The sequence below is a fragment of the Strongylocentrotus purpuratus genome, unplaced genomic scaffold (genome assembly GCF_000002235.5).
Source record: "Strongylocentrotus purpuratus isolate Spur 01 unplaced genomic scaffold, Spur_5.0 spur5_scaffold_3, whole genome shotgun sequence".
NCBI classification, from domain to species: Eukaryota; Metazoa; Echinodermata; class Echinoidea; order Camarodonta; family Strongylocentrotidae; genus Strongylocentrotus; species Strongylocentrotus purpuratus.
In genome coordinates this window covers 34818192-34962370 of record NW_022145609.1, presented here as the reverse complement: position 1 = coordinate 34962370, position 144179 = coordinate 34818192, and the positions used below count along the sequence as shown (strand labels likewise).

The 144179-nt window shown below is 37.3% G+C and overlaps 5 protein-coding genes across 6 annotated transcripts in view; 3 read left to right on the top strand and 2 right to left on the bottom strand.

Moving 5' to 3' along the window:
• LOC593924 (protein patched homolog 1) overlaps positions 1 to 58481 on the top strand; it is a 76177-nt gene extending 17696 nt beyond the window's left edge. Inside the window, exons 4-26 of the mRNA XM_030996328.1 lie at positions 8500 to 8689; positions 12283 to 12352; positions 12701 to 12798; positions 19419 to 19533; positions 20062 to 20154; positions 20523 to 20644; positions 22840 to 22987; positions 23366 to 23497; positions 24928 to 25086; positions 28008 to 28100; positions 38989 to 39114; positions 39756 to 39874; positions 40297 to 40732; positions 41002 to 41314; positions 42022 to 42167; positions 42791 to 42965; positions 43379 to 43659; positions 44140 to 44277; positions 44758 to 44900; positions 49460 to 49559; positions 50815 to 51018; positions 52057 to 52550; positions 52918 to 58481. Coding sequence (XP_030852188.1) covers positions 8500 to 8689; positions 12283 to 12352; positions 12701 to 12798; positions 19419 to 19533; positions 20062 to 20154; positions 20523 to 20644; positions 22840 to 22987; positions 23366 to 23497; positions 24928 to 25086; positions 28008 to 28100; positions 38989 to 39114; positions 39756 to 39874; positions 40297 to 40732; positions 41002 to 41314; positions 42022 to 42167; positions 42791 to 42965; positions 43379 to 43659; positions 44140 to 44277; positions 44758 to 44900; positions 49460 to 49559; positions 50815 to 51018; positions 52057 to 52545 — 3890 coding nt within the window. The 3' untranslated portion in view covers positions 52546 to 52550; positions 52918 to 58481. The remainder of the gene's footprint in view (positions 1 to 8499; positions 8690 to 12282; positions 12353 to 12700; positions 12799 to 19418; positions 19534 to 20061; positions 20155 to 20522; positions 20645 to 22839; positions 22988 to 23365; positions 23498 to 24927; positions 25087 to 28007; positions 28101 to 38988; positions 39115 to 39755; positions 39875 to 40296; positions 40733 to 41001; positions 41315 to 42021; positions 42168 to 42790; positions 42966 to 43378; positions 43660 to 44139; positions 44278 to 44757; positions 44901 to 49459; positions 49560 to 50814; positions 51019 to 52056; positions 52551 to 52917) is intronic.
• Positions 58482 to 62445: 3964 nt separating this feature from the next.
• On the bottom strand, positions 62446 to 78374 carry LOC582235 (lipoamide acyltransferase component of branched-chain alpha-keto acid dehydrogenase complex, mitochondrial). Of its 2 annotated transcripts, none has more exons than XM_011678956.2 (11): positions 78231 to 78374; positions 76146 to 76317; positions 75382 to 75457; positions 74801 to 74976; positions 74200 to 74348; positions 72583 to 72691; positions 71192 to 71508; positions 70390 to 70467; positions 69752 to 69943; positions 67292 to 67363; positions 62446 to 64933 (listed from the first exon to the last, which is right to left on the bottom strand). In XM_011678956.2, the coding sequence occupies exons 1-11, from the start codon at positions 78300 to 78302 to the stop codon at positions 64766 to 64768; spliced, it is 1581 nt and encodes a 526-aa protein (XP_011677258.1). In that variant the 5' UTR covers positions 78303 to 78374; the 3' UTR covers positions 62446 to 64765. The 2 variants fall into 2 exon arrangements, with proteins under 2 accessions (XP_011677258.1, XP_011677259.1); XM_011678957.2 differs by lacking the exon at positions 62446 to 64933 and adding an exon at positions 65801 to 65903.
• A 4507-nt stretch (positions 78375 to 82881) lies between these two features.
• Positions 82882 to 96411, top strand: LOC100893526 (putative hydroxypyruvate isomerase). Its single transcript, XM_003723956.3, has 8 exons — positions 82882 to 83283; positions 85256 to 85367; positions 87273 to 87393; positions 88728 to 88806; positions 91156 to 91205; positions 91555 to 91624; positions 92772 to 92909; positions 94773 to 96411. The coding sequence occupies exons 1-8, from the start codon at positions 83088 to 83090 to the stop codon at positions 94814 to 94816; spliced, it is 810 nt and encodes a 269-aa protein (XP_003724004.1). The 5' UTR covers positions 82882 to 83087; the 3' UTR covers positions 94817 to 96411.
• A 9383-nt stretch (positions 96412 to 105794) lies between these two features.
• LOC581363 (phenylalanine--tRNA ligase alpha subunit) lies at positions 105795 to 131477 on the top strand. Its single transcript, XM_030996869.1, has 12 exons — positions 105795 to 105985; positions 114474 to 114611; positions 115111 to 115212; positions 116593 to 116711; positions 118842 to 118934; positions 123708 to 123836; positions 124421 to 124536; positions 125281 to 125365; positions 126771 to 126870; positions 128322 to 128490; positions 129054 to 129246; positions 130026 to 131477. The coding sequence occupies exons 1-12, from the start codon at positions 105848 to 105850 to the stop codon at positions 130129 to 130131; spliced, it is 1488 nt and encodes a 495-aa protein (XP_030852729.1). The 5' UTR covers positions 105795 to 105847; the 3' UTR covers positions 130132 to 131477.
• Positions 131475 to 143728, bottom strand: LOC762357 (protein YIPF1). The gene is made up of 8 exons (XM_030996870.1): positions 143500 to 143728; positions 139719 to 139749; positions 138760 to 138866; positions 137703 to 137871; positions 136649 to 136765; positions 135504 to 135658; positions 134836 to 135018; positions 131475 to 134210 (listed from the first exon to the last, which is right to left on the bottom strand). The coding sequence occupies exons 1-8, from the start codon at positions 143536 to 143538 to the stop codon at positions 134052 to 134054; spliced, it is 960 nt and encodes a 319-aa protein (XP_030852730.1). The 5' UTR covers positions 143539 to 143728; the 3' UTR covers positions 131475 to 134051.
• Between the last annotated feature and the right edge of the window lie 451 nt (positions 143729 to 144179).

Below are 144179 nucleotides of genomic sequence, written 5' to 3'. Positions count from 1 at the left end.
TGGAAACCTATAGAGGACCTTTAATAGTATGCTATCCATAATATATTTTGAGTAGTGCCTCAAGGGGAGAAGGGGTTAAGGAGAAAAACAGAAATTAATTTTTGTACACCAAAAATGGGAGCATTGTCTGTGACTACATCACAAACTCACAATCCACTGACCATCCTGCCAATTTGAGATTCACAACAGTTTATTTCAAACTTTCACCATGCTCATTTTCTTATTTTTCTGCTTTAAAAGTTTAGTATTCCACCCTGACATTAAGATGGATTCAAAATAAAAGCAGAAAAGTGAGAGAAGCAAGTTGGGATTAGGTTTGAGCAAAATTAGTTAGAAATATTGTAAGGTTTTAATTTCACTGATCCAAGTGGTTACTTGTTTATTTTACACTGTACATTTAGCTTTCCACTCCGATATGCTTCAGCGTACTCCTGACCTACATTCATTCTCTCATGTGTCATGTCTGCTAGCTCTTGGCTTCTATTGTTCTCTCCCTATTCATTCATCCTCATGCACATTACCTGCTATAGCACCACACACACACACACACACACACACACACACGCACACACTCTTCCTATCTCTTAGCTATTCAACCCAGCACACATGGCACTCTACCTTTACAAGCTTTTCTATTGGTTACTTCCATATTGTCCAATCTTGTGATTGGTGATTATTGTTTCATGGACTGGATGTCAGCCATCTTGGCAGCCATTTTGTGGTTGTAATAAAATCTAACAGTGCAGCTCAAGTCCTCAAACATGTAAGACCACTTATGTCTTGTGTGGGTCCTTACAATATGAAAGTTATCATCAGTGAAACACAAATTGGCAACATTGATGTACGGTATCTCTCCAATTTGCTTTATACAGAAAATTTCATAAAATTTAACTTGCTTTTTTATTTCCAAACCCTGGCCCTTCTTAAAACAGCTTTCAGAGTAAATTACCCACTCATAAGTTGAATTCATTTTTCACAGATTCCTGCCTGTGGTTTGAATTTTTTGAATTTTTTTCTTCAGCATTCTCTTTCACACCGTTTTGTAACGGGACATACATGTAGATACCCTGGAGTGGATATCCTGGATTAGAGGCTAGACTAGTTGAGTTGAGCATTTTGTTAAGAGGTTTTCCCTCCCATTTGAGACAAAAACAACAGTTCCTTGGAAGAACATAATCCTATTCTGGTGCAACATAATCCAGCTATTTTCAACCCAACCTGCTACTCTTTACAAGAAAACATAAACATAGGGCAGGGTCCAAAAGTGTTTGAAATGTGACCCGTTTCCCCCTGAACATTCTTTTGAAATAATAAGAAATTTCAGAGGTGTTTGTAATGGAACTGTTTTTGAAGGTGGTAGAGAATATGATTTTCACAGTAGGGCCTTCATGTATATGTTTACATCTTAAGAGTTCATTCATGAAATGAAGAAAAAAACTTCTAGAAGCAAATTCTGATACACATTGATATCCACTCTTTAGTCTTCAAAATTGTACACAATCATACACAATACACATATTCTTCGTTCACAGATGTTTATTTTTAAATATTTTGAAATGTTAATCAAGGTTAATCAGCAGACTATAACTGAGAAAAATGATGAAACTCCAAACAAACATTTCAGTACTAAATGTAGGCCTATGCAGACATGAAAAGGTTGCCAATTTATTTTTACCTAACAGCTCAAACCCACACTATGCCTGTGGGGTTTGAACCTTACAATGGCATGAAGGTAATTGTTGTAGCCCCATTCTTCTGCACAAAGCCTGGACTTCCCACAGCCGTTATGTAACTGGAGTAACTAATGGACTATGGCCTCAACCTTTTGATCATGAAGGCATGCAGGCAAAAGGGCATTTCTTCCTGACTGGATTCATCGCAGCTCGGTATTCAAAGATAATTTGTTTTCCCCTTTTAGCCATTGAGACTTGAGAGGAGAGATGTCACTATATAGTTTGGTAGAACCTGGCATGGAAAATTGCACAACATGCTTTTGCAAATAGAGCATCAGATCGTGATTTGATAAACTTTGAATTGGATAAATAGAGTTATTTTTGCCCATTCAGTGTTCTTGATCAATACAGGTGTAGCAGTACTAAATGTTCATATGGAATATTAATATGCAGAATGCTCTCTAAATGATAATAAGAAATGGGAGACGTGCATGTATGGTCATCCTTTATCAGTCTGATTTTAGAAAGAGTCACTTGGAAAGATTAAAAGAAGATTGTGATAGTGTTAAAGCATAGGTCCATAGAGTAGCCAAAACCAATATTTTAGCACTTTGTCAACATTTTATTGACTGTTTTTTATGCCTCCTGTCACCGAAGGTGGGGCCGAAGGCATTGTATGTTTTGGGTTTGTCTGGCTGTCCGTTCTGCTTTGTCATTATCGGGACATCTCAAAAACCTCTTGAGGAATGGACCTCAAACTAATAGATTTTGGATTAAGCCAAAGGTCATAGAGGTTAATTTATGAAATTACAGATATAAGCCTCAGTTATTGAGATATAAGCCTCAGTTATTGAGATATATTCTCAAGAACCACAAGAGACCTATTGCTTCAGATGTGGTGATGGTAGGTATCACCATAGGAAGAGAGAACTGATTAGATTTTGGGTTATGTACACATAGGTCAAAGGTCATGGAGTTCAATGTCTGAAATTACATGTTTTTGCCTTTTCACAATATTCCAAGAACCACTAGAGGTATAAGCTTCACACCTTGCTATGTTTTGTTTCACTATTGGATGACAATATGATTAGATTTAGGGGTAAGTAGGTCAAAGGGCAAAGGTTATAGAGGTAAATTTCTGAAATCAAAGATGTTAGACTCATCACAATATGTAAAGAACCACTTGTCATTGTCACTTGGGCTGTGTACGTGTACTTTAATTTTGGTGCAAGCTTTTTTCTCCATAGAAAGACAATCTGATTAGGTTTTTTGATAAATAGGTGAAAGGTGAACAGTCAAAGAGGTAAATTCTATTACAAATCTGATGTTTAACCCCTGTTATAGCGATGTATCGAAAACCATTTAAGCAACTAATTTACAATTCGTTGTTAATCATGCAGTGTGGTGAAATTAAGCCTAGGTGAAATGGTTATATTGTAGGATAAGGAGGTTAAAGGTCAATTGTCATAAGAGGTCAATTAACATGAAATTTCAAGGTTATTATCACAATGTCTTAAGATGATTTGGCCATGAACTTTAAACATGGTATTTGTATGTATCACCGGAAGTGAGACAAATTCTGTAGATTTGGGGTAAATAAAGTCAAATGTCATAGGTCAACAAGTCAATTTACATGATGTTGAGGGCTTTTTAACCTCATGATGACCAAATCAACAACTATTTCCAGCTATTTTAACTGTGAAGTTAAAACCTGTAACTAGTATGCATCACTGTGGGGAGTCAAGTGATCAGATTTTGGCATTGTCAGGTCAAAGGTCAATTGGAATGTTAAAGTATAGGCTTTTTGTCTTGCCCACTGAAGATGGAGGGGAGACAAGGGATCCAAAGGGCATTCGTCCGTCTGTCCTTCATCTGTCACAAGTGTTAAAGTTTACCTGCAAGATTCTCTTGTGAGGAGTAACTACATGTACGCACCTGTTAATCCTATTGTGCCCAAACTTTGATCACATATGTAGTTGGTGGACGTCCACACTTTGATGCTGTGAAGGTTTACATGCTAAGGTCAAAGGTTATTTGAGGTTTTACATTTATGACTCTTGTGACAAATAGCTTCTTCACAACTGTTATTTGTATTGTTATTAAACTTGGTCACAGATGCTTTTTGGGTACCTACACATTACGTATGTTAACATTTACTTAAGCCTGTCTGTACTAGTTTGGCCAGGGGGATTAGACCTCCCTGCAAGGTCACTGACAGGTGGTTATTTTCATCAAATCAGCTCTCAATCAACATAAGAAAAAGGGTATCATGGGGGACCAACAGGTATTACAGTTTGCAACCAACTGTCAGTAAAAGAACTTTGCATGCATGCATTGCTCCAAGTGCAACTAAACCTGAGTCAGGGATGCTCATGAAGAATATTCACATAAATTGGTCACAGGTGGGCAAGACACAATCCGATGATTGCTTTGTGTTCTCGTTGTGAGATTTGAAGAATAATTCAAGCCATAATCTTGACTAAATTTAGGTGGAGGCATATTGCAGATGCAGTAGCATATGTCTTGTTTAATCATAGCATTTTACCCACTTCCCCCAAAACATCCACGAACTGTAAGAAGAACCCCTCCCTCTTGTGTTTGTGGAGAAGATAGCTAGCAAGTAGTCTTTGGAATGTGATGTCAGTGAATGAGGTGTCTTACTTCTTTTGTTCAGTGGGCCCTTCATGGGATCTGTCCCTCTCTATGTGCCATTCATCCTCTACGAACTCTCCGTGTCTGCTATTCACTACACCATTCACAGTCTAACTAAAGCCCCCTTTTCAGACCACCTCAGTATGTCACTCTGTTTCCCCGGTATAAGGATTTAGGCCTACTTGCAGTGCATGCATATCACAGGGGTCTTATATATATGTTTTCTTCTTTCATATCAGCTGTCTTAGCTGATCAAAACAACTTACAAGCAACAGACCAGTTTTGGTTTGTAAACTTTGTAACAAGTTTATGAATGTATTTTTCTAAAAGTACTATGAATTATTCATCTAAAAGTACTATGAATTATTCATCCCACGGAATATGTTGACATCTTCATTGATTCGGTCCACCTCGCACAGTTATATTGTGCCTGCATGTGCAGAAATAATCAAATGAACTTTCTTTAGTTGGGTTCCTAAGCAAGTGCGAAAACTCGTCTAAAATACTAACAGACGGGACTACAATAAAGGGTTCATTTGCTCTTTAGAAGACCAATGGACATACTCCATTTTTGTGGGGTATTCCAAAGTTAAAGCTAAAGACCAGTTATGGTCATGCGATTGCATTGTGAAAGAAACATGGTGAAATCGATCAGAAAAGGTTGATCATCTACTAGCATAGATGTACTGCAAGGTTCTGGAATCTTCAAAATGATAAGAAATTTGGCCAAGTCTTCATGAAGTTAGAATCACTGTACACAGAAAGATGTATATGGGACTACACACACGTGCGCGACACGTGCATTTGTATCTCTCAACAGGCAAGAGATACACTAATTTACCAAATATATCAATTAGTAGGCGGTTTCCCGTCAATTTTTTTATTATCATGTATTATTCAAAACATATTCTTTCACATGATTGGTAATAAGAGCTTGCATTTCATTTTTTGAAATTGGGGCGTTTCCAATACTGGTCTTTACCTCTAAGCCAGTCACTTTCTCGAAGTTTTTAGAAGGGCACTCCATTGTTTCAATCTGGTGTTGATAAGATTTGGAGTATCCTTCTCTTGATTTTCGTTGCTGCCTTCACAAAAAATTTAAGAACCTAGAAATAGGTTTCGGACACATACTGTACATCCGTAAATTGCGCAATATGCAATTTATGTCCAAGAGGCTACATTCAGTCTCCAGGCATTTTAGGCGTATTTGCGATAGCTAGAATTACTAGTGTACAAGTACTCATTTAATCAAGCTCATAGCAATTGAAGGAGGAGGTGAACAAGATTTAGGAGAATAGATGAAGGTGTGATATATTGATGAGCAGTGGCTTACAGCATAACAAAAGAGATGTGTCTGGAAGCTCAAAGTTGGTCAGAGAGAGAGAGAGAGAGAGATAGAGAGAAAGAGAGAAAGAGAAAGGTTTGGCCAGACTTATCCATTCTTCTCACCTACACATACATGTCCGGGTGTGTTTACACTATTCAGGTGAAAATGGTGTATTCACTCTAGTGAACAGTGTTTCCTCATCAGACATTGCACTACACTCGGTGGGATGAGTCTGGATGAAATGTTGCCGGCTGGGCAGGATATCTAAGTGTTCTGTTTTGAATTAGTTCTGGTTATTTTCCCAAACTAGGCAGTTTTCTCATGCATGTTACTCCATGAAATTGTTTAAGGATTGCTCTGCTGACAGGCAGACATTCTAAATATAAAAATTGAGGTAGTGGAAACACCCCCACATTGATTTTTTTTGGAGGGAGAGGATTTCCCATATTGAACGGTAGATCGATTCAAAGGGGCTTCTCTGAGACGCCTCGACAATGGCTCCTGCATTCATCTGTATTTGTGTTTCCCTCTTTAATTGACACAGTAATTATTGGCTCCGTAGGCAGAGGGGGCTCTTCTCTCCTGCCATTGTATGGCCCCCTATTATCCCCCTCCCCTGCCCCCAGCAATGGGCCTATGAATGGGAGTCTCTGGTCAGAGAGGGCTTAATTACAATCCTGGGTCCCTCCTGAACATGGTAGGTGGTCGTTTGGTAATCACAGGAGGTGAGAAAGCAAAATGGGTTTTCTTGGAGAGAGGGAGGGATGGCTGGCAAGGCAGGCTGTTAACATGGACAAGGCTCAGAGCCACTCACTTTGTACCTGTTTTCTTCAAAGTTGCATTTACACTGCAAGCATTTTTCTCACATTAGGAACTTGCTAAGCAACTATCTGTTAAACCCGAATATAAAACCGCTCCTCTGGAGTGTGTATTTTTGTAAATACTGGCAGAAGATTCACCAGTTTTGTAAATGCCCGCTCTCAAAATGTTGGTGAATTATTCTGGATTTTGGTCACATGACTGGTGTAAATGGCAGTGAAAAATGTCATGGTGTTTTGGTTGTGTAAATGGGCCTGGTGTTGCACTGTTGTACTGTTATGTAATAAAGATGATGAAAACAACTTATCCAGACAAACTTTTTGAACTGCAAATCATTGTGTAACATTGCTAAATAAAGATGAGTTTATTTAAATTACAGATGAAGAATGACACTATACATGGCTTATTACTAATATTTCTACAAGAATTTTAAAATCTTACTGAGCACACAGTTCAAGAGGCTTTTTGTAAATATGCCAGTGTATCTTGTGTGGTATACCATTATTAGGCATAAAGATTTATCTATAAAATTTATTTTTTAAGGAGAACATTGGCACAGAAAAATAATAATAATAATAATAATATTTAATTTTTATATAGCGCTTAATACAAATGTCTCTAAGCGCATCATCAATGAATGTATTTGAACTTGACTATTTTCATAACAGGAAAAGAAAGTTCATCCCAGCTGTGAATACCAGGGGCCTTACAAACTTCTTTTCTCTCCATCTCTCTCTCTCTCTCCCCCTTGTGTATTTCAGCTGCTGTGTGTGACCCTATCATCTGATTGATATGGTGCTGCTTTAGGAATTGGGCTAACTGCCAAATGGGATGATTCCTAGCCCTCATGAAATCATTCAGTCATGTAGAGCTGAAGAACAAAGTGGTCACATGGACAGATTTGATCCCATCTCACTTTGCCTGACTGTTATGTGTACATTGTATGCCTAGCCTCCCAGGATGTGTATGAGAAATTGGGAAAGAGTTTTGAGATGTATGTTCAATTTATATCTTAAAAGGGTAATCCAACCTTTGTGATTTAGTTCATTTGTATGAAAGCAGACAATTCAGAGAATCAGAATGGTGAAAGTTTGAAATACATGAGAATTAGCAAATGAGTTACATGTATAATGTCTGAAATTTGAGATCGCTAAATCTGTGAATGTCTTTCTGAGCCTATACAGTGTATATATGGAAATGAGGAACTGAAACGGGATTCTGAGGAATAAATATGATATTCCCTATTGATATATGTTGGGGGTATGGTGTAGCTGAAAGTGGGTATAGTTGAACCTGAGGTGCATGGTTTGGTGTATTCCCTTGCATACATGTACATGTAGTCCTGCTGACTGCACAAGGAGCAGTGAATGTAGATGCCCTTGACCTAGCCCAGTACTAGGGCTTATATTAGATAGCCCAGGACCTTGGCCCCTCTGGGACACTTATCCCTGGTACATTGGAGGGATGACTTGTGGTTTTGACCAGGGAGGTCCTAGGGCCTTGGACTTCATCTTCACTCTCAAATTCTGATGAATTTGGCCTGTAGTGGTTATAACCATCTTGAGGCCCGTTCAGATATCACCAGCAAAACCACATTTAAAAAAAAAAGATGACGTAAAGTGTAATTTGCATCACATTTCTGTATCTTTAACATTACATCATTTACACACACACACACACACACACACACACACACAAAACTAAAAAGGGCCCCTGCTTTGCAGCGGTGTACCATGCCATATCCGAACAAGTCTTTATCATCTATTGACAAATGTTAGGATTTTAACCCTTTTATTGCGATATCTCTAAATTCATTGATGTCGAACTTGGGGTTACCATGCACCACAGTCATCAACCTGCTTTTCTCTCATGATATTTTGATTCCTTCAAGAGAAATCTGCTGATCATTTATTGCTTTTATGAATTTCAAGAAGCTTTATGGAAGAGATATCTCAATGAAATTGTGCCATAATTACTGATATTGTTTTTTAAATCCCAATTTTGTTCTATTTGTTTTCTTCCATGCAGTTGGTGGTAGGTTAGAGCAGGAGCTGGAGTATACAGAAGCAACGCTGGGGACAGGCTGGGGTGCAACAAGCCAAATAATTGTGCAAACGCCAAAGAATAGCGGGGAGAACATCCTCACACAATCAGCCTTACTGCAGCATGTCAGGTCGGCCGTTCTTGCAACTCAAGTTGAAGTCGACATGTACGGAGTGTAAGTATCTATTTTATTATTATTCTGAAATTTTTGAATATAACTTATAAAATAGTGATAAATATTCTTCAGCATTAAGCGATGATTAGTAGAAATCGTATTTAGTCAGGATGCTCAGTGAAATTTTTGTTACTTGCCGGATAAAAGCACCAATTTTGGTACAGGGCTCCTTAGGACCTACTAAACGATATTAGGGTAGGAGCCCCGGCAAATATTTCAATCTAAGGGTGTGGGGGCGGGGGCATCTTTTTGGAGCCCCCAAATAATTTTATAACATTGATTTGTTGTTGCACAAATGCCATTTTTGGTACAAGGCTTCCTTAGGACCTACTGAACAATATTTGGGTAGGAGCCCCTGGCAAGAATATCATTAGATGGGTTTGGAGCGGGGGCGTCGCCTCGTCGCCCCCAAATAATTTAGAAGGTAATATAACATTGATTTGCTTGTGTACAAATGGAATTTTTGTCGTACAAACGCCACGCGGGCACCCAATCACACATATATGAATATCTATGCCCGGGGCTCCTACCCTACCATCAATCAGCAGGCCCTAATGAAGCCCTCTACCAAAAATGATGCTGTTATCCGGCAAGTAACGATGATCGCTAAATTTGACACTAAGCCACCTGACTAATTCAACAGTTAAGGATTTGGAAATCAAACTACAACAGAAATGGGTGCCTTTCAAAGGAGAAAAAACAAATCACCACTTGAATCTCTAAGCAAAACAATTATTTGACGTGAGATATCAGTGGGCTTGCTTAGTTCATTAGGCAAAGGTCATTGAGGTTTGAGATCATATTCATCCCCTTGACAGGTGGTGATATAATCCTCTTGTTCTCTCAAACTTATCACCTTTTCCCCTTCTTTCTACCATCATTTTCTACCTTTGCCTGCACAATAGTACAGTGTTTCTTCATGATTACATGTAGTACCTTCATTGCAGACCAAAGTATTACTATACCAGTACATTGAATACCTCATACACAGTGTATTATACCCACAAGATGTTCAGAAATGAAGTGTACCTATATTGCTTGAATATGCTTAAATTTAATTGATTGATTCATTTGTTATTGTAACAGAGATTTTTCTTTCATTGGTGTGTCCCAGAAAAGAAGAAAAAAGGATTATTGTAAACAAACTATGAGCTATATGATTATAATTTCTTGCTTTCCATATTAGTTCAAGTAATATGCTTTCAAATTGCATTAGTCCATTTGTGGCAGATTTTGGGAAAACCATGAAAATATTCAGATCACATGGCCTGAAGGAAACAAAAACTTAAAAACTCAATGAGAAGATTACTTTAATGGGCTTCTTGAATGAAGCAAGAGTAATTATGTCATCCTAACAAAATATGTGGTAGTGGAGATATGTATAGTGAGGGTAAAAAGATCATACTTGTAGATAAATGGGTGTGCAATTATTTTTTTTTGCATAATTACAACTTTTTTAAGGAACAGGGTGAACAGTCCGCTAATATTTCCACGAGAATCAAAGCAAGGGCACCTTAAATTTTGATAAAGGGGGAAATCAATGTATTATTCAAAAGCATAGTTCTTTATGAAAACCAAGGGATTATTTTCATACAGTTTACCGTATCAGTTTGTTTTGGGGTTTCAATATTTTTTTCTAGGATACACTACATCACAATAACAATTTACCAATATAGGCCTACCTTGCAACATCAACTAAAAGTGAAGTATTGTATATTCTTACTTGGCTGAATCTTGAAATCCATAATGATGTGTGATGCTGGAGTCCTCCCATGACCCAGTTATGCCTAGTAAGGGGTGAGAGTGTCACCCCTTGGTAAATGGCTGGCTGGCTGGCTGGGTTAGCCGGGCACTTTGATCCCTGTGGTGGCCCAACCAACATGCAGCCAGTAACTCAATTACAGAGGATGAAATTCTCTAGGACCATGCCCCTCTTTAGAACCGAGCCTCTTTATTCCAAGCACTGACTGTTGTGTTCATGCCTGCTGCTTGGTTGTAATAACATGTAAACCTACATGTAGGTCTACATGTATGTTGTACACACAAAGTACTAAAGTGATTATTGATACAATCTGTTGTTCTGCGTGTAGATAGAGAGTGAGCAACTGTCGTAGAATGATGTCTGATGGTAAATTACTATGTGTTAAATGGGTATCGGTAAGAAAGAATTCCTTCAATGCTGTGAGCTCTGAAAGTGGGAGCCTAGCTAGCAGAGCCGGAGTAATATTGGAGCGCCTTGAGTACATGTACCTTGCGTGGTGGATATGTGCACTTTGAACATATCAAAAATCATTATTATTGTTAATCTTTTCAGGTGATCTGCAGCAGATCACCTCTTGATTTCGTCCAAATATTTATTCTTTATTATTTTTATTTTTTTCGGTACGTTTTTTAATGGCAAGATTTTCTCAAAACTGCCCCATCTAATCACCATCAATTTTTCACCACTAATTCCCCCTTTTTGTGAAATCACATTATCAATCATATCTTATAATCTTCATAACCAGCCATCAAGACTGAATTTAATTTGGTACACATAAACTTTACTTGAAGGGTCAATATCAAGGCATAGTAATTTTCGCAAGCGCATCAATATTTAAAAAAGCACCAAATCACTTCACCAAATTTAGAGTACATATTTATAATTCAGAGTACATATTTATAATTCTAGTTATTATTATTATCATTGGTGTTTATTATTATTATCATTATTGTTTATATTATTAGTAGTAGGAAAACAAATTGTATTTTTACAGTGTTGTCATGCCTCCCAAAAAAATTATTAAAACCTGTCTTTGACCTTTAAAAACCTATGAGGTAGATGGTTGCAGCACATCAGTGGATGCATTTGTAAACGCAACCAAACTATGTGGATATCAAATTTGTAGCTAGTTTTGTTATGTGTTGTAATATCTGTATCCAAAATAACCCATTGGGATATCCATCTGACTGCTTGGAATAGTTGGGGCCAGCATGGATCATGATGGATGATAATGCAAATGTGGTGTTCCAGATGTGCGTTGGGTATTAACAAGGACATTATCACTTCCAAATCATGGTGGTCCCGCATCACATTTCATAACAGAGAGAACCCATCGTTATTTCTTCCTGGTCTTCCCCTTATCTCTCTCTCTCTCTCTCTCATTGCAGTTAAGTCATCTTTGCCTGGTTAGTGGTGAAGCTTTAATGGCTATAAGAAGATGCACAGTAATGTGACAGGATGGGTTATGTCTTCATGGCTTGCATCACTGGCTTAGCATGGGTCCAACCAAAGATGGGGCACTAATGCAGGAGGGAGGGAGGGGGGGGGGGCAGCTTTGGTGGTGGATGATATGTGAGAGATCAGTGATGAAGTATGGTTCAAGTCATTGACGGGGGGGGGGGGGGGGGGGGGGGGGGGGGGGGGGGGGGGGGGGGCAGGGGGGGCACTGGTGCCAGGGGAGGGATATTGAATTGTTGAATGGGATATGAGAGCATAAGACCAGCAGGGTAGGGAGGTATTGGAGAGGGTCCGAGTGGTCCAGTCATCTCATTCTCATGTTTTGCATGGTAAATTCTAATACGTATTTCTTTCTTTTTAATTTCCTTTGCAGTACATGGAGCTTTAAAGATGTATGTTTCATTACAGAGTATCCTAGCTTTGAAGACCATTTAATAGATAGTGTAAGTAATAATTATTTATTTTGATATTTTCACAATTCTGGTGGCATATGCAGTTATGCCCTTCTCACTATCCAGGAATCTATTCACTGAAACAACATTCTCATAACATTCATTGCAGTATTCCACAATTATTACCAAATTATCTTAGCTATGAATCTGTCAGAGACTTAATTGTTGTTTTTTCACAAAAAAGGGTGCAGGCAAGACAAGAAATTTGAAATTATTCATACTTGGCCTTAATTCAAATACGGTTGTAAACTGATTTAATGTGATTGTACTGAAAGTTTGTGATTCTGGAAATGATTCTCTTCTTATCATGTCTTCTAATTTGCTTTTGATTATCCACAGATTATAGAAAACATTATTCCTTGTACAATAATCACACCATTAGACTGCTTCTGGGAAGGAGCCAAATTACTTGGGCCTGAGAGGCCTATTCAGATACCGTGAGTACCCCCTTCTTCTTGCTTCTTTAGTAACCCTGTAAACGATCATCGGATCGGCCGCCGATACCGATCCGATCAGGGGTGATCGGTGAAAAATTTCCGATCGCCGATCATTTAAAATGATCGGAAAAAAAATCGGCAATTTTTTTTTTTTTTTTTTTTTTTTTTAATGACGAAAATTTTCAAGTTTTTGACTGTCAAATGCTCAAAAAAAGTTCATGGCTGGGATTATTTTGTCATTTGGAGTTGTTGTAGACAATGATTGTTGATATTTAGTGCCTTTTCATGACTTTGAAATTAATAATATTGGTCTAAGAGCAGAGGCAAAACATGCGGGCCGCCATCTTGGATTATAATGTAGGTAATTTTTTTTTTTTAATGACGAAAATTTTCAAGTTTTTGGCTGTCAAATGCTCAAAAAAAGTTCATGGCTGGGATTATTTTGTCATTTGGAGTTGTTGTAGACAATGATTGTTGATATTTAGTGCCTTTTCATGACTTTGAAATTAATAATATTGGTCTAAGAGCAGAGGCAAAACATGCGGGCCGCCATCTTGGATTATAATGTAGGTTTTTTTTTTTTTAAGGACGAAAATTTTCAAGTTTTTGGCTATCAAATGCTCCAAAAAAGTTCATGGCTGGGATTATTTTGTCATTTGGAGTTGTTGTAGACCATGTTTGTTGATAATTAGTGCCTTTTCATGACTTTGAAATTAATAATATTGGTCTAAGAGCAGAGGCAAAACATGCGGGCCGCCACCTTGGATTATAATGCATACCTACATTATAATTCAAGATGGCGGCCTGCATGTTTTGCCTCTGCTCTTAGACCAATATTATTAATTTCAAAGTCATGAAAAGGCACTAAATATCAACAAACATGGTCTACAACAATTCCAAATGACAAAATAATCCCAGCCATGAACTTTTTTTTAGCATTTGATAGCCAAAAACTTGAAAGTTTTCGTCATTAAAAAAAAAAAAAAAATACCTAGTCTACATTATAATCCAAGATGGCGGCCCGCATGTTTTGCCTCTGCTCTTAGACCAATATTATTAATTTCAATTTTCAAAGTCATGAAAAGGCACAAAATATCAACAAACATGGTCTACAACAACTCCAAATGACAAAATAATCCCAGCCATGAACTTTTTTTGAGCATTTGATAGCCAAAAACTTGAAAAATTTCGTCATTTAAAAAAAAAAAAAAAAAAAAATCGGCCGATTTTTTTTTGTCGCTCTTCCGATCCGATACCGATCAAAGGTGCCAGGGTGTCGCTCCGATCTTCCGATCCGATCAGAGCCCCAACTTACAGGGTTATTCTTTAGCAGATATTGTAAACAAGTACCATGAAACAAGATCTTCTAGATATTAGACATGAAACTTTTTCAAATTGTAATAGATAGCCACTGATGCTGAAAGGAATTCCTGCAAAGAGGAAATAGTTCAATGTTGCATCATTGGTTATGAACTAGCTTTCATGAATCTGAACTACTTGCAACATAGTGAAACTACCTTGCACATGAAAGTTTCTGGTTTGTACCGTAGTACAATTTGTCACCATGTTTAATGACTGTGAGTTGTAACTTAAGTTTGATATCAATGCAACTCTTTTGGCTGTGCAAAGAATTGATTACATGATTTAGTGCAGCTCGTCCAGAACTGCATTTTTATGCTTCACTTTATGTGACATTTTATTTATTTTGTGGCGTGTTATGGGAAGTTGCCTGGCCACTTCTGACAAAATTCCAGAAATGTGAGAAAAACCCAGGGTTTGTGCATGCAGTGTAAATGTCCCTGTGTATGGTTTGGACAATATTTTGATTTTGTGGGTAGTGAAAGGTCAAGGGTCAGGGGTCATTTGGGACCTCTGTGAACAGCCATGGGGGTATCAGTGGAGTCACTTTAACAAACCCTGTCAAAGAAACACAACATGATTTATGCTAGATGAATGGTCCTTTTTCAGTCTCTTGTGTCATTTATATAGAGAGCATATGTCAGATATAGGCCATTAAATTTACTGTTTATATATAGCAATATCTTGTTAAATATCTAGCAATATCTTGTTAAATATCTGGGTTTCCCAAAATTTTCTGGTCACTGTATAAGAGAATTTGCATTTTGGAAACCCTCTACCCTATCTAGTCCAGGGGAAAGGGGGGGGGGTTAGAAGCCCCTCCCCCCTCTACATTTACATTTAGAAGCCCCCCCCCCCCCCCCTCGTTATGCAGTTTCAAAATAGCCCGGGCTAGATCGGGTTACATATATGGAGCTGTGTTGGGTTTGGTTGTGTGAGATCCAAATGCAATAAAAACACTATTAAGCTCTGCTTCACTATGTATGAATATTTGTCAGCTGTATTATTCTGATTATATGACTAGTTGCTTGCAGCATGAATACTCTTATGAATGTGTGAAATATGAGATTACTAAATCTAAGCAAATCTCAAATGGGCAATTCGGTAGTTCTGTCAACAGAGCTGAGATCGACCGGGAATCCCGGCGGTTTCAGCCTGTGATGGGGCACCTATTTTATATGATCTTGCCTTCCTTAAGAATAATGTTATGTCTAGATAAGGCATGTCAGTCCCTGGCATATGGGGTCTCCATGTACACTTCCATTCTTGCCTTTAAGGGGGATTGGAGGTGGGAGGGGGGGGGCGTCCCAGGCAGTGGGTGAAACTTTTCTGCAAAATAATGAGGGAGATGCTACAGGTTGTAGATAGTGATGATATGTTGTCTTGAGTTATTCCTGGGGAAGAAAACATCTTTCATTGAAGCAAAGATAAGCCTTACTCCCAAGTGATACAATACATGTTTTAGCAGCTGTCCAGAAGTCACTGATATTAAATGAAATGAATTCTTTTCATTTAAATCATGTTTGGAAATGATTTTGTTTGTGGTGATTTGTGTGCCTACACATACACATCTACTTAGTGATCTTTACCAGGCCATCAAATTGGCAATGAAATGACCAGCGGCCTCATGCAGTGAATTTAGAGGCTTGACACTGACATGGAAGAACAAGTGGTGTGTGTTGAGACCCACCTTGCCTTCCTTCCTTCCTGTGCTAGTAAGAAAGGGAGCAAAGGCCTAGGGTGTTCATGTGACTGATAGTCCTGGAGGCAAAATGTTCACAATTCTATCTTGGATAAGGCAAATTCCCAACTCTTTTGCCTGTGTATGCTGTTCAACTGATCTGGTACTTTTCTGTTATTGGGTCAATAATCACAAATAAAGGTTATTCTGGGGGGTTCTCTAGATGCAGGTCATTTTCTAAATTTAGAAAAGCTAAACAATATTCTAGAAATTTGGGGTTTTCTGCACAGGTTGCTTCTTGCCAGAGTCCATTTTTGTTAGCTTCTTCTTTCTTCTGGATGTTTATTCCATAACTGATTGTAGAGCATATTTGGCGGTATTTTTCTCTTTCGAATAGACGGGAATAGGCCTATTTGCCATCTATTACCAAATGGAGAAATTGAGGGTTTTGAAGAGAGAGAAAGAGATAAAAGGTTGATATAGGCTAAGAGCATAAAGGTTAAGGCTGGGGGGGGGGGGTGTTGGCATGTGATAAAAGCGTAGTGGGAAGCAAAAAATTGAATGTATCCAAAATCAAAACTTTTACATTAGTAGACTTGGATTGAAATTGAAAATGTATCGTATTTAATGAAATATAGTACCATAAAAAAGTTCAGATTTCACTTTGCAACTTATTTCGTTCACTATTTCATGACTGCATGTATCATATTTCCATCTTGCATGCTGTCATTTGTGAAATAGTGGATTGGGTTACCAGATACCTGAGATAGACCATCACCAGGGAAAGTTATTGGTATTGAGCTGGATCGTGATAGTGTATGGGTGTGCCACACATGAAGCCTATTTCTGATATTGTCAAGGTCATACTTTGACAAGTATTCACAGAAGAACCTTACTAAAAACATATCCATGATTAACCTAAATTAAAGGTAGGCCTAGTACTATGTCCCCTTGCAATCCCAAAACATGGAAAGGTTTAATTCCATTAGCATTTGAAAGGTAATACCGCAATAAACGTTTTATAAACTGCCCTCGTGTATTAACCGCACCCCTCTTTTTTGCCCTAAAATTTTTTATTTATTTTTAATTTTTTGTTGTTGCTGACTTTGTCGGCAGCAAGCCAGGTCTGTGTTAAAAAACCCACGTGGGAAGGCCTTTCATTTAACTGAGAGGTGCAGCTGAATGTGTAAGATCATTAATGTAAATTAAAAAACAGTAGGACCTAAGATAGAACCTTGTGGTACACCGTGTGTAGGAATTATTATAAACTACATATTGAGATCTATCAGAAAGATAACTTTCAAACCAAGATGACAGACAAATTTGAGTGGTGTTCTAGTTTCTTAGTGCTGAGTCGACACACCGATTACTGAGCTGGGTGACATTGCCAGGCATAGCGCCAGGCGGAGGGGCATAAATCAAAACTTCCCTCAAAACAAAAGGGCTTGAAAACACCTTTTTGTGGGAAAATAACGAACCTTAGTTGTTGAATTGAATGTAGGGAGCGTGCTCGGTTCAATTAAATAGTCTGATTTTCAGACCCTTGTACTGAATGGTCGTACATTTTGTACTGTGCAAATCAATTTGATTTTGGCCATTACAAATGGTGGTTTATTGATGTAGACAAATGCTCCTGTACCTGTTTACAGCTCTTTTTTCAGTTGAAGGAAATTATCAGAAAAGGAGAAGAAAAAAAGATGAAGATTGTCCCTACAAATTGCACTTAATTCTTGTACAGTTTGCATTTGTGTAAAGTTTGGGAGTTGCCAAAGTTGATTTACTTTCTCAACCTTTCATAGAAAGTGAACACTGAGTGCAGCTGTTTGGTTCCTTTATAGCCTGTGTTCGTTCCTACATAGCAGGCAAGGTTTCTCTTGGCTCATACATGGACCCCAAAGATGGTCATTCACCCTGCCTCATTGTTCCATTCCATATTCCTTCAATTTTACCCATTTTCCAGATTAAAAAGACAGAAATTTCACATTCATGCACATTGTAGTATCTGCAGTGCTACAGTGTAGATCATGTTCAAAGCTTATGTCATAGAGGTTGGTGGTTTTTTTTGAGTGGAGAGAAAATTTGTGATGATGAATCAAGTTGTGGCCAATATGATGTGAAGTGAAGTATATTTCTTTTTCTTCCAGGGGGGGGGGTGCATTGTGTTTTATTGAATCGATTTCACATCAATTTTGTTTCTATAAGAAATGCAAAACTATAAGGTATATGTAGAGAGAGCTAATGTATTAAAGTTGTATTGATGAGAGAAAGATCAGAATAGCAGATGAAAAGCCATTGGTAAAGTGACACCCACTAACTCACTTGTTATGCTGCTTTCCTTCCCACCAAATCCACCACCTTTCCATTCAATTGGAATCAAGTTCTTTGTGGATAAAGATAAATCAGATTATTTTTGAGGTGTGCTACTTGACTTCAGCTTTAATACTTCCATGGGTGGCAAGGATATGCAAATGAGCGGCAAAGTCAATGACCTCTACCCTGTTTATTTGCTGGAGGTGTTGAATTTTTAGGGCATTATGGGTCAAAGCTGGTCAACTAAGAATCCTGTGATTGGCCTATTTGAGATTCAAGATGGATTCTTCCGATAAAGTCTCCAGAGAAAGTGTTTTGCATCTTGTTTCGACTTATGGGAACGTTACATTTTTTGTAATTTATATTTCATGTATGATTTGTGTACATTGTTGTTTCTTTCCAAGTTTGTCTTGAATACTTTTTATAAAAAAATCACATTATTGGGGAAGGTTTTTTTTTCCTCTATGAAAAAAATTGAAGAAGTTTTTAGTGTTTGATGTGGTTTTCATATCTTTTTAAAAGTAGGGCAACCAATTGCCAAGTTACACCTATATTTCAGTATTTTCCTTTTTTTTCATTTTGGAAAGCTGTAATTTTGTTCTTTTTAGGAGGGGGTGTAAGATGGTTTATATAAATCAAAGATTTCTTCAGTTGGAAAGTTTATTTATGAATAAGTGAAGATCTTTTAACAGAAATTGTCCAGTTGACAGAACCACAAGGAGATGAGGAAAAAGCAGACTGCATGTACATGCACTTGTATACATATATATATATATATATATATATATATATATATATATATATATATATATAACCCTACATGGTACATTAAGTGGACATCATAAAAATCCTAACCCTAACCCTAACCCTAACCCTAACCCTAAAACCTAACCCTAACCCTAACCCTAACCCTAACCCTAAACCTAACCATAAACCTAACCCTAACCCATCTAATGTCTACTTAATGACTCATTTTTTCACTCCCAATGTTATCCAATGACGCCTTTAGTAAAATTACATATATAGAGAGAGATATATAACAAAATTGGGCCTTCCACGAGAAATAAAACGTAAAAAAACGTTAAGAGGACACCAAATTGTCCTCTTAATCACAATGTCTACTTAATGACTCATTTTTCACTCCAAATGTCCCTCTAATGACGCCTTTAGTAAAATATATATATATATATATATATATATATATACCAGTATATATTTTTTGCCATTCATACAAATTTTGTATTATTACGATTTTGTTTTGTCATTTCAGACATTATAACAAAACTCTGAGATGGACCACTTTGGACCCTCTTGGATTACTAAAACTTTTTGAGGGCTATGAAGAGTATTTCTCACCAGAAGCCTTTGAAGATATTATTAATAGAGTAAGTATACTTCATTTGTGCAATCAGAGAATTACAGTCTAAAAGAACAAATTATTCTTAAAATAAATAATTGATACTTACATGCAATAACGGCCAAATTTGCACTTTGATCTAGTCCAAGGATGAAACATTCTTGTGCGAATGAATTTTCATGATTTTCTCAAGATAAGCCATTGTTCACTAAAGCGTAAAATATTGTCAATGCTTTTAGTGTCATCCGATCTTACAGACCCTCACCCATAATTGTATAAGAAAATATTGTGCATATATCATGGAATTAAAGATTGGAGGATACTCTCAAATTGTTTACTTATTTGTTTAAGTCTGATTGGTATTATGAAACATAAATGATAATTCTGTACTCAAATGTTAACTGCTATTTGTGTCAATGAAAAGTAATTTTTATCCACCGTTACAAAGTTATTTTTATACAATTGCTGGTTTCATATTGTCTTGGGACATAAATGTATGTATGCCAAGCTGAATTATATATACTTGAATAAAATTATTTGTCTTTTCTTTTTGCAGACGGGTATTGGGCATGCCTATCAAGTTAAACCTTGTCTAAATCCTTTAGATCAAGAATGTCCTGACATGGCACCCAACAAATTATCGGGAGAGGTAAGTCATTTTTCCTTCCTGTCCTTTGTATATTTTTGTCCAGAATTTGTTTGTTTTTGCTTTTTCTTTAGTCATCGATACATAATTTGCACAATGAATAATTTGTAGCCTGCTTCTTCTTGGTATTAATTGATCTAGAAATGATAACATATTTATGGAATAAGATCCATCAGACGGACAGGGACCTTATGGGAAGTGTTTGGGAATGTAATTGCTCAATGGCTCAAATCTCTGTCCTGGGTTTTATGTAACATCTTTATTATTATGTTATATGTATACTTTCTTGAATAAAGATGAATAAACAACTCAAAGAGAAGTGTTCAAACAGAGAACTCATCAAAGTAAATGCATCTTGTTTGTGTTTCCAGATCCCAAATATTGCAGCTCAATTAACAGGGGGTTGTGCAGGGTTTGCCAGCCGCTACATGCAGTGGCCAGAGGAACTCTTACTAGGAGGAGTCTCCAAAAACCAGAGCGGTACAGTAGAGAGGTGAGTTTATCCATCCCACTCTTTGACACCAGTCAATGTTTCAACAAGTGCTGAATACCAACCATTAGTAATACATACCCCACCCTAACCAGTACCTGAACCAGTCCCTGGTCCTGACTTTAAAGGGCTATCCGTCCCTTAAATGATGTTCATTTGAACAAAAGAAAAACAAATCAAAGAAACAAAATTGCAAAAGTTTGCAATAAATCGACCAATAATAAGAAAGTTTCAAGTGTTTAAGAAACAAGATCACTTTTAAAAGCTGTGCGAATCTGCAATTGGCAATTTTTTCAGTGGATTGTGACGTAGTGGCGGATAACACTCTTGTTTGCAGTGTACAAAAGTATCACTTATATGTGCCTTCACCCTTGGGGCACTACTCAAAATATATATAAAGTTTGAAGTACTATTACAGGTCCTCTAATAAGAAAAGACCTTCCTGAGTGTATGTGTGTCTTTAGGACCAATTGGGAAAGTTGTCCGCTACTACATCACAAAGAAATTACTGATTCAACCGATTTGAAGAGCCCATACCTGTAATGATTGCAAATTTCAAAAATTCATCACTTTCTCATTTTGTACTTGATTTTATTCAAACTTTCACAAGGATGCTTCTCTGGCTTTTCTGCTTACTTTTAGAGTAGAGTGTTATCAAGGTTGGATTTCCCTTTAATCTTAAATATAATTTTAACCCTAACCCTCCACTTACCCTTACCTTAACCTGATGACAAAGTACTGATGTGCAGTTAATTTCTCTTATATTAAGAAGGAGGAAAAAAAGATGGTTAATGCATGAGTTCTCTATTAATTAGCACATTCTACCATACTCCAAAATATACATTTGATTATCTGATATATACCAGAGTGGCACAATACATCTGACAACTGTAATGTATGAAAATAAAAGTTACGATTTTGGAAATTTGTAATGGAATGGTTGAACAAACCGGCAATTATGTCTAATTGGATAAAAGCCAGCGTATCATTTCTTGAAAATGATGCAAAACAGGAACAAGCAGATGTTACATAATGAAGTCTTTACATGTAGGGTTTGAGTAATTTCCTCCTTTTTTAAATGACTAGCATTAATTTTTATGTTAAGAGTTGGCATGTAACATGATTTGCCTTACTGATGAAGGCTGTTGGTTAATTTGATTGAAAACAACCACAAGCGCTATTCACCCTGTAAAGCTTTGTGTGACTTATAGGAGGAAATTGATGATACATACTGCCTGAAGAAATTGTAACGATGCATTGCAGTTGTTCAGGGACAGGTTTTGCCCCTCCCCTTTCCTGTGTACATGTTACATTGCTTGATAAGAAAGTTGAGAGTTTAGAGTGTGCTTCTTCCATGATATGGTAAATCTTTGCTTTCTATGGTTTGCGAATCCTGCACAAGAATTTGAATGACCCAAAATAAGGTTTAACCTTATTTTTTAAAATGTACTAGGTCTCTCTTCCACAATCAAATACACATAACATTTTTGGAAAATTGTTCCTAAAGAAGATATATATTGTGCCCAGTTCAGGGGTTTGAACATTTCTTGTCAATTATATTTGCAGTGGAGAAGGAATTACTGTTTATAGTAAATAGAAGGGTTTTGTATAGCATCAATTGATCAAGTACCACTACAAGCGCAAGTAACTTGCAGCAGGCCCATTCCAATTAAAATGTACCTAGTAACTCCTCCATTATCACTATTTCCTTGGCATTTCTTGGACAACTATTGAAGAATATCTTGTTATGATCATGTATTTTGTTTGGGTTTGTTCAGCGTGTATTACAGCCATGTCTGTACATAGCTTCTTTGACTATAGTCACAACCTGCCTTGCAACAGCGATGATAAAACTTGTAATGATTACTAAGTAAATATCGGCTTTAAAAAAACATGAGGTATCTAGAAAGGAAATATATTTTTTCTTTTAAAATTATTTGATTGGTATGTTATGAAGAAGACATATTTAGAGAGAGTTTTTTTTAAAGCTATTTGGCTGATATAAATAGTCACATTCAAGCAAGTTTCTATGAACAATTACATCAAAAAAGAGTACATTTAGTAGATCTAGCAGGTATTTTCTGTTGTATAAGTTTGGGCAGGTACCAGAATTAAAAAGATACCTCAAATTGCCAGGGCTCCCTGGAAATAACAGACCTGACAAGTGTCATTGTTTGTCCTTCCATGTTGCTTCTCAGTGCCGAAGCTTTACAGACTATCATCCAGCTCAGGGGGGAGAAAGACATGTATGAGGCATGGAAGAACAACATCAAGGTCAGTGAGGTCAAATGGACAGAGGAGAAAGCAAAAGCAATTCTCAATGAGTGGCAGAGAAAATTTACAAATGTGAGTATAAACGTCAACATGAAGCAAACGGTTTGATAAGCCTTAGTTCTTAGACATCCCTTTGAAGTGCATGTGAAATTTATAATCCATTTTTTAATTGAATGTCCGTTAACTTAGAATTTTGCTGATTTTGTGATATATGCCCTCTGGTTATGATACATAGGTCAATAAACCATTATGTTCAGATTGAAAATTTCTTGTAGCCAATCAGATGCAATTATTTTATTATGCAACATTCCTTTTTTTGTAATGTCAGGTGATATTCAACAAGGTCTCTGAATCATTAAATGTAGTGCAGTAAGAATGCATGAATCAAAATAGATACTTCATGACCAGTTGAGTTATTCATGCCTCTCTTAACATTTTTGTTTGTTTAAGATTGTGAGAAATAGCTCAATATCCAACACAACTCAGGACATCAATGCTCTCTCATCTGCATCTCTGGAAGATCTCCTCCAAGACTTCTCACGGACAAGTGTTGTTCGGGTTGCCATGGGTTACGCTATCATGGTGAGTGTCTTTTTCAAAAGGTCCATCTTACTTTGATTTCACCAATGTGTTCAGTCTTTAGTGTGTACCAGTCACCCGAACAAATGATTTGTGTATAGTGAGATTGTATAATATAAGCCTTTAAAATAATAAACTTTACCTACATTCTATAGGTAAACGGTTAAGGAGTATGAATAAAATAAAGGATAACACTCAACCCAAATCACAGCGTGTCCACACACAAAACAATTTATTCCGAAACACTATAACGAAACGTCGTATAAAGAATCATCGTATAAATTTCGGAGTGTCCACACACAAGAAACGTCGTATAAATAATCATCATATAAATTCCAGGATGTCCACACACAGAAGAAAGTAATCCTGAAACTCTACAGCGAAATGTCGTATAGGTGCGCAGTTTGCTACTGCGGTCATGAAATGGAAGCGAAAATGAGAGGTCTGGTCTCCTTTCGCTCGAGGACACGTTAAGCCCCGGCCAGTTAGTTACACTAGTTACACTCCCCCTGTCCACACACAACATTTTCCGTGATTAGGCGTGATTCTTTATCGAGTTTCAGTTCGAAACGATGCCCAAACCTGCGTTTCATTAGACTAGTTTCGTTATACGACGTATCGTTAGTGAGCGTCCACACGCATAATTTTCATCGTAAAACTATCGCGAAACGGTATAGCTAATCACGGAAAATGTTGTGTGTGGACAGGGGGTCAGTCTTGGGTTTCGTGTCATTCCTATTCTGTACGCCCGGGTTAACTAGTTTACTCAGCATGATTTTATGGTTCACTGAGAATATATTTAGATTTGAGAGCTGTAATCTATGTGAGTGCATATATATGTGTGGATTGGCAGTCTACTAAAAAATACATTTTTTAATTGCAATATCTCTTTGTCAAAGTAATATTTGAAGCTCATATTATGAATACAGTATAGCCACACGGAACCCCTAAAATCAAGAGCTTTGGGGATTGGTATACTTTAGATATTGCCTCTGATATCACTAATGTCATTGTGGAGCATGAAAATATTTATGTATCCTGGCTCTTCGAAATGCAATCACTTTTCACCCACAGCTAGTGCAATATTACAAGTAGTGAAAGCTTTGTGCACCAAAAATGATATTCCCACATGCAGTGTAATGCAATACAATATCATTCATCTGTTATAATGGTCTTTAATAGATATTGTTAAAACATTTCTGGTGAACTTGATACTTTGTTTCATCTCTTAGGCAGTGTATGCCCCCGTGTATGCCACACTGACCCTGATGAAGCTTAGGATATGGTCCTACAGTGTAAGGTGGGATGGGTCTGTTGGAGGGGTGATAACAGAATATCATTCATGTGCTAGTGACCCAAAAGATTAAGTTACAATCCTATAAAATGTAGAGAATTAAATGCTAACATTCTCAAATTTCTCTTTATTTGGGTAGACAATGTACGCCACACTAACCATGATGAAGCTCTACGATGGTGTACGGTCCCAAGGTGGGCTAGGTCTTTTTGGAGTTCTGCTTGTAGCAGGCTCAGTAGCGGCAGGACTAGGGTTTTGCGCTCTTATTGGCATTATATTCAATGCATCTACAACTCAGGTCAGTGATTTTCCTCTTTTTTTCATCTTTTGTTCATCTTCTCCATTGGCTTGCTTTCCTTGATTATCTCTTTTGTTCTCTTCTTTGTCCTTTTCTCTTGATCCATTCCCCATAGTATTTCTTAGTTTGAGTATTGCATGGAATGAACTGACTGTAAGTCTAATATATTTTGCCTGACTTTGAGTGATTGCCATTTGTTTGTCACATGTAAATAGTATGAATTTGATATGAAAAGATATTAGTTATTAGTAAAGGTCTTTTTATTTTGAAATAGTTTTATTTGTACTGTTTTATCTGCATAACTGCCTGAATTACATGCTTTCTAATGTGTTACAAGTTTGGCTAAATTGATGTACAATGTATTTTCATTCCTGCTGTGATGGATACTAAAAAGATCTTGTGTATTGACCGATGTGTTGGGGGGGGGGGGGGGAGGGAGGCGGTGCATAGGCTAGACTTGTCAAGATAATGAAATATATAAGTGATCTATCAAATTCCCAGAATTTGAAAGGTAAAGGATGTACATTAGTTGAAGGTTACTTCTCTCCTTATGAGAGAAACAACCATTCTGAAGAACACCTTTCCAAGATGATGATAGAGGCATGAAGTCCCCAAATTCTGATTATTTCATGAAAACTTGGAGTCCAAGAAGGTCTGTGTAATGTTTTTTTTAGAGAGAAACAAGAATGTTGAAGATTTCTGAAAAGTACCAGTGAAAAAGAAGGGGGATCGAGGGCAGCATTTGGCAAGATGATAATGTACACAGCAAGACATACAGTTATGTACCCAAAGAACTTGATTCTGATTATAAGAGGATGTATGTATTATGTATCTCCTGCAGAGGAAAACAACATGGCTGAACTTTTTTCAAAAGCACTTTCAAAAGGTGGGGGGGGGGGGGCTGGGGAGCTAGCTGAGATGATGATATTGGAAGCTCACCTACCTGAGCCCATGGTGACATGTTGTCCTATCATAAATAGACCCTGTGATGGAAGTGACATGTGAAATAACATTACATGGAGGCAAGGAGCCCCTGCTAATGGCGTGAATGTTTTGACTGCTCTGTGGGGAGAGTGCAGAGAGAGTGATGGAGGAACAGGGCACGTACAGGATAGAGTAGGATGAATGGGGTTTATTAATTGGAAATGGTGGGTAGAAGAAAGAAAATGGGTAATGAAAGGGCAATGTGAGGAGAAATCAATTGAGGAAAAGGGGAAATATGTTACGATTTCTGTGTGGGAGAATGCAGATAGAGTGATGGAGAAGGAGGATTGGGGAAGGTGAATACCATGCAGAAGAGGTAGGATTTGAGGGGAAAAGGGGAATGTAAGAAAAATATAACTCCAGAAATCATTTGAGGCAGGGAATCAAAAGATAAAGTGGTCAGTATTGGGAAAGACTGAGGGATATTTAGCGCCCAAGACAAAATTCGGGAAGAAAATCAAACTCTTTTTTTTTTTGGAGGGGGGGGGGGGGGTTTGCTAGGTGCTAGTATATTGACATAAAAAGTACACAGACAATGTATGGATAAATGGAGAGGATAGGCTTAGTTCTCCCAAGTAAAATCAATGATGGTGTGAATAAGGTGTAATGCTTCCAAACTTGGTGATTAGGTTGATGGGTATGAACAATTGAATGGTCTACCTCGTAAGGATGGGAATGATAGTGATGTGGATGAGGATGGGAAGGAGGATGAGAAGGTGGATATGAACTTCAGTGAGAGAGAGAGAGAGAGAGGTGTAGGGCAGATGGATAATGGAGCCAGGCATCACTCAACAAAAGTAATGAGTCAGGTCAAGTGTCAAAGTGTCACATGGTTTGTGAGGGGTCCCGAGGGAATATTGCCATCCATGTGGTCTACATGTACATGCTCTTCTTCTATGTAATACATCTCCTGTAACACTCCTCTTGAAGTATACCTCTACATGTAGTATCATGTACATCAATGAAATGCACCAAACATGTTTTATGGTATAATGGTCATCAGGTTTAAAACCAGTTGATGCAAGTCACTTTCAAGGGTAGTCGTAATTTATGAAGATCAGAGGAGTGGGTTAATTAGGAAGATATAGCTAAGTTGACTCGTAAGTGTTATAAAAATGGGTGTCATGTCACCAGGCTGTACTAATAGTCTTTATTGTAATTTTGGACACAATAATACACTATTTATTAGGTCGTATTGCCCAGCATGAATTGGAAGGCAAAATATCTACAATCTCAGTTGGTTTGACATTTTTTCGGAATAGACAGATAATTGCCCACTCAAGTTCATAGAAAATTCACTACGTAATTCAGATTTCTAAGTTCCTCTTTCCATTAGTGGTATCAGAATTTCAAAATCTTGCAGATTTAATTTTTCACTTTTTTATTAAATACATGGTACTGTGCATGAAGTTGGGTGACACTACCATACTAGCACAGTTCCCAAGTTGAATTGGGATTTTTTAAAGGTTATTTTTGTGGGCATGAGTACAGTTATTTAAAGCTCGTCTGCACTAGTTTGGCCAGGGGGAATAAGTCCTCCCTGCATGGTCACTGGCAGGTGGTTATCTCATTAAATCAGCTCTCAATTAACATAGGAAAAAGGGGATCATGGGAGACCAACAGGCACCAATTAGGCATTGTTTGATATATAGAAGGTGCAAGTAGCTATACGTAGTGCAGTGGGGCTTTAAACCAGAAATTGTACAAACTAGGTATGTGAACTTTATTTTCCCAAATTTCCTTCATACTTTGTCTAAAATAGTGTTAAAATATTGATATTTTGTTTTGGCTAGTTATAAACATTTTTCAGTTGTACATTGAATGTAAAATGTCTAACTCAACAGTAGATTGTGCAGAATATGTATGCCTGTGGTTGAAATGTTTGAATTACATTGGATTGGTTTTTATTATTTTCTTTTTTTTCTCTTTTCCTGCAGGTTTTACCATTTTTAGCTCTAGGAGTAGGAGTGGACGATATGTTCCTCCTGGCACACACATCTACCTCATTACCCTCAGAAATTCCACTTCGGGTAAGTCCAGCTCACATTTCTTTTTACCCATTCATAACCCCTTTTGTTACTCTATTTGCACTGGTTCACATGTGTGGATTATTTGATGAATAATCATGTTAATGAGTGTGTTTGATGTGCAGGATTGCTGTGAGTAGTGAGTCAGACCTGCCAACCAGTACGATTTAGTCGTATTTAGTACGATTTTTAGAAGCAAATACGACAGTACGATTTTCCTTAATAAAATATGATTTAAAAAAAAAAAAAAAAAAAAAAAGATTTTTTTTTTTTTAATTTTTTTTTTTTTTTAATTTTTTTAATGAATATGTTGTGTGTGCGTCCGCCATTTTCAATGGCAAAATGTCCATTCTGTCCTGTAAAGTATCCTACAAGCATCTCACATCAGCAATTTGGGGATGTTTATTGGTTCATCGAACACACCAGTCGTGACGAAATAATGCATATTCAACCAATGATCAATAAAAAAAATTCTTCCTGTAGGTAGAAACTGTAAGAGGCATTGATCCGCGCAACAATCCGTGTTTATTTTCAAGAATACAACTTTTGTCAGTAAAATACAACTTTTGACACAAAAGAATACAGTTTTTGAACTCCAGAGGTTGGCAGGTCTGGTGAGTAGTGACTGTCTATCTGTATGTTCCTCTCCTACGAGGTGAAATGCAACAAAAACACTCATTGTTAAAGGGGAAGTCCACCCTGATATTAAGTTGGTTTTTATTTAAAGCAGAAAAATGAGAGAAAATTTGAATTAATGAAAGTCTGAGCAAATTCTGATTAAGAATAGGAAAGAAAGGAATTTTTGAAGTTGTCAACAGTGAAGCACAAATTGGTACCACTGAGGTATCTTGCAAGCTTCTCTCCAATTTGCCCTGCACAAACAAAAATCATTACCTTTTGTTTCCTTAGTCCTTGATGACAGACTTTTTTCATCCAGGGGTCGTATAAAAACATATTAGCAATAATTGTAATTAAGGTGAATTTACGATAGCAAATTTTCTTAGGTACATGTAAAATATCATTTTTTGAAGTATTTTAGTCCAGGGTATTTGGGAAGGGACCATGCAAGATATGTCACAGAGTTGCCAATATGTGTTTGATTGATTGCAACTTCAAAAATTCATAGCTTTCTTACTTTTTTTTTTGTTTTGCTCAAATTTTTCACGGACCTGTTATCTCTCGTTTTTCTGCTTCTATTTAAGCCAACTTGTGAAAGAATTATAAAATCAAAATTTCAAGAAAAGAAATTTGAATATGTGTTTAGAAGTAGTGCACTAGTGAGAAAAAGAATATTGTAGAAGAGAATTACATTTTTTTGTTCAAAACAATCGGATAAATTCCTTTCTTCTTTTTTTTTTTTTTTTTTTCTCTTCTCTTCAATTTTGTGAAAGTGCATGCACCTTCCTTATTAAGTTGCAAGAAAGAGTGAAGATTGTCTGCTTTATAATTCACTCTCATACATCACAATGGCCGTGGAATTAAAGTATCCATTAGTACAAGGAGAACAAGATAAATTTACTTTCAGAACATATGCCAGGAATTAAAATTTCCAAAGAGAGGAATCATAATTGAAAACTTAAATTTTAGAATACTGCCATAGATACTCTGTGATCTCTGTGGAAGAGAATCCATCCTTATGAAAGGGAATGGGTTAGTCATTCTTTGTGTGATTTATGAGTGGGGACTAGGACTGCAGTCTTTAGTAAGGAATTTAATACAATAAATCCAATGGCAGAGGATTTTTTTGTTTAACCTTCTGCCTTTTCTTTGGTGAAGCTTGCGTTGGAGCAGTAAACTTTGGAAATATCTCTAAGAACGTGGCCCCATTGAACTCCAAGAAGGAGGAAACCGAGAGAGAAAAAGGGAGGTTATCAGGTTTCATGCCATTCCTGTTGAGTAGAACGCTGTGTGTGGCTCAAGGTTTATGTCATGAACCTGTCATGGATTGGTATAGCTTTACAATGCTATTGTATAGAGAGTGTGTGGTAAGGCTATTTGACATAGAGGGATGAAAAAATGGACATGATGTGCTCCTGTTGAAAAATGGAGCACATGATGATGAGTAGGAGCCAAAAACATGGATATTATGGCTGAGAGGGGGAGATGGAGAGAATCAAAAATGAAGAGGGGACAAAAATTATCTGCTAATAAAATGACAGTAAACCTTGAATGGTAGAATTAGGCTCAATATGTTTTATCCCAAAGTTAAAAATAACCTACTTGGAGGTCCTTTGATGTATTTCAGGGAAAGTTCTTGACCCCTGTCACCAATACAGTTCAGAGAGGGAAAGCTACTCCTTTAGAATGTGGCTTTACTTCAAGTTCATAATTTGTCATTGAAAAAGTGAAACTGAGGAACTGTTCACACAACTAGAATGTATTGCTGATGTTCATATGTCTAAGGGCGCGTTCATGCTTGATTTTGACGGCCAGAATCAGGCATCTGTTACGTGTTTAGTTTAAAACACGGTTGCGTCTTAGCTCACTTTTGTAGAATCACCGAAAAACGGCGATCACGATCGCCGATCGTAAACTCACAAAAAGATGCGTTTACAATTTGTAAACGCGTTTAAATGGGGTCAACGCACTGACCTCTAGTGGGTCTACGTAGCATGCACAGTGAAGGTTTGCGAATCCAGCTGGAAGACCAATTAAGGCCACACACGGAGAATTGCCTGGGGAGCCAGAGAAGTAAGCATGAACACTACATCGTGGAACTGCGATCACGATGAGCGTTTACGATGAGCGTTTCAGATCGCTCATTCTGCCTTCAAAATTTAAGCATGAACGCAGCCTATGTATTCTCAACATGGTTCAGTTTGCATGCAGAAGGGCCAATTTAAAGCCATTAATGAATCCATTGCCCAACTCAAGCATATACATGTATGTGAGTGAGTGAATGCAGTAAATAAGTCATTGTGGCTGCACATTATCACGTTGACATTTGTGCACATTGCATCATGAGCCATTGAATGGTGACAGTCAAATAGGGGTTGTGCACCACATACAAGGAGTTACATGTCAGGCAATATTTGTGACTGTTTGATCATTGAAGACCATATCTGAACCGAAAAATGAAATGGATGAATTATATATTAACTGAAAGCTTATAAGTCATAGATTAATTATATCAATTATATGCCATTTTAGTGTCTGTCAGATGAGTATCAGCTCTCTGAAAACTCAAAATCTAAAGCTTTGAAAATCAGAAGTTGTTGACCTAAAAACTAGCTATTGACTTGATGAAATCATTTTATGTGGAGTATGCATATTTACAATGACTTTGCATTAATTAAGCACGTTTCATCGCCTCAGCTAGTGAACCGGTCGTCACTAACTTCAGCAAATTTGACCCCTATTGACCCGTAATTTGGAGAGGTGTGGAAAATGAGGTTTTAATCGGCTTTTGTGTGAATGAATTCTTTTTATTCCTTTATATATTTGTATTCTACATTCATTCAGTTTTCCATTTATATCAAGTTGTATTTTCATCGGATAGGGTCTTTAACTTTTTAAAGAATAATGCCTAATTTAATGGAAACTTTACCCCAAAGAATAAGTGAAGGTATGCTTGAAAGGAGAGACAGAAAGGAGGGAGGGAGGATTGGGAGGGAGGGAGGATGGGGAGAGAGAGAGAGGGAGGAGAGAGAAGGAGAGAAAGAAGGTAAGAAAGAAAGAAGAGAGGAGAGGGAGAAAATAGAATTGGTGGCTTAATGACCCTTTGACCTGTGTGTCTTTCATGCTATGTTCAGGTTCTCCTGGGGCATTGGGATTCAAGCAGAGGCTAAAAATTGAATCAAGCTGGTTGCTATGACGACCAAGCCCAGCTGCTAGCACTCCATTTCGTTATCCTCTTCTCCTATTCTGCGATCTCTTACTGTCAATTCTTTTAACTCCATCTTGTTCTTCCGTCGTATTTCTCTCCATTTCTCCTTTTTACATTTTTGTCCTTCTTCTCCCCCTCTCTCTTTCTCTCTCTCTCGCTCTCTCTTTCTCTTTCTCTCTTTCTCTTTCTCTCTCCCTTTCTCTCTCTCTCTCTCTCTTTCTCTTTCTCTTTCTCTCTCCTCTCCTCTTTTAACCTCTTCACAAATGTCCCTGCACTCTTTTCTACCTTGTTCTCTTGCCATCTCAAACAAAAAAAACATTTAAATCGCCATCCCTCCCTTCCTAGCAAATTTTCACTCAGCTGAGTATACTTCATTTTGGGCGTTATCGTGATAGCGAGCCAGAATCATGTTTCTGAGAAATGATAAATGCAAAGCTGTTTTGAAATGCGTATATATTTTGGATCTTTCCAGGCTAATTTCCGGTTAAGAGAAAAAGCACAAATTACCTTCTTCTGCCCATGTCTAGATAGTATCTTGGAAGTGGCTTATTCCAAGGATATTGGTACTTTGCTGTCCCATACCAAGTATTATGGTAGTATTGAATAGGAAATGTCATCAAAAGTATTCTATAATTTAATATTCTAACTCTAAACCTTGCTCGATGAGCACTATCATCTTCATACAGTTATCTGATTGGCCCATATGCCTGCTTAAAGCAAATGTGGTTGGTATTAATTAATGGGAGTCTTTCAACCAAAATAGCTAGGATTTGGCCACTTATGTTGCTTAGAATATGACATTGACTCAGATTCATGTATATTTTTTTTACAAAGAATTTGGGAGGTCAGCGCGATTTTTGTTAGGTGTAGGTAGTAAGATTTCCCAGCAGGTCTGGAACTTATAGTGTAGGCCAGATGAAAGAGTATTGTGATGAAGGTTGTGTGTTTATACCAAGACTCAAGAGATAAACACAATCTGCAGAAAAATAAACCTGTACCAGGAAGAATTCTTTGGACCTCATATTAGATAGTGCTAGCAAGGACGAATACCACTAGTGGCTTTAGTGTCTACCTCTACCATCTTGTTATCTTCCTCTTTATATGACCCCTCTCTCTCTCTCTCTCTCTCTCTCGCTCTCTCTCCCTCTTTCTGTCTCTCTCCCTCTTTCTGTCTCTGTCTTATTCCTTCCTTACCCCTTTGTAACCTTGCTTTTCATGATTTTTTTTTGCCCATCTTTCAATTTCATATATTTTGTGCTCTTTGAATTCTCTCATGATTTCTTGTCTTTTCAATTTTCTAGTTAGTTCCCCTCCTTCCTACTGCATGTTTGAGTGTCATCTCATTCCTTGTAAACATTCTTTTTACTCGGTCTCTCAATGATTCAAACAAAGAAAGGTGTTTCACCTACCTGCTCACATCAAGATCTGGGCTTACTAAATGTATTAGTCCCATATTCTGGTGGAGTTACTTATTTAGATCATTAGATGTCCATTTAATTGGATTATTTGAACATTCTTGTAAGTTATATTTTGATTTAGCATAATCACATTCTCTTTGAAGGGTTTTGTACTGCAAATTATTTGAGAAATTACAATATTTCATACTATTTCAAAGTTTTGTGCTACAAATAGGGCCTAGTTTGGAATAAAAACAGTTTTGTCATAGGTCTGAGATCTGTTCAAATGGACTGTTGTATCTTTCATGATTTGAAATAAATTGTAATTCAAGGTAAATCAATGCTGTAGACTTATATTGTTCATTTTGCACTGTATTATATTACCACAGGTCTGATACCTAACATGTCTTCACCATTTGATGTATGAGAACGCTTTTACAGAGTGGGGAAGATAATGGGGAGTCTTGAGTAAACAAATGAGGTCCTTGAAAAGGGAGACCACATGAACAAGGCAATGTGGAGTGGGTCACAATGGCAGTTGACCATTATGGGGGAAGGCTTCATTCAAGTGGTCACTTCAAGTTCCGGAAATGGTCTGTCATTGGAGCAACATGTGTAGGGTTTATCACCCAAAGGTACCACATGTGACAGGTTGCAGTAGTGAAGTAGGCAGCCTGGGTAAACTAGCACTGGAACCAGGGAAAGGGGAGATGTGCATGGTGGTGTGTATAGTGGGGGGGGGGGGGGGGGGGGTACTGGGAGGCAGCTAGCGTGGTGTTTATGTGGTAGGCAGTGTTCTGCCATTGGTAGTGAGCAAAGTGTATCGTGTCAAATACAAAGGGCAATCTAACCCTTCTGATTAGTGTATAAAAGTGTGATTTTGATTTGTGTAGATTATGTTTTCATTTATTTAAAGGTAAAGACCAGTTATGGTCATGCGATTGCATTGTGAAAGAAACGTTGTGGAATCGATCAGAAAAGGTTGATCATCTAGCATCTAGCATCTGCAAGGTTCTGGAATCATCAAAATGATAAGAAATTTGGCCCATTCTTCATAAAGTTACAAGCACTATACACAGAAAGATGTATATGGGATCTCTCACAGACCATGAGAGAAACAAATTAACCAAATATATGAATTAGTAGGCAGTTTCCCGGCAAATTTTTTATCATCATGTATTAGTCAAAACATATTCTTTCACATGATTGGTAATGAGAGCTTCCATTTCATTTTTTGGAATTGGGGCGTTTCCAATACTGGTCTTTACCTTTAATCTTATTTTTATGATGATTTTTTACATTGTAAACATTGTGCAATTAATCCCTTGACTACTTCTTTGTATTTCTAATAAACCACATTGAATTGAAATGAATTGAAAAATTCATTTGTATGAAAGCAGGAAAAAGAAGATAAAGACAATGGCAAAAGGTTGAAATAAATCAGACCAATAATATGAGAATTGTTTGAAATATGAGATAACCAACTCTATGCAAATAAAGCAGATAAAGGTCTGTGCAGACAAAATTGTAAAATACTGAATACGTGCTCATGAAAGTTATGTAATCATTATTCATTTATGCACAAGCAGTGCACTCCATGATACACACATGGAAGTATTCTTTGAAAAGGGGAAATATAGGATATTTATGTACATTGTAGCACCTCCATCGCTGTAGGAGTGATTATTTCAAAATGTACCTCATTACACTGTTGTGCACAGCCCTATTTTCCAGTACTGACAAAACACAGGAATGTGGGAAAAATCATTGATTTTTGATTGCTTGTGTAAATGCAGCTATAGACACATACTATCCTTCCGTTTGTTGTGTACAAAAATATTAATTTCTGTTTTTTCTTAATTAAGTGCCTTCTCCATTGGACCACTTCTTATAGATAACATATTTTGATATGTCCTCTAAAGAGAAAATACCATCTTGAGTAGTACATTTTGAAATTTGAAATTTCTATAGTTTTGAGTATCAAGGAATTTCTGTTATTACTGAAATGACTTGCATTGTTCCATATTGAGCATTCAAGGCGTATCTGAAACTACACATGAGCTATATCTAAATCTAGAAACTGAGACATCTTTCATCACTGATCTCCTTGCAATGGTCCCTATCATAATCTGTATCACATGAGAGGAAGATGAGATTTCCTTGGTCATCGTTTATCCTAATTCACTTTCCCCTTTTACCCTCCTTCATTGTTCCCCCTTGTCTACTATAAAATGCCCCCCCCCCCCAACACATCGTTCCTAGCTTCAGCCATCAAAAGGGCACACTGTAAGAAGAATGCAGGAAGGGGGAAGGGGTCATCTCCGACAAGTGAGAAATCCTCACAAGAAAGATTTGGAATAGAGGCCTGGACGATGAAATGAGAAATACATTATGAAGGGGGAAATTATTTTGGCAGTAGAAATGGATATATGTTGTGTTTTGTTTTGTTTTGTTGTTTTTGTTTTGTTGTTTTTCGGGGGGGGGGGGAGGACTGGAAAGAAAGAGGTAGAAACATGTAACACCACAACAGACTAGACATAAGTCAAGTTCACACAACTCTTAGTCGACTTGGTGGTGGTTTTTAATCTTGTAAGTTATCTTTTAGTTTGGGACTGCGGACGGACGCACTCATGGTTACACCATTTTCCCTAATGAGACCTGTGATGCCATAGGAACAGGTACCATTCATATTGCTATTGAAGTAGGCTACCAGTTATAGTTTGTCTTCACACTGCATTGTTAGAGCCGTGTAGGAAGCGACCAATCCAGTAGAAGACATTTCCGATGTGGTCTTCTGGACAATCAAAGGTATACTTCCTTTCACAGTTGCGTCTTCACACTCACGTTAGACCTCTCTTATTAAGGTCGCTCCAGCTAAGACCAGTGGAACAGGGTGAGTGTGAATGGTCCTTTGAAATGAAATGAGCCTCCTTTGTAGGTCCCCTCTGATATAGTGATTGACATTTTAACTATCATTCTAGACATGAGCCAAATTCTGGCCAGGTTTGGGATGACTCACCTTACTCTTGAAGGTTATTGTCTTCATTCTGTCTGCAATTTCTTAAGACAATATCTTATATTCAGACTCAGAGCCAGGAGGGTATAAAGTCTGTGTTAAAGTAGACAAGTTAAAGAGAAGGGTAACTTCTGAAAAAGGTGAAAATAATCTCTTATGAACAGGTCTTAATAAAAGTGGACTAACGTGAGTGTGAAGACAAAGCCGTGCCAGGAAATGTACCTCTGGACCGGTCCAAAAGACCTCTTCAATATCTGGATATGATGCCACCCCAATTGAGCTTTAAAATGGGCATGAACTGTTTGTGTCAACCCTCTCTCCTTCGCTTGATTCTTCCACTGAATGAATGTGCATTATAGTGTATCAATGACATGAATTTAATCTTCTCTAGCCAACTCACGATAGGTATATTTTTGTTTTCATGCAATCTTAGGACAAGTATGACAAATATTCTGCTTGTAAACAAATTTTGTATCTAAAAAACATAATTATTGACATCATTTTGTCCAATTTGATATGTAGTATCATATAAAAACTAACAACTTTGGCTACACAATGGTTTTTTAGTGATAAAAAGTGATTTCAAGTCATCAAGATCTTTGATGATGCATATTGCTTTTTTGGTATGTACAATCACACTATGCACGATCCATTTCTACTGTTAAATTGGGAACTTAAAGCATATTTCTTTTTGCCATTTCTAGTTTGACAAACATGCAGGCCAAATTTACGATTTGTTTATCACCTTCTGCCTTTGGAGCAATCTAAAAGCTGAAAGACTGTTCTGTTTATATCTGCGGTATGTCTGAAGATAAATATTTGCACCCGGCCCTGCTGCAAGATTCCTGACTCCTTGTAGCTTTCCCAACCTTTCCCAGCACTATTCCAAGACCTGTTCAGTAAAAGAGAGAGAGAGAGAGAGAGAGAGAGAGCTAGGGGTACCTAAGGGTGAGATATATTATGCATTTAGACATAAACAAAAGAATGGTATGACGATTTGTATGTCAGTTAATATGTGAACCAAAATCTACATTCAAATGGCATCATTTTCATATGCATGTTGTGTTTTGAAGCTTGTAGTTTGCCTTGCTAAACATGTAAATTAGTTCCTTTGTTTTTCACATCTCTTTTACCTAATTTTCTTGCTGCTTTGCTGTCTCAACTATGTGGAAAACTTCGAGTGTCATGTATTTAGATTTTTGTTGTTTCTTTGGTTTTGTGAGTTTGAGATGAATGAGAAAGAAGAGAATCTGTAAATGTTTCTGCATTTATTCATTCCAGAACTATCTGGACAAAAATGAATATTGATGCAGATGATCTGTGCTAGATCCTTCCAAATTATTGATAATGATATATCACTGGGTTTTATGCACAGCTAGGTATAGGGCTATTTATCATCAGATATTTGATAGTTAAAGCCCCCCCCCCCCCCCCTAGTAAGTGTTGGGAGCCCAAAAAATTTACAGCAAAGTTTTATTTAACTTGTATCATAATATGAAAGAGGAGGTCTTTTAAGACTCATTTCTGCTAGGATTTCCAAAACAAACATAATTTGAAGTCGAATATTGATGAAAGATATAAAATGTAGGTTTTTCTGCTGTACAACAGAAAACCCAAATTATGTATTCTTTTATCAGTATTGGTTTTCAAACATTTTTTTTTTTTTTGGGGGGGGGGGGGGAATCTAATTTGCAGAAGTGTATCTTAAATGATATCCTCTTTCACATTATAATACAATTTAAGTGAACATTTTGGCGAATTTAGGGCTCCCAACACTTTAGAGGGGCTTCAACAGAGCACATGCATTAATTGCCTGATTTGCACTTTGATAAAATTCCAGGCTGTAACATATTTTTGCAAGGTTTTCAAAATCAACCAGTGCTCTCTCAAGCGTAACATATCCTCAAATCTTTTAGTATCATCCAGTTGAATAGACCCTCACCCAAAACTTCATAAGGAAAAATCATGCAGATATTTTAAACCGGAGTGTTGGCTCAGTCAGTAGAGCGTCCGCCTCACAACCGGGAGGTCGTGGGTTCGAACCCCGGCCGCGTCATACCAAAAGACGTTAAAAGATGGGAGTTGTTGCTACCTGGTTTGGCGTTCAACAATAAGGGATAGAGCAACGTCGATCTGGCGCTGCTCAGTGGCTGCCGGGCTCACGATCAATTGGGCAAAAAGAATTTCCGTTTCGGTTTAATAAAATTTGGAGTGGACTTATTAGGCTATTATTATTATTATTATTATTAAAATCATAATTTTTGAGGATATTTTCAAAGTGAAGTTTGGTTGATATTATGTGCTTGTGTGAGAAAGGCAAAGTGATTTCAGTTAAAGACTTTCTGGCTCTCATGATATCATGTGTTCATATGGGTTTCTTCTACCAGTCTGTTGTGGAATGTTGTTTATACGTTTTGTTTTATGGTTCCACCTACATTAACCTTTTTCCTGGGAGTCTGAAGCATTTTTTAAGACAGTTTTGACATTTTTGGTCTAGAGCGAAATTTTGGAACTTGGGTGTATTAGAGCTCTTTTGTGCCAAGTCTTGTATTTGATGATATAACTGCCAATGTTACATTGGGTTCATTGGGTTAATAATTACAAGAGGGTTAATTTGTCTTCTTTCTTTCTCATTGTTATCTCTTTTTACAGCAAAAAACTGGTGAGATCCTGCGCCGAGCAGGAGTTAGCGTCATCCTGACGTCAGTCAATAATATCTGTGCCTTCTTGGCAGCCGCCATCATTCCAATCCCAGCACTCAGATCACTTGCCTTCCAAGTAAGTCAACATACATGTTTGCTCTCAATATAACATTCAAAATGTGTCAAACACTAAAAACAAAAAGCAGTTCACTATTTGATGGGTAATTCAGCTCTGCTATGTTTTTGTTTTTTTCCCATTGGACTTTTTGAGTTGAACTTGATAGCAAACTACTTTAGAGCAGGTAAAAAAAATGAAGTAGACTTTTGAAAGTTGAAAGAAATCTGACAAAAAATTAGAAAGTAATGCATTTTTGAAAGTTGTTATCACTATAATTATTGGGCTCTCCAAATTGGCTGAATCCATATCCATAATGTATCATGAGTAGCCCCCTGAAGGAGAAGGCACTTAGGAGAAAAACAGAAATTAATGCTATCTTTATACAGTACATGACAAACGGGAGAGTTATCCAAGACTACTTCACAATCCACTGACCAAACTGCCAATTTGGGATTTGCATCGACTTTAATAGTGATCTTACATTTAAAACATTTATAATTTTATTATTAGTTTGATATGTTTCAAACTTGTGCTTTTCTTTTTATCTTATTTTTCTTTCACTTTTGAAAGTGAACCTATTACAAGGGTTGGACTTTGTAAGTTTGTCCAGATAGACTGGTATTCTAACATAAACATATTGTTTTCCTTTTCTATGTCAGCTTGTCATAGTATTGACCTTTAACCTCCTGGTCATGCTTCTAGTCTTCCCAGCAATCCTTGCCCTGGATGTAGAAAGGAGAGAAGAGAAGAAGATAGATCTCCTTTGCTGTGTCCAAAGGTAAGGTGGTTCCCTTTATTTCTTTGATCTTTAAAGATACCATAATATGTTACACAGCTTTTGAGATGGTTGAAGCTATTTTTGCTGCAGACTGAAAACCTTGAGTGCCAGGATACGATACATACACTTTGAACATGTGACAAAAGTTGACTGTGGCAGTCAGATGTTTGTTCCATTAGTCAACCAAAGGAGACAAAGAGTTGATATGTCTGTAATTGACATTCAGAAGTTTTTATATAACATATGAATTTGTTATACAGTAGGCTTGCGGGTGCACCATGTGTGAGAGAGAGAGAGAGAGAGGCTTCTGGTGCACCCGCAAGCCTACTGTACATGTATATCTACATCACCATGCAAGCCAACACTTACAAGCAGTATGAATTTGTTGTTCAGATATTCTTTGATTTTTGTCTTTTTTGCAGTCAACAAGCACACAGAGTGATCGGTGTGCAGCCTCGTCCCCTCTGCGGTGGTTCTGACCCCTACAGGGAGTCACCCCTCACTAATCACTACCCTAGGAATCATCCTAGACGTATTACCCCAAACAGGACCACAGACGTCACCCTCCATTCCACAGTCCAGACCATCACGCACGCACCAAATGATGGATACAGTGGCCAGTGCGTCACGGAGGTTATACCCTCGGCCTCCACTACCACTGAAAGGACCACGCCCCTTCCTCCTTATGACTCGGCCCCACCCAGCACAGCAGCTTCGGTAGCATCAATGAGAACGTTGCTCAAGATGGAGAAGACCTCATGCAGAGACTGTCTAAAGAAGCTACGGTTCTGGAGGTGGAATTTTTCAGAGTTTGCACGAGATTGCTACGCCCCTTTCCTTCAGAAAACGTTTGTCAAGGTGAGATAATCAACCATTGATGCCACCATATGTCAAATGATTAGATTTACTTTTAGTTTGTATTGCATGCTTTATTAACATTTTCTTTCAAATTTGTAACGAGAATATCATCTATATACCTGAAAATATATTGCCGTACAATTAATGTTATCAAAATATAAAGTGTGGTATAACACAAATAGACTAAAACCTGCTTTAGGAACCACCTGTAAAGAAGAGCAAAGGTCTAAAAATGTTATCTAAACACATCTCTATAATATCTATTACAGATCAGCGTGCTTGTCCTCTTCACTTGTCTCCTCGGTGCCAGCATCTATGGTGTCCTCATCATGGAAGATGGCTTAGAGATCACTGACGTGGTACCCCGCGGCACAAGGGAGGAAGAGTTCCTTACCATACAGAGCCGATACTTCAGCTTCTATAACATGTATGCGGTGACGCAGGAGGACTTTGACTATACCTCCCGGCAGAAGCAGTTACATGCCTTTCACGGTGCCTTCTCGGCCATTCCAGAGATCATCAGGGAAGCAGATGGTAGTCTGCCAACCTTTTGGCTTCAGACTTTCAGGGACTGGCTCCTAGGTGAGGATTGAGGAACTTATACATTGCAAAGCAGTTTCAACTCCCATGATTTCACAGATAAGACTGTTCAAGCATTCTTTATGCCTTCGCCACCCAAGGTGGTGCCGAAAGCATATTCTGGGGTTGTCTGTCTGTCCGTCCCGCTTTTCATTACCGCGATTACTTGCCATTGAACAGATTTGTTGTTGTTGAAGGATGAAATGATTAGATTATAGATGTAAGAGGTCACAGGTCATAACATTTTTAAAAATCCCAGAGAATATTTATGACTTAGATAATTTCTAATTTTTAAATATAACCAAAGTGACCAAACTGAGCTCAAGTATGTAAAATCACTTAGCACATCAAATAAGCATTTGGGTCTGTGAGGTCAGATGTTAAAGGTCACATGATCACTGATCAATGAATTTACATGTAGGCGGAGACATATCAGAGACATAGGCGTAGTCATTTGTTATCCAAGTATGTGGATAAATGTGCATACAGATTTTACCCAGTTGGAACCCTATAGAAGTGGACTGAATATTTAACTAAATGTCTAAGTGCTGTCTTCCTTTCTTTCTAGCACCTACATTTCAAGAACAATAAAATGTATTTCCTGGAATTGGGTGTAGAAAAAATATATATTACCGCTTCATCAGATACAGGAGTGAGATCTTTGTGCTTTTGGAACAAATAATGTTATAAATGCATACTTTCATCACCAGAAATGCAAGAAGCGTTTGACTTGGAGAAGCACAGGTACAGCATCAAGACAGACAGGTGGTATCCCAATGCAACCGACAAGGGTGTGATTGCATACAAGATGATCCTCCAGACAGGTATTCCTGAATCTCCTGCAGATATCAACAGGGTAAGTTCCCTCCTTTCCAAGTTTTCCCCTTTTCTGCCTCTAGCTGCCACCTAAGGTGCTGCCAGAGGCATTCTGTTTTTGATTTGTCCGTCCCGCTTATCATTACCCCGATAACTCAAGAAACATTGAACAGATTTTAACCAAACTTGGATCAATTATTTATGAGTATGCCATTTAAAGTATGTATTCATGGTTATTGAATTTCACAGCCCTTATGGTAATAAGCTTCTGGTGAAATGTGCAATATTGTAATTGTACCGATGGCTAAGGCATATTTGTGGTTCGCGCAGTTCTCGTTATGTCTATTATGTTTATTACTGGTTTAGACCTTAGACGTGTTCTCCTTTCTTTCATTGCTCTATATGTATCATGCTGTAGCTTTTCATCCCATTTCTCTTTTTAAAATATTTTTGACCCTCAACGTGTTTGTTTCTCCCCCTGTTCCTTCTCAACCCATTTCCCCAGCTTTAACATTGTAACATGTGGGGAGGGGGGGGGGTACATACATACATTCTCTAGATTTGTACAATAGAGTTCTTTTTTGTTTGTAAATCCTTCATTTATTCAAAGAGCTTGATATGATTGTTAATCCTTCCTCATATGATCTCTTTTCATCTCTCCAGTATTATACTGGCAGGCTGGTTGATGAGAATGGTGTCATCTATGCAAATGGTTTCTACAACTACCTGACAGTGTGGTACAACTATGATGCCATCTCCTACACTGCATCCTATGGCAACCTCCACCCAGCCCCACCCTCCTGGACACCAGTCGGCAAGGCTGATCTCGATGTCACAAGTAAGTTGATGAGGTGGTTGGAACAACAGAGGTTTCAATGACATATATGTTTTATTAAAGATTTTTATAATTGTATGAATTCATCCATGATGTTTTGTTTTCCACACCCGAAAAGTTGATTGATGTCACTGTCTTACAATTAGTACTTACTACCATGAGATGTATGTATTTGATTTTGTTTAGCAATCTGAAATGTAAGAAATGCATATGATTATACTGTATTACTGATCGTGGTCGGTCTGATGTTGAATAATGAATATCCTCACATTCACTTTCAAATACTATTAAGGCTTGTAACGGTTGAATAGATTGCATGATGTAGTTCGTAAAGCATACCACTGAGGGATTACTGGGTCTTGGTGGAATGACTTGCGAAGCTGCAAGGAAATCACACCTTTATTTGTTCTCTCCAGTCCCAAAGGCCAATCCTCTCAACTACACCCAGCTTCCCTTCTACCTCAACAACCTCAACACAACTCAGAAAGTGGTCAAGGTCATCAAGGCTGTACGCAACATCTCAGACTACTACAAGACCGAGGGTCTGCCAAACTACCCCCTCGGTGTCCCCTTCACCTTCTGGGAGCAGTACATCCACCTACGCTTCTACCTGGCACTCTCCCTCGTCAGCCTCTTGGGGGCATCGTTCATCATCATTACCCTCATGCTGGTCAACCCATGGGCTTCACTCATCTTGGTAAGTTTGGGATTGTTGTTGGTGCATGGAGCTCTCTGTGCTCTTTTCTTGAAAGAAATGGCAATTACACAATAAACGTTGAACAGCATGTGCTTTGGGGCTTTCAACCAACCTCACACAGGGAATAGCCAGGATTTGAAATTGAAAACATGATCAAGTATGGAATTGAAATGATCGTTGTGGCCTAGGGGATGTTTCAATCAACACTTTTCTAGCTGTTGGCTGTTAATATTAGAAACCAGTCTCATAATCAAAGAATTTGAATTTGTTGTATTTCATTGTCACAATTGTCCCAAGAACTTTAATGTTCAAAGTCTTGCTGCTGTTAACTACCTCTGTCTATTATTTGAACCAAGTACCTACGGGAACAGGTGGATCCTGTATTAAATCTATGGGAAAGAGAGAATTTAGTAGTCAAATGGATTAAGAATAGTTTTTGATAATTTGAATTTATTGTCAATTATTTTTGTCCCTGTGCAGATATTTGTTCTTGGGATGATCACAGTCGAGTTGTTTGGTTTCATGGGACTGATAGGCCTGAAGCTTAGTGCAATACCAGCCGCTACACTTATTGTATCAGTGGGCATCGGCGTCGAGTTCACCCTTCATACTTGCTATGTAAGTATGACATTTACCACAATAAATCAATGTATCTACCTATCATTTGCTAGTTTATCTAAACTACGCTACCATCAAGAACTGTTTAAAACATTCCCATTAGGACATTTTGTCCAGTTTTGTACTAATTCATTGAAACTTGACTCTGAGACAAGGCCTCTTTAAAAAAGGAAAAACCTATTCATAGTCGTAAATTCCTTTGTTAAAATTGGATGTAGACAGAGCTTATCTCTAGCAAGTTGATCTTATTTAAATGAATACAGGTTTAATTTGGTTGGTATAATCATTTATAGCTATCCATCTTTTTTGTTTTTTTCATTTTGAATTAAAGCTAGGTGAGGTTAGTTAGGTGGATGATACTTTATTCATATTATGCAAAAGAGAGATTATCATGTTTGCCAATTTACCTTTTTCATTCTTAACGGACTAGAGTAGATAATAAGAGCCACATATTTCTCTTTGCATTCACCTATTAAACAGGCCTTTTTGACATCCATCGGCAACCGCGAAAGGAGGGTCACATTTGCCTTGGAACATACTTTCTCTCCAGTGCTAGATGGCGCTGTTTCAACCCTTCTTGGTGTTGTTATGCTGGCTGGAGCAGAGTTTGACTTCATTGTTAGGTAAGACAAATAAAGAGTGACAACATTTTACTCCAAGTTGTGTGCCCCTGATTTCTCTTTTTCCTTCATCCTTTTGTCACATTTATTAGAATTATCCCTCACACCATTTCGCTGAAGTAGACTGACTCCATTTCATGAAATGGGTATCCTAAAATATGACTCAAGTTAATTTACAAAACTAGTTTCTGCAGTAAGCCTTACTATGTAAGTAATGTAGCACTGTCTGTAACTAAGTCAACTGACAGCAAGGATGATAAGCCACTGATGCCACCATCCCTTCAGTCATAGTAGATAAGTTACCTTACAATTTAATTTAGGCATGGCTGTGTAGTCAGCAGCGAGGAAAAGGGGCGAATATAAGAATACAACATTCCAAAAACAACGGAATTTATCAATGCCTCGAGAATGCAGAAACATATCGGTGGACTTGTGTAAGCATTATGTGAGCTTCACTTTTGTACAAGAACTAAACCCCTGTTTTGAATAATAGATCAATCCATTGACCCTTGACCCTCACTGGTGGGCCTTAGTGTTTAGACAGCTGTCCGGGGTCCCAACAAAGCTAGCGGGAGCAAGTTAGCAAACGAGTTGGGGTTGGAAATTACAATTAGGTGGAAAAAAATCACTCTTTGTGAATTCCACTCATTTGTTCCATTGTCACAACATAGTTTTTGAAATATTTCAAAAGCAATGAGGCTTTCTATAATAGCTTTTTAACACATTGTACAATAAATGTCTGTGGTACCGATAGCTCTTTACAAGTAAGTCTCAGTAAGCTCACTTAGATTATGTGTGGGACTGACATTAGCTTATTGAAGTAAACCTGACATTAATTTCTTGCAAAATGAATATTTTTTATATAAAGCTGGGCATGTTTCCCATCTGTCTGTCCTATTCTCCAAATTCACCAGGACTTTTGCTCCATGCTGGAAATAAGATTTATAAAAACAAGCAAGATAGGGAAAAATGTGGTTAAAGAGAACAGGAATCCACACCATACACTGCATTGTCTTCCATTAGAAATGCAACACCCCCTAATAATAGTGAAAAATGCCACCGCACCTAACGCGGATAATAATCACCCTGCTCTCCAACAAAGTTTTGGTCCAACAAAGATAATAAGGATGATGGGAGCTAGAGCTTCAGGGAAAAACTGCATAAAGTTCCTAAAGGGAGATGAGGAAAGTTCGAAGGGGGGATAAAAAGTGGGGAGGCTTTGACGGTAATTGGTTTTGGCATATTTGGGTTGGCCTGACACACAAGGCTTTATGGTCTTTCGCTAGAGAGACCGGTAATTGCCAAAAATGTTGGCCTATTTACCTTGGGACCTTTTCATTTCTCACTCTTTTGATCCTCTTTACTTAACTTTCAGCATATTTTGACTACTAACATTTCCTTGTTGCTTGTGTTCCCACCCCCCCCCCCCCATTTTGAACATGACTTGTCTTGACCCCCTGGGAAGAAGAAATTGCTCCTCTGTTGTTTTTCATCTTGTTCACATGTCTTCTTCCTCATATGTTCATAAATATATTATATCTCCACCCTAACCCCCTCTCGCTCTCAGTTTGTCTGCTTAGATTTTGAGGAAATAAGAAATGATAGCGTGTAAAATGTGTTTATGCCACCATTTTAGAATTATATAAAATACATTTCTGTGAAAAGGTAGATTATTAGACCTACCTTCCATCTTTACATTTCTATTTTCCCAAACTTCCTGGAGCAATGAAAAAGTGCCCCTTTTACTGATTGACCATTGTCAATCAGTAAATCTTGAGAGGCAAATTAAATATTTAAGTGGGGTTATTTTTTGCTTTATGTGCACATTGGACCATATTTCCTCCATTATCAAAATGTTCTTTGCTCCTTACTTTGTTCCGAAAAAATGCTTAAATTACAATTCATAACAATTGCACATCCATTCAATTACAAAATATGCCCATTACTGTTTATGATTATGGCATTAATCTTTCTTCATTATTAAATGAATCACATGACAGCAATTTTCTTGTTCAGTTTTGAAGTTAATGTTTCCTTCTGGTCATGTTCGGTCAATGTTTTTGCATGATACTAACGATCATTTCAACTGTTTCACACAAATCATGCACAAATGGATTTTGAAATGTCATTTTCAAAACAATGTTGCTCAGTGAAGCGTGTGTGACTTAATGTCATCAAGTTATTGTTTGTTTTCGGGTTTCATTTTGTCTGAGACGCACTGTAGTGTCCCTGCTGGACATGGGGGGCACATTCTCCCTGATACACACAACCCCAGAATTTGATTGTTGATTCAGCTTCAAGGACCCAGCATGGGGACAAGGCATGACATGGTCTTGTAGGGTATGAGAGCCCGGAGTGCGTATACATTCAGAGCTATTGCCCATTCTTTCTTTTCTTTTTGTTGTTGTTGTTTGTTTTAATGTTCAGGCCATACTTGTAATATATATTCTGTCTATAGTTGGGCAGAATGGTGTACATCACCCCGAATTGGACGGAGTGTTTGTGGTCATGCAGGGACGGTTTGGCGGTGTGACTGGTCATGTAGGGACAGTTTGGCAGTGTGACTGTGGTCATGTGTGGTCGGTTTGGCGGTGTGACTGGTCATGTGGGGACAGTTTGGCAGTGTGACTGTGGTCATGTGTGGTCGGTTTGGCGGTGTGACTGGTCATGTAGGGACAGTTTGGCAGTGTGACTGTGGTCATGTGTGGTCGGTTTGGCGGTGTGACTGGTCATGTAGGGACAGTTTGGCAGTGTGACTGTGGTCATGTGTGGTCGGTTTGGCGGTGTGACTGGTCATGTGGGGTCGGTTTGGCGGTGTGACTGGTCATGTGGGGTCGGTTTGGCGGTGTGACTGGTCATGTGGGGTTGGTTTGGCGGTGTGACTGGTCATGTGGGGTCGGTTTGGCGGTGTGACTGTGGTCATGTGTGGTCGGTTTGGCGGTGTGACTGGTCATGTGGGGTCGGTTTGGCGGTGTGACTGGTCATGTGGGGTCGGTTTGGCGGTGTGACTGGTCATGTGGGGTCGGTTTGGCGGTGTGACTGGTCATGTGGGGACGGTTTGGCGGTGTGACTGGTCATGTGGGGTCGGTTTGGCGGTGTGACTGGTCATGTAGGGACAGTTTGGCAGTGTGACTGTGGTCATGTGTGGTCGGTTTGGCGGTGTGACTGGTCATGTGGGGTCGGTTTGGCGGTGTGACTGGTCATGTGGGGACGGTTTGGCGGTGTGACTGGTCATGTGGGGTCGGCTTAGCGTTGTGACTGTGGTCATATGGGGACGGTTTGGCGGTGTGACTGTGGTCATGTGGGGACGGTTTGGCGGTGTGACTGGTCATGTAGGGATGGTTTGGCCGTGTGACTGTGTTCATGTAGGGACGGTTTGGCGGTGTGACTGTGGTCATGTGGGGTCGGTTTGGCGGTGTGACTGTGGTCATGTGGGGTCGGTTTGGCGGTGTGACTGGTCATGTGGGGACGGTTTGGCGGTGTGACTGGTCATGTAGGGACGGTTTGGCAGTGTGACTGTGGTCATGTAGGGACGGTTTGGCGGTGTGACTGGTCATATGGGGACGGTTTGGCGGTGTGACTGGTCATATGGGGACGGTTTGGCGGTGTGACTGTGGTCATGTGGGGACGGTTTGGCGGTGTGACTGTGGTCATGTGGGGTCGGTTTGGCAGTGTGACTGTGGTCATGTGGGGTTGGTTTGGCGGTGTGACTGTGGTCATGTGGGGTCGGTTTGGCGGTGTGACTGTGGTCATGTAGGGACGGCTTGGCAGTGTGACTGTGGTCATGTGGGGTCGGTTTGGCGGTGTGACTGTGGTCATGTGGGGTCGGTTTGGCGGTGTGACTGGTCATGTGGGGTCGGTTCGGCGGTGTGACTCGTCATGTGGGGTTGGTTTGGCGGCGTGACTGTGGTCATGTGGGGTGACTGGGGTCAGTTTGACGGTGTGACTGTGGTCATGTGGGGACGGTTTGGCGGTGTGACTGGTCATGTGGGGTCGGTTTGGCGGTGTGACTGTGGTCATGTGGAGTCGGTTTGGCGGTGTGACTGTGGTACCACCTGTTGAGTTCTTATACGGTTTCATATTTACTGCTGAAAAGGAATTGAATGTGTTTTAGAACGGACTAATAGGTCCACATTGAAACCGTGCTCTTGTTCATACTCATAGCAGCAAGACCGCATCACATCTGCCATGCATGCTCATTTGTTTCTATGCAGGTGTCGTGGTCTAGTAGTTACTCAACTGGACTGCGGATCACATTGTTTGCAGTTGGAGTCCCGCCGCAAAACTATTGTCATTTGGCTAGACATAAATCTACATTTGCCACACTCCACCCAGGTGAGGTGAATGGGTACCTGGCAGGAAAGATTCCTTGAAATGTTTGAGTGCCATAATGGTAGCCATGTCCTTGCTAAGGTTATATATGATGAGCACCAGGAGTGTCAAATTTGACAGACATGAGAGCTGTACAAGAACCCTTTAATATTATATATTATATTTTCTGCATTCTTTCACATTTCCCCCTTGTTTATATGCATCTATTTTTCTCCTCCCTCTTTCCACAGTTACTTCTTTTATGTCTTCCTGGCTCTGATCATCCTTGGAGTCTTGAATGGCTTAGTCTTGTTACCAGTCCTTTTATCATTATTTGGACCGCCTGGTGAGGTAAGTGAAACCAGAAATCTTTTTTTTTAATCAACCAGAAATGTTTTGCTGAAAGAAGGGTAATTGTTCTCCATGTAGGTTACAGATCTTTTCTAAACTTCTATAAAAAAAAATACAAAAATACAAAAATATATAATTTAAAAAATTCATACCAAGTAGACATTAAAGATACTATGTCCCTTTTGCAGCCAACCCAGGCCTTATAAAAACCTGATTTAAATCGGTTTCCTGATTTTTTTTTTTAATTTTTCCCGATTTTTTCCCAAATTTTTTTCTTCCCGATTTAAAAAAAAAAAAAATTCAGATTTTTTTTTTTTTCTTCTTCCCTATTTTGTCCTGATTTTCCCGATTTCCCTCTTATTTTCTCTATTTCTCTCTTATTTTCTTTATTCTTCCCTATTTTGCCCTATTTTTTCCCCAACTTTGTCCTAATTTTCTTACTCGAAAGGGGGGAATGTTGTTAGATGCCATTTTCCCCCCACGAATCCTCTTTTTTTTGTTTTACTCAAGGGGGGCGTGGTTGAGGGGAAAACAAAAAACCTATTGTTTTTTAGTGCTCACTATCACCCCTGAGCCAACTTGAAATTCTATAGAACTTTGCAGGAATTATGAATATGTCATGTATGTCCTATCTGTAAAATTTAAACGTTAGCAGTGTCCTTAATATTCAAATTATTCAAGGAAACCCGTTTACTTGCTAGACTTCACTGTCAGACACTATTGAGTGATTGACTGGCTTTTTTTCTTCTTTGGTAATAACATACATAAAATGAGCTGTAAAGGGTACATGAGCATTTGTCTACATCAATAACTCACTTCTTGTAATGGCCAAAATTAAACTGATTAAATGAATTATCATGCTGCAATCATAATTATAAGCCTTTAGGTCTGTCAGGAATCCCATGACTTTTACCAGCCGACTGGCTGTATGATTATCAACATATTTATGATTGGAAATCGAAATTTCATTTGTTTTCCGAACAGTTTTTATAACACTACAGTCTATTGGGGAAAATGATTATGGTAAAACCGGTCACTTCAAGATTGTTTACTTTTTTGAGGCACTTTATGATCATTTTGAAGCACAATTTATTTAGGGCTTCAATATTACACCATATCACAGACACTGATAACACGTAGAGCCATGCATCTCACATTTAAAATTGTTAAACGATGCCTTTAAGATAAAAACTCCTCATTGCAACATTTCATGAATTTCATAACCATTATGGTTTCATTTCATTTTACAATTTAGGTGCGACCTGTGGCTAATGCGAACAGACTGCCCACCCCCAGCCCTCCTGCCACCCCTCCCGCTGAGCGGGCTACTAGGATGAGACACTGTGGATGGGACAGTGAGCCTCCTGCAGGGTCATACCCCTCAGGAGAACACATAGAGATTCATCCTCCAGAGGTTGTGGTACAAACTAGTGTTCATCATCCGCATCTTGTTAGTGAGGTAAGTTTCAAATGGCCAATCTCATTCATTTTGCTTTACTTACATATTCATTTAACGATTGACATTCAAGTGCCAGTTAGAAGTGCTTGTGGTAGCTTTAAAAAAAGTTCTTGGTTGCCTAGGCCATTATTGAATTGGCTCATTCGCACCTGTGATATTCAATTGGAATAGGCTGCTTGTATTGCTTGTTTTGCACCATACACTGCTGAGTATGCATGTGTACTAGCTTGAACATCTCAAGCTTGAGAAAGAAGCAGAAATAGTCTTTATCAAACTTCCATTTTCCAGACCAGACCTGTTAACAGAAAGGGTATGCTCCAACAATAAAAAACTTACACATTCACTCAAGCATAAACAGAAACACAAATCACCACAAAATCCAAAGTAAAGACATTGCTTCAAAACCACCACCCATTGCTATCTGTTGTAATCTGGCAATTGTAAAATGAATACCGGTAGGCAAGTAATACAAAATGTAGTAGATGTGTATGTTTGGTAACAGACATTTTATCTATGATTGAGCTTTACTTACCTATGGAACCCCGGGGGCCCACCATCCCTATCCTCTGGATTGGACCGAAGCACCAGCTTTGATAAAAGAATTTTCTTTTCGTGCACAATCATATATATTGCTGGGGCAACCAAGATTCAAAGGACTTTTAAAGCTTCCAGGGGGAATTCACACTAGCATTATAATGGTGATTGTTTGAATGAATAGGCAAGTAAGGCTCACTCGAAGATGAAATGTTTGGTACCAAACATACATTTCTGTAAAAGATCTGTAATCCTTTTTTGTTTGGGGGGGGGGGGGGGTGTAGAGGTATTTTACATTTGATGTCATAATTTCTAACAAGTTATTTAGACTGTCAGATAGGAGGCCCAAGAAAAAGTTTGTCATATCTAATGGTTGATCCAGTTACTTTCAATAAGAGTATCATTTAAGTTGTGTTTATTTCCAGGAAAAAGGAGCAATGTATTTGTTTATACATAACAACTTTGTAACACTAAAACTATTTGCTCTCTTCATTTATAAAATAGATGATTCATCAAACGAGAGGACATTCAAACTCACCCAAGACACAGAAGACGCGACCTCAAAGGACATCGTCTAAGTACCCCCACCGACAGCATCACCAGCACCGTCAGTCCCACCCTCATCATCAGTACCCCCACCACCATCACCAACACCCCCACTTTGCCCATCAGTCGTTCCCCTTCAACAACAACTCTTCCTCCTCATCATCCTCATCATTATCGGACTCGCCCCATATTGGGAGGCACGTCACCACAGTTACTGCAACCGCCAGGGTGTCTATCGTCCACGGCGCCGCCTGCACGGTGCTGGCTGATGACCCCAGGTACCAGAAGAGGAGGAGGAGGCGGGGTGAGGATGCAGTTGCCCGGGAGACCAAGGACGGAGATGTGAAGTTGGAATGCATAGAGGCTGAAGAGGAAGAGCAGAGGATGAAGGAGATGGAGATAGAGGAGGATGCTGGTAGTGATACACATCGGGACTCAACAGTGTAGCATGGGTGAGTGTTACTTGGTTTCCTACTGTTCACTGGATATCTATGCATATGTTTCGTATAAGATTGTTTTAGAAGACATCTGTTTTCTCAAGAATTGAAAGTTCAAGCAACAGCTAATGTGTACCAAACTTGTCTTGATGATATCAGTTGTGTGTTAGAATTGCTGGGTGATTATGCATTATCCAGCCTAGCTATTGTACAATATATTCTACTGCACTACAAGATTACTACAGATTACTCCATTTCCATTTACACTTTGTAACCATTTTATGAAACTCTATTTTCAATTCTAATATATTCAAGAAATTAAATGAATTTACATGTGATGACTAACTTACACTGCTTTTTCTTTTCTATTGTAATTTTACAGACTTGGAGCATTAGAAACTCTTCCAAGCCATTGTTGCATGAGAATGCAATTGATTCAAGCAGCTGTCTTCCTTGTTTCTGTTTGGCGGATGGATGGATGCCACGTCCCTGTCGTCTGTCTTTAACTACCAGGTGGTGGGTTCATGGACTTGACTATCATTCAAAACATTTGTAACTAGCTCTTCAAATATATCTTTTACAAACGGGAGAGAAAAAAGGACTTGAGACTTGTACTTGTGGTGCTAACCTTTTACTCAAAAGGAATCAAAACATGACTAAAATGTAATGTAATCAAAGATATAGACAAAGGCCTGTAAAGAGTTATCTATTATTTATTTATATATGGTATTGGAGTGTTCACAGAAACAACGCGAATCAGTTGTATGATTCATATAGCTTTTGTATTCATTGTTGCACTCATCATTTTCTTGTCTTATTTTATATGTATAAAAGATGTTTTATGCAGAAAAAACTTGTACAAACATTCATACCTAAGATATTTTTATGTCATTATCATACAATCTTTGTATACAGTGCCAGTATTGTACATTAATGAATTGATAAGATAAGGAACCATGTACCTCGGTAAATATTTTATATAATGTGACTATTTTATGTATACGGATATGTTGTATTTATGTCTGAATGTACAGAAGTATGCAAAACGTGTATACACTTTTTGCCTCGAGGAAGTGTACAACTATGGTTGACATTTCATTCATGAACAGCAACAACATAGTTCATCAATTTTCTTCTACTCTTGTATAAGAGGCCTTGTAAATATTGTTATATTCATGTGCCAAAATATTCTCTTTTATGTCATGATAGATGACTTATAATATATGTATTTTTAAACAGTAATATGAATATTGTGTACCGGTATAAGTTACTTATAAACCCCACCATCTCTTTTTGTCTCACCGAGCTGAGGTAGAGATGAAACTAAGGAATCAAAATGGTATCCGTCCGTTGTCCATCCTTCACAAATGTTAAAGTTTACTTGCAAGACTCTCTTGTGACAAATAACTCTGCAACCATCAATCATATTGTGACCAAGCTTAGGTCAGAGATGCACTTTGGCACTATGGTGCTGTCAAGGGTCACAGGCTAAGGTCAAAGGTCATTTGAGGTTATATATCAAAGTTTACATGTAAGACTCTCTTGTAACTAATAACTTTGCAACCGCTAATCCCATTGTGACCAAATCAGTTTGCAAACAATAGGTGACTATTTTGCACTACATATTTTTGTCTACCATCAATCCATTGCCACTTCATACATCTATTCATCTGAATGTGTTGTCATCAAAGCTTTATTCTAGATTATTGTTCAGGTACAACCAGTCTGAACACCTTATTTCCACCCCAGTATTGCACAAGATAATATACTTGCAAAATACTTATTTCCAAACACAATCATCCGGCAACTGTCAGTAAAAGATAACTTTGCATACATTGTTCCAAGTGCAACCAAACTTGGGTCAGAGATGCTTTTCAGGAACATTCATATAATGTGGTCACAGGTAGGCGACACAATTCTGCGATCGGCTTCTTTAGAAAAGTTTGCAAAAGTAAGTTAAGTATGATAGCAATAGGTAGGACCATTTCTGGGAAGAGTTCATTTCAGAGGTTATTATTTGAAAATTGTACTACAAAAATTATCAGCCTTATAACTAGTTCCATTTTGTGTGAATCTTTCACACAAAGTTATGTACCATACTTTTTTTTAGAGCAAAGGATATCTTGGTATATCTTTGCTAAATTTGTTTTCCTTTTTTTTCTGTCAAACTTTTCTAAATTAAAAAAAAACTCAGCTCTTGAAATCTAACTTGTTTAATTTTTTTTTTTTTTGGTTCAAATTCTGTAAAAAGCAGAGTTAAATTTGACAACATGTATTATCTTTTCAGGCAAGATATATATTCCTTGACGTTTGTTTTTCATGTATGCATCCACCCTTTTGGAGAGAATGAGTGTGTGTGTGTGTGTGTGTGTCTGTCTGTCTGTCTGTCGTGTGTGTCTGTTATATGTCTGATGAAACATTAGATATGTGTGCAAATTATATAGATATGTCTTTTTGAATTATCTTTTGTAGACTATGGGTCCTACAGCTTGTTTTAACATGAGCAAACTGCCTATAATTTTACAAGTGGCCATGATTTTGTATTCTATTAGTGTACACCTTAATATGTGCCAAAGCCTCAGGAAATTATGTCATTATTTTGCTTTTCTTTACTAAAATTATTATTGCATATGTTTGAATACTTATAAGATGCTATCTTATTGATAGAATGCGTTTTTATCTCTTAAAATGCCAATGATGGGGAACTTATTAAAGGTGAAACTGGTTAGCTGTTCATCTTTATAATGGCAACTATGTTATTTTTCTACTGTTAAAATGTATTATTTAAAGTTATTACGGTAATCTAAAGAGAAAATACATTGACAGGAATTTCTCACATCAGATAATTTAAAATTTGTATATGATAATAGAAAATGTTGTCAATTTTACAAATTCTTATATCAAATGACTTGTGCAGCAATTTTGTTCTTTCTATTGAGCTTATGATTGCAAATTTAAAGAGCCGAAACCATAAAATTTGTAATTTTTGTTTAATCAATCGTTCATTTTCAGGGGAAAAATATAAAAACAAAATTTCTTATAACTGATGAGACACCCACTTTTACAAGGGATTATACTTGTTTAGAAATTATTTTGAATAATTTGCTTCAAAGATGTAAGAAGAAAATGCGATTTGGTGTAAGGGCCAAGTTTATTGTGCCTTAAATTTTATATTTTGTAAAAAAAGGCTGGATTGAGTGCCTTTAGAAATGCAGCTCAATTTTCTTTTTGTCATTTATAAAAGATCTTGTCCTTTGTGGATTGTGTGTGTTGTCCATTAACCACCTTTAAAACTGTTTAATTGGTGCTCCAGCTGTCTGAAGATGCCTTGATTAGACTTCTTTTTGCAAACTGGAAGGCATACATTTTGGGTCAAATTGTTGCCAAAATGCAAGTCTTCTAAATTGCTGTATTTTGTTGGATAGTTGCCAAAAGTATTTGAAACCAGTAGATAATTTTGTTTTGTTTTACTATGCCACGTCACCTAAGGTGGTACCAAAGGCATTGTATTTTGGGTTGTCTATCCCACTTTTTGTTACCATGATAACCTGGGAACCATGAAATGAACTTAAACTAAGCTTGGATGGAGTATGTATGAGCATGCAATGATGATCTGTTTAGGGAGGTGTATTCCACCATCTCCCCCGGCCCTCACACCTGAATCTCATTGAACTACATAATTATATTCACATATCCACAAAGTAACAATTTTGAGTTGTGTACAATTCTGAATATTAATTGGGGAAACTGTTATTTTGGCAGCTCCTAGCTTTGTGAATTTGACGCTGAACATACAGTACCCTTCTGTCAACAGATGCTTGAGACTCTAAGCAATAATGAATTGTTATTAAACGTTAAAGCAACTCCACAAGTGATTTGTGCATTCTTAATTTTGAGATACATGTATAAGACATGTTACATTGTAAGCGATTGCTAAATCTATGAAACAACAGTCAATTCATTTAGCACAATATATCATCGATAACTTAGTTCCATAACTTGGTAAATATATATCAGTTTAAAGGAGTTTTGTTGTTGTCTTGTTACTATTTCAACTACAGGTATATGTAATACACTGCCAAATGCCTTTTATGTTCTTAAATATGTCATATATGAGTTTGTAAATTACCATGTACAGATGATCTTGTGTGCAAGATATGCAAGATATAGAGACTTGGACATTATACATTTATAATATGACTGACTTAAAATACTTCTATATGTAGTATATAAAATTGTGGATTTTTGTACTGACCTTGTGGCAAACCCATAAAAAAATCTTTTCAAATTATTTTGATCAAATCTTTGCCAAAATGCAAGTCTTTTTAATGGCTGTTTGTAGTATAGAAATATATTTGTCTACCTCAATGATTTTTTAGTAAAACTGAAACTAGAGGTAGAAGCACACCTTTACTCTGAACAAACGAGCTACATAATAATTCTCACATTATTGCACTTAAATTTAATATTGAAAAGGGAAACTTTGATTGCAATTACTATCAGTATTTTGAGAACTTGATTTGCATATTTTTTTTGACAGCCGTCAGTAGCAGATTTCATGCCATCAGTTAAAGAACCAGTCTGGCCCATTTGCAAGTTTAAGTGAATAAATGGAGAAAAACAGAACAAAGCGGTTACAGTTCATGAAAATTGAATGATAAAGAAAGTTATAGAAGCTTGAAATTATGCATTTCATACAACAGTGATATAGACTTGATGATATCATCCCCTTTTTTTCTCTTTATGTTGTGTATATAAATTGAACAAAAATATGTGCAAACTCCTCCTTACTAAAACTTAGTGTAATGTCAAGGTCAAATGGATACAAGGCGTGTCCAATCAAAAACTATTTTAAACGAAATTTCATCAACAAAATATTTGGAAAATAGTGAGGGGGTGACATCATCAACTCACTAATTTGCTTTACACTTTTTCATGAAATTATGTGAGAACTTTAGAATTCCATGACTTTCTTATTTTTGTCCGATTTTGATGAAATAACATTCAATGTTTTTTTTTCTTTTCTCTATTTATTCAATTCAACTTGCAAATGGGTCAGACTTGTCCTTTCTTTTCTATGTACCTCTTTATGGTTTATTGTTGTTTGGCCTGTGTAGTGGAGCAAGATTTCATATGTCACTAGTTCCGGCTTCGTTGTTGTTGTCAACAATTATGCTGTACTTGAAATAACTTTCTATAGCTTGGAGGTAGTATCACCTAATTCGTACCACAGGTACATGTACATCTCTTGAAGGCGCAGGTCAAGTTAAAAATGTGTCAAATCTTACCAAGGTCAAAGGTCAATGAACTTTCCATAAAAAACGCTGTACACAAAATAATGCGCACTTCCATCACATTATCTACATGTACATGAACCTTGTCAAGAGGTTTGGGGGTCATCGGATGGGTCAAATGTGAAACATTTCACTTCAGGGATATTCATAGATCTTATTTGTGCACAATTGAAAAACCTTGGTTTCTCTCATACCTGAAGAGTTAAGAGCTCTTATTTTCCAGGGATAAAGTGTATGCAACAGTGCCTTAATTGCTTAGTGTTAACTGCCAGAACCAAATTCAGATCCTGAAATGTCAACATTTTCATATGCGTATTGTGTTCTCTCACGAGACGCATACCTTGATGTGTACCTTGCATGTATGTGTATTTTCATTTAAGAATTAAAAGATTTTTTTAATTGATAAGGAAAGTTGCCATTTCTATTTGTTGTATGACATGACATTATTATAAGCCGGGTTTAACGTTATGCTTTTTCTAACTGTGAGAAAACATATTCCACATGGAGATTAAGAATATGTATTCATGTTGTCCAGTTTCATTTGTATGTAGAAACTCAATGGCTTTGTACATGTATTCATTTATTGAAACCTGTCAGAAGTATTATGAATAAAATTTTATTGAAAATAAAATAATGTGAGACTTTATAAGTATATTGGTTGTATTTTCATTTTTCCAAGTGCACAGTGTAAACACTAATGCTTAAGACTTATTGTTATGATTATTGTTATTTGGCGCCACCTATGCCTGAAAGGCGAAAGTGAACTGAAACGCTGTTACCCTTGAGTCTCTCCTTCCAGTATAACTGACAGGGGCGGATCTAGCTTTTTGCCAAGGGAGGGGGGGGGGGGGGGGGTTGACCCAGTGGCGGATCCAGGTGTTTCCAAAAATCATGCTGTTTTAATTTTTTTCTTTTAACCGCCAAAACCCCCCCCCCCCTTAGATCCGCCCCTGACTGACTGGAAGTGTAAAGATGGACCATTACACCAGGGGGTCACCCAACTCTTATATGAACAGTGCAGTGGATTCTTAATGTGCAACATTTACAGGTCTCAAGTTTGTATGCCTCCGCAACGGAGTCACATTTTCGGGTTGTCCGTTCTCGTGATAGCCTTATCTCAAGAAGGGATAAATGGATTCCCACCAAACGTATATTAGCAAGTGTAATTCATTGGGCATTATCAGCACATGTTGAGGGCGATGTACATATAATAACACACAATGATTAAAGGGATAGTAGAGTTTTTGTTTCAGCCCACAAATGCCTTCAAAGTGCATTGTTATTGCTCTTACTTTTAGGACCTAAAATTACATTGAAGATAATTTTAGACCCCAAAATGTGTGAAATCCAGTTAGCCAATACGATCTTACCGATTCAGCTCCACTTTAAAAAAATGTGGTGACCATTAATTAATAATAACAATACACGGGCCGGCTGGTTGTGGGTTTTATAACAAACACAAAAAAGCCTATAAAAAGCCAACATCGGCATTGGCTGGTATAAAATGTATAAGGCGCTATCTCATTTTTTCATCGGCTGGTTCAAATTATCAAATATTTGTGGGGCACCACAAATATTAGAACAGTTATATTTATGAATATTTCTGCCGTGTCTGAACCGATTTTTATCAAACAAAGATGATTTTGTCACATAAAATGTACGTTCTTTCAAATTTGACACTCGGTATTTCATCATCTCACAAAAAATTACTTTGTCTAGCGCCCTCTGCAACAAAACTCAACTCCGTTTAACACGAATCAGGAATAAATATGTAACATAGATGCTTTCTCTGAGGAAATATTTTGGTGCGATTACAGCTAGAAAAAATTTGTATGCTCATGATGCGAATATAATTGAGAAAATATACCGGTACATATATATTAGCAAGTGTCATTTATGGAGCACATCTCCAAGGCAATGTAAATACAGACAGTTAGTTATTCAGTGCTGGCATTCCAGTGGTTGCAATTTCTTTACTTTGTTTTATACACTTCTCTTGTATACTTGATTTTGCCAAATAGAATAAAAATAATAATAATGCTGCATTTGTTTGTGTGTATGCATACATGTGTCATGAAGTTATGCCACTTATACGGTTTTGAACTTGATCGTTCAATGTAATGTGCTTTGATTGTGGCTGTCGACAATGGTACCATCATACCCAGCATAAATTGTTGCTGTTGACTATTTGTGCCGCAACGTTAATATGTGCCGATTTTTTCACAACCCGATGGTACAAATTGTTGACAGCGACAATTTGTGCGGGAGTTGATGGTACAAACTGTTGACAGTCATGATGAAGCACATAACATAGAACGATCAAGTTCAAAGCCGTAAGTGGCATAACTTCATATCATGACACACATGTATGCATGCATGCACACAAACAAACAGCCAAGGTGTGTGCATGGAGAATGGGGGTGGGAAGGTGGTGGGTGTTTGTGATGTGGGTCGCTGGCCTCTGGTCTCATGCCCCTTTGGTCAAGTGGTCAGACCCCCAATTGGTTGTGTAATCAAATTTACTCAAAGTTCAATTATTAACATAAAAACACACATACCAACACACACACACACCCACTCCCACACCCACACACGTACACATACCCACTTCCACACGTCTCTTTTCCCCTTGACAACTCAGTTTGGCGTAGACAATAGCAGTGGTATTACTATCATCATTGTTACCAACTTTTAAATGTAGTGGGATAAAATTTCACATCTCCCCTACCTCATTTTTTTGAGAGGGGTATATGTTATCTCCCCCTCCCCCCCCCCCCCCCCCCCACCCCCAGTCTCGACTCATGTTTCTCATCATTGTCATCTTCACCGCTACATATTCAACGACTGGCAACAATTAGTGCCGCCACCTTGTTTTCCCGGCATAATTTGCTGACATCGACAATTTGTGCCGCAACAAACCTGCATATTATAATTGTAAAGCGCTTAGAGACATTTGTATTAAGCGGTATATAAAAGCTAAATATTATTATTATTATTCATATGCCAATTGAAAGGAATATCTCGTTTTGTCTACAGTTCACCTTGCATTATTAATGATATTAGAGGACAATTCCCTGAATCACCACATTATAAGATTATCTCTAGCTCTGACTGAATAGTGCGACTTGGTCATAATTATAGCTGTGACATTAATTGTTTTTAAAAACTGTTTTGAAATAATAAATTAATGTTAACAACAATCTTGAAATGAATTAAACAAGATTGGTGTGATTGTTAATATAGGGCATGATTTATTTCATGATCACCTTGATAATTTAAGGTAAAATATGAAGCCATATAGCTTACGTTTCGAATGTTTCCTTTTAAGTTATGGAGTGTAACATTTGTAATGCATGGTAATTTGTAGTAACAATGCTATCATATCATTGAACAGCATTTCTTACTATCGTAGCAGTAATGCACAATTCTAAAATTTGATATGTACGATTTGTTTTCCATTTTATCTAAGACTAGGCAAAGCACATTGAAATGTAAAATGTTCTATATGAATTTCCTTTCTTTTTAATTATCAGAATAATTCTTTTTCTTTATCTTGCATCTAAAGCCTGATCTGTTGAAATTATTTTCACTTTGTTAGGCATCCCACTTGCATCGTTGAAGTGGATATTTCCAGATGAAGGAATTTAAGTTTTAAAAAAAATCCAATATGATGAATTCCATCTCGAGGCCCAAGATGAAATTTATTAAACTGCACTGATTATCATACTCGTTATCATGTTAAACATGTTATCACTATGTACCTTTGATATCAAAGGATGAATCCTTTGTTGTGAAAGAGTGATATATCATTGTTAATACTTTTGATTTGTAAATGCAATGATTGAAAGAGAACACAAGTTTTATGTTTTTTTTATTTACACATTTACATTTCAAATAGGATGATTGCAATACCTGATATTGCAAATCATATAATGACACTTCTAATTAGTCATATTATGTTGGAAATGTGTATATCACAGGTATATACTCACTGTACTTGTATATTTGTTGATAAAGCCCATATTCTCATATAATTTGACTGTAGTTCCCCCCATATTCTCCCGTTTACATATCCAGGAACCCTCATTTTGATGAGGATGAAAGCTAGCTGTAAGCCTCCTGGAGCCAGGCCTAAGTTTACTTGTTAGCTTACTTGGGTGTACCGGTATGTACCATGTCCATACACGTGTACCATTGGTGAGTTAGGAACTGTGTAGCTATACTACAAATTGCATTCATTCTTTTAACCATGCCATACAACCTCATGTTCTTACTTTGCAGTGAAAACATTTAGAAACCTTCCTCCAATATTTATTTCTGGATATGCCATTTGGAATATGAACAGCTAAGTATAGGTTTAGGGAGATCAAATGACTGTTAATACGAACAGCTAGATATGGGTTTATGGGGATCAAATGGCTGTTAATATGAACAGCTAGATATGGGTTTATGGGGATCAAATGACTGTTCAAATCAATTAGTGATAAACAGAGCAACTGCAATTGATGCCTGATATGCACTTAGCTCCTATTCAAGACAATTTTGCGCAAACAAATTTTTTTTTGTGAGTTTTCAAAATTAGCCAGTACTCAAACAAGCATAAAATAATGTCAATATTTTTAGTGGTATCCAATTAAATAGACCCTCAACCATAATTTTATTAGAAAAATCAGTTTGGAGTACTATTTTATTTTTATTGAAACACTGTATATCAAAACGAAAAAAATATCCAAACCCTTTCCACATTATCCAGACAAATTTAGAAAATTGCACAATAAATATTGATTAGTAGATTTATGCTACACACTGTGATGATTAAAGCTACGGTCACAAAGGTTCGTACGAACGATTATTTTGTACGAATCTCCGTTTTTCCATTGTCTTCCCAAATTTCCATTGTCTGAAAACTGTTCGTAACAGTTCGTAATGGCATTTGTGACCGAGGCTTAAACTATCTACAAAAAAAGAGAGCTGAAATAGTTTTTTTCATAATCGTTAATGTTTTTCAATAATTTAACTAGCTACCTTAACAAAAAATGCTGTAATATTTCCCAAAGAAAACATTGGCAATGAACAATCAAATGCATCAACATGCAGATCATGTTTAAAGTATCATTAGTGACAAAAGGACATTCCTATCCTTTTTGTGGATAATAGGAAAAAAAACACAAAATGCAGCAAATTCCCTCAAATCATTCTATACCTTTAAAAAGCTATCATAAATGCAAAATAAAAGGATGACCATTAAAACTACATGTACATATAAAATAAAAAATACAGATTTTTTTATTTGTTCCTCTGGGATATAAGAATTTTAAAGATACACTTATGTGAATGACAATGTACGATGATATTTAATAGAACAATACAATCCAAGAGTGAATCTTTCTGTACAGACCTGCCAACCAGTATGATTTAGTCGTATTTTGTACGATCTTTAGAAGCAAATACGACGGTACAATTTTGTTTAAAATAAATATTTTCTTTTGTATTTTGTGTGTGTTTGTGTGCCATTTTCAATGGCAAAAATGCCCATTCTGTCCTGTAAAGTATCCTTCAAGAATCTCACATTGGCCATTTGGGGATATTCATTGGTTCATCGAACACACCAGTCATGACGAAATCATGCATATTCAACCAATGATCCAATTAAAAAAATTCTTCCTGTATGTAGGAACTGTAAGAGGCATTGCTCCGCGCAACAGTTTGTGTTCATTTTCAAGAATACAACTTTTGTCAATAAAATACAACTTTTGGGATTAAAGAATACAGTATTTGAACTCCAAAGGTTGGCAGGTCTGTCTGTCTGTATATATCATACAAAATAGCACACATCAGCTCCAATAACTTGCCAGATACAAGAGAGATGGAGAGAAAACTCGATAATTCTCATTTAGTGTTTTGAATTTGCGCAATTGGTTTGATAATTTCACAAATAAATCCAGTCTGATATATCCATGATGCAATATAACAAGTACACAATCACTAAAAATTTGTATTAGGCAGGAAATTTGAGGAATCCTTAGACCTCACAACAGCTACAAACCCGTATTTAAAAAGCAAAGAAAGGAGATTCAGCCAAAACTAATTTTTCAAAAATATTACAAATTACTAAATTCATCATACAATTCACGTAGTATAGAAAAAGACCAAAAATGTTAAACCCATTAGATATAAAGCTGATTTTGGTATAATATGTATCTTGCATCGACAGCCTCCAGCCAAAGTTGTTTCAGATTTATTATTCAACAGATTGGTAATTCTTTCACAAAGAATTATACTCCATGTATTAGGGTTACCGAAGTTTTTGAATACATTTCTTGAATGGCCCTCATATTTATGAAACACACTGAGGAAGGAGTCTACACACACTGCAGACACTCTTACAATCCAGGGGGGGTGTTTCACAAAGATCATAAGTAGAACTTAACACCGAGTTGGACTTAAAAATTATGGACAGCCATTGGAGCCTTAAAATGAAATATATTTAAAAGCAGAAATTCAAGTATTTTAGACTTTTTATAAATTCCATATCCATAACATGAAATCTACTTGATGATAGAAAATATGAATGATTTGAATCAACATTTTATGCCTTTCAAAATAACTTTTACCAAATATTTTCAAAGATGCTAATGGCTTTCAATAATTTTTTAGTCCAACTTTCAGATAAGTTCAACTTAGGATCTTTGTGAAACACCCCCCTGAATAACTAAATAATGGTTCAATCTTACACATGACACCAATCAACATGCAAACTCTAGCAGACATATTCTTTTATTCACTGCCTGGGTGAATACTCTCCCGCCACCATCAGCTGAAGAAAATGATGATTTGAAGTTGGCTTCATGTTGCTTAAGTGAACTGTGTTCAGGGGACACACACCATAGAAACCATGTACTATATTACACTGTAGATTTGCAGCATATGAGTATATTATTTCATGTCCATGAGCATGGTAGCAGGTTGTTCTAGGTAAGATTTCCATAGGTTTGAGAACCTTGCAATGGTTGCTCCATCCAAGACCCTGTGATCCGCTGACCAACTGATCTTCATGATGTGGGCTTTGACCAGGTCACCATCTGCATCAAACCTAGGTAGTACCTGAGAGGGAAGGACAATGAAATCAATGGATTCATATAGATTGGGTGCATCTTAGTGGTTTGACCAAGCCACCATCTGCATCAAACCTAGGTAGTACCTGAGAGGGAAGGAGAAAGAAATCAATGGATTCATATAGATTGGGTGCATCTTAGTGGTTTGACCAGGTCACCATCTGCATCAAACCTAGGTAGTACCTGAGAGGGAAGGAGAAAGAAATCAATGGATTCATATAGATTGGGTGCATCTTAGTGGTTTGACCAGGCCACCATCTGCATCAAACCTAGGTAGTACCTGAGAGGGAAGGACAATGAAATCAATGGATTCATATAGATTGGGTGCATCTTAGTGGTTTGACCAGGTCATCATCTGCATCAAACCTAGGTAGTACCTGAGAGGGAAGGAGAAAGAAATCAATGGATTCATATAAATTGGGTGCATCTTAGTGGTTTGACCAGGTCACCATCTGCATCAAACCTAGGTAGTACCTGAGAGGGAAGGAGAAAGAAATCAATGGATTCATATAGATTGGGTGCATCTTAGTGGTTTGACCAGGTCACCATCTGCATCAAACCTAGGTAGTACCTGAGAGGGAAGGACAATGAAATCAATGGATTCATATAGATTGGGTGCATCTTAGTGGTTTGACCAGGTCATCATCTGCATCAAACCTAGGTAGTACCTGAGAGGGAAGGAGAAAGAAATCAATGGATTCATATAAATTGGGTGCATCTTAGTGGTTTGACCAGGTCACCATCTGCATCAAACCTAGGTAGTACCTGAGAGGGAAGGAGAAAGAAATCAATGGATTCATATAGATTGGGTGCATCTTAGTGGTTTGACCAGGTCACCATCTGCATCAAGCCTAGGTAGTACCTGAGAGGGAAGGAGAAAGAAATCAATGGATTCATATAGATTGGGTGCATCTTAGTGGTTTGACCAGGTCACCATCTGCATCAAACCTAGGTAGTACCTGAGAGGGAAGGAGAAAGAAATCAATGGATCATATAGATTGGGTACATCTTAGTGGTGAGGTAATAATTGCTGAGGGGACGTTTGCTATGTGATTTACACATATTCCATCAAATACATGTATATACAGTTAGGTCGCGTGTTGTGAATGGCTTCTAGGTGAGGTTCAGGGTAAGGGTTAGGTGAGTAAAGTGTTCATGACAGAAAGGCCCCCCTTCCCCAAGGGGTGGAGTCTTATACATTGCTGTATGAATGCGCGACCCCAAAAAAAGCATGAAAAGGGTAGTAAAATAAGCCAAAATTCCAGGAAAAGGGTATGTTTGTTGAGTTTGTTAAAACGCATTTAGGCCGTGTACCCTGACTGTTTTCATGAACTGTAAAATTTGCAATTATTAATATAAATAATAATGATCATTGGCAAGTAATTTTATTAGGGGTTACTACTTCAAGTCCTTGCTTGGGGGATATGTTCAAGGGGGATATGTTCAAGGGGGTTAAACATTTAAACATTTTTTAGGGTGGGATTTAAAATCAATGGATAAAACATCTTTTGTGTTGGGGGGGGGGGGCATGGAAAACCTGTTGTTACACTTGTGTACACAATATATTCTGACTGATTTTGCGTCAAACAGTTGATACAGAGTTAATACATCAAGATGGTTTACTGAGCAGTTAGTGCAGTTCAATACACTGGCTATGCTTATGGTTATTTTGCACATGTTAGGCACAGGAGTCCAAGAATGGCTATTACAGAGATGAAGATGAATGAGAATGAATCTGATGATCCTGAGGTATGATTCTATCTTAAAAAATGCAAATTAAATGAGAGATTTCAAACTTAACTAGTAGGTGAGATCCCCATTGGTTTACGTGTAAAACGTTCAGTTGTGCGAGCGCAGATACAAAATAGAGTGCAGTGTGTGTGCGATTCCCAAATGATTGTAATATTCAGGCAACTTTACAGCGAAGATTTACAGACAGTGGCTCAGATTTTCTGTGATGTTTTAATCATTCTTTACTCAAGAAAAGGATAAGGTAAGAACTCTTGGTATATCTTTGTGTCAATTCGACATATAAAAGATATAAAGACTGCTTTAATATTCGATGCATAGTTGTTTTTATAGGCTCTCGGGGACGTTACATCCTGCCATCAACCCTCGGCATGCCTAGCGTGATAACAGGATGTAACGTCCCCTTGAGCCTACAAAAACAACTTTCCCTCTCATAGCAGTCTTTATATCTATACTATTAAAGAAATAAAGAATACAAACTTAACCTTATTTCTTTTATCTTTTTGTTTTTCCAGATTTTAATTCTTATCACTTTAATTAATTGTTGAACATCTGTGTGACAGCATGTATTGATGATGAACCTGTTCAATGTTCTTACCTGCATTCGTCCTATTGCTCCTATAGCTACCTCTGGTGCAAAAATGATAGGATCTGCATATGTTCCGCCAATCTAATAAGAAAGATAGGGTGGAAAAGAGAACAGTCTAACTAGAGGCAACAACAGTGCTATACAAAATATTGTCTGAGACCCAGAGGGTGTCACCTCTGTATTAAATGATGAGAGTTCACACCTCAGCAGACAATATGCTCATCTATTATATTGTAGTTCAATATATTGAAAGTGTCTTTTTTTAATTCATTCTTTTACTGCCAAATAAACAATTTGGAAATACTCTTAAAGATGTTTATGCGTGGGTATATAAGTAGGCAATTTGGCGATCACCACATAATACTGAGCCAACGGGTATTACACTCCTGTGCGATAGTATGTGTGCTGCCCTCTATATACCCACGCCTGAGCAACTTAAACGTGCCCACATTTAAAGCTTTATGCATACAGTCATCTTAAATCTTCGAATATTTTAGGAGTGAAAAAAATTGATAATCCTGTCATGATGAAAATCTGAGAAATACCATAATCCCACTGGCTCTATACACATGCGTAGGTGTTGCATAATATAATCAAATATCTAAAATATAGATTGCTCCTCTTTAAAGGTAGTGTATCTCTTTTGCAGCCAACATGGAATTCTGGAGAACTTTGCAGGAATTATGAATATGTCACGTATGTCCTATCTGTGAAATTTAAATGTTAGTAGTGTCCTAGTATTCAAATTATGCAAGAAAACCTGTTTACTTGCTAGACTTCATTGTCAGATGCTATTCAGTGACTTACTGACTTCTTTTTTTTTCTTTGGTAATAACATACATAAAATGAGCTGTAAAGGGTACATGAGCATTTGTCTACATCAATAACCCACTTTTTTAATGGCTAAAATTAAACTCATTGAATCTTTGTGCAGCACAAAACGTACAACCATATGGTACAAGGGTCTGAAAATCAGACTATTTAATTTAACGACCGCGCTCGCTGAAAAGACATTCTCAGGCCCTTTTGTCTTGAGGAAATTCAAAATTAGTATTATCTTTCAAATGCAGTTGGAATTAACCTTATCATTCTTTTGGCCTGCAAATGGGACTTTTTATGCTACACAGAACCATAAATTATAATTGTCACTGCCCTAATTATGATGTCCTTATGAAATGTGTTTTGATAAATATATAAATGAATAATTTCTCACAATAAAAGCATCTTTACAGTTATGAACAAAACTAGATGGAACTTCGACTTCGACGCGCAGTCGAAAATGATGCCTCCGTCATAGAGCAATTTTACAAACTAATAAAAAAAGGAATTTTTACAAATTCAAGTTCGATTTTAACCCTATTTAGCCCAGGCTATTTTGAAACTGCATAGCCTGGGGGGGGGGGGCTTCTAAGCCCCCCCCCCCCTATGATCTCGGCCGTGAATCGCCCGATCGCCGCAAAAATTTGCAAATGAGCAATTTTCGGGCTGACATGCAAAGACAAAAGGACACGTGACTTTGTAATGGTAGGTCCGATTTTCAAAAAAATTTCTTTCAAAAAATGCGCGAGACTCTAAAGAAAAAAGTCACAAAATTTCAGTGCAAGATTTTCTTGCGTTAAAAAATTATCGCGAAAAATGTCGAGGGGGGGGGGGCTTCTAAAGCCCCCCCCCCCCCCCCCGGGCTAAATAGGGTTAATCCATTGACAGGTTCTCAGAGTATCGTGATTACAAGCTATTTCTCATGTACATGGTATGATCCTTTGATCCTTGACCTCATGACCCTAAAATCTAATCAGTTCATTGGCTTTGCAAGATATACATGTCCTAAGTTTGATTGTGATCTATCCGTCAGTTCTAATGAGAATGCGTTCACGAGCAATTTTTACTCGCATAATGGCCTCATGACCTTTCACCTTCGACCTCATGACCCCAAAATCTACTCAGTTCATTGGCTCTGCAAGAAACATACAGGCTCGAGTTAGATGGTAATCCATCAATCGGTTCTAATGATAATGCGGTCACAAGCTATTTTTGCATATATAATGAGCCCCATGACCTTTGACCTTGACCTCATGACCCCAAAATCAAATCAGTTCATCGGCTTAGCAAGATACAAACATGTCCTGAGTTTGGTGGTAATCTGTCCATCTGTTCTAATGATAATGTGATCACAAGCTATTTTTGCATACATAATGAGCCCTGTGACCTTTGACCTCTTGACCCCAAAATCTAATCAATTCATTAGCTCTGCAAGTTACATACATGACCAAATTTTGGCAGGACTCCATCAGTCGGTTATTGAGATAACGAGATCACGAGAATGGGACGTACGGACTGACGGACAACCCGAAAACATAATGCCTCCGGCTACTTCATGACGGAGGCATAAAAGTAGCTATGAGACTTAGTGACTGGTGATTTGCTATGTGACCAACCATTAATAGAATAATTTAAACTGATGGAACTTACTGTGCCTATATTTGAGAGTGTGAATGTGCCCCCTGTGAGGTCAGCTTGTCCCAGCTTGCCTTGCAACCCAAGGGCCATGATCCTGTTGAGTTCTAGGGCTACTTCCATCAGGGTCAAGGCTTGGACGTTCTTCACGTTGGGTACTATTAGACCTTGAGGTGAGTCCATGGCAAAGCCGATGTTATGAGCTGCCTAGAGTTGAGTGATTTAAGATAGGTAGGGGGGATTAATAAATTAGTCATCAAATTTAAGAAAATTGTTCAGTAGATCTGCAACCACCTTCTAAAACATGGCTTCTCACCCAGTGGGCTGCAAGGTCTGCCAAAATATACTTTCAAAAAGCTGCATGATAAAAGCCAGCAACTGAGTTGGATGAATCCACTTACATTACCAATGCTACTTCATTGCTAATTTTTGTCAGCTATAGCCAAAGTAAATACAAAACCAAGAAATTTGAGCAAGAATATAATAGCAAATTGAAAAGCAATTTATGTGTTTGAAATTTATAACACATATGTCTATGAGATGTTTTTGATGTAAACAAGAAAAACAGGTGATTTAAAATGCTCTTTTAAATGCGTTTAAAAACATGCCAAGCCTGAAGGCAGCAGTATTTATGTTGATTTGAATGATCTTACCTTATATGTCATGTTCTCACATTGTTCATCTACACTCATATTAATCTCAGGGAAGAAGGAGAGGGCCATTGAAGCTGCCTACAGATAGCAAACATAATAATGATAAAAAAAATATTAGTGGATTCTTGTATAAGGTTCATGTGCCACTCTTATAACTGATTCTGTATACGGACAAGGGCTGTTTAAACGCTGTGGTGCAGTCAATAGGAAGACTGTGTCTTAGCATATAGGTCATGCAGAAGAAGGAGATCTTGAATCTGTGTAACGAGTGCCCTTTCAGCTACCTTGCACAGTTTGAAATCGGTCTGTAGCTTGAAAGTTACTGAGGAGGCATGCAAGACATCTTTTCTACAAAATTCTTGCTCAATTGCAATCATTACCGAGCTGTAGTTATGCACAATCTAATGTCTCTTGGCACTAATGTACTTTTGCAAGGGTTTAGCTACATTTGCTGCTCTCACCCAAGTGTAGTTGATGAGTACCCAGTGAGAAGATATCTCTTGCATGCTTGAGTACCTCATCGAGGTAGCTCATCTAAAGCTGATTGCTGGGCACTCAGGGAGAACAGCAAATACTGATGAGGCAAATATGGGCATCTGGGATATCATTATTAGAAACTGATGGTACACATAACAAAATTTTCCACAAAATCTGTTCATCCTCCCCTTAATTAGAGAAAGGCCTTGTAAATTAGCATTATAACATTTTCTGAGTGAGACTTGTGGCCCTTATGATGCAAGTGTCCCCCCCCCCCATACCTTGACCCAGGCTAAGTCACTGATTATAAGCATACATTACTGACCTTGATAAATAATGGTGTGAAAGAGAACTGAATACCCCTGGCTGCAGCAGCTGCCTTGAAGTGAGACTTAAGTGCAACCAACTCTGTCACATCCACCTCATCTTTGTACCCAAAGTGAGGTATGGCGTTAGACCGGACCATGGCTTTGACCATAGCCTTGTGGATACCCTTGATGGGTTCTGTCCGGTCCTGGCCAACTACGGCCCGGACAGGGATTCTTGGAGGTGAAGGGGTAGGAGTGAAAGGGGGTACGACTGGGGTTTTGATAGGTTTGGCTGTGGACGATGGCGGTGGTGGAGGTTCAAGCTCCTCAGCAACTAGAGGAATGTGTAACAGAGAAGAAAAAAAGAGAGAAACATTATTTTAACCATGGGTGTTATTCTACTTCATGCTCTCGAAAGCAATATCCTCAAAATAATATATGTAATATGGCAAATAAAGCTGATTTTCCCATTTTGCTCACAATCCAGAGCTCCCGGTTTCTTTGGGAGAGTAATGAAAATGGATTTGCCCGATTCGTCTGGAAATGCTCCTTCATCATATATTTTGTTGATAATTTCTGTTAATCTATCAATAACATATTCCTCTAATGCTTCTATCATTTCAGTGACCGCACCATCTGGTCCAGCTACTTTGTTCTTCTTCATCTTTGAAATTGCCCAACAAACTTCAGATTTAAGAACTTTTTGCCCTTTGACTACATCTGCAAAACTCTGCATTGCTTCCCTACTATCTTCAAAGAGCTCACCAATATATTGCATCCACCTACTAAATTTGTCCTTCTTTTCAAATAGCATTGACCCATCTTTTCCTTTCATACAGCCAGGGTTTGAGCAACCAGACTTTTTGCCTGAAATTTAATTTATTCTTCAGTAAACATTAATATTCTTATCAAATTGAGTTTCAATTTCTGCACATTGTTCATTTAGCCAGGTCTCTTTTGCCGCTTTACACTTTTGCCTAATTTGTTTGTCTAGGTCCCAGTATTTCTTGCATAATTTCTTGGTTCATAACATTTGATAAAAACATGTTTAACTGTATTGATAGTTATAATAATAATAGTGAATGGCATCCATGTAAATATGTGACTGGCTGGATTTCTCCACAGTGGAGTGGAGTGTGTGCACTGTAATACGCAGATTCGTAATTGAATAAAGTAACATGGGTAACAATGATGCTGCAAGCACTTTGGTTAGTTAACTGGTAAAGTAATTTATAAGAACCATTCACAATTAATTATTATAATTATCAATCAGTTAAACTTGTTTTTATCAAATGTAAAATATCAGAGCTTTGTTTCTAACCTATGAAGTAAATGTACAAAGAAAAACATAAATAATATCCCACTGCCAATTTAAGAAAAAGCAATTGCATATGACTTCAAGAAATACCTGGTTTCCACTGAGGTACTCCTGATTCCAGCTGTTCTACATGACGTAGCATATCCTCTTTGAGTACTCGTCCATCTTTACCTGTGCCATGCACATCATTTAATGATATCTAAGAAAAAGAAAAAGAAAAAGATGTTATTTCCTTTCGTAGAAACTGTACAAATTAACATTGAACATGTAGCATATACAAGGTTTTACTCTTACAAGGCTCATTCAGATATGATGTAGCAGAACTGCTGCATTTTCTTACAATGATGACTTAATACGCATCACATTTGCGTATCTTTGAACACAGAGCTCAGTTAATACACAAGGCTTAACAATGTGGCAGTCCAGATTGTTATTCAAGGCAAACAGTCAATCCACAACGCATGATAATTCCTGTCCCTTTTTATTTATTAAAAATTAGTGCATGCATAAGTAATAATTATAAAATGGGTTCAAGAATGTAGCCAATGACAAGTGTCAAAATGGATCATGCGTGCGCGCATGAACTTTGACCACACACGCACGGGGATTGCATTTTGGTGATAACAACCGTGCAAAAACGATGCAACAAAAAGGCATAATGCATGCTGCGTGTCATTCAATGGATGCTTAGGAGAAGTCGCACCATGCAATGAACAGTTTGTTAACGAGACCACTGCTGCCGCGATCGTCTGTGTGCACACGTTATTTGTTATAAAGGTTGCAGGTTTACAGCCTTGCTAAGTAAGATTGTCGACCCATTTTATAAAACAAAAATAACACAGGTTTTCGTTCGTTACGTTATGGCTATACAGCGCTATTCGGGTATTCACAATGGCATAAAATACACTCGGCTACACCTCGTTAATTTTATAGCACCATAGTGAATACCCTCATGCGCTGCATCGACCATTATGCACTCACACCTGTGTATTATTTGTATAGCGATGCATGGGGTTGTTTGAATCTTTGATTTTGATTCTAAGAATTTCTCATTTTACATGATTTTGTCTAATTTTTAAAGCGTATCTTCCACAGTTTACAGGAGGGATTAGACTGCCCTGCAAGGTCACTGGACCGCTCTCAGTTAACATAAGAAAAAGAGGATCATGGGGGACCAATGGTCACCGATTAGGCATGGCTTGTAATATAGAGGGTGCAAGTAGCTATAAGTAGTGCAGTGGGCCTTTAAGATTAGATTTTGAAAATCAAGGGAACAACTGTGGGCTGTTATAACTTTTCATTGAAAGATATATATGGCTCTCCTTTGCACAGGATATTGTCCTTGTAAAAATCCCTGGAAAAGTAACAAATAAAGACACCTCTCCAATTTTTATATATGGAAAACAACAATTTTTGATCAATTTCAATTTTTTGAGAAAAATATTACCGGTATACAAAAATCATGTTTCTTACCTTAAATTTCGATATTAATTATTCTCAATTTACAAATTACTATATCAACTGCCTTTGTTAAATTTGACTTTTTAGGCCAGCTTAGGGGTTAAATATTAGTAGCATCTGCATCTATGATTTTAAAGTTAGTGCATATTTCACTTCGTCTGTGACTGCGTAAAGGCCAGTTTACTTTTTTTCCATTGCTCAATTCATGATTCTAATGATATAAAGAAGCCATGAGACATTGCTTACATTATGTTCCATGGCAAGACGTTTGACTGCTGGAGTGCTCAGAGTTCTAGCTTTGCCTCTGGTAGTGGACACTGCTCCCCGTTCTGTATCGCTATCTGAGTCACTTGATGTTTCACCCGATACATCCTCTTCTTGACTCGCAGATGCACCTAAAATTAAAAAAGTGACATGACAGAGAAGGAGGAGTTCTATCAAAGATGCAACAATTACTTGTAAAATCTCTCTTCTTTTTACGATTTTTCATTCTTTTTGTCAATTTTGTAGAATGTTGTGGAACATGTCCCATGAAATTAATCACCTTTACAAATGCCCCCATACCTGGGAGTTGAAATCTCTGGGTGCCCCATGGGGGATACATGTAAGAAAAAAGAGAGGACCAAACATTAATGCAAAATGTGAGTGCAGTCCCATGTACCAAATTCTGTGCACATGACATGTGACTTTCAGCAAGACTGATTCAATTTCTTTTCGTTTTAATCATTCCAAATCATCCCAGTGTACATCATTTCTTATGTAATCTATAATTAACCTCTTCCATTTGCTTCCAGTTTTTTTTAACCATATAGTTACGTGAACAGTATTTTACTCGATCTCAAATTACCTCCTGCTAATTCAATGTCAACCAGAGGCATGCCGACATTGGCGGTCTCCTCGAGCTCGTAGTGAAGCTTCTTGACGACCCCATCAAATCGGCTGGTGATGGTCACTGAGGCTTTATCACTCTGTACTTCACATATACTGTCAAATTGAGCAACTGTATCTCCTTCTGAGACATACCTACAGGTATTAACATACAAACAAGCAACAGCAGTGCATTTGTGTACCAAGTACTATCTCAGAAACTGAAGGGGGGGGAAATATTCTACAGACAAATGTTAATTCTATCAAAACTCAAAGCCAATGCTTGGTAGTAAATGAAGGAACTCTCTACTATCGAATCAAAGATACATAACCACATATACCCCTTTCTCTCTTTATTTCTTTTGGTATTTCTGTCTGCCTGTTTATCTTGTTTTCTTTTACCTCTGTGTTTGTCTCATTGTTTCTTTATCTACCTCTTTATCGTATGTATCTCTCTTTGACTAGTTCGTCATCAATCTCTCTTTCATCCCTCTCACTCTCTGTTGCATGAATTTTGAAAAAGTTATGTAATACTATCCCCACTACAAAATGATCACTTACCATTCTTTAACCACTACTTCCATGATGCCTTCTCCAATATCTGATAGCTTAAATTGTACAACCTCACCACAGGATCCTGCACATTTGAGAATATCAGTAACAATATGATTGTCCTATATCTGCAAGACAATGTCTGAATATTACTTCTTATGTGATCAGTCCTACATGTATATATTGACATTGCAGAATGACTGACTATCAAAGCAAGTATAGAATTGTACAGTACCTACCCAAGTCTTGCAACTGGTTTAATATGACAAAATTAACATTTGAATATCATGTTGGCCTAATTGAAGAGGAATAGGCAGCAAGATAACTACAAAACTACCGGTATAACAATCATGTTTAATTACTCTCCAAAAGAGAAAAAAAAATTGGATACATGCATGAAAGTAAAGCAATTATTTATGTATGCATTTGCCAAACTTACAAAGAAAACAGGACTTTATAAAGATGTTCATCCATTACCAAAGTGAGAACTTAGTTATGACAAAGGATTTGCCAATGTTTTCTGTCATCTCAGAATATTTTTGCTTAGTTAAACCTCACAATCAGATTTTCAAAACATCTAAAATATACGGTATATAGAAGTCCTTCAAGAGACCTTGTCCAAATACCAATAAACATTAATAATGACATGTTTTCAATTTTTCATAATTCATTATCAACAAAAAGTAATGAGAAATATGAAGAAAGAGTAAGAAAATCATAATTTATCAGCAGTCGAAACTATAAAATATTTGCAAAACATGAACATTGCTTACTTGATGAAATTGATATCTGTCTGATGGCTGTTGAGAAAGTAGGTCCATTTCTAGAACATGACATTGATTGCTTTGCCCTCTTGGTTGGTCTTGAGCTGGACCACAGACAGCTAGGCAATGGCTGGCTTCTCTCTTGTTGGTTCATGCATGATGAATGATGTCGAAGTGAGCTCTGCATTGAAACAAATGCAAAATATATACCGGTATCAACAAAACATATGGGCATGAATTCACAGAGGTTTCAATTGGTGACTTTCCTATTAGACATGTATTGGATCAATGACCGAGTCCCCCTTTATTCATAAAGCCAAGATATCAAGTTGAGCTGAAATTGTAGTCACAATGTCAATGATCAGTCCCAAGACTTGTGTACTTGTACTCTTTTTGAAAATTGATGATATCTGGGACTGTTGAAGTCAACAATGTTAACTAAAAAGGAAATGGACAAATTGTAAAATTTAATCTCAACTTTTCTCTATGAACAAAATTTAGATTGAATCATAAAGCTTGTATGGCCACCTAAACAAATGCACCCTTCAACAAGCAGTCAGGAGAAAACCTGATTCTCATTTTCTGTTTACGTCGGAAACTCCAAATTTGTGGAACAGGGAGTTTGCGAACCCTTGTTTGATTTAACATAGACGCCCCAAATGATCCATGACAGGACTCAGTTGGCCAAGTAAATTTGAAAGGGGGTATTCCTTTTTTATTTTGTTATAAAAGTCAAGATTAAACAACCGATTATTCTCTCGCTTGCATTTGTCCACAACGGTTAGTTAGTATCTTTATTGCCTTAGACTTCTAAAATTCTTATATCAAAATGCCATGCAAGTTTTGCACTTGTTTACAAAAGTTTTACAGACTACCGTGGAAAGTACTCTTTCCTACAATAGTGTACTTGCCTATCGGGTAGGGTCAACCGGCGCTACATGTATGTTAAATCATATAAAGGCTCTCCATCTTAACTCCCTTTAAAGGGACTTCAGATGAGAGAAAATGGTGCCAAGGTAGTGACTGTAATGCTACATGTTACCAAGTCACTTTAAGAACAAAATGCATCCTAAAAATAAGGATCGCATTTTCGCAGACCTTTTTTTTTTTCTTCGGCGCCCTGTGGGTTTAAGGTTCCCAATCCACACCTTGGCGATGCAAAAAACGAATTTCACGTAACAAAATACCCCCAGTTCATCGTCTACTTTTATTTTAGTTGTCTGTATTCCGGGCGATTTATTGCTCATAACGTGAACAAGAAAATCATTGCGGAATCCGTTTTTCGCATCGCCAATGCGCAGATCGGAAATCAGAATAGTCAGTGATAAGCCAGAGTCAAAACGTTTAACCGACGGTTAAACGACCGTATTCATCAAAACCGTTTAGCATTTATGTTTAACCACCGTCTGCGTGCAATTTGTTACATGCATATCGTTTTTGTTTTTATTTTTGTAGACCCCTATGTCTACCTTAATTACACCTCTAGACATCTATATAATTTTTATATTTGCAATTTTGCATCGGTGCATCGACACCGATCGGCTATTGACGCCGACGCCGATTCATTCCCCGTAGCCTATCCATTTTTAATTTTAGGTAGGGCCCACACATAGCTGCATTACTATCCTGGCTGTGTATTAAAAGCTGTGCTATTGATTCTCAACATTTCAAACACCACTGTACAAAACTAAACTAAGTTCACTCAAAATTGGTACTTTAGACTAGGTTCTACTAGTGACGGTTGATGACACCATAGCAGTAAAATACAATTTTTCAACTTTCCAATGTAATAGAAAGAATAATTTCAAATTCAAATTGTGAGTCTACTGTCAAACTTGCCGATCAGCCGCATCGATCGGCATGATTATGTGCATTTTAGTGTTGTGAGTGCATTGACTATCCATGTATTTCAAATGCTGCCTATGCAGTACTAGAGCCTAGAGGTCAATACGCATTAGCATTGACTCTCTAAGTCTCTATGCTTTGCTGGAGTGACGATCTCCCACGAACTCGAAGCAGTTCCCCAAAGTTGACAGCAGACAGCCCTGTATTGGCCTATTAGTATTAGATTGCTGGTTAAGTGACCATACTTACTTGCAGACCTGATGAAAAACGGTTGTAAACAAACACGTTCTTGGGCTGCAAAAATCTCATGAAGCTCGCCATTTTGTATAATTATAAGAAGCTCCTTGAAACTGTCGACCATACACATGGGTACATGTAAGCCAAGGAAGAGGCTAGCCACCAATAATGGGTGCTATAGTGTCTCTAAATCGTACACTCGAAAAAGAAAAAGATAATTTTGCACGTCTCGGCTGACGGGAACGGCAATAGGAGGAAGAGATTAGATTTGGATTTTTCGTATGACATTGTAACTAAATAATGACTGACACCATTTTAAAGGTGATATCTTACTGCCTGGGTCTTACTGTTTCAGATTGAATCAAACAGGCATGTAGCCCTACGCGGGTTTTAACAGCACTATACAGAAAATCAGGGGACAAAATCCGTTTTTTCAATTTGAAGGCTTTTAAAACTATTATATGACATTTTAACTACATAATGTGTGGCACCTTTTTTGAAACACCCCCCTAATATAAGTCCGGTGTAAAGTCGATACGGGCCTTTTTTTTTTTGCTGCGTGAAAAGTACCCCTTTACCTGAGATTTGGGAACATGAATGCGGTCCCTCCGTTCCCGAAGTGGGGATTACCGTTTCAGATTGAATCTATAGCCGCAAACCGGCATATACGGGGTTTATCCGCATGTAATAATAACTTTTACTTATATAGCGCTTTTCATAAAACATTTATATCAAAGCGCTTTACAATATTGATACAATTAAAACTAAACAGAGTAATGACAAGAAAACAAATATGAAGTGAAATTATGAAACATATAACAAGGTAAGGTAAAAATATAAGAACTAGGTAACAATTTAAGAACTAGGTAACAATTTAAGAGCTAGGTTGAATATGCATTTTCCAGTAGGTAGGTTTTTAATTTTGATCTAAACAAAGTAATATCAGAGATGGAACGAATGGAGGCTGGGAGAGAATTCCACAGACGTGGAGCAGAGCATGAAAAGGACCTATCGCCAAAGTATTTTGTTTTTGCTTTTTTAACGGTCAAGAGAGTTTGATTTGCAAATATACCTTGTTCTCCCCAAAATAGGCCTACATATTATTTTTGTTGCTTGGGGCTGTTGTTTGATTGATTTGTATTCGCCAAGCTTCCTACAAGAATAACAGATCAAAATTATGTCACCTTGAACAGGATAACCCACGAAAGCTCGAGAGCTTATTTCCAGTGAGGTCCCCGACAGACATGTACAAAATTAATAAGTTGAAATAGTAATATTTACAGACAGATAAGAAAGGAAAAAATTATTAAAGATAACAACATTAAAGTGATGATAGAAATGAAAATAAGTACGAGAAAAAAAAGAAGATGGAGAAGAAGAAAAAGAGGAGAATGCTGATGAATACGTAGAATTCCTATATAAAGTATAATACAAAAACATAAGTTTACAAAATGAAATAGTATGAACCGGCAGAAGAATAACAATTTCAATCATATAACATGTCATTCGCTTCTCTTCTCTGACTCTCAAGTGTTATGGGTATTCCTTTAATTTCCTCTTAAAATTAGCAAAGTTTTATATTTCCTTTATATCATTAGGAAGGGAATTGTAATAAAACGAATTTCCAAAACTACCTACTCGTTCTGGTAAGTTAAAGTTGAATCGGCTATTTCTTGTATATACTCATGTAAGTCAGTGACAAGATCGAAGTTGGATCGAATTTAATGATTCGACCTAGTATGATTTTTACGCACGTGATGCAATACGAGTCGTTTTGATCTTTGGTTGACTTCAATAAAACCAGCTTTAGAAAATTCGCTGTAGCCAACATGAGTTCTTGGACCGTGAACAGTTGATGAATCTCACCATTTTGGTTCTGTATCAACTTTTTTTGATCTGATTTGTTTATGTTACTATACCATACCATGCAGGGTTAGCATAGTCAAATAAACTTTGAATAAGAGCAAAACAGAGTATACGTCTTGCTTTTAAATCCATACAACTTTGATATCTGTATAAAAAAAATTCAGACGAAAATTTACTTTTTTTACAACTGATTCTACTGATGACGAAAACTAAATGGCGCTAGCCAACTCAATGCCAAAATACTTCACAGATTCTTTTCTCTTGATTACTTGATTATTGTGTGTCACTTTGAACTCAAATGACTTTTTAGAACTACTTTTAGAACAAAACAAAATAAGTTCTGTTTTCCCAAGTGTAAAGAAAGTTGTAAGGAATTGGTCTAAGGGAAGCTATGTACCAAAAATAACATGATTAATGTGATATAACCTCATACGTAATTGAGGCACGTTGCCCCCTTCCTCACAAACAATAATATCGGGTCTATAATGTGAATGACTTGACAATTGTGGAGGTTTTGAAGAAAACGCATCCATCTGAGTTGCAGTCGCATCTAGACTCCTTGGTCCAATGGTATTGTCCCGAATGCTACAAAGTGCAAAGCTATGCAGATTTCATTTCTTCGCCAACCCCCGCTCTACCACGTTGGAATCTGTCTCATCCCTAAAACTCCTATATGAGTCTTCCTTCAGGATAATCTCAAACGGGATGGGCAGGTCAGCCGTTTGATCTTCAAGAAGAATTTATTTTTTAAATATACTTCGGAGGAATGCATTACCACCAAGGATTTTGCTACTATCTACATGCTGTACATCAGGCCAGTGCTAGAATTTGCAGCACCTGTTTGGACTTCAGGGATCACAAACAACCATTCTGTAACCATCGATCGAACGAGTTCAGAAGAGAGCTCTCAGGATTATTACTGACCCTGACTCTAAAAAAAAAAAACTTATGATGAACTGCAATCATGGCGTCTCCTCTCTTAAAGAAAGAAGCGCATCCCTTTCTCTAAGATTTGCAGAATCACTCCTCCATGCATCTCCGGCCTGAGAGCAGAGTCTGTGACTGTAGCCGTATCTATATGCACTTGATTGTCCTTGCCTAAGATGAGAACTATGAGGTACCGAAATTCTCCCATCCCATTTCCTCTCTCTCTCTCTCTCTCTCTGACTGTCTGTCTGCCTGTCTCTCTGTGCTCTCTCTGCACCTGCCTCTTCCTCTTGATCCCTTCGTCTCTCTGTTCCCCTCTCTGTTCCCCCCTCTCTGTCTCTCTCTGTCTCTCTTTCTCTCTCTTTCTCTCTCTCTCTCTCTCTCTGTCTGTCTGTCTCTCTCTCTGTCTCTCTCTCTCTCTCTTTTCTCCCCTCCCCTCCTCTGCTCCACCTCTTTCTCTTCTGGTGATGCTTTACAGTACAACATTCTTTATCTGCTATTCTTACTGTGACCAATATTACCGAAAGACTTTCAATTTTCATGTGCAATATGTTTATAAAAGTACTGTACTCATGTCGCACTTGTGATTAGCACACTAAGACAATTTTTTTCTCGCTGAAATTGTTCAAAAAATGTCCATTTACAAATCGATCTGGAACACACTTCGAAATTTTACTGCTTGGTTGCAACGTGACTTCGAACAGCATATTAGGTTGAGTCGGATGCCTAACTTGGACAGTTAAAACAAGGAGGTAATGGGCCATAGGATACCAACTGATCCATTTAACACGTGATCACTAAGCGAAAAGTGAGTTATGAAGCATTGCGAAACCGGTATAGACCGACATATTTTAGAAACCAAAATTGACGGAAATTATCATAATCATGGTCACAAAATATTTTTACAGGTTTGAATGGATAATGAATGCAGATGAAAACTGTAACTAATGCATATCAGAGCCCTCAAAGCGTAGCTTCCTTTCTGAATATTAATTTTAAATTATCTTTACAGAGTTTAAAGATAAATCCCAAAATTCCAAAAGATTGTTCTAAGGCGAGACATATAGATGAGAGGGAAATTCCTACACTTTCCCCTCCTGTTACAACCTAAGGAATTGAAATTTCGACTTGGTCAAGGGTTGGATTAAACACGCCCCCGCTCCCCATTCACTGCCCCCGCTCAGTCCGACCAATTAAGCGCTTTACTTAAGTTAGGCATGTTAAATGAGTGACAAAGTGTTGCGTGAAGATCACTTTTGGAAAAGGTCGCAACAATTAATTAACAAAGATTTATGTCAAATTCAATAAAAAAAAAAGGCGTTGAAAGTAGAACATTAAATATATTAATTTAAGAAATTGAAATGTCAAGGTGTGCTATAATATACAGTTAAGGCTGAAAGAAATAGTCGCATAATGTGACCAAGTTCAACGAGTATCAAGTTATTCTCACAAATTCTATAGATGGAGTACAACAATTATAATTATGTGTTTCTCTTTAATCATGTAAAAGTCTTAATACCAAATTGTATGATATTTACTTTGTATTGCATTTATTTAAAAAAATTATGAAAAAAAAACAGATGTAAGTTCCACTCAAGTACTGTTGAGCTGCCATGTGGTTTTTATACCTTTTCAAGTCAAATCGAATCAAATCCTAGGCTTGACATTCACAATATCTTTTTTGATGCATCGACACGTTCAAACAATATATGTGAATGATATCTGTTAATGTAAACATTACGATTGTCTCGTCTGTTGTCAGCAATCACAAATAACAGCAATTCTTCCTATTTTAGGGAAAACACTTTTTTCCTTTTATATTTTGCCTTTTTGGGCATACGGTAATTATTTTTAAACGTCTAGCTACCCTCACCCAGCTCAGCTCCCAGCTGACACGACTAAAATCGCCAAAACAGAAGAAGGTGATCTCCAAAGGCAGTGTGCATTTTTTCAGATCAGCTGTTGATATTTGAAGCTGAAGAACTCACTAAAACTAATTTAACTAGATCTACTAGTTACTACTGTCCGACAAATCTCGACTTTCTTTCCAGATTAGGGAAAAATATTTAAATCAAGATGCCACTTAAATTTGCAGCCAACATTTCCATTATGTTCACAGAGCTACCAAGTTTCGCTAGTCGGTATGCCGCGGCTAAAACAGCGGGATTTCAAGCTGTGGAGTGTGTCTTTCCTTTCGAGTTTTCGAAAGACGAAATAGCATCAGCAAGAAAGCAAGCAGAAGTGGAACACGTCTTGATGTCCAGCTATCCTGGTAAGATTAGGACAGACGAAATCTTGGTAGCTTGCCCTTGGCTTGTGTAGAAATCAAATTTCTTGCAAAACATCGACTGAGATGATGGGAATTCCACCCCGATACCCCTAGGGCTTAGGCGCGTAGCCAAGGGGAGGAGGGGGGGGGGGGCGGGGCAGTCGCCCCCCCCCCCCAAATGCCGCCCCCCCCCCCCAAAAAAAAGGGAAAGAAGAAAGGAAAAAAGAGGATTAAGAGTCGAGAACGGTACAACGAATTGCTTCTTTATTTAATAATGTAATGAAACGTCAGAGCTCCAGCGCTATGTGCAGAGGAAGGGGAACTTGATTCAAACAAGGATTAAGAGTCGAGAACTGTACAACAAATTGTCTTCTTTCCCTAATAATTGAATGAAATGTCAAAGCTTCATGGGAGCGCGCTGTACTCCGCCGCCGCCGCCGAAGGCTCGGCGCTTGGCGGAGCTCCCTGGATCAGAGTTAGGCCTAGACCAAAAATCCAGGGAGCTCCCTGGAGTTCGGCGGCGGTGTGCGGCGGAGCTCCCTGGGTCGGAGTTAGGCCTAGACCGAAAATTTCTGTCTCTTTCGTTAGCCTCTTATTTGGGTAGGATCGGCTCCTAGAGTAGAGGGTCTCCTGTGCAAACTTTGGTGGCTAGATCTGGTCACCAAACATTGCCCAAAGTAGACCTACTGTAGGCCTAGACTACTCAATTTTAGCGGATTCATGTCCGATGCATTTATTCTCGTAAATTATTACTGCGCATGAAGGAATATGATGTCATTCAATGACAGTAACAGTTTAAAATACAGCTGCAAGAATTTGAACACATAGCTCAATTTCAACGAAGAAAATCTGGGAAAAAGACCCTTAAAGGTAATACAAAGTTTTGGTATGGGGTCATGAATTTGGTTCAAATGAATATATTGGAAACATATGCGATCCTACAATATTCAGTGATCGTTGTCGCAGTTGAAATCGAGTCTGAAGTTGTGAAATTTTAGATAATAAACTCTTCATGTTGTATAGCTCCCTCTCAAGGTCAAGATATTAATTAAGCTATAAAACAATGTTTCTTGACTAAAATCGACCGATTAGCTATTCCCGTTTGGAAATTATATATCACAATTACATATTCTGAGATTTTCATGGTACGGCCGTAGTCGCTATTCAAAATGTATAAAAATTTACTGGGAGCACCGGTAAATTTTTATATTCAATTTTTCTCGAAAGCAGAGTGTTTTAGGGGCTAAATTTTCTAGTGCTTATAATACATCCACAGGGGTATCCAAATATATCAACATTTTAAAGCATCACTATCCACCCAATTTTCAAAATTCCCAAATTTCCAAAACTTTGTATTACCTTTAAACAAAATAAACTTTGGTGGCCAGATCTGGTCACCAAATTTTTTCTCGAAAATTAGGCCTAGGCTAATATACATGGGTTCCACTTACCAGATTGACTGTATGATGCGTTTAAGGGTCTTTTTTTCCGGATTTTCTTTATTGAAAGTGAACTCTATATTAAAATTCCTGCGGCCGTATTTTAACCTGTTACTGCGCATGAACCGATGACGTCATTCATTGACAGTATTAATCACTCATTTCAATCATTTTCTCTTTGTGAATTGAATAGGTTTATTTGAATCAAGATTGTGGAATGGTCTTCCCCCATTTTGTTCTCTCTTATCACCAGTTATCCACTTTCAGAACTCAACTAAAGACATACCTAATTCAGATTGCTTACAATTAGTCACTGCTTTTTTGTCTTTCCCAGTTAGAATCATGAACAGACATTCTTGGTAGTTTTTCAGTCTCATCAGCGCCTTTGATTAGGTAACTAGATATTGGCGCTTTATAAATTCCTGGATTGGATTGGAATATTATTTTATTGAAATCATGAGGGAATGCATTCAAACTTTGTAATAGAACTGCAGACTTTGATTTAATCTTATCTGTTATTTTATCTCCCTCTGTAGGTGATAGGACAGCGGGGGAGTTTGGACTAGCTGCCCTTCCGGGTAGACAGAAAGAATTCCGGGAAACTCTTGAGCTTTCCATAGAATATTGCAAAGCTCTTTGTTGTAAGAGGTAAGATGTTTTAAGGACTCTTTATTTTGTTTAAAGCAGTCTGAGATGATAATATTATATAGATTTTCATGTCGCACTTTCTGACAAGATAGACACTCAAGGTCACAAGGTGCTACTACAATTATTTGTAGAAACAAAACTTAACATAATTAAACATACTATATCATCATCATCATCATCATCATCATCATCATCATCATCATCTTCATCATCATTTATTAAAGTCAGCATAGATTATACAATGCAATAACATTCATAAGTATAAAGTGTTTGGAATCTATTTCAGTTATACTGGATTTGCCCATTTGGTCTTTCCATTTCTCCATCTCTTTTATAAAAGATAAAAGATAAAAGATTCTTTCATAAAATGTACTTAAGTACAAATTCCTCCTGTGTATGATCCTGGTTTAACATATTTAATTTCACCAAGTTTTTGGGCAATCCAACCCTTGTAATAAGTTCAATTTGGCAATTTTGTCAGTGGATTGTCACTTAGTAATGGATAACTCTCTCATTTGTTTTATACAAAACTATCACTTATTTATTCTGTTTTTCTCTGAAGAGCCTTCACCCTTGAGGCACTACTCAAAATACATTCTAGAGAATACATTAGTACTGGTCCTATTAGAAAAAAAGACAGTTTTAGAGTCATACTTGTTTTGTTGGAACAAGTGAGAAAGTAGTCCGACACTTCATCACAGTGACACTAGCAATCCAACCAATTTTCAGTTCCCAATTCTACAGTGACTACTACTTTTAACAAACTTCATGACTTTCTTATTTTTTATCAGATTTTGTTCAAACTTTCACCAGTCTGCTTCTTTGATTGTTCTGCTTACGTGTAGAGTTTTTTGCTATTGAGGTTGGATTTCCCTTTAAAGGTACTATGTTCCATTTGCAGGCCCAAAAAATGAAAAGGTTAAATTCCAACGGCATTTGAAAGTAAATACTAATTTAGAACTTCCCTTAAAAAAGGGGGGCTTGAAGATGTCTTTAAGTGGGAAAATAATTACTATTAGTTGTTGAATTGACTTAAGAGATAGCTCTATAGGAGCCAGTAAGTAATAGTCGGATTTTCAGACCATTATACCGAATGGTCTTAAGTTTTATGCTGCGCAAAGATTCAATCAGTTTAATTTTGGCCATCACAAGAAGTGGGTTATTGATGTAGACAAATGCTTATGTACCCTTAACAGCTCATTTTATGTATGTTATTACCAAAGAAGAAAAAAGCCATTCAGTTACTCAATAGTGTCTGACAGTGAAGTCTAGCTAGTAAACAGGTTTCCTTGCATAATTTGAATATTAGGACACTGCTAACATTTAAATTTCACAGGTAGGACATACATGACATATTCATAATTCCTGCAAAGTTCTACAGAATTTGATGTTGGCTGCAAAAGGGACATAGTATCTTAAAAGGTACATGTATAGACCAGTTATGGTCATGCGATTGCATTGTGAAAGAAACGTTGTTGAATCGATCAGAAAAGGTTGATCATCTAGCATATAAGTATTGGTGTGTACTGCAAGGTTCTGGAATCATCAAAATGATAAGAAATTTGGCCAGTCTTGGTAAAGTTACAAGCACTGTACACAGAAAGATGTATATGGGACTATGAGACATCTATCCATGCCGGATAGATATGATAATTGACCAAATATATCAATTAGTAGTCGGTTTCCCCGGCAAAATTTGTATCATTACGTATTAGTCAAAACATATTTTTTCACATGATTGGTAATAAGAGCTTCATTTTTTTGAGAGGGGGGCGTTTCCAAAACTGGACTTTACCTTTAAAACTTCATCTCCACAGATGAGAGATGACTAGGTTTAAGTTAGACCCCGTGCCTGTGCAGTGCCAGTGTATTATTGAAATTCTCCTGTGTTCTTTTTTTCTCAAGGATGCATGTAATGTCTGGAAGGATTCTGGCTCATGAGGAAGGTCAAAGGTCAAGTCTTCTCTCTCAGATGGAGGAAACGCTGGTGGAAAATTTGAAGTATGCAGCTAATAGACTTTTGAGGGTATGTTAGAGTCTGTTTTTTGTATAATTAAAAAAATATATTATCATTGCATGAATGAGAATATCCATCAGAATTATGCCTATACATGTATTTGCAATGTCTGTATTTTCTCAGCGTAGTGATGTTGTAATAATACAACTTAAATCCAACCCTGGGTCTAAGGAAAAAGCTTATAAGCCCAGTGTAAGAATGCTGGCCATTGTCTTTCTCTCTGTCTGCATGTCTCTCTATCTTTATCCATTTCCCCCTCTCCCCTTTTTTATTTTTCTCCCTCCATTAATTATGAAGAAATCGAATCTCATCAAAGAATCATATTACTACAGTCAAACCTGCTTTAGTGACCACCTGTATAGAAAGACCACCTGTCTACAAAGACCACATTTTGTGTTTCCCTTGAAAATGGTTTCTCATTGAAACATGTATTATAGGAACCTGTACATAAAGTCCACCTGCCTATGAAGACCACTTTTCTTGTCTCCCTTGGGTGGTCTTTATAGACAGGTTTCACTGTATTACATTGTTGTCTTTACTCATTGATACTATTTGCAAAAGAACCCCAACCCTATTGTATTTATAGCTTTTAGCATCTGACCTAAGAGGTAAATGAAATGTTGATAAATAATGCACACTACCCTACTTTCCCCATCTCTCTCTCTCTCTCTCTCTCTCTCTCTTTCTCTCTCTCTCCTCCCTCTGTCTTCTCCATCTCCCCTTTCTCTGTCTTTCTTTCACTCTCTTTTATTTTCTCATTTCCTATGTCCTCATAGAACTCTCATATATTGGCTGTATTTCTCTCTCTTCTTTCCTGCCATCTCTCTCTTCTTTCCTGCCATCTCTCTCTTCTTTCCTGCCATCTTGCTCTTCTTTCCTGCCATCTCTCTCTTCTTTCCTGCCATCTCTGTTCCTCTTTACTGTATCTCTGTACCATGTCTCTTTCTCTATCTCATTGTATTCTTGTTCATCTCTCCTCCCTTTTTCTTCCTGTATCCCCTCTCTCTTTTAATAACTTATATGTATCAACACCCTCCCTTCTTTCCCTTCTTCCCCCACACTTTCAAAAAGGAAGGGATAATTACAGGGATCAGGGGATCTTGCTTTCTTTTATTTGTCCAATGCCTGGACTGTTTCAGTGTTGTGTGCCCAATAAGCTGAGAAAATAACACACCCTCATTCTTTCTCACCCTCGCAAACAATGTATTTTTTTTAAGGTGTATTTTCAGTTGTTGCGCGATGTGTGTGGGATGCGTGACGTTAGAGAGGAGGATATAGATGATTGAAGAATACAAACATATATAAAGACAGACAGAATCTAGACCATCTTTTATCTGATACAGGAAGACATCATAGCTGTCATAGAGCCAATCAATGATAGATACACCATTCCAAACTACTTTCTCACAAGGCAAGACCAAGGTGAGCATATGATGATAAAAAAAGTTCTACGTCTTTATTTGAATGCATACAGTGAACCAGTTTCAAAATGTTTTGTAGCTTCATACCTGAATCAAGAGATGTTTGATGCCGACTAGGTTATATGTACATGTATGAAGGAAAATGCGGAGTATCATCGCTAAATTAAACTAACAACAACACCCAGAAAAACTCACTGGTTGCCTGCTTTGTTCTAACAATAGGGTAGTGTGCAAGGTTTGATGGATTCCACTTTTTGTGATTATATTATAATGTCAGGTGAAACTCTCTGACTTCTCCTCTGCTTCTCCTTTACATGCTTTCCCACCTAATTTTCTTCATATTTTTAACACATTCTGCAAGGGGATATAGACAATAACATTGTAAATACACTCAATGAATAGAGAAAGTTGACACTTTAGATGGTTAAAGATAAAGACCATGGTCATGCAATTGCATTGTGAAAGAAAAGTTGTGGAATCGATCAGAAAAGGTTGATCATCTAGCATATAAGTATTTGTGTGTACTACTGCAAGGTTCTGGAATCATCAAAATGATAAGAAATTTGGCCCAGTCTTCGTAAAGTTACAAGCACTGTACACACGCGCGCGACACGTGCGTTTATTTCTCACAGGCCAATAGATAAACTAATTTACGAAATATATCAATTAGTAAGCAGTTTCCAGGCAAAATTGTTATCATCATGTATTGGTCAAAACATATTCTTTCACATGATTGGTATTATAAGAGCTTCCATTTCATTTCTTTGAAATTGGGGCGTTTCCAATACTGGTCTTTACCTTAAGATTTTCAAATATTTTATATGAACACATCTTTCATGTATCAAGATAAACATAAATTAATCCTCTTTAATATGATATACAATTACAATCATACCATTCATGCAAAAGTGATTATAGCCATTTAACAATACCAGTAAATGATTTTCGGAGAGAAAATTGCAAAAATGGTACATCTGGCCTTTCAGTGTTGATGAGCATTGGAGGTATCCACGATATTGGGTGAAAAGAAGAGGCATCCTGACTGTGCTTGTTAAAACCATGCAGTCCTGAGACTACAGTTGACATCCAGAGCTCAATCGTCCTCAATGTTTCTCATCCTTGGTATTTTACTTGTTGAACAAAGTCTTTAATTCAAATGCACATGTCATTATACAAATAATGCACAAGTTTGAAGGTAACACATGCACACATGCACACAATTCCACCGACCCACAAATTAAACCTGTGCATCATCTGTTATATAAAATGGGGCAAAAAAAAAATCATCAAAAATACAAAAATCTGTTATTTTACAGATTTACCAGTCCATGGCAAGATCATGCTTTCCGGTAATTACCAGACGCATGATTTTGCCATAGCCATGCATCCGGTAATTACAGTAAAGCATGATTTCATGAAGCGTATCATGAAATTGAAGGGAAAAAAAATTGTTAAAACTAAAACGTGATGGGATATTGATTCCTTATATCGCATTGATATCACGTGCATCCAGTTAAAAAAACTACACAGCAATTGACCAATCAGATTGCAGGGATTCTTCTACCCATCTTATAATAACATTTGAATGGTTACTTGCTCTATTTTTGCAATTTTCTTTATCAGACCTTCCAACAGTTAGATGAATGTGCCCATCTAAGCATCAAAGTTTAAACCTTGATCTTAATTGATGTTGGTAGAGTTTTATTTTTTCCTCTAATTTGATACATGTGTTTATTGATTTTATTGATGGTTTATGTGAAAACATTTAAAAATAAAGAGTGTCCACTTTCCTTCTTTTTTTGCTGACAGTACATTAGGTAACTGATCTACACTTTGCAAAGCTAATAATTTCTGACATTTTTAAATGAGACTCTTCAGTGGTTTGCATTGGAGGAAGGAAAGATGCTCCATTGTTTAACCCTCATCTGAACAGGGAGGGGCGATTTATTTGACAACCACCCTCCCCCCCCCCCCCACCTCCTTGCGCAAATGCTGCAGATCACAACTTACCTTTATGTGGCTTTGCAAATCTGTTGCAAGGTCATGCATCGTTTCATAGTCACATGTTGGGCCTAAAATTGAATGAAAATTGACCGTTTGCAAACAGCTCTATATACAAAATACTGTTTTTCCTAAAGTGCTCTATAACACTGCCATTTGTCTTTTATGCCAAAATTTTGCATCGATTGGTTCTATCGCGGCCGAGATCCAAGGGTGTGGGTCAAATTGACCCCCCCCCCCCCATTCAAAACTTTGGTTAATATTGCTTACAATTGGTATGATATGATGACAAGTTTTAACTTGCAACAGTGACATTTATGATTTTCCTGTTTTTTGTCTATGTTTGCAGCTGTTGATATAATCAAGAGAGTTGGCTGTGACAATGTGAAACTGCAGCTGGTAAGTACATGCATGACTTTATGTGTGCAGCATCTACAAAATGTTTATGACAGAAATGAAGTTGATTGTGAAAATGAAGTCTTTATCTGCTTATTGTTCAATAACGAAATGAAAGGAGGTATTTGTATTTTACGTCCAATCAGCTTTCCATTGATATCTACTTGTATTTTCATCGGAGAAGGCCATCAACTATTAAATTGCTTTTGTTCAGAGGCAAAGTCTCTCTTCAAGAGGAGTATGTTTAAAACATGTTGTTTGAGAAGATAATTTTTTTCTAACCAAGGACACATGCAGCAGGAGTATTTTAATCTTACTTTGTATTCTTTGTTTGTTTTTTCTCTTTTATAAGGATATTTACCATGTCCAACTTGTCCATGGTGATCTAACGAGAATCATCAAGGAATACATGCCTTATGTAGGTAAGTTTTCATCAGTAAACCGTGTACTCTCATTTCTTAGAATTCTCATATTTTATTTGAAAAGTGTTTCATAGACATATTGAAGCCACAGAAAGTATTGAGATATTAACCCACTATACTGTGTGAGTAAAAAAAAAGTTTACACCTAGAAAATTGCTAATTATTTAAAAAATCATCTATGAACAGTAAATGATACATCTTATGAAAGATTGTTTTATCCCAAATCATTTTGTATCATTTTTGTGTGGTATGTGTTCACGCTTGAATGAAGAGAGTTATTGTTTGCGAGAGTGCAAAAACCGATTTGCGCCAAACTTGCTTGTTTGATGTTTGAATAAAACAATCAGAATTTGGGTATTAATTCGGTCTTTGCAGATCCAAATAACACCCCTAACAACATCAATCATGTCACAAATATCAAATATCGACAACCACTTGTGCATGTGTGTGTGTGACTTTGCTTCTGCAAAAAGCATATGCATTTCATTTGATATATTCAATTCATTCTCTCACTCCGCTAATCCCAACATAATACATGCTGTAGGCATCACTTTGGCGCAAGTCGATTTTTGCACTCTCGCAAACAATGCCTCGACATCGGATCGTCCATTTTTAGTTTTATCTCCCCCTCTCTCTCATACCTGCTGCACCTCTCTCCTTCTATCTCTTTCTCTCTCTTGTATCCACCTTTCTCTCATTCCATGCTCGTACCTGCCTCTCTCTCATATCATGGACCTAACACATGATTCCATGCAGAGTGAGTCTCTGCGACTCTCGCGGTTCAGTTAGCGCTGTGTTTGGTCTCGGAAAGTGTCATTTATTTTCAGGAACTTTAAAAAAAGTTGATCATATTTTTAGTGCGACCAAAAGGTGACCATGCTCTTGAATTGTGCGGTCTTAAAAATTTGCATAATGTCATGAATATTCACTAGCATAAAAGCCAATCACAGAAGCTGTCTCATGAAAATACCTCCGTGTAGAAAATGAAAAGGAAAAAAGTTGGTCATATTAAAATGTGTCAGGTGGGTCAGAAAGAAGTGGTACAGCAAATGCCAAATGGAAAGACCCATAAATCTCTCAGAATAATTAAATTTATTTCTTGGGGTGAGGTTTTCTGAAGAATGTTGTCCTTTCTTGGTTGACACAGGTCACATCCAGGTATCACAAGCTCCTGGAAGAAATGAGCCCAGTCTGAAGGGAGAGATAGACTATGACTATATCTTTGATGTGCTTGAGAAGTCTGGTTACGATGGCTGGATAGGAGCGGAATACAAGCCCTCTACAGGTAATAAAAAGGAAGGGACAAATCATGACATTTGTTATCTCTTTACCATGCAATAGATGAGCAGCAACAGGGAATCCTTCATGAGCTCCAAAAACTTGATTGACCCATACAAGTTATCAAGTTCCTTATTCGTTCTTCATCATCCTAATTCCTTTTTACTCTACCATTGTGTCATTTCCTTCTCACATATATATCTCCTTTTCCACTCTCCGTACTCTATTTCTAATCTTCATCTCCTGTCTTTTTCATGTAATTGATGTGCAAATGCTGTACGTCTTGATTTTATCTATTGTAATGTATTATAATTTTATTATAGATTTTTTAAACACACTCTCATTCTAGGTAATATTGTTAATTATCATTTTGTAAAACTGCGACCGCGCCGGCCCACAAGCTTGTGCCGGTGTCTGCTCCAAAAGTATAAACTTTGTTTACAATTCATTGCCAATCTGCATCGCATAGATTTCTGAATGAAATCAATAAAATAGATATAGAAAGTAGTTTTTTTCTCAAAGGAATATACATAATTCGAAATAAATATGTTAACAATTCAAAGCCGACCATGAGTTTTAATGAAATCTAATATAAACATAAAATGTTTAATTGGAGGAGCTGTAATATAATTTATATAGATCTTACAATAAAATTATCCTGCACTAAAAATCAAATACTTTGGTCATGTTAAAAGGCACCAAAGCCTCTTAAAGGATGTATTGGAAGGAAGAGTGGAAGGAAGTAGATCTAGAGGGAGACCCAGAACCAACTGGGAAGAGAATGTCAAGAACTGGAGTGGACTAAAAGTGCAAGAGTGCACCAGAATGGCAGAAGATAGAGTAAAATGGAGAGATGTTGCAATCAACCTCCAAACTGGGAGAAGATACGTAGATAGATAGATATAGACTGACATATATTGCAGTGTGATTGTTTTCACTTTCAACATCCAAGTGTATGTACATTTCCACGTTGTGCAACCGAAATAGAACAGCAATATTTGATTTCGACCATGAAATTACCTACCTGATGCATAATTATAGCCCATTTGAATGAATATGCATAATGCTCTGCAGAATTCTGATAGTAATTATTTTGTTGTATATTCATTACACTGAATTGCTTCTGTCACTTCAATTTTTGTTAGACAAGACAGCATATGTCCTCTCATTATGGAGACTTATTTTTCATAACATTTCACTAGTTCTGTAGCCCTTTTGCCGAAATGAACAGAAGTTTGCCGGACATGGCACTCCTAAAACCGAACATAATTGTTACGTTTGGAAGTTAATTTTTTTTTAAATAACTAGACATGTTACGCTTCATGTAGTGTAGTCATTTGATACTAAAAATAAGTATACGCTGTAGTTTGTAGACAATCTTTAAGGTATATTATTGTTATAAAGGGATTTGTCATACAAATTGGCAACACCTCTGTTTCATTCTGGTTTCAAAATTCTTCAAGACATCCAGACATTGTTATGATTGTCATTAGATAAAGAAGGGTTTTTGTCATGTAAATGAACTCACCCCTGCTTCATTTCCAACTTCAAATTAATCAGGACGGGTTGACGTACATGTATTTACTGTAATCCTTTGAGAATTGTTTCTTCATATGCAGTAACACATATCTGAGTGGGGCCTCATTGCACTCATTTAATGTGGATCTATCAATATTTATGCAGTATTGCTGCGATATTGCATCATGTGTTTGTAAAAAATACCCATCTTGGAAATGCAGTTCATGCAAATTCATATTAAGTTCTTTTTGTCTGTATTGTAGAATTATTTTATAGAATAAGTGTTACATACGTGGCATACAATGCTTTAAATCGTGTGCTTACAGTTACATTTTATTATTTCTTTCAATAGGAAATACAGAAGACAGTCTAGCTTGGTTTCAGAGATTCAGATGAATAGGGCCAATCTTCATCCTGATCTAGAGGGAATCAAGTGAAGGATATAGCAGGTCTAGAGATAGTAATGGACCTCAGATATACTAGCAAGACATTCTCATCATGTACTATTGATTTACCACCTACCAGTATTCCTTTTATCAGAAGGTTCTTGCATATTTTATCACATTTAGGACATCATTTTTTTCAAAATGGATCCAGCTAGCTGCAGCAATGTTTCGCCGAACTTAATAGCTATTAAAGTGTACAAAATTCAACATTTAAAGCTGAATAGACGAAGGAAAACCTTTAGTTCAAAATTTCAAAATTGACTGAATGCAACATATATTGTCTCACTTGACAGCTACAAAATTGCAGTTTATGAAACTGAATAGTATAATTTTAGAGATTGTGTGTCTGCGTAGTGATGAGCTATTAAAATTGCCATGGTAACCAGTGGCTCATTTAGTATTTTCAAAAAGCTAAGTTTAAAATGAACTTTTTCCATATTGTTTAACTCTTAAGCTGCCCCCATGCAATTCACCCAGTGCCACAGTGCTAATCCCTATTGTGCCAGCCACTAATCCCCTCCGTGCCAAATTTAATTTAGGGTTGGTTCAAGTGTGTGTAGTTTAAATTGTTTCTATGTTTGATCCACTAAACATCTCATCCGTATGTTGTATTAAAAAAAATGTACATTCAAGTTGTAGGAAATTTAACCCTCTCTCTGTTGATACCAATATCATTTCATGAATCTGTTATTTTGGTAAAGTAAATAAGCACTATCATTGTGATGTCAAATCAATCCGTTGTCTCATTTCCCGCACACAATCTGGGGGTCAGACGTACAAATGTTGTGTTCGCCCTCTCTGTCCGACCCCACATATAGTTGTTCAACAGCTGTTTTTGTCAGAATACTTACATGCTTTAAGACTTAATGTTTTAATTTTGATGACCAACTATTCGTGATATTCTGTTCTTCTAAACCTGAATTTTAATGGTCCTAATGATTTTAGTAAATTCAAACCTGAAATTTCTTTTCTTTTAACTTTTCCTTTCACCTGAAGTTATTGCCCGTCATCCATCGTCAATTCAAGGTTGTATGTCATGTGTAAACATTAACAATTTAATCTTCATTCAATCCCATGGTCAGAATTTTGCCAGTTTGGCAGGAATCGTGCTCAAGAGCAAGGTGTACTCATTGCCCCCTTGGTCCTAGAGGCGAAATCAAATTGTTTTGTTCATGTACTTTACAGGTATATAAAAAGTAATACATGTATGTACACTGTGTAGACTCATATATATATATATAGATATACATGTATTTGTATATAATAATGTAATATAAAAAGTTAAAATGTTTGCATGGCAGGGCATTTATTAGGGGTAACATGTTAGGGGTGGGGAGGGGGGGGGTATGGAGCATGGGCATTTACAGGAATGTTCACTTTGTTAATACCACAAGAAGGTTGCATCAAGCCTGACTTTATCTTTTCAAACTCAGGTGAGCATCAAAACCTCTTAAGCCTTTATTATTATTTCAATTGTAAATCAGAAATATCATTGGAGTCAACATATTAGGTGTTTACAAATAAAAAAGATATTTTCATACTGTATGTCTTTGTGTTTTTTTATGTGTATTTATTAGTAGCAGTACAAGTTTTTTTTCCTTCGTATAAGTACATTTGACAATTTTGAAAAGAAGCAAAGTTCTACCTGAATCTCTCAAAGTTGAAAACAGATTTTTTTTTCTTTTTATGAGACCTGAAAGATTGTCATTAAGCCACTTTTCAACAAGATATTTTTCATGAAATATCTGTGAGTTTAAATCACTGCAGAAAATTTCTTGCTTCTTGCAATGTGAAAGTTCCTAAAGCACATAATATTTTGAGAGTGAGTAAAGATTTTCTAGGTTTTATGAACAAAGGATATGCAGATTTTGTGCAAGTGCTGTTTAAAGAGGCTTGGATGTACACAATTTCTCCAGTTTTCATAATGCACATCCGACCCCAAAACATATATCTCTATCTGAAATATTGCAATTAACGTAGCTGATCCACATCTATCCTACACATCCTTGAAGATACTATGTCTCTTAATTGCAGCCAACATCAAATTCTGTAGAACTTTGCAGGAATTAGGAATATGTCATGTATGTCCTATCTGTGAAATTTAAACATACCGGTAAGCAGTGAGTGTCCTAGTATATTAAAATTATGCAAGGAAACCTGCTTACCTTCTAGACTTCACTGTCGACACTATTGAGTGACTGACTGACATTTTATTTCTTTGGTAATAACATACATACAATGAAGAGTACATGAGCATTTGTTTACATCAATAACCCACTACTTGTAATGGCCAAAAATAATTAACTGATTGAATCTTTGTGCAGCTCAAAACGTACGACCATTTGGTAAAAGGGTGTGAAAATCAGACTATTGCTTAGGTGATTGCAATTACTTCAGTCGATTTGACAACTAATGGTCATTATTTTTTCACTACAAGCCATTTTCAAGCCCTTTTGATTTGAAGGAAGTTCTGAATTAATTATTATTGTCTTTCAAATGCTGTTGGAATTTAATCATTTAATTCATTTTTTGGGCCTGCAAATGGGACATAGTACCTTTAAAGAGTTAAACCCTATAGATAGCAATTCATACAGAAAATTGAAGACTTGGCTCATGCACATCATTTTAACTTCAAATTGAAAAGTCTAAAAAAACATTTTTCTTTTATGTACATGCGACCCCCTGTTACACCCACAAATGTAATAACGCCCACAAATGTAATAGCACTTTACCCACAAATGTAATAACACCCACAAATGTAATAACACTTTACACACAAATGTAAAATTTTGAATCGCCCACAAATGTAATAATGACTTTACCCACAAATGTAATAAATTTGAAGTGATATTTTGTCGAATTTGTTCAAAACTAAAACCCTGTAATAAAGCATGGGTATAGCGCGCAGTCTTTACTCCAGACCCGGTTATTTAAAAAAATCAAAAAAATCTTCAAAACTAAGACGCCATAATCCGTTTCCTGTGGAATAACATGAGAATCGATCGTAGTCTTTCCTCCAGACACGGTTATTCAAAAGTAAAAAAACAAAAAACAACTTTTAAACTAATACCCCACCATCTTCCAAACTAAGACCCAGTAATAAAGCATGGGTTTAGAGCGTAGATTTTCTTCCAGACCCGGTTATTTCAAAACTTTTTAAAAATCTTCAAAACTAAGACCCCATCATCTTATTCCTGTGGAAGAACATGAGTATTGAGCGTAGTCTTTTCTCCAGACCCGGTTATTCAAAAGTTTTAAAAAAACAAACAAAACAAAACAAAACAAAACAGAAAAAACCTTTAAACTAAGACCCCTCCATCTTCCAAATTAAGACCCGGTAATAAAGCATGGGATTAGAGCGTAGTCTTTACTTCAGACTCGGTTATTTAAAAAAAATGAAACCCTTTAAACTAAGACCTCACCATCTCATTCCTTTGGAATAACATGGGTATAGAGCGTAGTCTTTCCTCCAGACCTGGTTATTTCAAAAGAAATAGAAATTTAAACAAATCTTCGAAACTAAGACCCACCATCTTATTCCTCTTTTTTCTTCATTTAAAAATAAATTACATTATTACATATGTGGATACAACATGTCACAAATAAATGATTGGTCGGCGGTCACACGAACTGACGAATCAGTCAAAATGGTCCATATAATTATATAACACACAGAGGAGGGACCGATTCGATGGTTCGTTGACCGTCGACGATTTTTTAATGGTGACACGACATTTGCTCCTGCGACAATTGCTCCGGGCTTTATTTCGTCTAAGATGTAGGGTTAGGGTTAGGGTTTCAATAGGGTTTTATGTTAGGTTTAGGGTTAGGTTTAGGGTAGGGTATAGTGTTGAATCCAGGGTTGAAGTTAGCCATTCGATTAGTGTATGAAATTTACAGCGGAGCAATTGTCGCCGGAGCAAATGTCATGGAATCTTTTTAATCATGTAAATATTCTAACGCCCTCAAATATCCTGGAATTCAATGTTCGTAGAAAAAAAGTAATCGAATAAGTGACCTTAAATGTATTTAAATATTGACGCTGATTGTTTTATGCATGTGATTATGAAATATGTTCACGATATGTAACATAATATATATATATATATATATATATGTACGCTATAAGTGACATTGAAACGTTGGATTGCGATGTTATATTTTCATGAGTGCGTGTATGAATTACCTTTCTTCATGTGATGAACGTATCAATTAGTTATACTGAAGACTACCAATTTATTGGTACGCGGTACACGCTGTGAATTCATGAGAACGAAATTTATTCAAGGGCAAATACAAACAAAACGCATTTATATTACAGTTTTCCCCACTTCTGAAACACTCAAGCAGCTATATAAACAAGAACAAGTCTGAAATGATAATCGGTTAACAAGCAAATAACAACGCATACTTTCATATAACAAATCATAAATAGCTGTATAACGAGATCACGCGAAACATATTTGCATGTTTTGAATGAACGACTCACATCAATCTGCCCCATCCAGAAATTCATCTGTAATCCCTCACAGAATGCAATAATTTCTTAGTGACTCTGAATGCCCATCATGGAAATTGTATACTGTCCTGCTTCATATGTGATTTAAGTTTTATTGCATATTTTTTATGCCTCCGTTACGAAGTAGCCGGAGGCATTATGTTTTCAGGTTGTCCGTCCGTCCGTCCGTACGTCTGTACGTACGTCTGTACGTACGTCCCGTTCTTGTGATCGCGTTATCTAAAGAACCGATTGATGGATTCCTGCCAAACTTTGGTAATGTATGTATCTTGCAGAGCCGATGAACTGATTAGATTTTGGGGTCACGAGGTCAAAGGTCAAAGGTCACAGGGCTCATTAGGTATGCAAAAACAGCTCGTGATCGCGTTATCTGAAGAACCGATTGATGGATTCCTGCCAAACTTTGGTCATGTATGTCTCTTGCAAAGCCAATGAACTGATTAGATTTTGGGGTCACGAGGTTAAAGGTCAAAGGTCACAGGGCTCATTATGTATGCGAAAACAGCTCGTGATCGCGTTATCTCAAGAATCGATTGATGGATTGCTGCCAAACTTAGGTCATGTATGTTACTTGCAGAGCCGATGAACTGATTAGATTTAGGGGTCATGAGGTCAAAGGTCAAAGGCCAAAGCGCACATTATGTATGCAAAAACAGCTCGTGACCGCGTTATCTCAAGAAGCGATTGATGGATTCCTGCCAAAATTAGGTCATGTATGTTACTTGCAGAGCCAATGAACTGAGTAGATTCTTGGTTCATAAGGTCAAAGGTCATGGGCTCATTATGTATGCAAAAATAGCTTGTGAACGCATTCTCATTAGAACTGACAGATGGATTACTATTTAACTCAGGACATCTTGCAGAGCCAATGAACTGAGTAGATTTTAGGGTCATGAGGTCAAAGATCAAAGGGTCATATATGTATATGAGAAATTGCTTGTAATCACGATTTTCTGAGAACCTGTCAATGGATTACAATTGAACTTGAATTCGAAAAATTTCTTCTGTTTTGGTTTGTAAAATTGCTCTATGACGGAGGCATCATTTTCGACTGCGCGCAGTCGAATTCCATCTAGTTGTAAATGATCATAAGTTTATTGCTATACATTTTTTTTTTTTTGGGGGGGGGGGGCACACCAAGCACTATGTACAATTTCTTCTCAATTCTTTCTCTCTCCTCTCTAGCTCTCTCATGCAAACAAGATCCTCTCTCTCTCTCTCTCTCTCTTTCTCTCTCTCTCTTTTTCTTTCTTCATTGTAACACATCTTATAATATTTTATTACCCCACGTTTGCTGTCGCGTGTCTATCTTCTTGTCACATTAGTCATTATCATTCTAGTATGTTACTCTCTCAGACACATTTTCCCCATAAACAAATCTAACCAAGCAAATCAAAGCAATCAAATCAAAGCAATTAAAGCAATCAAATCTTAGGATTAATACTTTCATTATGATTATGACTGCATTTATTTCTTTATATATATTATAGAAGGCGGTGGGGGTTACATGTACATCTGCATTGTGAAGCGATGTCTTATCGGTTCAAGATGTTAACACTTTCTGATTTTAATGACTTTAAAAAATATGCTGATAAACTACTTGTACTCTTTTTTTGAGGAGGAGGGGGTGTCCCCTAAACAAAACAAAAAGAGAAGGACATATCAATATGAAGAAAAAAATGATTAAAAAAAATATGAGGTAGAAAGGCAAAGCCGGGAATCAAACCGGGTACATCTGCATTGTGAAGCAATATCTTATCCACATGACCACTGTGCTTCACTGTTATTGACTTGTTCGGTTCAAGATGTTAACACTTTCTGATGTTAATGACTTCAAAAAATATGCTGATAAACTAATTTTACTCCTTTGTTGAGGAAGAGGGGGTGCCTCGTAAAAAAGAAAAAAAAGAAAAGGACAAATCAATATGAAGAAAAGATGATAAAAAAAGGAGGTAGAAAGGCATAGCCGGGAATCGAACCGAGTACATCTGCATTGTGAAGGGATCATCTTATCCACATGACCACTGTGCTTCACTGTTATTAACTTGTTCGGTTCAAGATGTTAACACTTTCTGGTGTTAATGACTTTAAAAAATATGCTGATAAACTACTTGTACATCTTTGTTGAGAAGGAGGGGGTGTCCCCTAAACAAAAAAAGAGATGAAATAAAAAATACGAGGTAGAAAGGCATAGCCGGGAATCGAACCGAGTACATCTGCATTGTGAAGCGATATCTTATCCACATGACCACTGTGCTTCACTGTAATTAACTTGTTCTGTTCAAGATATTAACACTTTCTAATGTTAATGACTTTAAAAAATGTGCTGATAAACTACTTGTACTCCTTTGTTGAGGAGGAGGGGGTGTCCCCTGAACAACAACAAAAAAGAGATGAAAAAAAAAACGCGAGGTAAAAAGGCGTGGCCGGGAATCGAACCGAGTACATCTGCATTGTGAAGCGATATCTTATCCACATGACCACTGTGCTTCACTGTTATTAACATGTTCGGTTCAAGATGTTAACACTTTCTGATGTTAATGACTTCAAAAAATATGCTGATAAACTAATTTTACTCCTTTGTTGAGGAAGAGGGGGTGTCTCGTAATAAAAAAAAAAGAGAAGGACAAATCAATATGAAGAAAAAATGATAAAAAAAAGGAGGTAGAAAGGCATAGCCGGGAATCGAACCGAGTACATCTGCAATGTGAAGCGATGTCTTATCCACATGACCACTTTACTTCACTGTTATTAACTTGTTCTGTTCAAGATGTTAACACTTTCTGATGTAAATGTCTTTGAAAAATATGATGATCAACTACTTTTACTCTTTGTACAGGAAGAGGGGGTGTCCCCTAAACAAAAAAAAAGAGATGGACAAATCAATATGAAGAAAAAAAATGATAAAAAACAGGATGTAGAAAGGCGTAGCCGGGAATCGAACCGAGTAAATCTGCATTGTGAAGCGATGTCTCATTCACAAGACCACGGTGTTTTACTGATATTTACTTGATTGCTTCAAGTTGTTAACACTTTCTTATGTCAATGACTTTAAAAAATATCCTGATGAACTACTTTTCCTCCTTTGTTAAGGAAGAGGGGTGTCCCCTAAACAAACAAAGAGATGAAAAAACGCGAGGTAGAAAGGAGTAGCCGGGAATCGAACCGAGTACATCTGCACTGTGAAGCGATTTTTTATCCAAAAGACCACTGTGCTTCACTGATATAAACTCTTTCGCTTCAAGTTTTTAACACTTTCTGATGTTAATGATTTTAAAAAATATGCTGATAAACTACTTTTTAATCCAGAAGGGAAGGGGGCACTACCTACTAATGACAAGGGGCACTTGAGGAGAACAGGCACTCAGAAGGGAAAGGGGCACTACCTACTAAGGACAAGCGGCACTTGAGGGGAACAGGCACTCAGAAGGGAATGGGGCACTACCTACTAAGGACAAGGGGCTCTTGAGGGGAACAGGTTCTCAGAAGGTAATGGGGCACTACCTATTAAGGTAAAGGGGGTCTTGAGGGGAACAAGCACTCAGAAGGAAAAGAGGCACTACCTACTAAGGACAAGGGGCTCTTGAGGGGAACGGGCACTTGTTAGGTTGGAAAGGGGCACTACCTACCTAAGTAGGGGCACTTGAAGAAGTAAAATATATCACTTTTCCTATATGTAAAAAAGGGCCATGCACTTTGGAAGTCAGCAAAAAAATGGGTGATGTGGGATTTGCACCCCTGACCCCGGGAGAACCCCCTCTGATCAAAATTATTGTGATTCAAGGTTTCTTTGAAATATTATTTACAATAACCCCGTCGATTTATATGAGTGACTAGCTGCTACAAAAAAACAAGAACAAATTTATTGTGTACTATAAGAAAATCTCACGAATAAACAATTTGTGAAGTTGAGGTGGCAGCAGGCGCAGATCCAGGTTTTCTTAGGGGGGGGGGGCCCAAATTTGAAATTATTCAAGCCAAATATTGGTACATAATGGTGACCAGCAGTGACGTTATTGGGGTGCAGGGAGGGGAGAGTGTCCCCCTCCCTCCTCCGCGAAGCGCGGAAGCTTTGACGTTTCAATAAATTATTAGAGAAAGAGGACAATTCGTTGTACCGTTCTCGACTCATAATCCTCGTCTGAATTCAGTTGCCCCCCTTCGGCTTTTACGTTTCATTAAAATTAGGGAAAGAAGACGATTCGTTGTACCGTTCTCGACTCTTAATCCTCATCTGAATTCAGTTGCCCCCCCCCCTTTCGGCTTTTACATTCCATTAAATCATTAGAGAAAGAAGACGATTCGTTGTACCGTTCTCGAACGACTCTTAATCCTCGTCTGAATTTAGTCCCCCCCCCCCCCCCTCCCGCGTAAGCTTTGACTTTTCATTAAATTATTAGAGAAAGAAGACGATTCGTTGTACCGTTCTCGACTCTTAATCCTCGTCTGAATTCAGTTTTTCCCCTCCTGCGCGAAGCGCGTAAGCTTTTACGTTTCATTAAATGATTAGAGAAAGAAGACGATTCGTTGTACGGTTCTCGACTCCTAATTAATCCTCGTCTGAATTCAGTTTCCACCCTCCCTCCGAAGCTTTTACGTTTCATCAAATCACGAAAGAAAGAAAACGATTCGCTGTACGGTTCTCGACTCTTAATCCTTGTCTGAACTCAGGTTCCCCCTTCCTGCGTGCGCGAAGCGCGGAAGCTTTGACGTTTCCTTAAATTATTAGAAAAAGAAGACGATTCGTCGTACGGTTCTCGACTCCTAATTAATCTTCGTCTGAATTCAGTTTTCACCCTCCCGCGCGAAGCGCGGCAGCTTTTATATTTCATCAAATCATGAGAGAAAAAAGACGATTCGTTGTACGGTTCTCGACTTTTAAGCATTAAATGACGGTCAGATAAGTATCAAGGGGCCCGCCTTAGGGCTCTTGGTTGGGTCCAGGGGGCAGAGCCCCCGGAAGCTCAGGGGTTCAATTACGGTCAGATGAGCATTTTTGAATACTTTATTATTTTGTGACACTGGCAGGACACTATTTGGCGCAGGGTCCAGGGGTGGATCCCCCATAAATCAGGGGTTATAGGCATTGAATTACCGTCAGATGAGCATCTAAGGGCCTGTCTTAGGGCCTTAGGTGGAATCCAGGGGGCAGAGCCCCCGGCAGCTCATGGGTTTTAGGCATTTAATCACAGTCAGATGAGCATATTTTGATACCTCATTATTTTGTGACATTGACAGTTCATTCTTTCTTGCTCTCTTTCTTTCTATTTCTCTTTAATATACTTTTTCAAAAAAAGGTTGAGGGGGGAGGGGGGGGGGGGGGGGGGGGGCTCGAGGCTCCCGATCCCCGCCGTTCCGCGGGCCTTGACATGTAGGCATCTCAATAAGCATATTTTTGCCTGACTGTAAGTTTGTCATTTCCAACAAATGCATAAAAAAGTATAATTTAAAGTAAAATCTCGGAAAATTATGTCATTTCAGCATTATTGTAATTCACCGTTATGGAATTGAAAATAAATCACGTTTGAATTCCCCTCCCCCTATCAACGAACGCATAAAAAAGTATAATTGAAAGTAAAATCTCGGAAAATTATGTCATTTCAGCATTATTTTGTAAATCACCGTTATGGAATTAAAAATAAATCACATTTGAATTCCCCTCCCCCTATCAGTACGCCAGTGCCCCCCCCCCCCCCCCCCGATCCACAACTTGTTTGCGGGAAATTGCATCTGATATCCCCCGACTTGTTTTCTTCTTCCTCTTTTTCCTTCCCTTTATCTCCTCTTTTACTTTCTTCTTTCCCTTTCCTTCCTTCTCCCATTTTTTTTTGAGGTGGGGGGGGGGGGGGGGGGGCAAGGCATCAGCCTAGGAGGCAAGGCCCATTCGGCACCCCCGATCTCTTTCTTCCCCCTTTTCTTTTCTTCTTCCTCTTCTTTCTTTCCCTTTAATTCTCTCCTCTTTCCCTCTTTCCCTTTTTTCCTTCTCTCTCTCTCTCTCTCTCTCTCTCTCTTTTTTGCCCGGGGGGGGGGGGGCAAGGTCCATCGCGAACATTTCTCTTCGTTTAAGTTAGTTAAGTTTTATTGACTAATTATTGTGATGTTCTCCATTTTGACGTGCTGCCTCCTCTTCAGATTTCCATTTTTAATTTAATTGTTGATGTAATGATTTTCCATACGGTAGTGGATTACATGTAACACTATTAAAAACAGACCTCTACTACTAGTACGCACACGACCACTATTAGTCTGTAAATCAAGACCCCTTTTAAAAAAAAAAAAACCAATCTGTGCCGCAGAAAAAAATAACGCGGCCCGCTCGGCCCTCCCACACCCCCCCCCCCCCCCCTCCCCCCTGGATCCGCGCCTGTGGCAATCTCGAGCTAGATCGAGCTATATACGCTATCGATCGCCAACTAGGCCAGAGATTGTGGTTTCGTGCTTGCAGCATATGCACACAAAAACATGGGGGACATTCTCGAAGAAATCCTGAAAATTGTGGAGCGAGTGGGAGATATAAAATCAGAAGATGTAGCAAGCTGGCTTGAAAAGGATCATCAGCAGATTGTCGGGGCAATAAAAAGTCTACAATCCCTAGGAAAAGTGAGTATTTTCATCGTATCTAATTTCTCTTGCCACAATTTGCGAACAAATTATACAACGTACGGGACTGCTGTGTTTTCGAAAGGAGCCACGGCACGGCCACATAGGCCTAGTGCATTACTATCTATCCCGGCTGTGTATTAAAAGCTGTGCTATTGATTCTCAACATTTCAAACACCACAGTACAAAACTCAACTGATTTCACTCAAAATCGGTACTTTAGTGGCGATTGATGACATGACACCTAAGATCTAGATTCTAACTAGACCACCTAGCAGTAAAATACTACTAAAGTTAGGTCTAGAGTAAAGGAGCCGGTAATCGGCCAGCTCCAGTTTTCGGCCGATTGGTTGGATGCAAGGTAAAATCACTCTAAAATACATCGCATAATAGCATAACACATATCCCACACATACCATACCATGCCAGTGTCACTGAAGAACCACATTTGCAATGAAAAATATATCCTAAAATATCACATTTTAGCGATGTAATCGGCGGTCCCGCTACCCGAATCTGAAAAATCGAATATCTTACGCGTGTCTGTAAGAATATGGGTACCATATAATGAGCTTTATTTCAAGTATTTTTCAGATTTAGAGCCGGATTTTGTGTTAGTCGCAAGCTCAAAAGTATCTCATCGCATGTATTAAATCAATGCAGCCGCACACCGCAACGCACACACGATATCTCTGTCTAATTCAGATTCCAATATCCGATCACCACAGTACTTGTTTTCGGCCTGGCGAGCTCCGGGGAGCTCCGGCGTGGAATATCTGCTCCGCCCGCTAGTGCTATAGATCAGCGCGAAAACGCACGGCGCGCGCTTCCTATTGACTTTGTACATGCGGCCGAAAACTGGTACGCTATGCCGAAAACTGACTCCGAAACAGTGAAAATTGAAATGGATATTGTCATGGCAATTCGTGATTTTTTTCTGGGATTCTTGTTTTGTTTAAATAATAATAATATGTGCTTCATGATTTGAACAAAAAATGATATTAAATAGGAAGTAAAGGGTCCTAAAAATAGGATTTTGTCTTAAGTGGCCGAAAACGGGCTCCTTTACTCTAGGGTCTATTTTATTCAAATTTTCGATGTTATCAGTACGAGAATACACCCGACGGTGGCCTGTACTTATAGCGAAGAAGAAGAAGAAAGAATAATTTAAATATTCAAATTGTGAGTCTAGTATCATACTAGACTGAATTTTCCGTCTCTTTCGTTCGTTAGCCTCTTATTGGGGTAGGGTCGGCTCTCTCTTTAGAGACGCAAACCGTTTATACACATTCCCTTGATAACGCCAAGGCCATTTCAGGTCGTATTGTTATGCCCCCAAAATCCATTTTAAAATGTCATTTTACCTCGTGCATATCGTAAATTAGGCCTAGGCTACAATACATCGGTTCCACTTACCAACTTGACTGAAATAATCCTTTTAATGGTCCCTTTTAAGGAAATTATGGGTCAAAATCGACATCCATGTTGAAAATCTTGCAAGCCGTTTTAAACTCTCGCTGTACATGGAGTCATCTAAATCAATCTCATCCCTTCTAGTCTACGCCGAAGGCAAAATGATAATGAAGGAAAAACTGTGATAACGCCATTGCGAACGTGTAGATGGCGCACAGTTTTTCCTTCATGATTATGTGCATTTGTGTGTTGTAAGTGTATTGACTATTCATGTATTCAAATGCTGCCTATTAACACGTAGTGCAGTGCTAGAGGTCAATACTCATTAGCCTTGACTCTCTACTAAGTAGTACTATGCTTGCTGGAGTGCGGCACGGTCACTGGCACTCCAGCAAAGGCACTGACCCTCCAGCAAAGCATATGCTAATGCGTATTTACCTCTGGCGCTGCACTACGTGTTAATAATAGGCAGCATTTGCACACATGAATAGTCAATACACTCATTATACACAAATGCACACAATCATGCCGATGTGGCTGATCGGCAAGTAGACCTAGACTTACAATTTGAATTTTTTAATTGTTTTTTCTAACTTCGGTAAGCTGAAAAAAATTGTATTTTATTGCTATTAGATGTCATCAATTGGCGAGATTGTAACTACAGGCACTAGTAAAAACAGGAAACTACCGATTTTGAGTGAAATCAGTTGAGTTTTGCACAGTATTATTTTTATTTTTAGATTTTTATTATTATTTTAACCGCACATCACTAAACGATGTGTATATCTGCCTACTATTGACTGTGCGCATCAACCCACTGTGCGTTAATCTTCATTTCATGAAGCCTGCACTTTTTTAGGAAGAAGAAGTAGTGTTTGAAATGTTGAGAATCAATAGCACAGCTTTTAAAGGTAAAGAAAGACCAGTACTAGTGGAAACGCCCAAATTTAAAAAAATGAAATGGAAGCTCTTATTACCAATCATGTGAAAGAATATGTTTTGAATAATACATGATGATAAAAATTTTGCCGGGACACCGCCTACTACCGTATTTGCCGGCGTAAAGGCCGCAGTATTTTTGGAAGAGAAAATATCAAAAAGTCGGGGTGCGGCCTTTACGACGAAAGAGTAAAAAAAAAAAAAAACGTAAGTCAAAACTAGCACAAATTTGCACGTATGGGACTAGAAACGGTAAAATAACAATACCACTATGGTACAGGACATTTCCAAACATCTTACCGACAATTTTATTTTGCATTGTTGACATGAAGATGAAAATAAACGTCCTAACACAACATTTGTCGATAGATCTTGATCTAAGTTCGTGCCAATGCATTGCAAAAGTAAAGGAAGGAACCGTCTAACGGAGCTGCCGCGAAGCATTCATCCGAAGTCGCCATTTTGTTTTTCCATTTCATGCAGTTTCGCATTACACCGTACATTGTGGTAGGGGTATATCGGACACCAAATCTGCCTGCGATCACTTTTTTAGCTAAACTTCCGGTAAATTATAAGAATATGGATGAATTTGGTATCAGTTTGTAAAAAAAAAAATAGTGTTTTCGAAAAAATTATGATTATTTTGTTTTGTCTGTTGTTTTTTTTTTTCCTTTTTTTTTTTTTTTTCCTCTTTGAAATGTCAAAGTTGAGGTGCGGCCTATGCCTTATCGCCGGCAAATACGGTAATTGATGTATTTGGTAAATTAGTTTATCTATCATCATGTGAGAGATAAAAACGCTTGTGCCGCGCACGTGTGCGTAGTCCCATATACATCTTTCTGTGTACAGTACTTGTAACTTTATGAAGACTGGGCCAAATTTCTTATCATTTTGATGATTCCAGAACCTTGCAGTACATCTATGCTAGATGATCAACCATTTCTGATCGATTTCAAAACGTTTCTTTCACAATGCAATCGCATGACCATAACTGGTCTTTATCTTTAATACACAGCCAGCTATGATAGTAATGCAGCTATGTGTGGCCACTGCTAGGCGAGCGGCTCAACAAAATCATCATCTACACAGGGGAGTGAAGGATACTAGCATAGCTGCATTACTATCCTGGCTGTGTATTAAAACCTGTTCTATTGATTCTCAAAATTTTCAACACCACTGTACAAAACTCAACAGATTTCACTCAAAATCGGATGAAGGGGTGCGCAAAGTTCACAGACAGTTTAGAACATATTAGTATTACAAAATGTGATATTGGATCTATGATTTCTCATATTCTACACAAATTAATTTATTTCAATTATTACCAAATGGACAGCAAAGTCATTACTACAGATGGGCAATTCCACGGTAACGGAAGGACACTCAGACAAGATTTTTGAACTTCAGGTTCATACTAAAAGAACTGTTTTATTAGTATAAGATGTGAAACAGTACAGATATAATACCTATATAAGTGCCTTTAATTCTCCCCAAAAAAATTGTCATTATAGTTAAGTAGTTTAAGAATGTGCATATTAATTATCTCGGTAACGGAAGGACATAAAAATGGATATGGTTTTTCCAGTTAATTAGTGTTTATCCAAACTTTGTGAAGTTGATGAAGCTTTCCACTTGACTGAAACACATTTTGTTCCCCATAGTTTAATACATACTAATAAAACATTTCTTTTAGTATGAACCTGAAGTTCAAAAATCTTGTCTGAGTGTCCTTCCGTTACCGTGGAATTGCCCAGATGGGTTCAACTAGAAAATTTATCGTCAAAGGATTTCAGAGATATCGCGATCTAAAAATTTGATGTCCGATCGTGCGTGCGCGCTGCATCTAAAAACGAGACCTATCTTCACACACAGGGGTTTACAGCTGATTTGTACAAAAATGTGATCCATCAAAAATAAGGAAATTTCACAATTTGCAAGGCAAGATATCATACAATCAGTCGGTACCACTTATTACTTTTTAAATTTCCAGACCCTTATCAGTATTTTAGTAATTTTTCAGAACGGACGCAAATGACCGAAAAATTTGCAGATCTTTTGTCAATATTTTCAAAATTTCACACCCGATTTCAGAGAAAATTCCCCCTGTAGGAGTATAGATCATTTTATGTTAGTCTTTCCATTGGTGATATCAGATTTTCGCAATCTTACCGGTAGTTTCTGGGGTTCTAGGACACCTACCCCCTGGATAACCACCCCTAGGATAACCACTCTCTAGGACAACTACCCCTAAGTCAACCATTCTCTAGGACAACTACCCCCCTAACAACTTTCCTTGGGGGTAGTTTTCTGGGGGGGGGGGCGTAGTTATCCGGAGGGGGGTAGTTATCTGGGGGTGGTTATCTGGGGGGTGGTTAGTTGTCTGGGGGGTGGTTATCCAGGGGGTAGGTGTCCAGACATCCTTCCTACTACCTTATATAGCCGTAATGTTTCTGCTTTCCATTCTAGAGGAAGGACACCTTCTGTGAGTGACTGACATATATTAAAAAATCTTGGCAAGAGTTTACATAGTTGATCAGCAAGTTCTTTTAAGATACGAGAATGCAAATTATCCGGACCAGCAGATTTACCATTCATAAATGATATTAGTTTCTTTCTAACATCCGCTGTGAAAATTTTTTTGTCAGGAAAGGAGTCAATTGAATATTTGGGAGCCTCAGGATTACTAGAGAGGTCTTCAATACTAGAGAGGTCTGCAATAGTGAAAACACCACTAAATTGTTGATTCAGCACATCGGCTTTTTCCTGACCAGTAGTAGCTGTTGCTCCGTCAGTTTTGGATAGATTCCCTATCTTGCTTCTGCACTTCATTTTACTATTGACATATTTCCAAAAAGATTTAGGATTCAACTTTACTCCTGATGCTAACTGCAATTCAAAATCCTTGCATAGATTTTGTGTCATATCTCGTAATGAGTTCAGTTCACGAGCATATGTAGTGTAATCCCATGCGCTGCTCGATTCCAAATATCTTTTCCACAATCTTTGCTTTCTCTTAGAGATAGTCCAAGCTTCATGAGTCATGTAAATATTCCTTTTCTTGCCTTTCCCCATAACTCTCTTTGGAACATTTTCTTGCATCCTTTGATGAATTTTATCAGAGAGTTTTTTTCCATGAATCAGTGCAGCTAGAATTGGCAAAAAAATCATCCCAATTAACATCATAAGAAGTTCTCCTCATTTCTTCATACCGGTAGTTGCCTTTGTTGAAGTCATAGACAGAGTCTTTTTTTTCTTCTTGTGGTTCTTCTTGTGTTAATCAACAGACAACAGTGGTCACTCCTCCCCAAGGGAGGCAAATATTCAATGTCGTAGATAAGATTCAATTCATCAGTGAGCACAAGGTCAAAACCTAAGCTTATCAAAATATTTCTAATGTTTAAACGCTTATTTAAACATACCAGTAGTAGAATCTACAAATTCTTTGCTAATCAGCAACATTATCATCCAGTGAAAATCAAAGTCGATATCATTATCACTTTATCAAGTATCAGTTCATACACACTTTGGCATGTCCGAATTTGGCATTCATGCGATTTGCGAGTCTTGGCCACTCGTGTACGTGTCATAGGTACATGACTTACGAGTAGTATACTTGTTGTGTTGGGAAAAAATTAAGATGCTCTCTATAGATTCTCAAAATGTTCAAATGCCACTAAACAAAACTGACCAGAATGACAATTGATGACACCTAAACTAAAAGACAATCAGTTTAACTCCCACTTCAACAGCTGCTTTGAAATCATTGTGTGCATTTCTTGGTCGTCACGAGCGCTGAATCTCTGTGTAAACTCAATGTACAAAAATTCACTAAAAAAAACTTGATCCTTAGGCTACAGTGTACATTACCATGTTATGCATACATTAAAAGGTTTGTTTTATTTCTTAAAAGGCCTCACATGGGGCATTGAAGTTCAAAGATATTTCACAGCATATTAAAATTTAATTTTTGCGTGCACAAAGCAAACGTTGGGACCAAGTTTTTGGTGGTCGATTTTATTTTGGTCACTCATTAGCTGAAACTAGACGATTTGCAAAGGCTAGCGGAAGAAGATGCAACTAAGGAAAATCAACAGCGGTTTCTTCACTTTTTCTACAAGAAGAGGAGATGGACGATTAACCATTTGCTTGACAAATGGGACTCATATTGTATTTCTGTTCCATGGCAAAAAAATAGTTTTGAACTTTATTCATTTCAAATCTGAAATGCAAACAGCAGCATTCCAAATTGGAAGAACTAGAAATGCAATCGTGTCACAACGATGTGCGTGCAATGACGCCATGTTTCTACGTGTCAAATGAAAGAGCTTCTCTCGGACTATCCAGAGCGATTTGTACGAAGTCTGTAGCTTCTGTGATACTGGAGATAGGTAGGGCGATGAGAGGCCTTAACAGTGACCTTGATGGGATGGTAGTGACTACGTCTACGAATTTTGAAAGAAATTGGGATAGGGGAAAGAACCTAGAAAGGGTTCGCAAGCACTGCGTGCAAAAACCAATGGGATTTGGTGCATGTTGGTCATTGAAATAAAGATCCTTCTGGGGTGCAATGCATGGGCGGAGAAGGTACAGGATCTGAATTATGGCCGGCGTTAAATTGTCTTTTTTTCTCTCTCTTTATGTCTCTTTACGGGCCGTATTTGGTATCATTAGAAAGAGAGTTTCATGGTTGTTATTGTAAATTACTCTCTTTTTTTCTATGATAATCCTATCGAAACATGTGATGTAAAATAGATTTATAGAACAAAATGGCGTCTGAAATGGCCCCCTTGACCAATTTTAAAAATCCGGCCACGAGGTGCCCTGCATATTGGAACTCGGCATGTCACTGCAAATTTTCAAGAAAAAAAAAGGATGTTTAAGGGGCGAAAAGCAGTCTGAAAAAAATGACGTCATAGCCGATACTTGTTAGGTTTGGGCGGAAACTCGGCGGAATTCGTGTAGTGACCTTTGTTCAAATGCGATTTACTCACAATTTTCTGTGTGAACATATATCATACTTGGTATCATCCAAAAGGGCACTTCATTGCGGTCAGTTTGACACCGTTGTTGTCTCCGCGCAATGTATTGCACGCATTAAACGCGCTATTACGTAATGCATAGTAAATTCATCATTGTTGGCGATAACTTTGCGACGAAGGCATTACAATTTATTAAACTTGGCAGACAGTTGTCACGTATATTGATACATATGTGTGCCAAGTTTCATTGATGTAGGTATAAAGATCGCCATTTTAGAGCAAGTTGAAGTTATTTTCGAATTTTCTTGAAAATGGCGAATTTGGAGGTCATTTTCTCAAAGTTGGTCAGTGTTAGGGTATATAATTTTGTATATGGCTGGAAAGGGCATATCTTCAAGTATCTAAATCCAAAAAAGGGTACGGATTTGCCAAGCCATAATGGAGATACGGCCACAGAAAGAAAGCCAATTCCCAGAACTTTAGAGGGTGCTATTTATGTTTTGCAAAGCCATTGGAGCGTGAAATTTGGCATGGCTATGTGCAATTATGAGATAAAGATACTGTGAGATTTAAATACAAAACGGAATTCATATGAGAAAGTTATGGCAGTTTTAGATTATTTAGGGGTCAATTTTTCAAGAACTTGAAAGATTTTTGACGGAGTCGGTTTCAGATTTGAATTTTGAGTACGAAGATGGCATTTTGAAGGTCAGGTTATACGTCGCAGATAAAAGAACATCTATTAGACTATCTAGAGGAATTTGTTAGAAGTTTGTAGGATCTAGGATAGTGGAGATAGGAAGGAAGAAAGAAAGGCCTTAAAATGGACCAGAAACGGACAAAATGGCGCCAGGACGGTTATGCATGAGTGATTTTGAGAATCGAAGAATGTAGTGACCTTGATGAGATGTTAGAGACTATGCCTATGAAATTTGAAAGGAAAAGAACATGAGGAAAGCACCTAACAAGGAATAACAAACACTACGTGCAAAATGAATGCCATTTCCTGACGATAAGGATAAGGAAAACCAGGAGAATATTAACAGGGCAGAATGTGAACGAAAACAAGGCAATGACGAAGGTCGTCATTGCAATTATACCGACACACCTCTAGTACACATATCTCACTCATTCTTGATATTCTGACCTTTCCACAGCTTATTGAGGCCGAGCAGCAGACCTCAAAACACTGGGAGCTGACTACAGAAGGGACGCAGATCGTCAATAATGGCAGCCATGAAGCAGCATTGTACAACGCCATACCAACTGAGGGTATCTCTCAGGCTGAACTCATGGTAAATTTTTGTGGGGCCATCATCCTACCAGTATTTGTGATTTATGTATTTTGTTGTTAATTACTGTATTTATTTCAAATTCAAAGGGAAAGAGTATGGCCAATAGGCATACCTATAGCTGAAGGAGCTTACAGATATGCAACGTTATGGTTAATGATAAAAAACAATGTTATTGTATAAATTATTGTTAATTGTTAATTAAAGCAATATCACTGGTTAAATGATTTACATGTAAACCCATTGCCTACAGGAACCAGGTGATTCCTGTATTAAGCCTAAGGGAATTAAAAAATTCAGAAATAACTGGGTTAATGACAAACTTACAATTAACTCAGTTCTATTGAGAGATTTGTCTAGTTTATTCCCAAGCATGTGTTTTCCAATGTGCTTATCAATTGTTCTTTCTATGTTTAATTTTCTCCTGATGTTGACTGTCTTCACCTTCTATATTGACCAATTTTTTTTTTCTTTTCTATTTGTATGATTACATGTATTGTAGAAGACTGTTCCCAATGCTAAGATAGGATTCAGCAAGGCAATGTCTGCAGGATGGTTGGAGGTGAATAAAAAGTGTGAAGGTGGTCCAAGAGTACAGAGGAAGGTAAGCAAGGTCAACAAAGGTCAAATTAGTTCTTGGAAATTATTTTACTGTTTCATGTGCACATACAAAAATCCGAGTGCAAGGATTGGCCACAGATGGCTCACATGAAATAATTCCACCATGAAGGAAAAAAATTGGATATTGCATGATGTAAAATGGGGTATATCCCATCACCATCAGGCCTAAAATAAAAACTTGTTGCATTGCCCTTTAGGTGCCAAAACATGGGTCGGTCGGTCGGAAAAGATTTTATTTTTTAAAACTTTTTTGTTGTTGCCCTCTTTGGGCCGATATTTTTCAGTTTTTTTAATGTTTTTGATGCGTTTTTTGTTTTTTCCCGCCCTCTTTTGGCTGATATTTCTCAGTTTTCTAGCTGGTGCAGTGTATGGTATCAAACTATAAACACGAACAAGAGGCCGGGGTCTACTTACACTCGTATACTAGGATATTAAAACTAGGGCAAAAGACTGGTGAGAATTTGGTAATAATTTTATTTTATGCATTTATTTCCCATTTAAACAAACAAAATACATATTTTTGTATTCATTAATATAACAAAATCTAAAAAACGGTAAATAAAAAAAACTTTTTTAAAATGCCGACCGTAGGTTTTTAGATTTTTGGGTCGGTCGCAAAGGGCAATGCAACAAGTTTTTATTTTTGGCCTCATCATCATCACCATGAAGCGGCACTTAACTGGAAGAAGAATATACCCCATTTGATGGTACAGTACAAAGCTATCGACAGGCCTATTGCGATATCACAAGGCCTGGCTCTGTGATGTGGCATGGTTAATTATTTTTTCATATAAATCAAAATATACAATTCATATTTTGCTAATCAAACATACCATGCACTCTCTTTGAGGCAAAATTAAAATTACAGATTTTCAGTGACTGGGTTAAACCACCTGTCCTGTGCATGAAAAACTTACTGGGAACAAAAGTTTTCATATATTTTTTTATTAGATTGAATTGAATCTAAGTTAAATTTAAATATGATGATATACATGTAGTTGCAAATTCTTGAAGTATCCAACATTTGAAGCTTTTGTTTTGGCAGTTAAGTTTAAACAAAAAATGTAATAGGCATTCACAATGAAATAGTCCTTAAAACTTTCCTGAATTTGTTTAAAATTGATAAATTTGAAAGCAATAAATTATTTATAAATGAATGAAAGTGAAAGCACATGAATAGACCTGTCATCAGATTTCATGTAAAAGCATTTATGAGTATCTTGATTGAATGAATTAATGCCTATGAATAAGTGAATGAATCTATGAAGAAATGAATGAATCTATGAATAAGTGAATGAATGAATGAATGAATGAATGAATGTGTATTTTAAACAATTGAACTGAACATTATTTTCTCCATTAGATCTCATCTATTGAAGACAAAGTCCAAGCACAACTCCAAAAGATTAGACAAGGGAACATAGAAACAGTTACAGAGAAGGAAAGGACAGAACTTAAGAAGAGAAAGCTAATCACTGAAGTGTAAGTTTCATTTATGAACAATAGAAGCAATAAAGATATGTATAATATTTGTCTTGCCTGCATATTACAAAAGCGAAAAACATAGGCGCCGCTTATCCGATGGTGGCGGCAGCGGCGGCGGCGGCGTCAACTTCAAAAACTAAGCTTTTGAAATTGGATATAATTTTGAAAGTATAAGTTCTTATTCTATGAAACTAAAGGATTATCAAGTATCCCCAATCACGTGAGTAGAATTTCAGGTCACGAAGTAGAGGTCAAAGGTCATTTCGGGTCAACACACTTAGACTATGTTGTGGCATCAACATCAAAAACTTACCTAACCAAAAGTTAAGATTTTGAATTTTGGATATAATTTCAGCCTTTCAGGTCTGCAAACTGAGACTTTGTTGTGGCATCAACATTAAGATTTTGAAGGGGGGGGGGGGGGGGGTAGTGAGCACTGCGATTTTTTTTTCTTACTCAACACCCCCACCCCCTTCCCTGTTGAGCCAAAAAAAAAAAAAAAATTGCATACGATGTCCCTCGAAGCAGTTCCCCAAAGTTGACAGCTCTGAGTATCACAAATTATATGACACAAATTCCAGGTCACAAAGTCAAGTAAAAGGTAATTTTAGGTCAGTAGACTTGGATTATGTTTTTACAACTTAAAGAGAAGGTTGAGTTCTGGGAAGAGGTGAAAAATAATTTGTGAGCATTACTCATTCTTATTATGCAAGTGTGGAAGAACATCAGTTAAGACATGTTCCCTGAAAAGCATGGCTCTTCAAATGCCTTCATATTCTAAATATGCATGTAACATGGTAAAAATCGGGGGCCGGCTTTTTACGCCACGTGTTCGTGTAGTCCCATATACATCTTTCTGTGCAAGTGTTTGTAACTTTACCAAGACTTGGCCAAATTTCTTATCATTTTGATGATTCCAGAACCTTGCAATACACACAAATTCTTATATGCTAGATGATCAACCTTTTCTGGTCGGTTCCACACCGTTTCTTTCACGATGCAATCGCATGACCAGAACTCAACTTCATCTTTAATATGAGCATACGTAAATCATTTTTTATGCCTCCGTTACAAAGTAGCCAGAGGCATTATGTTTTCGTGTTGTCCGTCCATCTGTACGTCCCGTTCTCATGATCGCATCATCTCAAGAACCAATTGATGGATACCTGCCAAACTTAGGTCATGTATGTATCTTGCAGAGCCAATGAACTGATTAGATTGTAGGGTCATGAGGCCAAAGGTCACAGGGCTAACTATGTATGCAAAAATAGCTTATGATCGCATTATCATTAGAACAGATGGATGGATTACCATCAAAATCAAAACATGTATGTATCTTGCAGAGCCAATGAACTGATTAGATTTTAGGTCATGAGGTCAAAGATCAAAGGGTCATACATGTACATGTATATGAAATAAAGCTTGTGATCACAATATTCTGAGAACCTGTTAATGGATTACAATCAAACTTGAATTTTTAAAATTGCTTCTGTTTTGGTTTGTAAAATCGCTCTTTGGCGGAGGCATCATTTTTCGTCTGCGCGCAGTCGAAGGTTCATCTAGTTGTTATTTGTTCATATTTCATGAAAGTTATTAATCTTGTTATTTATAATAGTAACTAATTCTTCTGATGATTCTTAGGCAATATTCACTTCAAAATGCTGATTATATTCAAGGGTTTCATTTTGGGGGCCTACTAATGGGCCACCCTGCCTATAAATAATATCCAATTGCGTAATGCAGGTGAGACCACCAAGAGCATTTCCCTTGTTACATTTTCTTGCCAATTTCCCAACGGTGGTATTTTATGGAGTTTATATAAAATGTTCAGAACTATATGTTTGGTGCTAAACAGATGTCAGCATTTATGCTCCTTCTGTGCTCATTTATATTATGTTTCTTCAGCATATCCAACCTTTTCACTTATTTCTCCCTCTTTATATCTTTCTCTCTCTTCCTCTGTTCTCCCCCCTTTCTCTGTACCCCACCTTCTCAAGTTCTCTCTCCACGTGTCTTTTTCTATTATCAAGGCTCATGTACCGTGTACATGTACACATTGTAGCCTCAATTGTGTTTATGTATTACTTTTATTGATATACTCTTTATATTTTTTGTTTTTATCCACAGAACAAGAAATACTTTCATGATCAAGAAAGGAGAAGAGTTCAGCACAAAGATACAGAAACCTGAGACAGATCTTACTCCTGATATGATTATGAAGTAAGAACATTTTATTAGTTATTCCATGGCTCTTCCTTCCATTGCTCCATACCATTTTAATTCTTAAAGATAAACTTTAGTACTGGTAATGCGATTGCATTGTGAAAGAAAAGGTGTGGAAAGGATCAGAAACAGTTGATCATGGCAGTGCAAACAAATTCTACGTCAACGAGAACCTGACGAGCGTTACCCGAGAGCTGCTCGGAATCGTGAACGTCGAAAGGAAGAAGGCGGGCTTCAAGTTCGTGTGGACCGTCAACGGCAAGATATTCGTGAGGAAAGATGAGAAGGAACCTGCGATCATCATCCATACCAAGGATGATATCAAGAAGTTGAAGTAGACGATATCAACAAGTTAATAAAGTAGGCAATATTTACGATCAACATTCTTAAACTCCATAACGATGATTATTATTTCATATGTTTCATATCTTTTCTGTTTTTATTTTATTTCGCTCTTTTGGCAAGTTTGCCTCCCCAATCAGTGTCAACTTATGCTGTCACTATATTCAACCAAAATATCGAATTCTGCAAGACTCTCATCCTTAAATGACTAATGAAGATTACCAATTACAACCAAATATTGACTGTAGGTACTACGTACCTAATGAGTTTAATCCTGTAAAGGATCAACCTCAACAAACACAATTTCTTAGTTTCTTACATTGTAATGTTCGGAGTCTAAGTAAGAATAATGAAAATATGAATATCCTGTTATCATCATTACAGTTCGATTGCTCAGTTATAGGCATTACCGAAACATGGTTAAATCCTCAATCTCCACCTTTATATACCTTAGAAGGTTACAAACAAATACGTAAAGACAGGTCGAGTGGTAGGGGCGGCGGACTTCTAATGTATATCGCGGATTCTTTATCTTTTAAGCCCAGACGTGATATTTCTTTCCAAAACGAAACTGCGGAACTCTTATGTATTGAAGTTGATCTTCCTAATGAAAAGAATTTTATTGTTTGCGTTTATATATACAGACCGCCCAGCACAGACATGGTAGACTTTTTAAATGATTTAGAATTGCTCATGTCAACTGTCAACTCTTTCAATAAATCTGTTTGTGTTATGGGTGATTTTAATATCGATTTACTGAATAATAGTCCAAACTCACTTCGTCTTCGAAATATTCTAGATTCCAATGCATTCAGTGTTATGATTGATAAACCAACCAGAATTAGTAATCATTCATCTTCATTGTTGGATAATATTTTCGTAAAAACATCTAAAGGCTTTTCTCAATCAGGTCTGTTTTATTGTGAAATATCTGATCATCTACCTGTGTTTTGCTTACTTTTTGACCACAAAACTGATGTAACACAAAAAAGGCGAATTGAAAAGAAACGTAAAATTACTGATGAAAATGTTTCTTGTCTGAATGAAGATTTACTCTCGGAAAATTGGAATGATGTTATAATTTGTGACGATGTAGAAAGTGCTTTTGAAGTATTTTGGAATAAGTTTTATTATCTTTTTAATAAACATTTTCCATATGTGCAATTAAACGACAAGAGAAAAGGAAATCATCCATGGATTACTAGAGGGATACTTAGATCGATAAAAAGAAGAAACGTACTATATAAAAGAAGTATGAAAAAACGATCACAAGATAATGTTGAAAAATACAAGAAATATAGAAATAAATTAACATCAATTATACGATGTTCACGTCGTTTATTTTACTCTAAGAGGTTTGAAAGTGCAAATGGCAATATTTCATCTACCTGGAAAATTGTAAAGGATATTTTATGCAAGCAAGGAAAACATGAAGTTCCAGGAAAAATTGTTCTTGGTAATAAAGAAATAACAAATGCAGAAGATATTGCAAATGCATATAACACTTATTTTGTCAATGTTGGCCTAAATCAAGCCAAGATGATAAATAAAGATGGAACCAACTTCACACAGTACCTCAATGAACCATCTAATACTTCTATTTTTCTAAAACCAACGAATTACATTGAAATTCTCAATGTAGTGAGATCGCTAAAAAACAGTCACTCTTCTGGGCATGATGAAATCAGTACATTTTTATTGAAAAAGATCATTGGTTCGATTCTAACGCCTCTTGTACACATTTGCAATCTCTCTTTGATGACCGGAGTGTTTCCTTCTTCTTTCAAACTGGCAAAGGTGATTCCTGTTCATAAAAAAGATGACGTGATGGTCGTTTCTAACTATAGACCAATCTCATTACTGCCTAGCTTTTCTAAAGTTTTGGAACGAATTGTTTATAACAGGCTCTACAGTTTTTTAGATAAATGTGAATCATTGAATCATGATCAATTTGGATTTCGGCGGTCTCATTCTACAGATCTTGCGCTACTGAAATTTTATGATCGCGTTTCAAGTGCACTCGCTGCTCACGAGCATGTCATTGGTGTATTTATGGATCTGAGTAAAGCATTTGACACACTTGACCATTCAATTCTTCTTTCTAAGTTAGAGCATTATGGAATAAGGGGCATAGCTTTACAATGGCTTGCGAGTTACTTATCTATGAGAAGACAGTACACTTATTATAACTCTGTTAACTCTGACATTCTGTATCTTAAATGTGGTGTTCCGCAGGGATCCATCCTGGGCCCATTATTATTCCTTATTTATATCAATGATATTTGTAATGTATCTAAAACTTTAAATTATACCTTATTTGCAGATGATACGAGTGTTTTCTTGTCTCATCGTGAAATCAACACTCTAGAACAGAAACTAAATTCGGAACTGCCAAAGTTGACTTTATGGTTTACAAGTAATGTGCTCTCTCTCAATGTTCTTAAAACAAATTATATTCATTTTAGAGGTAGAAAATCTAATGACAACCTTGCTCTTAATATTAAACTAGATGATATTTCTTTAGAGAGAAAGACATGTACGAAATTCCTTGGTGTCTATATCAATGAAAAACTTGACTGGAGCGACCATGTAAAACACATTGTTACACCAATCTCCAGAAATATTGGCGTACTGTATAGAATAAAATGTTTTGTTTCTGATAGAATATTACTTATGCTATATAATAGTCTAATTTTACCACACATTTCTTATTGTAATATTTTGTGGGCAACATCCAAGTGTGTGACTAATAATATTCTTCTGTTACAAAAGAAAGCTGTACGCATATGTACCCGAGCTGGTTATCGTGACCATGCTACCCCACTATTTGTTAAACTGAAATGCTTAAAGATTGATGATATTAACTTCCTCCAAATTGCCATATTTATGTTCCGTTTTAATATCAAATTATTACCTACGTCATTATCTTCAATGTTCCAACCTAATAACATGGTTCATTCGTATTCAACAAGGCAATCATCGAATTTACATGTGGTCAATCCTCACACTACATTAGCCCAGAAATCAATCAGACACAGAGGTCCAGATGTATGGAATTCTTTACCTAATGATATTCGAAATATAAAATCAACAAACTCTTTTAAAAGAGCACTCAAGTGTATTATCATTTCACAGATGTAAGATATTACTTACATTATAATCTATTTATCAGTTCTAATTAAATCTAACATAATTTTGTTACTAGGCCTAACGAATTTTTTTTTTTTTTTTCTTTCTTTCTTTTTTTAAAACTTTGTAAATAGTGTAAATAGTTCACTACAAAACTTTAGGAATTTTATTTGTCATATATTATATATTTGAAAGGTGTTGTAACGATTCAAGCTCTATTTGCTTATGTTTCATCACCTTTGTGTGTTCATTTTTCAAACTGTATATAAGTTGCAACTTGTCTTTGATAAAACAATGTTATATTCTTTTTCACGTGAAGTTAATTCAAATGTATTGTAAAATTGAAAATGATTTGTCATCTTATATTAATTTTCATGTGATGTTAACTTCAATGAATTGTGAAATTGTGAACATGCATAAATAAATAAATAAATAAAAAATAAATAAATAAATGTAGCATGTAAGTATTGGTGTGCACTGCAAGGTTCTGGAGTCATCAAAATCATAATAAATTTGACTGAGTCTTGGTAAAGTAACAAGCACTGTACACAGAAAGGTATATATGGGACAACACACATGGTGTCGGGTCTAGTACTACCTTGATTTCCTTGTCTTTCTATGCTCATTACTCAGCCAGTATACATTTTCTTCCAAAATTGTTTGGCACATGTCATTTACTTGTAATCTTGAACATTCAGTGTAAGTTTCGTTTGATTCTGTGAGAATTCCATTTTCTTTTTTTTTACCAGAACTGGAGTTTATCTTTAACCTTTTAACTCCCGTATTAAGCCTATGGGAATGGGAAATTCAGTAGTAACAATTTGATTAAGGGATAATCATGCTTTTTGTTAAACAAGTTTTATTTGAGTCAAAATTTGAAATCAACACAAACCAAGAAAAATAAAAATTGAATTTGATGATTCCTACCGAAATGCAGTCCTTGTTTTCTAGCATTGTTATGTCCCATATGAATCTTTCTAAAAATCATTATTTCCATGATAAATCAATGTGAATCATTATGGCCTCCACATTTTCAATATGCATAACATTTTAGTCAGTAATGTAACAAAACAGAAAATTGGGTTTCAAATTTCATGACATACATGTACTTGAGATATTGCTCAATTCAAGTAAAATTATATTGATGTATGGAACGCTGAACATTAAAAAGAATCATCACTAGAAAATGCACAAAAAGTCTTGAAGTGCACATCGGGAATTCCAAATTGACACAAACCCATTTTTATACCATAAAAATCAAATGCTAATACATGTTTGTGATAATTAATCTTCCTACAGGGGTACATGGAAAGACCATAAGTTCAAGGATTATAACTTTGAAGCTCTTGGGGTCATGCCCCCGTCAGGTCACCTTCACCCTCTCCTCAAGGTCAGGTCACAGTTCAGGCAGATCTTCCTTGAAATGGGGTAAGTTATTGGAAATTTGATCATTTTCATTGTTCATGTTTTAGAACGGGAAGTTAACCTTATTCAAATGCTCAGTGGGATGGCTGGGGTTCAATTTGACCATGCAGCAAAGAAAAATATCATAAATTTGATGTGAAATCCCTTCCATTTTATCATGAATTTCTCTCTCAATGAAAATCCCTGTCATCATCAACAGTAAAACATTGGAATATATTAATTACTTTGCAGAACTCCGATACTTTCCAAATGATCTATCCCTCAAGTTCCCTCAGCCCCATATTTTGGGAAAATTACTTTATAGAAGAAATTAATGAATTTGATTTTACATGTTTTTGGCAACAAGTGTACTGAACTGAAATGCTATGGAAGCTCATACAACTGTTATAACAAAATGTAGCTGATGAGACTGAATTTTGTTTGAAATAGTGTATTTTGTGCAATGTAGAATATTTAGGGGTAATGGAGATACTACTCATAAGCTGCTGAATTTGTGATAAAAGTGAATATATTTCTGGACGAGCAGATGTCCTTTTTCATGACACATTTCAGAATTTTGTATTTCATTCTTTTACTTATGGTGTTAGATTTTCTGAAATGCCAACCAACAACTATATTGAGAGTTCATTCTGGAACTTTGATGCTCTCTTCCAACCTCAGCAACATCCAGCCAGAGATAGCCATGATACCTTCTTTATCAAAGGTAATTTCTCTCCATCTCTATTTCATAATTGTTCTTATGTTTATCTCTTTCTCTGTCTTTTCATCTCTCTCTCTCTTTCTCATCCTCTATTCCCTTTGTATTTGTGTTTCCTGAAAGCTCCTTCTCGCCCTCTTCTTCTCTCACTCTCACTATGAACATGTCTGACAAAGAGAGCGGACAAAATATACAGTTCCTCAGGTAGACAATGGAACATCCCTTCACTGCTGTTATGTAAAAAGGTGAATATGCACGTGACACCAGTTCTACACATTTTTACATAATAGCAGTGAAGGGATGTTCCTTTGTCTACCTGAGGAACTGTATATTTTGTCCGCTCTCTTTGTCAGACATGTTCATAGTGTCTCTCATGCATGCTCTCTCTCTCTCTCTCTCTCTCTCTGTTTTTGTCTGCAAGTCTCTGTTTTTTCTCTCTTTCTGTATTATCTATTTATCTCTCTCTACCTTTCTGTCTGTCTGTAACCCTCTCTCTCTCTCTCTCTCTCTCTCTCTCTCTAGTTGTCTCTCCTTCACTATCTGTCTTTCTCTAGTTTTATCTTGCTGTCTTGTGCTTGTGTATAACCTTTTTTCCACTCTCCATATCTGTTGATTGTAAGTTATTTTTCTGATATTATTCTCTGATTCTTTGTCTATTTTTTGTCATCTATGTTTTTGGATTAATCACATTCCCTGTCTGATGACTTGCATCAGAAACAAACAAGTGTAACCTATTTGATTTGTACACAGACCCTGCGAATGCCACTCAGTTTCCCATGGACTATCTTGAGAGGGTGAAGACAGTGCACTCCAAGGGAGGTTATGGCTCACAGGGGTAAGTCCATGAAAGGAGTACAGGCATTAAAGGGACTTTGTAACACTGTTCAGATGAGAGATAGTGGTACTAAGGTAGTGACTTCAATGCTAGATGTACAATTAAAGATAATCTGAAAAAAATTTGAGTGAAAACAGACCATTATTCATGGTACAAATTGGGAAAACTGATCTGATCGATTCCTTAATTCTCCCAACTATATTATTACAATTTAATTACATTTTAGGTGAGTGGAAATCTTACAAAGCAATAAAATGGCTCTACATTCCATTCCAGACATTTAAGTGTTGACAGATTTTTTATAGCCTGTTTAATGTCTTGTTTTCATGGAAAAACGGTTGGGAAAATTGAAAAGTGGTTGGGAGAATTTACTGTTAATCACTGTTAGAGGGTGTCGTACATCGTCACCTTCAAAGAAAACCATAGATATCTTCGTGGTTTGAGAATTTGTTCAGGATTTTTTGCATGTCAGAGGGTTAGTACAGTAGAAGGAATATAGTAAGTAACATTTTATACAAAAATTAAGCAATTTTTTTCATCAACCTTCAACAATGTTACCAAGTCACTTTAAGATGCATTTCCTGTGATCGCGTTATCTCAAGAACCGAATGATGGATTACCGCCAAACTCAGGTCATGTATGTATCTTGCATAGAAAATGAGCTGAATAGATTTTGGAGTTGCAAGGTCGAAGGCCAAAGGTCACAGGGCTCATTATGTATGCAAAATAGCTTGTTATCTGAGATTGTAACGGAGGCATACCTGAGATTGTTCCGTCCTGGGGAGGACATTGATCCCCAATATTCCTCCACAGCATTCTGTCTTGGGCTTTTGATTTTGCTTGATTCTATGTTGTATTTCTATCTTTTGGTCATTGGCTTATTATTCTTCTCTGTGTCATTTCCTTGAGGACAGGGAATTATCTTGTTATGTTAGGGATGAAATTAGAATACACAGAAAAGAGACTGCTAAATCACCATGTTGTGAAGAGTGCTGTATTACCATTACTCTTTATTATGAGCTTGGTCCAAGGTAACCAAAATAGCAACATGGATGTCAAAAATTCAAAGTAGAAAGATGTTTTATATTTAAATTTAAACAGCTTTACCATAGGATGTTTATATTCATGGAATTTGGAAGTAGTGTATAAATGTAATTCCAGAAAAAAAAGGAATGCCAGTGATGCAAAAAAAGGTTTTTATTTATTAGTTTAATTTTTTGTTTACATGACTGCATGTTTATGCGAGGGACTTGGTTATGAGGACCAAAGGGGAGTAGCAAAGTCACTTGGTTTGAACCTGGGTCCTCCCAGTAATAAGACCACTGCTGAACCACTGAGCCATCTCGCATCCTCAAATACGGTGATAGCATTAAGAATTGTCTGTAAATGTTGGTTTGTATTGCAGGTACCAGTATGACTGGAAGATAGAAGAAGCTAGGAAGAACATTCTGAGAACACACACCACAGCCGTCAGTACAAGGATGCTGTACAAGCTTGGTCAACAGGTAAACCATTATATGGTAGCCATAGTGTCTTACACAACATTATTTTTATACTGCTGATAGTATGAATATAATTTGTTTTGTGCCATATCAGAAAGATATGTAAACCATTGCTCACTTCATATTATGTTTAATTTTTATGCCTCCGCTACAAAGTAGCCGGAGGCATTATGTTTTCTGGTTGTCCGTCCGTCCGTACGTCCGTACGTCCGTCCGTCCGTCCGTACGTCCCGTTCTCGTGATCGCGTTATCTCAAGAACCAATTGATGGATTCTCTCTAAACTTGGATCATGTATGTATCTTGCAGAGCCAATGAACTGATTAGATTTTGGGGTCACGAGGTCGAAGGTCAAAGGTCACAGGGCTCATTATGTATTCAAAAATAGCTTGTGATCGCAATATCTCAAGAACCGATCAATGGATTCCTGCCAAACTTGGGTCATATATGTATCTAACAGAGCCAATGAACTGATTACATTTTGGGGTCACGAGGTCGGAGGTCAAAGGTCACAGGGCTCATTATGTATACAAAAATAGCTTGTGATCGCGTTATCTCAAGAACCGATCGATGGATTCGTGCCAAACTTGGGTCATGTATGTATCTAACAGAGCCAATGGACTGATTAGATTTTGGGGTCACGAGGTCGAAGGTCACAGGGCTCATTATGTCTACAAAAATAGCTCGTGATCGCGTTATCTCAAGAACCGGTCAATGGATTCCTGCCAAACTTGGGTCATGTATGTATCTAACAGAGCCAATGAACTGATTATATTTTGGGGTCACGAGGTCAAAGGTCACAGGGCTCATTATGTATGCACAAATAGCTTGTGATTGCATTATAATGAGAACCAATAGACAGATTACTATCAAACTCAAGACATGTATATATGTATCTTGCAGAGCCAATTAACTGATTAGATTTTAGGGTCATCAGGTCAAAGGTCATGGGGCTCATTATGTATGACTATAAATAGCTTGTGAATGCATTATTATTAAAACCGACAGATGGATTACAATCAAACTTGAATTTTAAAAATTGCTTCCGTTTTGGTTTGTAAAGTTGCTCTATGGCGGAGGCATCATTTTTGACTGCGCGCAGTCAAAATTCCATCTAGTTTGATAAATCTCTTGGAAACTAGTTATGTGTTGTACAAGACTCAGCAATGAGCAGCTAATAATGTTTTCATTAAAAGTGATACATCATTCTCTTTTTCTCAGTTGGTACATTATATGTGTATAGCGTGTTCTCATGATTGCTCCAAAACACGCCTTCATGATAAGTGATGATGATGGTGGTGGTGATAACGACAATGATGATGAAAATGATGATAATGACGATAATGATGGTGATGGTTATAATGACGACGATGATGATGATGATGATTTGTTGATTATAATGATGATGATAAGGATACAATGTTATATTTTTTGTGATGATTATTTTGTATTACAGGAGACATTCACACCAGTCAAGTACTTCTCAATCGATAGAGTGTTCAGGAATGAGAGTTTGGATGCCACTCATCTAGCCGAGTTTCACCAGGTGGAAGGTTTGGTGGCAGACTACAACCTTACACTGGGTGACTTGATTGGAATCATCTATGAATTCTTCAAGAAACTAGGTAAGATGTGAGATAAACCTGCATGTTTGGAAATGGTTTTCATGAACAGGTGGTTATTATATACATGAGCATAAGTCAAGACCACAGCTTGGACATCTCCAACAAATCTGTTGAGCTGAGAACTGCTGTATAAAAAGCAATGTATATGTCAGTGCTCGTACTAAAACAAGGCCAACAATGTATTTGAAGAAATTTGTACGATACTCGCTAGAAACCTGTCTGAGTAAACAGTTTTATCATTCTTGTTCAGAGCAGTTGTCCGGGCTGGAAGCTTTACCTTTTAAACAATTTTATTATAATTTTTGTCTTCTTTTTAAGGTTCCTTGATTTTTAGATATTCTGTATTTTTATTCCTGTACTGTCTGTTTTGATAATGAAAAGAAAAGAATACTTTCTACCTGTGTATCATTGACTGTACCATCAATGCTTTATAGAATAATTATTACCTAAATTACATGAACATATATCCATTATTTGTCTCAATGGGTTGTACCAATTACCTTTGTATGCCCATGTGAAGATGGTATCTATGAACTTGTTTATTATGACTGTTTTCTGTGTAGGCATGTATAAGTTACGTTTCAAGCCAGCCTTCAATCCCTACACCGAGCCAAGCATGGAGATTTTTGGCTATCATGAAGGACTGAAGAAGTGGGTGGAGCTAGGTAACTCAGGAGTCTTCAGACCAGAGATGCTGCTTCCTATGGGTCTACCAGAAGATGTGGTGGTCATTGCCTGGGGGCTGTCATTAGAAAGGTATGCTTTCCTATTACCCTTATGCTTTGGAGAGGTGTCGTGGTCGAGTGGTCGTTGGACTGTCGATCACAAGGTCCGCGGTTTGAGTCCCGCCGCGGCACTAATGTCCTTTGGCAAGACATTGATCCACATTTGCCACACTCAACCCAGATGGTGTAAATGGGTACCTACTACCTGGCAGGAATTAATTCCTTGAAATGCTAGAGCGCTGTAATGGCAGCACAGCTATTAAAAGCCGGGGTAATAATCTCCAAGTTTGGAAGCGCTTAGAGACTTAATTGTAATTCGCGCTTTATAAAAGCTGAGTATTATTATTTTTATCCCACTCCTGCCATTGTTTTTTGTATGGCAAGAGTGTCCATGACTGCGCATACGCGTAATTGCAAGATTCTGATAAAACAAAACATGCCACCAACACAACATACTTGTTTATATTGTAGTTATATGCATTCATTAAAAAACAAGTAAAAGTAGTGAGAAATTTCTAATTGTAATACTTTTAATTCACCAGCCTTGAAATGCCATCTTCCACATACAAAAATCCTGAACTGCATGTAAAGTGAATGAATGTTTAGCTATGGGAACCTTTTTGTTTGTAATGCCAAAATAACATATAACCAAATAATCTTCAATATCCCTAATTCCTCTCCTGCCACCAGTTCATTCTGTGTGTTGATTTGAATAGTAGTTTCTGAATGAAATGGTGTATCATGTGCTATAGACAGACTACTATTATTCATTATTACCATTATGATGTGTTTCTTGTCTCGCATTTTCAGACCAACCATGATCAAGTATGGAATGGACAACATCCGTGACCTCTTTGGACCAAGGGTCAACCTTCAGATGGTGTATGATAATCCTATATGTAGACTAGATAAGTAAACAAATTTCATGTGTAGTATATGATAATCCTATGGGGAAAAAACACAATACCCTCTTCCATTGTATTTGTGTTGAATTTAAAACGAAATGATGCCCTTTTCTATACATGTAGTATGTAAGGTCTCTGTTAAAGTGACCATGCAATATTTTGGATTTTATCAATCAACTATTTATATTGAACTATTATAGTTTTGGGCTGTTCAAAGCTATAATGAAATATGCAGATATTGTTGACCCCTGATCGTGCTCCTTGTATATCAACGGCCTATATTATTGATCATTTTAACCGTACTTGATTTATTATTACAGGTAATAACATCTAAATGATATAACCAATCCAAGTCTAAGATATGAACAGCATATATGCAAACAGCACATATGAAGCGACATGTTATTCCTAAAAAAAAAATTGTTTACAAACTGCATTCCACACTGCAACAAAGAAAGATCCAACTATGAAGTGACTTTCATTCTTATTTACATTTATCTTCATAGATTTATGGTATTCTGAGTTAAGTCATAAGGCAGGCCTTCTCAACTGGCGGCGCGCGCGGTCAGTCGGAGTGGCGCGCGGCTGTTCCAAAAAATGAATACAAAATAAATAAAAGTTAAAAATCAAAAATTAAAGAAAGAAAAAATTTAAAAATTTTTGACATTTTTTTGTGTTTATTGCACCAAAATAACTACATATAAATTACCGGTAACTTGTACTAATTATTTCACATCAATATGAAATTATGATTGATGTTTTTATGGAACAAAAAGGTATTAAAAATGCCACTTCTAAGGGCTTCGCCCCCTGGACCCCACCCAGTATCGGATCGGTCGCTACGCTCCCACACAACACAGTCACCAAACATACAGGTTGGCACTTCAACCTCAATAAATATTTGTTTTGGCACTTCTAATAAACCAGTTGAGAAGGCCTGTCATAAGGGAACCAAACGCAAAATATAGTTTTGGGCAAATAGGTGAAGATTTTTTCTTGTTTTCTGATATAAATCTCATAGCCACTACTGTATTCTTTTTTCCTGCATACACTTCAGTTTCATTAGAATGAAAACATTCCTACAACAGGTGGGACTAGTCTGTGATTGTTTGCCTCAACTTGGACTGAAAGTTAAGCAATTATGTAACCTTTCACAGAGCCAGCACATATATATTTTAATTTGGAAATTCATTACTCATTACTTTTCACCCATTCTTTGTATGCTTCCTCTTTTATTTCTCTCGTCAAATTATAAATCATAAATCACTTTTGTTAAAACATGGCAAGTATGAAATGTGCAGGACCATGCAGTTATGTATTCTACAGGATATGACAACAATGACAGCTTTTGCAATAATTTATGTTTCTATTTATTTGTACTGTAAACATCAAGAGATGGAATTAGATGTGTGTAGTATGATAGAGACAAACCTAGAAAGATATTTTTAGAGGCAGAAGAGGAGGAGAGAGAGATAGAGAGAGACAGGGTTATAAACACACATCACAATTCCAGAAAAAACACAGATGATCATTCTAAATCCCACAAAAGATATTTTGTCATTGTTTAGTCCTGTGGTACAGCAAGGTCTAAAAGCAAAATGAGTAATTACAAATATAATACTAAATATTGGAAGAGGACACATTTTCAAAACATTATTTTAGTTCATTCAACATTACTATTACATTCACAATTTGAAATAACACAATTGTTACTGCTTTACTGATAAATGAACAAATGAAAAAAGACATATCTCAAGTAATCAAGACAGAGACTACGTCAGAAAGGCATTCATTCTAACGATATTAGTTGACGTCCTTCTGTCCTTTTGCAGATGATGTCCAAATTCTGTTCCTAAGTTGACAAGACTGCACACTTCATAAACATTTGAATTAAGGCTGTGCACAACAGTGTAATGAGGTACCCAAGTACACTCCCAGGCTTACAAGCGAATACTCAAATATTCGGACGCCATGTTTTTTAATAATTTTGTTGATTTTTTTTTTTTTTGGTAGATTTTAAAAAAAAAATTTGTGGCCGAATATTTGGGTATGAGAAATTGTACCAGAGTAGTTGTCAACCGTGCAGGTACTTGAGCATTCGACTACACGTCGCAGCCCTACTTTGAATAACGCTGAAAAGTGATTAACCATCTCATGTGGATGGTTCAATCAGACATCAAAAGTCTCACAGGTACACAAGTTTTTTGGAGGCAAATAGAATGTTGTTTTAACACTCACTGACAATGATTGTTGAAGTTCTTGCTCAATAGTTCATACCTCTGTTTTCGTGACTGTGAACATCTGCATTGAAATACCAAGTATGAGACATGCTTATCAATTATGAGGCAATAACTAATAGCATGGGAACCCACACAGGGTGAGCCAAGCATGATATGGGGTTTGTGTGGTACATTAATCTTCACAAGATATCTACATGTATATTGCACATAGAAAAATACAAGACGTGAATACAACATGTACATGTATGCTAAACCTTACATAAATTCTGCACCAATTAAAAAAATACTGGTATTAACATTCACTAAACAATAAGATAAGCTATGTTGATCAAGGTATGACTTTAATTTCTTCTACTGAATTAGGATGATAACTGATTAAAGAATAAAAACATGAAATCAAATATGCTAATTAAAACCCTTTTCATTTTCCACAAATTATGATATATCTAAATATTTGTTTAGTTTATACCTCCTTGACCTCTAAACAATGAGTGATTTGTTGTGTAAGAATTGTTAATTGCAGCATATAACTGAAATTCTTTGATGATGTCCTTTTTTTTGCCATGCAAAATGGGTGGAGGCAATTTATTCATGATTAACTTTTGCATGATTGATGCATCATGAAATTCCCTTTTCCAGTAAAATGATCAAAGTGCAAGATATCTAATCTCTCTCTTCAGTTGGAGAGAACAAATTAAAAAGTATAGCGAACTCATAGTTTATGAATTAATAAAGCCACTCATAAATTATATTGAACTGATCCTGTTTGCCAAATTTAATGACATAAAGGAAGGTATGGAACAAAGATTGATCATAAATATAACTTTAATATGAATCTTTTTGGAATGTTTTATACAGACAAAATACAGACCTGAACCCATGAAACCCAGCTTGTTAAAGTCCCTCTGCTCTACTTGTAGCTACTTGCGCCCTCTATACAGCCAACAATGCTTAAGCGGTACATGTTGCCCCTTTTCTTACGTTTGTAATTGAGAACTGATTTGATGAGATAACCACCTGTCAGTGACCTCGCAGGGAGGTCTAATCCCTCCATGCCAAGCTAGTGCAGATGGGCTTTAACACAAAGTGCAAATAGGGAATGGAGTCTACTTCCCGCTATCATTATTGGAAACAAAAAGAATTAGCTCAGTTTGTGTATAAATTGTGAGTAATTAATTTAATTAAATTGAAACATAAAATCTTGCTATTATTAACTCATAACATGAGCATAGGTAGGCCGTTTTTACAAACAATTTTACTGGTGGGGCTAAATCTTTTTATAGTCAGGAATTATTATATCCAGTGTAGTGGGTTAAGTAAACTACAACAAATGTTGAGGAGCTTTTATGCTCCTCCATCTCCCCTTTGCAGACCCCTCCTTTAGAACAACGGGTACCTCTGTACCAAAACACAGGACATAAATCTCTACCCTGGATACCATGATGGTGTACTCAAATCAAAATACATGTCAATCTGGGCTATATCTGGCTTGCTGCTGAACACTGAATCCAAGAATGACGTTCCATCTCTGAAAATGCATGTTATATTGAAATGGAACTGTTTCCAATGGGTAAAAGATCATTCACATGCTGTAATCAAAGAAGCTACAATTCCCATGTAAGGGAATATCAAAATATGTCATAAATAATTGTTGATATGCTTCTTTTTGTTGATCTGAGGTGATTGCACAGTCAGTGAAAGGTGGTGTGCCCAGATGTGGCTGGCCTTACATGTCCTGCTGTTAGAGAAGCTGTTTTGATGTGCTCTGCTGTTAAGCTGTGGATGGATGGTTTTGTTGTGACAGGGGCAATTGTAGGATCGACAATGTGTCCGACATGGAAGAAATACATCTGAAATGAAAATATGTTTAAGAGAGCGAAATCAGTCCCCTGGCATGTATACGTGTATTTATAAGAAAGGAAAAGGAGAGAGAGAGAGGGGGAGAGGAAGAGAGACGAGGGAGAAAGAGAGAGGGGGGGGGGGGATTAAGAGAGAATAAGATGCGAGAAAACATTTTAAAAATGCATTCAATAATTGCTCCATATTGGTTTCATGTCATCTCACTACCGGTAGTTGTACATAGGAATCAAGTAAATGTTTATGCAACCAGTGCATACACACACAAATCAAACCCTAGTGACTGCATTGTAAAAAATTGATAACTTTACCCAATCATGGTACAACGAATTGGTGTTCAATTTCACAGTACAGAATATAGATGATTCACATGGAAAGGGTTTACACCTAGTCAATCCCAAGTCTAGGGTATTTGTCCTTTTGGATGGACGAACATAACTGGATACTGAAAATGTATTTGTATTTGGAACTCCATCTCATCCACACTCTGATATGGTTATCATTTACCCTACAATGTATATGTGAACAAAACACCTTGGAATTGCAGATTAACATATCCACTAAACCTAGGATGATCTATGCTCATGGTAGATCATAACACAAGGTATTAAAACAAACCTTAAAACCTATAGCAAGCCCAGCATGAAAGGCAAAGACAAGAAACAGAGCAACAGCAGCAAACTTCTTCTCATCGTTCTTGACAGATGGCCAAAGGGCCAGGAGAAGGACTGCACTAGACAGGACCAGACCAATCAGGACCAAGACCCAACGCAGCCAGTTTACATCGATCATCCACAGCATCTATAGAGAGACCAACAAAAATAATAAATAGACTTATGTTTGTCTTGTATGAATGTGCTTTATGTATTTTAGATTGGGCATATTAAAAAAAAACACACATTTTTGTGTATATAATACTAAACACCAATAGGGATAAGGTAGATAATCACAAGAATGCAACTAATTGTATGCATGCAAAAGCATTTAAACAAACGTTGGGTTGATCATTGATAAATGAAAGATACGACAAAGGCAGAAAGTATATCATGTTATTTTCATTCCCAGTTGTCACTGCAGGTATTGATAAATTATAGTCCTGAATTGATTGACAGTCTATATTTCAGACCAAAGCCTTATTCAAGTAGTCACATTTGTGTACAGACACACCTACACCAATGACTGAGGGTCAAACCACAGTTCTAACTAATCACCACAAAATGACTAAATAAAGTTTATGCCTCGAAAAACAATAACTATACTATTAATCGTTCACCAACAACACTTACCGAGATAGGAATATAAATGGTGAGGGAGTAACCGTAGAGACAGACTAGTTCTAAGAAGGTATATCCCCCTAAGTTTCCTCTGTGATGTAAGAATCCATACAGACATGATGGAATGATCCAAGCATAGGCAAAGATGACTACTGCTGCTATTGTAACTGTTAAGAAAGGAATGATAAGTTATGATAAATACAGATGTTGCAAGAATGTAAACTTATGGAAGCATTTATCACAACAACATTGTGAAGTAAAAAAAAAGATAATGAGTGGTAATGAGAGAGTGATTACGGTTTGATTTTGCCATTTGGTGATATCATATAGATTTTCAATGTGTAACAAAGTTCATAAACCTCACATTATCTACATTTTATTATATCATAGCAATGCTGATTGTTATCAACAGACCATATTTACATATCATGAACATCAATATCTATTGTTATATCCCGCATACTAAGAATCTTGCAATCTGATTGGTCTAAACAAGGTCACATGATAAAATATAGGTAAGTACTATCTACCTGAGATAGTACTTTTGTAAAGTAATTTTTTGCTGCTACCCCACTTGCCCACCCTTGCCCATTGAATACACATAGCAAAGTAGGTTACGCGAAATGTCAAAGTCAATGTCAAATGAGCATGCATCGACTGTATTACATGTATGCATGTTGCGCTTTGTAAAATCTAGCTAAAGCTAAACTGTCTGCAGAATCAGTTCTTATTATTATGTAAAGTTCACTTTAAATAGCCCTTATTGCCGATGTGAGATATAAAACAAATATTAACCTCCTTTACTCGGGCAATGGATACAAATTATCATCGCCTCGGTGATCTCGGGGCTACCATTATCCCTCGCCTTGCGGCTCGGGATGATAGTTTGCACCATTACCCTCATAGTCGATTAATATTTGCTTACTATCATGAAAATCATCTTCGGTAACACCCTTTTTCTTCTCCATTCTTATTTGACTTCCCTCTCCATTTTCTCTTCCTCTTTCTCCTTCCTTTCCTCCTCTCCTCATCATCTTCTTCTTTTTTCTTAATTTTTTTCTTCCTCTTGTGTCTATACCTAGTACATGTATTTACTATTCTTCATAGACAACCTAAATCATCTAATCAGTAACTTTCATCTGTCTAATGCACATTACCATTTGAGAAGTGTGCATGCCATACGTAGGAGGATGAATGCATGTTAGCGATGTAATCAGCCATATCCCCACTGATAGCTATGGTGAAGACAAGAGTAATGCATACCCATAGGGGACCTGGAGTAATGATGGTAACAAATAAATATATTAATCAATATTTCAGATCAAGAATCTAAATAAATAGGAGAAAAAAGTAACAAAATGAGACTGAATAGAAATTGGGACCTTTCTATCACAAGAGAAGAGACTGATGTAAAATGCAAACAAAGATCAATTAAACTTGATTAACAAAAAGAAAGATTATATTAAAAAACTCTCCAAAAAATTCACATTTCATGACTTAACTTACAACAAAAAAACCCATTTATTCCTAACTTCTTGATAAAAAGAGAAGAAAAAAAGATTGAAATATGAAATTAAAATACACTGTACATCAGTCAAGGACATGACCCATTTCTTCATTGCCTTCCCCACTATATAAAGATTTTGTCAAATGAGTCTTTCAACTTATTCTTGCCAAGATGTATCATTTGATATCTGAAAAGAGACATTACAATAAGATTGTAACATAATTTTTAAAAGGATTTAATCTAAAAGCTGCATACATGCTCAGTTCATTCAATACAGCATTTGTAACATTCATTCAGTAACTCGTTTCAACAACTTGGGTAGCTAAGCAAAATGTAGTGGCACACAGATGCATTCAGAATGCAACATACATAGTTTATTGAAAATTATAATTTTATCTCATGAAGATTAGAACCATACCATTATGATATAGAGCTAGTAAATCCATATACAAGTTTCCTTAGGTTTAATATTTACCTGTACTTAATTCAGACATGTCAAATTGGTACTTTTTATTCACCAACATTACTATAACTCCTTCTGCATTCTGGATGCATCTATTTGTGCCACTACATTTCACTCTCATTTATATGTTATACCACTTATCATTTGTTCAGTAACTTGACTAGTAACATATTATTTATTGATTTAAAGTAATTATCACATTGCCTAATCTTTGGAGTAAGTTTGTTGAGTGTTTGTTTACCATAGAGATCAGGGGACGGTCTGATGTGGGAATCCAGGAAGCTCTTAGTAGGATGTGGTATGAAGGAGCCCAGGAGACGACGACCCACCTGTGATGTATCCACATCAAAGAACTGCTGGTAATACTCAAATGTCCACAGTGAAGGCTGCTTCTTCTGACCAGACAACAGCTGTAGATAGAGAGCAACATTTATTGAAAGTAGACATTCATCAATTAAGATTGAGATTGATGGGATTGGGACTGAGACTGGGACTGGGATTGAGATTGATGGGATTGAGATTGATACTGGGATTGGGATTGGGATTGATTGGATTGGGACTGAGACTGGGATTGGGATTGGGATTGGGATTGAGATTGAGATTGAGATTGATGGGATTGGGTCTGGGACTGGGATTGAGATTGGGATTGGGATTGAGATTGAGATTGAGATTGAGATTGAGATTGAGATTGATTGGATTGGGACTGAGACTGGGACTTGGATTGGGATTGGGATTGGGATTGAGATTGAGATTGAGACTGGGATTGAGATTGAGATTGATGGGATTGGGACTGAGACTGGGACTTGGATTGGGATTGGGATTGGGATTGAGATTGAGACTGGGATTGAGATTGAGATTGATGGGATTGGGACTGAGACTGGGATTGGGATTGGGATTGGGATTGAGATTGAGATTGAGACTGAGATTGAGATTGATGGGATTGGGACTGAGACTGGGATTGGGATTGGGATTGGGACTGGGATTGAGACTGAGATTGAGATTGATGGGATTGGGACTGAGACTGGGATTGGGATTGGGATTGGGATTGGGATTGGGATTGGGATTGGGATTGAGACTGAGATTGAGATTGAGATTGATGGGATTGGGACTGAGACTGGGATTGGGATTGGGATTGGGATTGAGATTGAGATTGAGATTGATGGGATTGGGACTGGGATTGGGATTGGGATTGAGATTGAGATTGAGATTGAGATTGAGATTGAGACTGAGATTGAGATTGAGACTGAGATTGAGATTGAGATTGAGATTGAGAATAAGAATAAGAATCGGAATAATACCTCTGTATCACCCTCATCATCCATGTCATCATCATGGAAAGTATGTACTTGAGCAGGCTTGGTTGGAGTGTCATTCAGATCCTGAAGAAGAGAAGCATCTCCAAAATCTTGAAGAACAATAACAGAGATTCAGATTATCCTCATCACTATCAAGTATCAATCATTTTATGGATTTAAGGAAATGTATCATAAACAGTTAAATTTTGTGTTTTTCTCATACATAGGAGTTGTGGATCATTTTCTTTATGCAAGGCATTTAGTTGACACAATTCAATTTCAATCCACAACTATTTTAATTCAATGTTATTATCATAACTAGAGAGTGATTAGGTACATGCAGCTATGGTTAAATTACATTTGAAAAGCTTGAGGGTAGAAAAAACCTTTCACAATGTTGATGTAATACCATTATCAATGATAACATGATATACACTGAACATGTATATCAATGTTATACTAGTATGTTTTTGGATCTAGTCTCTACTAAATCTATACACTATCACATAACCTGTTTGGTTGTTCAATGCTCTAAAATTTAAGTCTTTTACGATACCTTTATTGTCTCAGGACTAAAGTAAAGAAAATGGCAAATTTGGAAACAACATACTTGATTTTAAATTTCATCAACCTTTTCAAATGTTTGAAATGAATAGTTTCTCATACAATACTCATCCACATAAACTGCTTCCACATAAAAAAAAAAGTCAAACTAGACCTGCAATCGTGGCACAACGATATGCGTGAAAGGAAATGGACATGATGAAAGCACCTAACTAGGAATAACAAGCACTACGTGCAAAACGAATGCGATTTCCTGACGAATATAAGAAGAAGAATATTAATGGGGCAGAATGTGAACGAAAACAAGGCAATGACGAAGGTCGTCATTGCAATTACATTTGTAGGTACCGGTACATACATAGTTTATTTTTCAAGATACATTTCATTCATCTATTTACCTTGGAAATTTAAATCTGTCTGATCATCATCCTGTATAGTTGGAAACAATGAGAACATTGAAAGGAATAATTGTTATTACAGTCTGGACTGGTTGCCATTCATGCAAAATAGGACATTTGATTTCTCTGCTTTTATTAAAAGTAATTTTTTTAAATAATGGATTTGGTCATTAAGGGGGGACCAAAAATGGGTGTTTTTTTAACATGAAACTATCGTTATTACTTATTACGCTATTTGTTGACCTAGGGTAATGATTTTGGTATTATTTTAGATGAGTTTATCATGCTCTTTCGAAAGTTACTTTTTTTAAGGAGATTCAATGAATTCTACTTCTTTGTTCACGTACCTGCACAGGCAGGATACACAGGCAGGATACACAGCCAGGATACACAGCCAGGATAGTAATGCAGCTACATGTATGTGTGAGTAGGGACTAGTAGGGACTCACACACAGCTGCATTACTATCCTGGCTGTGTATCAAAAACTATTCTATTGATTCTCAACATTTCAAACACCACTGTACAAAACCCAACTGAGTTCACTCAAAATCTGTACTTTAGTGACAATTGATTACTAGGTCGTCTGATCGTGCACCCGATGTTGTGTGATAAAATCCTTCCCATAGAGATTGCACGCATCCCTATGCAGTCTATGTGCATTGCGCGACCATGCAAAATTGGTCAATGATTTTATGAACAAAATGAAATTCAAACCTTTATTGCTTGTGATCCTGAAGGTGAAACTCAATAAATGAGGTGTCATATGAAAGAGCAGGTTTTTCTCCCAAAGGGGGTGCCCCCGGAATTCTAAAAATATCTTGGTCAAAACAGCGATTGAAATGTTGTTTGCATCCTAGCTCCAAAATTTACCACTTTCCTGAAGCTCGCCCCCCAGGCTTATGTTGGGCTAGACGTAAGGAAAATATCTATGCACTTATTTTTTTGCTAGCCCAAAGAGATCACACGCAATAACAGTTTGAAAATACCCTTCCCCCCGTTAGTTGGATCAGCTAATAAGGAGGCGTGCGCTCCGCTCAGTCCAAACCATGGTGACAACGCGTAATATCTGCACATGCATATGGACCGCGTATGTGTATTAGGCGAAGAAACCCGGAAGTGAATGCACATTATAGACAATTTGCTCAAGTTGCTCATTCAGCTTAGCAACATGCGTACGATATGCATACGCATGCATATTGCGCGATGGAGCTGTTTAGTTAAATTTAGCAAAACAACATAGAGTAAAGGAGGGGTTTTTCGGCCACTGAAGACAAAATCCTATTTTTTGGACCCTTTTCTTCCTATTTATAATCATTTCTTGTTCAAATCATGAAGTAAATATTATTATTATTTAAACAAAAAAAGAATCCCAGAAAAAAATCACGAATTGCCATGACAATATTCGTTTCAATTTTCACTGTTTTGGAGCCGGTTATCGGCATAGCGAACCAGTTTTTGGACGCATGTACAAAGTCAATAGGAAGCGCTCGCGCGCGCCGTGCGTTTCCGCGCTGATCTATAGCACTAGCGGGCGGAGCAGGTATCCCACGCCGGAGCTCACCGGAGCTCGCCAGGCCAAAAACTAGTACTGCGGTGATCGGAAATTGGAATCTGAATTAGAGAGAGATATCGTGTGTGCGTGGCGGGGTCCGGCTGCATTGATTTAATACATGCAATGAGATACATTTGAGCTTGCGACCAACACAAAATCGGGCTCTAAATCTGAAAAATACTTGAAATAAAGCTCATTTTATGGTACCCATATTTCTTACATACACGCGTAAGAAACTCAATTTTTCAGATTTGGGTAGCAGGACCGCCGATTACATCGCTAAAATGTGATATTTTAGGATATATTTTCCATTGCAAATGTGGTTCTTCAGTGACTCTGGCATGGTATGGTATGTGTGGGATATGTGATATGTTATTATGCGATGTATTTTAAAGGGATTTTACCATGCATCCAATGGATCGGCCGAAAACTGGAGCTGTCCGATTACCGGCTCCTTTACTCTATGTATATATTTCTTTTTGAACAATTTTAGCCCCAAAACTTGTTTTGGGTTATTCTTGATAAATCAAATGGATCGTGACAAAGACTATGTTCTTGAGCTGCTAGTATCGCGATATATCGATATCATGTCTGTCATGGCTTTGTGAAACGCTTTATCCGCTTCATGACATCTCCGTAGGTCGGCGACAAAGACGACTGTCATGGAGTTGCTTTCGAGAAACGGCCCCCTAGACTCTAGTCTAGTATTTGCTTCATGATTATGATGTGAACAAGAAATGATGGCGCTAGTGTAGTTCCGTATCCATTTTTTTAGCAGATTCATATCCATTCTTAGCAAAGGAATTTTAGCCCAATTTTTTACTTATTTTAATCATAATCATATATTGCATTTTCCACCTGAATTTGGATCACATCCGACATCGTGAAGCCTCTGTTTGGGGCTTCGATGTCGTTGTCGTCGCTCAGTATTGTCTCCGCGCTATAGCTTTGCAACTCAAACTGAAGCTATCAGTCTAAAATTATGCAAGCTTCGCGTATAGTTTATGGTATTACGCACATGCACGATACCATAAAGCATACGCGAAGTTTGCATAATTTAAGATTGATAGCTTCAGTTTGAGTTGCAGAGCTATAAACCTAGCGCAGAGACGGTACTGAGCGACGACGTCGACATCGAAGCCCTAAACGGAGGCTTCCCGATGTCGGATGCGATCTAAATTCAGGTGGAAAATGCAATATAGAGTAAAGGAGCCGGTAATCGGACAGCTCCAGTTTTCGGCCGATCCATTGGATGCATGGTAAAATCCCTTTAAAATACATCGCATAATAGCACAACACATATCCCACACATACCATACCATGCCAGAGTCACTGAAAAACCACATTTGCAATGGAAAATATATCCTAAATTTTAGCAATGTAATCGGCGGTCCCGCTACCCAAATCTGAAAAATCGAGTTTCTTACGCGTGTATACATATAAGAAATATGGGTACCATAAAATCAGCTTTATTTCAAGTATTTTTCAGATTTAGAGCCCGATTTTGTGTTAGTCGCAAGCTCAAAAGTATCTCATCGCATGTATTAAATCAATGCAGCCGGACCCTGCCACGCACACACGATATGTCTGTCTAATTCAGATTCCAACTTCCGATCACCGCTGTGCCTGTCTTCGGCCAGGCGAGCACCAGGGAGCTCCGGCGTGGGATACCTGCTCCGCCCGCTTGTGCTGTACATCAGCGCTGAAACGCACGGCGCGCGCGAGCGCTTCCTATTGACTTTGTACATGCGGCCGTAAACTGAAACGCTCGGCCGATAACTGGCTCCAAAACAGTGAAAATTGAAATGAATATTGTCATGGCAATTCGTGTTTTTTTTCTGGGATTCTTTTTTGGTTTAAATAATAATAATATTTGCTTCATGATTTGAACAAGAAATGATAATAAATAGGAAGTAAAGAGTCTAAAAAATAGGATTTTGTCTTAAGTGGCCGAAAACCGGCTCCTTTACTCTATGATTATGATTAAAATTAGTAAAAAATTGGGCTAAAATTCCTTTGCTAAGAATCGATATGAAACTGCTAAAAAAAACGGATACGGAACTACACTAGCGCCGAAATGATAATAAATTAGAAGTAAAGAGTCCTAAAAATAGGATTTTGTCTTAAGTGGCCGAAAACCCCTTCCTTCTACTCGCTTGTTGCAATTTAACACCATCGAGATAATATACTACACAAAAGTGAACGCGTGGGACCTGTTTTAACATTACCTCATCGACATCAATTATCAATCCGGTAGTTTCTGCCATCTTTCCAGGTTAATCGATGTAAAATGTTTTTGCTTCAAAATACTAAGTATCCGTTGATTTGTAGATTACTATTCAGATTGATAGAAAAGAAAGACAGATCAGCAAATTCGGCCCAAACAATTTCGTGTTTGTTTGTGTTAGTGTGTGAGTTCCACGTCGAAGCCGCTGGTAGAAACAAGCGACCAATAATGAGCCAGTGACAAATATAAGGAGGAGGAAATCAACGAACAATATTGGGAGTTCTATAGTGTCTCCAGAAGTCCAATTGAAAAGGAAAAAGAAAATTGTGTACGTCCCGGGTGCCGGTGGCAACTGGAATAAAAGACTAGGCCCCCTACAGGGGCGTAAATCCCGGGGGGATGGGGGGGGGGGGGCTGCATCCCCCTGGCTCGAAGTAGGGGGGATGGCCTGTACAATCATCCCCCCTGATATTACAAAAAAAAGAGAGAAAAAAAAGGAAGAAGAAGAAGAAGAAGAAGAAGAAGAAGAAGAAGAAGAAAAAAATGTAATTGTTTCAATTTTAGCATTATATGAGAAATTAGTTATTTTTTTAATGTAAGTATAACTGTATAGCCTACACGGATATAGTATGTCACGATCATTAAGAGTAGTTGCGCGACGTGCGCGAACAAGCATTTCAT

Excerpts from the sequence above, each read along its gene's own strand:
- LOC582235 (XM_011678956.2), bottom strand. The coding sequence starts at position 78,302 with ATGGCGAGCTTCATGAGATTTTTGCAGCCCAAGAACGTGTTTGTTTAC. Across the intron at positions 74,977-75,381 it reads GAAGTAGTGGTTAAAGAATG|GTATGTCTCAGAAGGAGATA; the intron begins GTAAGTGATCAT and ends TAATACCTGTAG. Across the intron at positions 64,934-67,291 it reads GAGCAATAGGACGAATGCAG|GTACTACCTAGGTTTGATGC; the intron begins GTAAGAACATTG and ends CTTCCCTCTCAG.
- LOC100893526 (XM_003723956.3), top strand. The coding sequence starts at position 83,088 with ATGCCACTTAAATTTGCAGCCAACATTTCCATTATGTTCACAGAGCTA. Across the intron at positions 87,394-88,727 it reads CAGCTAATAGACTTTTGAGG|GAAGACATCATAGCTGTCAT; the intron begins GTATGTTAGAGT and ends TATCTGATACAG. Across the intron at positions 91,206-91,554 it reads ACAATGTGAAACTGCAGCTG|GATATTTACCATGTCCAACT; the intron begins GTAAGTACATGC and ends CTCTTTTATAAG.
- LOC581363 (XM_030996869.1), top strand. The coding sequence starts at position 105,848 with ATGGGGGACATTCTCGAAGAAATCCTGAAAATTGTGGAGCGAGTGGGA. Across the intron at positions 115,213-116,592 it reads GTCCAAGAGTACAGAGGAAG|ATCTCATCTATTGAAGACAA; the intron begins GTAAGCAAGGTC and ends TTTCTCCATTAG. Across the intron at positions 129,247-130,025 it reads TGGGGGCTGTCATTAGAAAG|ACCAACCATGATCAAGTATG; the intron begins GTATGCTTTCCT and ends TCGCATTTTCAG.
- LOC762357 (XM_030996870.1), bottom strand. The coding sequence starts at position 143,538 with ATGGCAGAAACTACCGGATTGATAATTGATGTCGATGAG. Across the intron at positions 139,750-143,499 it reads TGATAATTGATGTCGATGAG|GATGATGATCAGACAGATTT; the intron begins GTAATGTTAAAA and ends CCAACTATACAG. Across the intron at positions 135,659-136,648 it reads GCATGCACACTTCTCAAATG|TTACAATAGCAGCAGTAGTC; the intron begins GTAATGTGCATT and ends CTTTCTTAACAG.